This window comes from Mastigoproctus giganteus, chromosome 5 (genome assembly GCF_048544385.1).
Source record: "Mastigoproctus giganteus isolate SK-2022 chromosome 5, ASM4854438v1, whole genome shotgun sequence".
Lineage (NCBI taxonomy): Eukaryota > Metazoa > Arthropoda > Arachnida > Uropygi > Thelyphonidae > Mastigoproctus > Mastigoproctus giganteus.
In genome coordinates this window covers 32018490-32162668 of record NC_143579.1, presented here as the reverse complement: position 1 = coordinate 32162668, position 144179 = coordinate 32018490, and the positions used below count along the sequence as shown (strand labels likewise).

Genomic DNA, 144179 nt, shown 5'->3' with positions numbered 1-144179 from the left:
ATATTTATCAACTTATCCTTTTGCAATATCATATTTCGATAGGATTAATGAGTGAAATGGACCTTTTAATCTGTTCTCCCTCCACATATACCAATACAGAGTGATCTGTTTTTGAAAATCCACTAAACAATGATTATCTACCGATTCTCTGCAAGCTCCAAACACGAGTAAACCCCCCACCCCCTTGCTAAGTCACTCCAATTGAAAATTGAGTAGGGCATATTGGAACGAATATGCCTGTCATGTCCAATTTGATGATGAAATAGTCCCATTAAGGTCATTTATAATGTTACAGAACATACTAATCACATATTACAAGCTGCTACCTCTACAATACCAAACTGTTTGTGGGGAAAACGCAAATACAGTAATAACTGGGGGAAATCAGGATTGTACACACTCTAAGCAGTAAAAAAATGATAAAGCTTAGAATAATTTGTTTCGCAAATTCTCCACAATTGTTAACCTAATTAACTTCAAAAGTCTGAACCAAGTTTTGCCAAATAAGAAGAAAAGCAAAGAAAGATGCCTGGATTTGCTTTTCCTAAAGTACGAGTATAACAAAGTCACGGACCGCAGAATCATCTGGAGGAAAATACAAACGCTTAATGGCAAATATGTTCAGCACCCATCTTCAATACTAAACTGAGAAGGGAAGGAGTCTTCCCCACTGGGAGAAATGGCAAATACACCTTGGAGGATATCATGAGAAAGACAAGAACAATGACGACCAAGAGCCGCCAACATCCCCCGAAATCAGCCGCGGAGAGACTGACAATAGCTAGAAAAGGAGTAGGGGGGGGGAACTGATAGACCTAATCGAGCAACAGAAAATTGCCAACAATTGCTAACCTGAAGGATTACTTCCAGAAACATACAGCAGCACTCTATCAGGTCATAAGAAAGACAGACAAGCGGCATATACCCCACTCAGCCTAAGCGAGGAGTCCCTTCCCACCCAGTCGGCACAAAACAAGCTAGAATGATGGGCAAAGAAGACACTCCATGGCAAACACTACAATGACCTCCATCAAGATCACATTGATAAAATTGCTTCCAATGCATGGCTCACGAGCGGGATGCTCTTCCCCGATACTGAAAGATTCATGCTCGCCATCCTAGACCAGGTAATCAACACCAGAAACTTTAGAAAATACATCGCCAAGGAGCCCCGAGTGTCAGATGACACATGTCGACGATACTATCTGGCCTCACAAACGATCCAACACATCGGTGCGGGATGCAAGGTGATCACCCAGACTGAGTACACTCGTAGACACGACCAGGTAGCCAGGATAATACATCAGAAATACCAGTTGATCAAAAGGAAATATACCAAGGAAATACCAGTTGATCAAAGAAAGTGTACCGCATTACAAGTACGAACCCGAGGCAGTACTAGATAATTCAACCCAGAAGCTCTAATGGGACCGCACCATAATAACGGATAAGACCATCCCGCACAACAGACCGGACATAACCTTTGTGGACAAGAAGGAAAAGACTATCTATCTGATTGACATGGCAGTTTTCTGGATGTTTCCAGCACTGGAAACCTCCAGAAAACCCATGAGGACAAAATCAGGAAGTACACGAGCCTAAGACAGGAGTTCAAAGAGATGTGGCATATGCAACAAGTAACGACCATCCGAATCATCGTGTCAACCACCGGTATAGTGCCAAAGACCCTATATAACAACCTAGCAGCAATAGGTCTCTCGGGGAACACCTGCAAAGAACTCCAGCAGGTCGCAATCCTGAACAATTGTAGGATAGTCAGATAGTTCTTCGACCAACAATAACACCAGACATAACAACCACCCTGTGTACTTAATAGCAATACCCGTCACGAGGTGGAACTCCCAATCAAGGAGAAATAATATAAGAGCAACAACAATAATAATGATAATAGACATTCGTTGTGATATTTCCGTCGACAAATACTGGCTCAAAACTGTCCAATGTCCATCACACAGCGACCCTTTCTGCATGTAATGGATTGTTAACAATGTCGTGTGGATTCTCCAGTTCCGAAATCTTTGCAGGTTCATATATTCCTCTGAATGAAATTCTACTTCGTCATAAAATTAAACTTTGTTTACAATATTAGGCTCTCTCTCTCTCTCTCTCTCTCTCTCTCTCTCTCTCTCTCTAAGAGTGCTGTTAAACTGAACACACCGTTCTTTCACATTTGGTATTGGTGGCTAACTGAACTGAATTTTGTTAGGATAATGCAGACAAGTCTGATAAATTTTCCTGACTGCACTGTAAGACGTCCTCATCTGTTGTGAAAGTTTAAGCAAATTTTTTTCCTGGGATGTCTTCAAGCAAGATTTCCCGAGCTTCATTAGTCCTCTTTGGCGTTCTTATGAGGTCGGCCAGCATGACCCTTCCTTTCGTCCAAAACACTGCCTGTTCTCTCAAACTGATCCCTTAACCTCAACACTGTTTGGTTTCCTTGATCGATCACGCACTCCGAAGTGTTTTCGGTATCTTCTTTGAGCAGAAAATTGAATTCCCACTTCTATAGTGTTCCTTAACAATAAACACTTTTTGTCCCAATTCTGTAAGCCGTTATTTTCTTCACATCAGCTATAGAAAATTCAACGTTACCAACCAAATCTCCAAACCTTTTTCTATAGAGTAACGATGTTGTTGATACTTGAGGTTTGAGAAACTTGAGGTTTGAGAAACAACGAAGGAAGATATATTATGATGAATTAAAAAATCATCCTGTAATTGGCAGCCGATATCACTCACCCCTTGACAAAGCAAGATCAAGGCAAGATCATAAAAAATTATACATAAGTAGTTTTCGACACAGTTTAATGAAAGAAAATCAACTTATACGAACAGATCTACACTGGATATAATGAGCAAAGCAGATCAAACATTCCAAATGCATTTATCAGGCAAGAATGCCATGCCATGGTAAGTCTTGATGCAGATAAAGCTTTTAACACCACATCGAGATTTGCTGTTCCTCAAGACTTCCATTGTTAATACGATGGGAATAATTATCTTGTCTTATACAGATTTTGATACAAAGTGTTTCATGTTAGCTGTTGACATATTTCATATCTATTTATACAACACATAGAAGATATCAGTAGTGGTCCAATCTCTGTTGCTACATTTTTTGCAATTACAGAATGTCCGAAGAATCTAAACATGTTTGTTTGGATTCTTCTCAGTATGTGTACCATGTTTGTTTGGATTCTTCTCAGCATATTTATTTTTCTTTTCTTTTTTTTTGGAATATCATGCACCATGCTCTTGGGCATTCCGATTTCAGCACTTGTCCGTCTGACGAATTTCTGTGGGCTGGCATGAAATCGCTCCAATTCAAGTGTCTTCACTTGCAGAAGGGCGACCACATCGAGGCTTGTCGGCGACAGATCCAGCCTCTTTAAATTTCTTCACAAATTTCCCAATTGCGCTATGCGTTATTGGATTCCTTTCAGGATGTCTGGCATTAAACTCGTCCTCCACTTCCCTCTGGGTCCATCCCTGATGACCACTAAGAAGGACAACTCCACCCTTTCATCCAGTGTTAATGCCATTTTTCACCTATAAACAAAAACGTATTTTTACCATTGGTTCCAGACGTTTCGGATACCCTGGATCCGAAAATTCACCTAAATCATGCGATAATATGATGACAGGCAGTATTCATTAATACACCCTGTTAAACTTATATCGTACAATAATCAGATTCTTTGCTTATGGCGTTCAGGTTTATCAAAGCTCTCAAATTCCAAGTTTGTATGAAAACAAGCCTACTGATATCTACCTCCTACAACATCTGAAGAAATTTTGGGACATCAATTTTCACAAAAAAAATCAGGCAGTAGACCAACCTGGTCTACCTTGGTCCGCGTGATCCCAGATCATGATGGCATCCCAAGAGATAAGCGCTTGCCAAACCAAGCTGCCAAACACCCAAACATTAAGGTATAGTACAATTTCTGGAATCACACCACACCAATCCTAGTTACTTATTATGACCAAGTTGTAAAACAGTTGGATGCAAGAAAAAAAAGCTTTGACATTGTTTATCTTGACTTCGGCAACTTTTGATACAGTTCCCCATTAAAAGCTGTTATATGAACCAAAGCAAATTGGGATTAATTACAAGATCCTTCGTTGGATCAAGGGCTGGCTGAAAGATAAGAGCTAGAGTAATCATAAACGGACATACCTCAGAGTGTACTAGTGTAGCAAGTGGAGTACCACCCAGGGATCAGTATGGAAGCCCCGTTCTGTTTTTTTATCTTCCTTAATGACATTGATGGGAGGTGTAGGAGAAGTTGTGATAACTTTCTGATGATTTAAAAGTACGAAGGATGGTTAATAACAAGACCAGGCCACTTTAGTTCAAAATGACTTAGATCGGTTGTACAAAAACAAAATTTTGGTGGGTAATGGAAGGCTAAATCTTATAATTTACCTTCAGACAGCGTGTTGTAGATCAATAGAATAAACTGTCTAATATGGTGGCCAAGGTAGTGATGACCAAGATTGGTTTAGTTCAAAGCCAACTGGATAGTTACTATTTGGCAATGGGGAAAGCGTGACTGACTGAGAATTTTTCTTGTAAGATACCGGAAAAATCCATTTCGTTTCATTATTTATTTATAACACTAATACTAAAAAGCTGGCAGTCACAAATAAGAAACTTTTCTTAATTAAGGAGAAACAATATAATTTATTTTACTATAGAGTATCGTGCTTTGTGCTGAACCAAAAGAACGCCAGACATAAGCTTGCTCATTATCTAGAAATATATTTTAACTCCCTATAGAAGAATTTCATTGCTTCCTTCGCATGGCACCAGCAGGATTTAATTTGAGGTCTTTCCTGTATAAATATCTATTGATATGTATGTATATGTATTCTGGTGGGATGCAAATATTGCTGTCTCTTGAAATGGTCTCCTCACCTCTCTCTCTCTCTCTCTCTCTCTCTCTCTCTCTCTCTCTCTCTCTCTCTCTCTCTCTCTCTCTCTCTCTCCCTCTCTCTCTCTCTGCTCCGAAATCAGTGTTAACTAATGCATGCATCTTAATAACATCCCTAACATATGATGTGATTTTAGAAACCCTTAACTAATGTCCGTATCTTAATAAGATGCGAACGTAAGACGCGATTTCTGATGGCCCTCTGCATAACAACACCGTCATTTTGGAGAGCCGTGAAGAATACACAATAAGTTCTTATAATTATAACAAAGGCTACAGCCGTGCGCAAATAGAATCTTAAATACGTCGGCCACGGGTGTACGCTGTCAAGCGTGATGAAATGTGAAAAATGGAATTTTGCTCTTCGATTTTTGTCAACTCTTTGACAGTACATGTCTATTTTTGGGGTTCTTCGCAAATACACTGAAAGCGCAAGGTCGTCCACCCTGTTAACGTGCTAAGTGCCGGTCAGTTATTAGGAAAATAACTCGCCCGTTCATATGATTTCTGTTGGTTCATTACTGTCAGTCAGGTAAAATTCATTACGAAGCCATGCGGAAAGGGTTAGGTTGATTCTTTGCTTGTTCTCTTCCCTTTGTATGAGTATCACGCACATTTTGACAATCATAAATAGATGAATAGATGAAGTACATGAATAGACAGATTGCCTGACAAATAGAATCCTGAGAATAACACAACACGCTACAAAAAGTAAGATATACTGAAGTGTAGAGCGACTTCTAGTGACGAGGCCATGAGTTGTTCACTTAAGTTCTATTGCATCGTATGGAAAGTCCTAGGAGACAAGCTGAAAGATCTCATTTTTTCTGGGGACTCCCTATGTAAGCTGACAAGACATCGTTCTTGAAAATTACGTCATTATATCATCATGACGCCATTAATTTTTCTCTCAATAGTACTTGAGCATTCGTTGCCTAATTGGATCAGAAATGATGTATTGGGAAATAGATGCTTATATGAATCACTCATAATGATTGGTCATGTCTGAATGCGAAAACGGAAAACGCTTTCATGGGATGTATCCAGTGTATTAATGGACGCAAGAAGATAGATTGCTAAATCACTATCTATCGTAATGCTTGCATCTCTGAACCCAGATGAAGTTACAACAGATTGGAGAGTGCAATTGTATTGATAATTTTTACAGCGTTATTGCTTCGCATATTTCCCGGTTCAACGCGCTTTCCTCCAATCAGAGGATGTTCCAATACCCTCTGATTGGAGCATTCAGGGCAGATTTCCAGAACTTCGACCACAAACTGGAATCGAATTCTTTTTCAGGATTAGTAGGATACAGGAATTAAAACTGCTGTAAAAGTTTACTAAACTTTGGTAAGGTATAAAATTTTCTCAAAAAAAAAAAACATTCACATCAGCTTAGGGGATGAAACTCAATCATATGTAAATTTTGTACGACGTTTTCAGGGTCGGCGATGGGGAAGAGCACATCATTTTTAGAGTGAAAAAGGGTCATGAAATCATGTTGTTTTAGTTTCCTGGAAAATCGAATTCGGATAGTATTTTCATCTTACGTCACAAATAGACAACTAAACAAGGTGAATTATAAAGTAGATTAAAAGAGACATACAGATTATCTACCTTTCTGTTACCTATCGTAAACAGACAGGTAGATAAATTTTAAGAATAATACGAAAACATAGAAGAAAGATAGAAAAAAACTTACCACAGAACATCAAAACTAAAAAAACAGGATATAAACTGATAAGATAATCAATGATATTGTAACAAGTTGTGATATTTTTCAGATTTTTTGTGATATTTTAATGATTAAATATCTCAATCCTTCAACGCCTCTGACTGACGAAGGAATTTCCTGTTATTTTTTTTTCAGACAGCAAGTTCCCTGAAAAACTTGGGTTTGACAAACTGCCCGTTAATTAATCTATTTTTTTCCCCTCCATTCTTTTCACTCAAGAAAGCCTATTAATTACCTTTTTTTTTTCACTGTTCAGCAGATTCTTTGGTCTTGGTAAGTAGCATAAAACTAAAGAGAAAATATCCAAAGGTAAGGGGAGGGGGGGGGGGAAAAAGCACGATTTCTCACACGCTAAGTTACCTCGCTCTTGAAAACTCTATAGAACCAACTTGGCGTTTTTCATATTTTATAGCCAAAAGCACTTCTCATTTGAATCAATTTAAATAATTTGATTTGTTTCATTTATTTAAAAATTACACACAAACTACTTTATTCATTAAGCGGGTTTCAGCAAATTAAGAATTAAAATATTCTTTTGTCTATCAAATGTCGCTAGATGAAAATTTAATTATAGTTTAACTCAAAAATATTTCGCAATACTGTAATTATATCCGATGGCAGCGCCACCGGTGACGTAGCGGCAGACAAGTGAACTATCTTTTTTTAATTTAATTTTAAGGTTAATGCAATTCGAAATGATTATATCCGATGGCAGCGCCTCAGAGAAATAGTGGCAGAAAATTGAACTACCAGTTTTTTTTCAACGATTTTAAATAGATCGTTCTTTTTTCCTTTTTTTTTTTAAATTGGAATTCGAAAGCTATTAATTAAGATTATACGAAATAATCTGCACGGATTATCGTAATGGATTGCGAAAAGTTAGATTCTAACAGACAGGTTATTTTAATTTATTCCGATGTTGTATAATAAATCAAATGAACCCATCAGAAGTGCTTATAAAATCATCGAATTCCAATCCATTCACTTCATTATTTGATTATAAACTGCATTTAACGTAATCCATATATTTCTTTTGCTGGCTTAATCTCTAAGCTCATTTTATGGAATTGAATCCATTCAAAATAAAAATTCGACCAAACCGAGATTATTGATTCTATCGATCGAACAAAAACATTTTTGATAAAGTTTAGGAAAAGCCATTTGATTTTTATTATTTTTGTTGGTTTCGCTAATCAGAAAAAAAAATACAAATATATTGAACGAGAAAGGCAATTGTATTAATCTCGATGCTGTAATAGCCTCGACAAGGAATTCATTTTTCTTCTTGGGGTACTGGAGGAAAGTTTTCTACTTGGGTTACCAAAAAAGTTACGTAATGGAGCACGAAGAAATATTTGTTATAAGAATATTCTCGGAGTGTGCGCAAAGTTCGCTAAGTACAATTATAGGGAGGCTGAGTTTTGTGGTTTCGTGTAGTATCTTGGACCTTAAAAAGAAAGAAAATATCATAACTGCTTACTGATTAAAGCTTTCGATTTAAGATTTCCACTCGTGAATAGTGGACCGGTCAAAAATTTGCCAACTTTTAGATGAAGGTTTTTTATTTAAAAAAAATAAGAAATGGTAAACAGTTTTGAAGATTTCTTACAGTATTTTCTTTTATCTTTCGTTGTTAATCTCGTGTGTTCTATAATAGTGGTATTCAATTGATGTTATCTTGGTCCCATGTGTCATTCTTTCAACTGAGTTATGGACTGCATTTATCAAAATACACTGCTCTACCACAATATTAGACAACGTACGTTGTTAGCTAAGTTGTCTAACATCGCGATATTGTCTAATACAACTGACGATAGATAGGTGGAAAAAGAGATGAAGGGAGAGATAAGAGAATAAGAAAAGGAAAGAAAAAATAAGGAAAATATAGAGTAATAAAAAAGTAAATATAGAAAGTGAAGGAAGAGAAAAATAGGAGAGGGGTAGAAAAAGAAAACTCTGGAAAGAAGAGAAAAACTGAAAAAGGTGAAGAAATACATAAAAGAGGAGAAATGTACAAAATGCATAGAAGAGAAAAATTGAACAAATTTGGAAATAAATGGAGGAAAAGAAACAAGCATAGCGAAAAGGCACAAGAAAGAGTGTCAGAAGTAGGTAAAGAAGCAGAGAGAGAGAGAGAGAGAATAAAGTGATGAGAGAAAGAAGAAGAAGAAGAAAAATAGAAAGAATGACAGATAGAAAAAAGTAAGTGAAAAAGAAAAGAATTTGCTAGAGAAAGACGTGGGAATGGATGGATAGCACACACACACACACGCGCACAGAAAGGGGAAGACAGACGGAAGAAATGAAGAAGCCCTTCTTATTTAATATGTAGATTGGTATGAAGTCAGTGTGTACTATTTTTTGCGCGAAACAAAACTCGATGATGTTTTTACCTTCCTCATTAGCTCGCATTCACCTAAAAAACGCAACGGCGAGGTCATCGTTTGCTATTTCGACACATGCACGGAGTTGGCAGGCACCGTGTCGCTTACAGAACTGTTAGTGGAACCAGGTTCGAAAAACTTCAACATTATCGCATGTGTTTACAAGAGAAAGGTTTTCTGTATTCAAATCTCGCATGTTTTTGTCCGACCTGTCAGCTCGTGTTGACAAAGTCATTCGTCATCCCTCCCTCCGCTACCCTACTTCATTTAGTGATTTCATTTTTGCGAATCGTTCCACATTTCTTTCTCCACACTTGTAATTTTCTGCCTGCCCTGCAGAAATTCTTATCACCGTCACACCGGCGAATTTTTCTTCTCACAATTCTTATTTCGTCCTCGGTTAATGTCACCTTTTCGCAGACATACAAACGATTACAATGAAACCCCCTAACCCCCACCGGCTCTGTACGCTATGCGTTTGTCCGATATTAGAACTGGTTAGCAATCCAAAGAATAAAGAATCGCATCTCCCCGACTTCGATCAAACTTCCCAAAGCAAATAAAACTCGGACACAAAATACACAAACGAAATAAGCAATCAGCGGAACATTCTAAGAAACCACAACAGACCAGGATCCCATCCTAGAAGAGTTCGCTGAACGGCCAACGCAATCTTGCAACACAGAAATTCTGTGGTCTTTAAAGATTTCTGATTAGTGAAGAAATCCAAAAGCTATGTGACGTCATGTATCGTTTCTTTCGTTTGGCATCCTTGAATTTCATTTAAAAAAAAAGTCAACAGCGATTTATTGGCTTGATGAATCCAACGTTCAAAAATTTTAAAAATTCCCAATCGGAAACAAGTTCTTTGAAAGTTATGGAAGACTTCTTCGAAGAATGGTTTTTGATTTACCCTCATTGATATCCAATTATGTACACCTGTTAGTGCGTGCGTGTGTGTATCTATGTTCATTGTCTTTGACGTACCTTACTTCTCCTCCCCTCCTTTAGGTAATTTCTGATTAACTATTTCGAACAAATAAACTCTCGACATTCTTTTCTTCTCATCGACTTTTCTTAGCAAAGAGAAATTACTACGCACACATTTTCAGCGAATGCACAGCCTTCCCTCCCCTAATGTCCCTAAGGACATCTTTCTGTTTGCGGAGCACAGTCGTATTAAAGCGAAATATTTTCTTTCCTTTAATGAAACGACTTCCTTCCCACTTATTCTTCGTTTAAAAATAGTGTTTAAAAGTTTCTAAGTGAAGTCAAGGCATTCCATTTCATCTAGGAGATAGAAATGAAATCTTTCTTTAGCCTGAGTCCTTTGTAACAAAAAAGTTTTTTTAAAAAGCTTATAAAATTGAACTACATTGATATCAGTATATATGGCATTAACACTTCTCCATTGGGATTAACGTTAGATAAAAGTCACTTTAGTTTTTCTATACAGCCGGCAGATGGCGCTTATAGCTGTATTTTCTTTTTGCATTGAAGCGTTTTACGAATCCTGTGTTTTTTGTTTTTAATGATAAATATCCTTGGGGGAAACTACAACCAAGTAAATCTGATCAGTCACGAAAAACGCATCACGGAAGTGACGTTATCTGCAGCTTCCGCCAGAGGCTCAAGACCCGAGCCAATATCCTAATTACCCATTTGACTGTAGCCATTGTTGAACAGTATGACGTCACAATCATACTTCTTGCGTAACTGAAGGAAGTATGAATGCAACAATAGAAGTACTCTATTCATCGTATGGCTGCAACAATACAAGTATTTGTCATACGAATGCAACAATACAAGTATTTGTGATATGCTGCAACAATACAAATATTTGTCAACAATTTCTTTTTCGTTACATTGCTTTCTTATTTCATAATCAATATATACAGATCGAAATAACTAAAAGAAAGAGGAAGGATGTTTCAACTAAAAGCATCTACCGCGCGTGCTCGGCACAGGCGCCATTTTTTTTTTTTTCTTTTTTAAGTTAATAGCGCTGCTGTCCAAAACAGAAACCTAGAGAATTGCTGATTTTCAAATCAGATTTGCAGAAGAAACGCAATGCATGTAATCTTTCTCGTGACAAATATTGCTTTTCGTATGGATAAGTCATAAGCATTTGAACAGTTGCTGTACAAATGTGCAAAGTTGATTTTCAGAGGTTGCCTTCAAATATTTCAAGCCGATTCGTTCGTTTCAATATTCATCGGTTTTATATAATTCGTTTCTTTCAACAAAAGACATTTTTTTCTTTCCTCTTCTTCTTATCAATTCTCTTTCATCCCATTTTTCTTTAAAAAAAAAAAAAAACATAGAAACCTTATTTCATCCTAGGATAATAGGAAATTCTCAAACACCACAATTGTCGTAACCATGGATACTAACAATGTACATAGAGTAAGACGCCATCTACTGGCAGAAGATTGAAAAATATACATAACATCGTATATATTCGTCACAAATTCTATATTTCAATGAATCCAACATCCCGGATGCGATGTTTTATCTTTTCAAAGAGAATTTATGGACATCCAGTGTTTGCAAGCTTACCATTTTGAATATATAGTGACTGACAAACGAAATAAGAGGAAATCTCTGTGAGGCTGCTGATGTCTGAGAGGGGGAAGAATAAAAGTAGAAAAATTCAGAAATCAATTCGGTAAACCCATCTACATTTTTACGCTGTAAGTAACGGTCTATAATTTATAAGGATAAACTGACTTGGGAAACTGGATTGCATACAGGCCATCTAGTAAATTTAGCAGAAATGACAAGCAACATACTATTAGAGATATCCTTTGTTATTTTGTGTTATTAACTTCGATGCAGAACTCGGCAAATGCCTATTCGCCTTTGTGGAGGACATTACATTTGCACGTGCTTCTGCAAAGAATGAGGAGGAAAGAGTGTGTGGAGTTGGTGGGGGGGAGGGAGGTATAGGAAATCAGTATTATGAAACAGAACACCGGAATGTGTAAATGGAAGCTATTTGCACAAATAACAGAAGCGGATGTTACAGAGAAAAGGGCAGAATGCATTACTGGAAGGAGGAAACGCATTGGATTGTTCATGCGTTCCAGAAGAATTCAATTTCTTCGAAATCGGAAAGATCAATCCTTAAGGAGATTGTTAGACTTCGAAGTAGTTTGTCTTTCACTCAAAATAAACTTGTATAGAACGAAAATATTGTGTATAAACGTTAGGAAGATGAACTTGGTTAAAAAATAAATTATCAAGCTATAATTATGCCGCAAATATATACTAGCTTCCAAAAGTAATAGAACACACTCATCACGTGGAGAAGATAATATAAAATATTATTGTACAAGTAAGTAAGAAAGCAAACTAAGTTTACTACTTAATGCATCGATTTTATATTGTGCAGACACTTCGCCACGAGTTGCTCGAGGATTCCACTACTCTACATAAAATCACTGCTCGAATGGAGAAGTATATTTGAAGGCAACCTCTAAAAATCAACTGAAACGTCAACAATAAACCAAGACGTCAACATCCAGTTTATAAAAATATTTTCTGTTTCGTTTGCTCTTTGTTGCAGTTGTGTGTATCTTTGTTGCAGTTGTGCGTACGTCTATTAACCTCATGATGTAAAATATTACCTTTCTTGCATGGAGAATGTAACTTTTTCCAACCGTGTGCTTGTTTCAATTGATTTTGTTTTATGCTTTAGTACAATGTCAAGCTGAGAGAATGTTCAGTGAAGCATAATTTTCAGGCGTTCCCATGCATATCTTATAAACTAAGTGGAGCTTGATAACTAATCTAGAGAGCCGCCTCGTACAAACAGTGGTATTAAACCACCAATTACATTATTTTGCTCAAACTAGTAATGACAGAAAATGTAGATCTATATTTTACGAAACTGGGCTGGGTTATTTGTTCTTTCCTTTCCCATAAAAGTAGGTCAGCACAGAAATGAATCAAATGAAATTTTACTCATTTCTAATTTATTTTATTTTTGATTAATATGCAGAACGTTAACTGGCATTTTTAAATTATCATATTTTCCAGACAAAGGCCGATCTACTTCAAACTAATTGAAGATCAAGACAAAAATCAAATAATAACGTATGGATTTAGATTTTCCAAACCTTCAATTCAAAAAGAGGAACAGAGTTCTCTTGGTGAAGAAGCATTTGCAAATATTATGAATCCCGAAATTAAAATCATAAATGTTTCTATTGTGAGAATTATTTAAAGTGTGGCGTTTAATTTCCACAAATTTTAAGTCTTTTCTTTTCTCAGTTATCAGCAGAAAAAATCATCTTACTTTTCTTTCAAATCGGCTGCATAAATTAACAAGGCAGCATCAAAATCTAATATTTCGCCAAACTAACAAAATGTAGCAGAAGAAAGGGCCAAGAGACGATCCCTGCGAGACTCCACCTAAGGAAGCATAAGAGAAACTTAACCTATTGCTTTATAAAACGATCAATGAGCCATTAAAACATCCAGAAATCAAAGTGGTTTTTATTTCCATAAATGTGCAACTATAAGATCGAACATGAGCAGATCAAATGTTTCTTCTTGTTCTTGTGCGGCAGGATGTACATTATACAGAATGTATATATTTACAAGTTGATGACATAGTCCCATAAAATCCACATGTTAGATGGAATCTCACTCTATTACCACAAATGGAGAGCTGGATGCACAAGTCTCTTATCCCACTCCGATAAAAAAACCGAAAGCAGAAAATTACATTTTTTATTTCATTGTCTGTTCCATCAAAATAAATTAAGAACGATCTATAATTAGAAAAAGCTTCTTTTTGTCCCGTACATAAAATAAGTTAAACAAATAACCTTGGACAGTTGAGGATCACAAGGCCGGAACTATACAGATCTCGTTCCAGAAACATGAGACTGAATTCAACCTACTGCAATGGTCGCTGGAGTCTGCAGATCTCAATCCGATTGAGCAGCCGCAGGATGAAGTGGATGGAGTTCTTCAGAGTAGTGAATAACCATCCAATTTATAACAAGAGTGGGAAACAATTGGATAAATGCTGATAAATATTCATGTGGCATGCTTCCGACACCTTGTTAAGTTCATGCCATGATGAATCCAGGCTGTTCTGATGGCTAAAGAGGACTTACTCGCTATTACATAGGTGTACCTAAAAAAGTGGGCCGCTGGGCATACGTTGGTGAAGACGAATGTGTACCTAGTTTTCTTAGTGTGTCCTTTAAACACATGATAAGAACGATCTTTGAATATTTTTAAAGCTAGTTCCTTCGTTTTGTTGCGAACGCAATGGTCACGTCATAGATCGTGACTACTGGGTATTTTCCTGAGATTTTCCACTCTGGCAATCTATTTACATTTCGCTCTGTATAATGCACACCCAGCAGTTATTTCTACATTTTGCGTCTTTTCCAGTTCTCTTATGAAGGTTTATACTCCCACTGGAAACATATCAATCAATCTCAAGATACTTTCCTTGACTTTTTAACCATAAAGGTAAACCCCCTTGTTGCTGTATGTCTTTCAGAGTGATACAACACTATATACTCGTGCCAGATATGCACTTTATATCAGAAAACTTCCCCACTCTAAAAAGAGTTAATGAAATGTCTGAAAACGTTCATGTCAATAAAGATGGTATAAACAAACATGTTAGTAATAACGGTATGGATAAACAAACTTTCATGTCAATAATAAAGGTACGAACAAAATGCTATAAGTTGAAAGCAAATATAGCAAATACAGAGCGAATCGGGTGGTCAGTGGTTCTGTATCTAAAATACGAAAGACGAATATTGGTGAATGTCTAGGAAATGTTTTAAGATGTCCAGGTAATGTTTACGAGCAATGCTCAATTGTATACTAATGGAATCAGTTTGAACGGGGACGCATATTTGGGCTCTCTAAGACTAGATGGTCCATCAGCAAATATTTCTATAAAACATATTGGACCAGATCCTAGAACAACTGATCGATATTGCCTCCAGCAGAATACACCTACAACTGTCGTTTAGGTTTTGCAACATCAGAACTCAGATAATCATAAGGTTAGAGGTTATGTTCATCCATTTTTAGGACATACATAACAGGAAACATTTTTTGAGTCAGACTTGTCAGGAAACATCACTCATAGGTGACTGGAAGAGCATGGATTGAATTCTTGATGTCATATTGGAGATATACTTAGACCCATCATTTATCCATTTTACAATAGCTGTATAAATCTTTATAACAATTGTTCAATGATTGGCTACCACTGCTGAGGTTGACAGCTCGAGGAAATTCAAAGGAACCTACATGAGGAAGGAAACGCATATGAAGAGTGGTTAAAAGTTTTGAGAATAGAGTACAAAATACACAGGTAAAAAATTATAAGTTTTTTATTTTAATGTATTCACACCGAATTCAATACATTTATTCTATTTAATCTGCAAAGGGTTTAATCTTTAAAAAAATTCTAAACAAATAATAGTTCCTTTGGGGATAGATCTGGCTGTACGGGGGCGGTTTAATTGTTCAGATATATATTCATGAATTTTAGCTTGTGCAACCCATGCTTTGCACATGAGTGCATTCTCATAAAGAAGCAAACCCCGATCACCCAACTATCCTCTTTTTCCCATAATATTCTCCCATTATCGTGGTTTTTAGGTGCAAGGTAATCAATTAACAAAAATCCTTTCCTGTTCGAGAAAACTCTTCCAGCTGGGTACGATAGTTGGGTACGAAACACTTTTGGGGTTGGAGATCCCTTGTGCTTTCACTACATTGTTTCTGATTCGGATTCACGATCACAAAAATGGAGCCACGTTTCATTACAAGTCACCACATGAGATAAAGGTCTATCTGGATTAGCAAGAATCAGTTTTAAATTCTCTTTTACTGACTCCGCCTTCTGATGTTTTTCTTGAATGGAAAGTTTTCTGGGAACCCACCTTGCACAAACTTGGACACTACCAAATGTATTATTGTTAAAAGGCTTTTGTGGGATACGTTAAGTCCTTTTTCGAGTTCAGCCACTTTTAATTCTGTTTTCTAAAATATTTTCTTCAACGATGCTGACCAGAACGTGGATCATACTCAACTGACTTCCTCCTCTTTTGAACTCGGCCGGTCATCTTGCTACAGTAGAAAAACTGGGTGAGAATTCCTAAACAATCTAGTAATTCATTCATGGATTTCTTAAACATTTCTTTCCTCTTTGGTCAGAAATGCTAAAGAAATAAATCTGCAAAAATTTGACCAAAGAGGACAGAAATTGAATATTCATTCTTCTTCCACCTACCAACATAAAAAAAAAATTAAATTTCAGAAATTGCATACTGCACTGAGATACAAATTTTTCCATGTTATTTTATAAGACATTAAGCTATACAAATTACCTATTCTATAATTGATTAATACGCTTTATATAGCAGAACTTTTTAACCACCCCTTGTAGGTTGTTTTTTTTCTTTTTATTTTTATATGGCTAATACTGACATTAATACTTTTCTAATTAGAACTACTTAAAAATGAAAACAGTCACAATTTTTACAAGTGCATCTCTGTTTTAAATAAACTATACCAGTTGAGTCCGTAGAAAGTATTTCTCCTTTCGTCTCACCTTTCTCCATCTCTCTGCTGTTTCTCACTCTCGAACGTGCATACACATATACCTGTACGATCTCGTCTAAGTGTGTAAACTGCTCTCCCGATTTTAATATTTCTTCCGTGTCTGTCTTTCAAAGGAGTCATCTCTGAACGCAACTCTCCATCCAGTGATAAAGAAAGAAAGAAGAAAAACTGCCAAAAATCAAGGTATTCTTTTCCGATTTCCTGCTCAGCTTCCTTTCACATTCTTCATAAAATTCCCGTACTGATAAAATCTCAATTTATAATTTACGATTCCTTCGTTATCCACACACCTGAGCAGTGCTGGAATTTGGAACCCGCTTTATTTAAAGCAAAAGAGTACCAACATTACTTAAACGACCTCGCCTGAACTTTAAATCTTATAGATTGACAATCTTTGGGCTCTCGGTGTTGATATAATCGTCAATCACCGGCTGTAGACCAATCTGCTTCGAAAACTTTCTCGACATGACTCCATACTTTCTTCAGATCATCTTCGGGCATTGTCTGACTCGAGTACACGGACCGGAATGCTGGAAAATTGCCTGCAGCCAATTTTTGGGAAGAAAGTGACAAACGCCTTATCACCGACTGTCGCAAAAAAACCCAGGTCTCCGAGTGAAATTCTGACAGCACTTTACCTCTCTGGAACAAGTAACAGAGGCACGTCAATAGCAGCTGTTAGCGAATTACGGAAAAATACCGTTGGTGTTTCGGAATCGCAAACTCCGAAAGAACGCTTAGAATAAAAACAGCAAGAGAATCTCACCACTTAATTTTCTATTCATTGAAATGTTCTTTGAAACCAACTATATCAGCATTCATTTCTTTATTGAAATAAGTGAAAATTAATGTATTTAGTAGGACTATGACCTCCATATCTCTATAGGATAATGTTCGATAAATCATCGATATTATTGTATTCTTGTTTGTTGTGTACAAGCTGTTCCAACAATTTTCCAGTAACAGCGATAAGAACCAACTTTGATGTGATTTTACTTCTATATCAAATGAAATCTTAATCCATTCAGAGAAAATCTTTATTCTTACACTTAAGTGAGATGATTAAAAAAAAGATTGCGACTAATTTTACTGGACGAAGTGTAGGTCAATCATTGCTGTAACTATTGCTACAAGAGTTGTTATTGTCCTTAAAGACAGACTGGTTACAGTCAGAAAACTTGAAGAGGCATTGACTATTAATTATGGGAGAGTACAAAGTATTTTGAACGAATATTTAGGAATGATACGTGTTTATTCATATTAGGTCCTTCCTGGCTCTTAAACAAAAGCAAGTTAGAGTTGACATCTCTGATCGCCTCAAAACACTTACCAACGTAAGAAAAATGATTGGCTAAGTAGAATAATCACTGGAGATGAGTCTTGGATCCACCGCTACGTGGATCCAAGACTCATCTCCATCTTGGATCCACCTCGTGGGTAGCACAGTTGGTAAAATCGCCGTCCTCCCCACACCGGGTGCAAAAGACCTGAGTTCGAGTTCCGTCGATAACGAGAGGGAATTTTATTGGCTCATTTCACAACGTGGCTGAGTTAGTCGGTCTCAAGCGAGGATAGTATGGTTTTTTTCCCAGAAACAGGTTTTTCGTTCAGCAAACCGAAAACCGACCTCCGAACATATTCAATTTACAGACATTATACACGAGGCAATATGGCCTTTGTCTCAGATGCTCTTAAAGCCTTACTACAACAACAACAACGATGCCGAATCAACAGACAAAGTTCACAGTGTAAACCTTAGTATATCTTTACCTCCGAAGAAGGTACTGTCCTTAAAGTCCACTGGAGAGCGTATGATCATCACCATTTTCGATATTAAACGCAATATTGACACTCATACTGTAGAGAAACGTTACTGAATGAAAAAAGATCTAAAAAGTTGAAATTTTTAGTCGGATCCTAAGCTAATAAAGATCACTCCGAGTGACTTAAACAGCGACTCCTATGAGGTATCTATAAAATGGGTGGAGAGATGGGACAAGTGTGTTGAACTAGATGGGGGTTGTGTCGAAAAGCAATAAACACTAGAGGATCAATAAAACAAATTAGTAACTTAATTTTTTTAATATTTTTGACCACCTTTCTAATTACAATTTTGTTTTATAGCAGCCAGACTACAAAAAAGTTTGCATATGAAGAATTGTTCTTCATACGAAAACAGCCTGGATTGTGGTTACCCACCTCGCGAGACACATTTACATTTCTTCTTCTTTCTACTCACCCAACACTTTTCCATAAACTGAAATCTTTTTCCAAGACTTCATTAAAACAATTTTACTTTTGGTTAACTGGGTTTTCGCCTACTCTAAATCTTTCTGGCGTAGATGCTAAAGATCTAAGTCTCTACAGGGACTCATAAGTCCTAGAAAAAGATCTTGTCTTCAGCATTCTCAAGGGGATGTCGTTAGACACAGGAGGGCTTCAAATTAGTGAAGATGGGCGACAATAGAAATGCTCATTAAGTACAGCTTAAAAGACAGACTGTACTTAGCATAATGAAATCCCATCCCAGAGAACCATCTATTGATTTCTGTATTGTGAAGTTTTCACGCTAAGGAAGTAGAATACCTAAAAAAAAGAACTTTGGCTTTTCTTTGGTACTTTTTGGAAAGAATAGGGCGTGAAGAAAGTGATCGTAAAAAAAAATAAAACTAGATCGCCTTCTAAACCTTGAATTCTAGTCTGATGTGTAGTGGGACGTGAACTAGTTCGTGATATTCTACGATGCTCAGTCGAACATAATTCTTAAAGTGTCAAGTCCTTTTTTTATGCTTATGAGTTTCCGATAGACGACCAAGAAAGTCCGGGGGCAGTTAGAGTAACTTGGAAATAATAATAAAGAAAGCAGAAGCGAAACCGGCTCAAGACATGGAGGGCGTCCAAGAAAATTTTACGAGAAAGGCAAGTTAACTGCTGGTTCGGAAATTATTTCGACTTTGTGGCTAAAATGTGAATTTTCATTAAGATTTATAACGCCGATACAATGGTATCTGACACACGCGGAAGTCAGTGAATTAATCAGCATCAACAGACTGCCACAAATACAAAGGTATTTTTCTTAAGGAAAATATTACAACTTATAGGAATAAATTCAAAATATTACGAATTAACACTACGAAAACTTTTCTGCATGAGCAGGCATAAATAATCGCACTGTATATATTATTTTACGCAATTATTTGACACTTGTTTGGAAAGATCTGAGTTCAAATCCCGTCTAAGACAGGAACTTATGATGTTTTTGCCTTTTTAATTCGGATTTGAACAACTGGTCTCAAACGAGGATTTCCCTTTTTGTTATGCAAGGGGATTTTCTTCTCCCCGCGAACAGACAATCCAGCCCGGAACATACGGGTTTTAGACCCTTATATACAAGCGCGGAAGAAATTGGACACTAACGCATATAACCTGCATAAATCCCCACAGGATTATGGACTTTCCTTTGGGCAAAATACTCGCTTTGGCGTAAAAACAAACAAGTAAACCAAAGAAGTGGTCATCTGAAGGTTCGCTGGATGAAAAACTGAATTTCCCGGAGAGAAAACAATCGTACTACCCCCGTTTGAGAATGACAACCTCAGGTACGTTGTGAAAAAGGCCCATAAAATTCCTCACGTCATCGACTGGATTCAAACTCAATCTTTTCCACTTGGTGTAGCACTTTATATGCAAGCGCGAATGAAATTGGAAACCACTGCATATAACCTGTATAAAATCCCCAGTAAAAATGACTTTTCCTTTGAGCAAAATACTCACTTTGGTCCAAAAACAAAGAAGCAAATCAAAGCAGTGGCCATCTGACATTTTTCTGGATGAAAAACCAAATTTTCGGGAAGGAAAATCCATACTACACTCGCTTGAGAATGACTACCTCAGCCACGTTGTGAAAAAAGCCCATAAAAATCCTCACGTCATCAATGGGATTCAAACTCAATCAGTTTGTTATTTGGTTTTTAGGAGCATTAGCAGCTAAGGCCATATTGCTCCGGGATATGCGGTGGTCATTCCTTGACCTTTCCGCATCCTCCGTATTTGGTGGTGACGGGCTCGAACCCCGGTCTAATCAAGAAGCGTGTGCTACGCACTGCTGCTCCTTCCCACCTGGCTACGGAGGCGCCTCAAACTCAATCTTTTCCACGCGGTGTGGGGAGGACAGCGATTCTACTAACTATACTAACAGCGAGGGTGGAACAATAGGAAACTGGTTTTGTTATAATTAATTAAAAAATAAGAACTATTGCTAGAAATAATTATTGAATAATAAAAAATTATCCGAATAGAAATAAAGATAAACATGACAGCAATAGGAAAATGAACTTTTATAATAAATCAACAAGAAAGAACAATTATCTGTAGGAATAAAATGGATTTTATCTTTTTAAATGTCATAAGCCAACCATAAGAACGCAGTCACCCTTTTCCATAAAAAAAACTTACATGAAAATAAAATTAAAAGGAAAAAACGGATGAGTAAAAAGCACAAAACATGAAATTACTTGCATTAAAACAAAGCCATAAGCTAACATTAAGTCAAGAATGACGTTCTTAATGGAAGCGATTTTGTCGGTAGGGCAGTAAACGGTGTATCTTCTCTTCTCCTCGTCTTATTTCGACGTTCGCTCCGTGCTAAGAACGCAAACTCAGAAGGACACCTAACAAACTTACTGCTTATTGCATTTCGTGGGGGAAGGCGGAATGTAAGGTAATTTTCTTCCGTCTCCAACTAAATAACGCGCGACAGTCGAGAAAGGAATCTATAATCTCAGACACCATCAGAATTTACCCGCCTTGAACTGGGCGTTCGCGGAGTCCGGCTAAAAAACACGCTCAAACACGGACAGCCAGGATGAACGGGTGTAGACGAATAGCGGCATTATACCGCCAGGCGGCCACCGTGCATCTAAATAGCACCTGATAGTGATGGATACAGTCATTCCACGTGTGATTTGAATACTGTCAAGGATCGGAAAAAGACTAGCGAAGCAAAGAAAATGTGAAGGAACTCCAGTTGTAAGATGCTAAACCAAACTTTGAGTCAGCTTATTCACAATAGAAGTTACCAACCGTACCGGAAATACAGCTTAACCTTGCTGGGTAAATTCTGAATTAAAACTAGAGGAATATTTATTTTCTATGCCTATCCATCATCCCTTAGTTGAACCTTTCGGGTTATGAGTTCAGAATCCTCATGATGTTCTTAGACCCCACCATCGTTAGGTTCCAAGAATCTCAGACCCTCATATTTAATATCGAAGAACCCAAATTGTCCATCGTTTTTAGTTGATTAATATTTAACCTTCATTCTTGTTATTGAATCTCAGGGACTTGCGATATTGAAATTGTCATATTTTATGACTGTAGAACCAATATAGCCATTCCTCGGGGATTTAAGAACTATAATATTTGTTTGTTTACACTGAAAACTGTAAATTCTAATTTTTTTTTGTTGAGTTGGTTGGTTTTGGACAAATGTCACACAGTTCCACCCCGAAAACACGGGTTTTTCATCCAGAAAAATAAGCGATTGAACACAGAACACCGTCACTCACAAGCAATTCACTTGCGACTGATGACCGTTGTTAATTTCGTATAAAATGAGCAAACTACTCATTATGGACACTAGCCCACCTCTTGTGAATGAAAGAACCCCAAATATAATTCTGTTTGTGATATTTACATTTAGAGAGTGATAGGATTCCTCTCACTACAGAAATGTTCCAGGCAGGCTGCCAGAGAAAGAACTAACTAAACAGGTGGGTGAGCTTTAACAGTGATCACCTTCCAATAGTCTGTAGGATACAAATCACTAAAATCCCACAAAAAGAAAAACGAACAAAGAAAGAAAACTTGGACAAATATCGGACTAATATTGCAATTAATGAACACAATATTTAAACAAACTAATTAGCATACGCAGTGAGTTATACCAGTATTAAGTTGGAACGGTAGGATTTATCAACACCTTTAGAAATAGCGCCATTGAAAGCTCCTTCGCCGAACTGTTTGGAAATGAAGTGCATGATCCAATATTTAGACTTTGTTTATCTTTTAAGATCAAATCCTTGTAGAAGACCTTTTTCCATAACACGTGGTAACAATCAATAGTCTTGGATTTTCCTAAGCCTGGCAAGGATCAATCTAATTCGCTCAGTTATGATCCGATATCGCCTACAGGCTTTTTTAAATAAAACCCATGAAAAGCTTATAATAGACTTACTTGGGATCTTGAAACACACACGCACACACAGTTATTGACAAAAATCAATATGGCTTTTGGAAACATTGGTCGGTTTTGAATCTCATACAGTGCGTAGTATTTTCTACAACGCGACATTGTAGAATTGATTTGCGTTGATATTGTAAAAGCCATTTTCACCATACGGAGTTATGGTATATTTCATGAACTGCGAAATCTGGGCTTTCAAGGTCCATTACTGACTTCATCCCCACTACAGATATATACGGATGAATACGATAAGAAACAGAATGATCTTTTATTTGGATGATTTACAAATCATTTTAAGTGGCGTATACTAGAGAGGACTTACACTGTTCAGTCAAAACATTATGACCACCCTGCATTTCAGCAATCGGCCGTTGTAGTTAAGCTGTTTCAAAAGTGAACGTATAGTGTACAGAGTGGTGCCGGCGATTGCCACCACTAACGCCTACTTTTACCAGGGAAAGACCAGTGGTGGTTCCAACACTACGATCCAACGAACCCTCCTTAAAGCATGGGCCTCTGGATTAGGCGCCCTATCAAGCTACTCATGATTCTATCATGATTTCACTCGACTATCCATCGCCAACGATGCCTAAAGTTTGCATCTGACGGGTTAGTCGGACCATCAACGACTGGAAAAAAAAGTAACCTTTTCAGATGAATCACGTTTCTGTGGGGACAGTGGAAGGAGAGTACGGCGTCAAACTGCAGTTGTTGTTGTAGTAGTAATAGTGTTATAGGAGCATTAGCGACTAAGGCCACATTTCGTCATGTATACTATCTGTAAATTGCGTATATTCTGTGATCGAGTTTCCAAGAGAAGAAATCATGCTATCCTCGCCTGAGACCGACTAGCTTGGCCAGGGTGTGAAAAAAGGCCCATAGAAATTCCTCACGTCATCGACAGGACTCGAACTCAGATCTTTTCCAACCGGTGTGGGGGAGGACGGCGATTCTATCAACTGTGCCACTCACCAGGGCCGTGTTAGGCGAATCACTCAAAGAAAGACAAGATACCAGTGAGACGTGATTACTGTTAATTGAGTCGAGTTATATACCCATACAGTATCACAATGTAGTTAAGTTCTCGTTTCCATGGAAACCACCTCTAGAGCTTCTTTAGAGAAACCTAAGAAATTTGTATTATTTATCAGGAGTAACTCTAATAAACGAACAACAAACAGAAAAAAACTATCTTCAGTGATTTATTTCCCTTCCCTCGTAACTTTCTGATAAATTATAAATTTGGGATCCGGTAGTACATGTAGTTTGGTCTATCGGTAGGTAATCTTATGAATAATTTTAAAGACCAAATTTTCTTCAAGTACTTCACGATATCCAGCTTTGGTATGGCTTAATTATCTTTTTATATTTTAATATTCAGCAACCTCTTAAGGATTAAAAAAAGGTAAACAACCGAATCAGATATGTTTAGAACATCCACCTGAGTTTGCTAGCGAATCATAAATTGCAGTTTGTCAATTAGGAGCAGACTTCTCGCTGGAACTACGTACACTTACTGATTTATAAGCACGGATTCAATTAAACATTAAAAATGGAAGGTAGATACAGTACTTCCCCGTAGGATATTTCTTTTCTTCTCAAGTGCAAGAAATTGAGTATGGCGAAATATTAATGCGTCAGAAATCTCTTGGGAAATTATTCTTCTCTGCTTTATAAGTACTCGTATACTCTTCGGAGAAGAGAAAAGTAATACAGTAGTTATTTTTAGATCTTAGATCTTGACGGCTGAAAATTTCGTCTTTTTTGCACGCTTGCGTAAGATTATTTCGTTTGAAGTTGATGAAAATACATTTCAGAACCAACTTCAATAATCTCTTAAAATGATGGCAATTATTACCAATAAATGAAATCTTATCTGTGCTGTAGGTAGGTAAAAAAATAAGAACAGCTTAATCTATTATACATCATCAAAACTGCTCTTGAGTGTACACTCACTGGCCATAACATTAGAAACCTTTATTCAGCATCTAGTAGGACCATCTTTTGCCCGAATTACAGCTGGACCACATCGTGGCGTCTGATCCACTAGATATCTGAAGGAGTCTAGTTCCAGATTTACCATTCTTCCATCAGGATTTGTCAGCTGCTGTATTGCGGTCAGTAGAGAACTGACAAGCCAAACTGTCTTTTTCAACATATTCCAGACATTCTAAGTTGGATTCAGATCTGGAGAATTAAGCGGTCAGGGTAGATTTTAGAAACTTGGGAAAGTTCCTTGAACCATTCAGATACAATTTCTGCATGGTGGATAGTTGCGTTGTTGTCTTTAAAGAATCCATCGCAATCCAGGTAAAAATGAAGCTCTGCAAGATGAAGTTGAACCGATACGATAAAAAGATATTCATTAGAGATAACGCGACCTTCTGACGTTATCAGGAGACCCAGTCCATGCCAACAGAACATATCACATACCATGATATCACCTTCAGCAGTTTGGTTGGACGCGAGACAATCTGAATACCTGGCTTCATGAAGTTCATGAAGGTGAACGTGCTTCAACTATAACACGTATCTGAAAATCGGAAAGATTCTGATGAACTGATGCTCTTATCAATATATTATAAGAATTTCATGCTTGTTTTTATTATTTCGGGTATACGTGATCAAATTCAGATATTCTATAACTGTTTCTTTTCATTCTTTTTCTAAAATATTTATCGCGAGTGAAATGGCCAATAACAAATACCATGCAATGAAAACGTTGTTCCTACCAGAATACTTCCACTAAGGACCTAATAAGCATCAGTATATCACGGATTTGCTAAGGTCAGTGTGTTGTGGGATGAAAAGCCTAAGTTTCAGAGTGGAATCGCGCATCGCCTTTCTCAGATTTTCATCAATTTAGCTAAAGTATGATTAAAAAATATCCCCAAAACACCTTTTACTCTTTTCATATTTTTCATAATCGAATCTGGGCCTTTTTCTTTTTTTTTTGTTCATAATATTACAAACCATTTTGGAAGCCTAGAATAATTGGCAGCTCAGTGGATTACATGAAATATTTTGCAAATATCGGCATAAAAAGAAAATTACTTTGGAAAGTCCTTTAAGATACAAAATGACAATCAGTGGGCCTAAAGGAGATCCGTATGGGACACCTGCTTCAATTCCAAACTGTATAGATATGAAATGTTGAAACAAATTGTTAACGGTTGTAAAATAGAGGAGCAGTTTTTGTATAAAACTATTAGAAATAATTGGGATTTTTATAAGTCCATCTAGAAAGGACACGTGAGATTCGATGATTACTATTTTACAAATTTATATCTTTTGACCTTTTAATACGAATAGTTTTAGAAAAATTCGACCATCTCTTTTATCCTTTAAAGGATTCTTACTAAGCAAAAATAAAATTTCTTTTATCAAATTTTAATCACCTTGTGTGTACATCATTTTTGATTTATATTTTGAATATTCAAAGTTTTCTTAATACCGTTTCTTTTTTATTTTACCTTTTGTTTAAAATATAGTTTTCTTATTTCTTATTCCATCATAACTTTCGCGAGACTCAGGTTTACGACGAGCTTTTAAAATGAGTCGATTAATTACTATCTTAATACCGAGTCAAAGACTGTCCAATCTATCTTTCTCTACGTTAAGAATAATAAAAAAACAAAAAGTCACTTAGGCAGGGAAATTTTGGAACAAAAGTTTCCTCCTACATCGCTTAAGCCTTCGAGTTATAAAAAAAAAGCAATGTATGCAGTAAAGCCTGCGAGATTACAAAGAGACTTAAAGCGTAAGAGATTAATAGTCACGTGCCACATTTTGCACTTTAAATGTGTGGTTCAGATTTGTCTTTTCAGAGTTACAGCCCTAAAATTCGATAAGATGAATGAAAACCAAATTAAGGACCTTCTCTAAATCCGATTGCAAAAGATTAAACGCAAAAAAAAGGTCGAAGGCACAAGCAAAAAGAAAAAAAATACTTAATGGGTTTTCTTCTACTTCGTTCTGTCTTTCTTAGCTCGTTTTGTCTTTTCTAACAATCAGAACGAAGCGTTTGAACAAACAATTATGCTAACGAACGTGCTGTTTGATGGGTAATGCTCCGATGTAAGAACCTTAGAAATCACTGGAATATTGAAACTCTGACTACCTGTTAAAGGAAGATTTTCTATGGTGTTCAAGATTTATAAAAAAATCCCTTCAGGAAAGAAGCGCTGACAGTTTAGATTTTTTTTTAAAGCTCCTGGCATCTTAAGTTTTACGAAGATATTTTCAGTAAACCCCTCGAGACTACAACATCTCGCAAGGCCTCATTTTCGTGTCACCAGCCAGTTGTGGTAGGATCGTACCTTCAGGCACACTTCACATCGATGGACAATTTTAATGGAGAGAGAGAGAGAGAGAGAGAGAGAGAGAAGGGCTGAATGCATGGAGACAGTCATTACCCTGCTACTATCTGCAGCCTGAAGAAATTCGACTGATCTGTAAGGTGTAAATCAATAGCAACCTCTATTCACATTATAATTCGGATTTATTCGATGTCAAACCCCTGTGTGAAAGGGGTTGGTACCTTATTTGCCTTTCAACGCATTCAACATCACCCTGGTAGGTAGAATATGAAGAGAAATTAACTGTAAAGTAACAACTGACTTACCATGTCGGTTTAACATATCGGAACAGCATACATGTCAAAATCAAAATTGAAAATACGTTTATGTCTCTTTGATATCAATTGTTCGTTCAAAATTTATCCCTAGAGATCAAGAAGCCAATCAGACTCATTATCTGGAAAAATTGTACCAGAAAGCTAAAATGGCTACCGTAGACGTGGCTCAGTCCCCTAACGTGTCCTTGGTATAAGCAAACCTCTCATATTTCATTCAGAAAGTTTGGGTCTCATCTTTTGCGATGACATTTCCAGATTACTTTGCAAAGCGCTGTGGACAATGTGAGCCACTTGGGGTATCATCATCAGATAGTCGAATGATCTTTTCTTTGCTGCCGAATGCATGTGATCCACCCAAACAATCTGCCTTCCCTCCCTCCCTCCTTTCTTTCCCTTTTGCCTTGTTCGGGCTCAACGGTAATCGAAGACCAGTTCACCCGACTGGCAAAAGACAGTAATTTTCCGGTGAGAGAATGTCTCCCGTCATTTCTCCGGACTATCATTCTTTGCCTGTCTCTTGCATTTATTCAGCACGACACGGGCCACTTCCAGCGAACAATAGAAAGATTGTTGTCGGCCCCATCTGTAATCATTTTTGTGCTCGGAGAGCTTTGCTTAGGGTGCGAGATTACCAGAAGATAATGTGAAAAATAAGAGGATTTTTTTTTCTTCAAAAACAAAAAAATATGTAATGCCCTTTGAGTTTCGCAAGATTACGTTCTGCATAACGAAAATGCATCTCGGTTTCAATACCAACTGGTCAACGTTACCACGGCAACCGATTAATGTCACCCGCGTTTCATCTGTACGTTCCGTGGGAAACTAGCCCCTCCTCGACAATCGCTTGACTATGACATCCCATAGCCAAACGTTTCCCCTGACAACCGACCAGTGGAGTGCGGTTCCCATGGAAACCGAACAATGAAATCTGTTTCCGAAGCAACGAAACACAATGGTTTGACATAGAAAACCAAACAGCAACAGGTGGTCTGATGCTATGCGTTTTCATAGAAACCGAACAATCATTTTCTGTTGCCTTGGTAACCTAGGAGTGATAGATTTCAAACTAACTTGGTTGTCATATTTATTCTTCATAAAACGGACGTTTTATGAAAGAATATCTATCATTTTTTGCCTTTCAGTATGAGAAAGATAAAGCTAAGTCCATTTATTTGCTGACCTCAGTTAAACCTTAGCATCAGAGAGCGCTGGCTAGAAACATGTACCCAAAGAAGTAACATCCATTGTCTCCAGCCCATTATCAAGTATCATTAGCTTCTGAAGCATTCTCGGCCTTATCTAGAAGCCACTGTCGTCCGTGGATATTTGTAAATTGTGCGGATCCATGCCCCTTCTTTTGCTGTTGTAGTACTAGAGAATGGTGTGCTAGCTAGCCCTGTATCGCTACTCGGTGACCTTATCTGAAAGGCCTGTTCTATGCAGGCCGAGGGGTAATTATGGAATCGAAGTGTAGGCTCCTGTGTTCCCGACTCGGTGAGGCGGAACACAAACGGGACTTTGATCTGTCTAATTGCACTTTCTCGTTGATCTTCGAGTCTGCCTTCTCTTCCAAAGCAAATGGTGTTTGGATGTCCGACTCAATAAAAACGACCTGCTGTACTCCTACGAGAAGTTTCTCAGAGTTTGCTGAGTGTTAAAAAAAAAAAAAAACATCTTATAATAAACAAGAAAGTTTTTTCTATCCTTTGTGGTGAGATGGAAGACATCAAATTAAAGTATTTTATTTCCTTAATAATTCGCATTATTCTCCCCTAAAGGTTACTTATCAATCTTTGTATTTGCACGTCTTCAAACACTTCAGATAGTTATAGAAAAACAAGAAAGGTGTTTGAATAAATTAGTATTTTTTTACTATTATGCTTAAAGTTATATATTTTTTCGAAACAAATCTAAATTTTATTATTTATAATTATCTTATATTTTTATAAAATTATTGCATTTTTTTTAATTACTCAAAGCCGAATCCAAATTGGGCATTGATTATATTTTATACAAATACGCTTTTTCTACTCCAATCATTAAGATAAAAAGAGCAAAGAAACATACAGTCTTTATTTTATATAAATAATCCTTCAGAAAATCTTGTACTTTTAAAATGCAATTAAAACTTACTTTGGTTTTCCAAAAAAAGTGTAGTTAAAAAATTTCTATCTTTAAAGTATATGTTGTTTATCAGAAAAAAAACTGAAATAATAATTAAAAAAGAAAAGAGAAGAAAACGTGCTAAGTAATATATGCACTGCATTCCATTTCAGGCTCTTACACTTTTTTTTATTAAAATAATATTTTTTTGTAATTACTTTTATGTAGCATTTTAAATTGATGGTTTATGAAATGTAATGAAATATCTGAAACAGCTCTAAATATAACGCTTTCTGCTTTAACGTTTTCGATCAACCGTTAGGGGACGCTGTAGTCTCCCTAGTAACGGTATTCGTGCTTGTGCTGTTTTAGAAACGATTACAATATCACTTTTAATCGGATAATATCAGACGTTATGCGAATCCGTTATTCATTAAAAGCTTTATTCATTAAAATACTAGTTATCCATTAAAATATTAAAATATTAGTTATCCATCAAAACATTAAAATATTAGTTACATTTAGTTTTACGTGGATATATCGTTTCTAAAAGAACTTTGTTTAAGAATTGTGGCCGTTACTGGAGAGAGATCACAGAGTCCCCTAACGGCTGACTGCTAAAGTTAACACAGATTATTTTTTTATAAAATTATTGAAAATAATAATGAACAAAGATAACGTACTAATATTCGCACAAAGCTTCAAACAATTTTGACAGCAATGGACTACTGACCCTACAAGAATATTATTTCATTCCTAAGTTTTTAAAAGTCAAAACAATATTGTAAAGTTAATTATAGTTTTTTTTTTTATTTTAATAAACGCGTATTAGTCACTTTAAGCCTAAAAATGAAGTGTCGTGGCCTATAGCTGATAGATAATTTAATTAATAATATAATTAAATGAAGTGAAATAAATTTTGAATATTTGGGAAGCAATTTTGTTTTGCAGTTGGGAACACCAGAAATTGTCCCTTTTTAGTAAGGATACTAAACTAATATTTAAAGATTTTTTTTTTTTTACTCAACATTGAGCTATTCCATTATTTGATGTATTACGAGTATAATAAACATTTTCTTGACAATTATTTTTGTTAGCATTTATAATTTAAGGGATTCACTTCTACTATTTTTCTCTTAATTCATTGCATAGGAAAGGGTGAGTGAAAAGGGAAAGGGCTTTGACTGCCCAAGATGTGTGTTTAATATACACTTAATGCAATATTTACTACCCAACAAAAACTAGCTGGACGCCCTTCAGAACGTATTGAACTATTCGAATGAGATCAAATCAAAAATCTCACAGTATTTCCAATATATCCTCCTTTACCTTTCTATAGCTGATATAATGACTGTACTGCAGGTACAGCGAAAACAAATTCTTGCTGCCAGGTATAAGAAACTGGCTGAAGGTATGCACAACGGATCGTTATAGTGACTTTAAACGTTTGCTTACATCTTAATTTGTTCATTAAACCTGATTTTTCCAAACATGATGGTGTACGGATACTTTCATAGGCCTTCGTGGGTAGCACAGTTGGTAGAATCGCCGTCCTTCCCACACCGGGTGGAAAAGACATGAGTTCGACTCCCGCGATGGTGAGAGAAATTTTTATGGCCCTTTTTTCACAACGTAGCTGAGTTAGCCGATCTCAGGCGAGGGTGTCATGGTTTGTATTCCTGGAAACCCGGAATTTTCGTCCAGCAAGCAGAAAATCGACCACAGAACATACGCAATTCACTGACAATATATATACTGAGCAATATGGTCTTAGTCACTGATGCTCCCAAAAATCTACTACAACTACAACTTTTCATAAGTCAAAGTACATTTGTATTTTGTTGCATATTTTTCCTTTGGATAGAAATTGAATTATGGGCCATGTCCTCTTTTATTGTTTTTATTTTAGTTTTATAATTCCATTTTTACCTTTATTATATTTTTGGAGTTAATTTTTTTATTACATTTTATATTATTACATTATAGCTATTTATTTTTGCGCTTCCAAATATTAAAATTCTCTTTTTTAAGAGAATAAATTTGTGTTTGTATAAATTTTAGTTTTAATTTACCACTTACTAATTTTCTCATTCTTTCTATTATATTATGTGCAGTGTAATCATTTTAAATGAGAACTCATGAAAATTCTTAGAACTTGAAGTAAAAGAGTGCTAGAGACATGAAATTTACAAGTCACATTATGGTGTCGTCGATACCAGCATCGACAGATGCTGACAACCTCTAAAACTATGAATATGCAAGCAGTTCACATGAAATGGTATGATTTCTTTTTTTTTTTTTGTAGTCATATATTTTTTATAAATAAATCTGTGCATATTTTCGCTTCCCCACACATATTGTACAAGTTACTCTCTCAATGCTTTATACTATCGATTTTGATAAGGTCTGGATTCGAACCCTGTCTCAAAGGAGGAAACTTTTATCAGCTGTTTTCAGAGCGAGGTCGAGTTAGTCAATCTCAGGCGAGGATTATGTGGTTTTATCTACCCAAATGTCGAGCTTTCCGTAGTCTACCTGTGATTTTCACAGGAAGGCCTAAAAGTTCACTTCATGTGACCGCACGGTAATTGAAAGGGAAATACTTGTTTCATCAGACATCACTGAAACTCATCAACCAGACTGAGGTCTGTACAAACTCAATACATACGTGGCTCCACATCCTTGGTTTCTTGGAAAGCGGCAGTGCATAAGCCGAACATTACCACCCTCAATCAGTGGTCTCGCTTTGTGTGGTGTAACGAACACTGTAATTGGTATACAGAGCAGTGAAAATCATTTCTATGGAGTAACGAACCTCGCTAAACTCTCTTTCCATCAGATGGGCGGGTGTGGGCGCAGAAGATACCTAGAGGTCGTCTGCTGAGTGTTTCATGCTACCAATGATATTAGGAAAGTAGGAGCTATGGAATGAAGTTATTTCACATGACATGGCCTAGTTATGGTTCACACCAAAAACGACGATGCCCATATTAACATTTTGGACAATTACATGTTCCCCATAATGCAGTAGTTCCTTGATACAGATCCATGTTTGTTTCAAAAGGATAATACTCCATACTATACCAGCGGCATTGCTCAAGAATAGTTCATGGACATGAATTTGTAAAAGTTGGTATGCCCCGCGCGGAGACCTATTTGAACCCTATGGAACAGCTATGGTATGAACCAGAACGTCGTGTGTGGGCCAGACCAATACGATCCACTACGGTACCTTAAATGGCCGCTGTTCTGCAAGAGGAACGTACCCACTGCAGTTTCTCGTTCGTCGGTGGGCAGCGGACTCAAGCGGATAAAATTGTTTTAGAGTTGTTGTTATTGTTGCCTGTTTTAGGATTTAGGAGCATCAGCGACTAAGGCCATATTGCTCAGTATATACTATCTGTAAATTGTGTGTGTTCGAAGGTCGGTTTTCTGTTTGCTGGCACCGACTAATTCAGCCACATTGTGAAATATGGCCCATAAAAATTCCTCCCGTCATCGACGGGACTCGAACTCAGGTATTTTTATGGCCCTTTTTCACAACGTGGCTGACTTAGTCGGTCTTAGGCGTCTTAGGCATGGTTTTAGGCATGGTTTTTTTTCCCATAAACTCTGTTTTGTTTTGTCCAGCAAACAGAAAGTTGACCACAGAACTCACGAAATTTACAGACAGTATATGCAGAGCAATATGGCCTCAGTTGCTGATGTGCCTAAAAAACTATAGGAGCAAGTTAGTACAAAGTTCATTTTAGTTCTTAATAAATCATCGAATAAGGCAAAATGGAATCGATTTTGTTACATCTCATAATGTGAATGCATTCACAACGAGTTTCCCCCATACTGCACTACCGAATAGGTAAAGCTTCCCCAGTAGGGAAGACTCTTGTTACCTATTCTCGATAACGAAGGATACCCCAGGCTCTCCCAGACTGCACCGTTTCGAATCTTTCTGGATCCTCATCGGTGGGAGTATAGGCACCCCAGTGATAAAAGGAGTGACAAGAAGTTATGAAATATAACTCCACAATATGAGAGACGCCAGAGTGTGCTCTAGTAAAGACTAAAAAGACAAAAATCAATGAAGTAAAAGGTTTAGAAAACAACAGAAAGTTTGGCGACTTAGAAAGGAGGAAAGGAGAAATTTAGAAAAAATAAAATATATTTTTTATCCATTATTTTGTATAAACGGATTCACACCGATCCTTCTCATAGGTAGGTTGGAAAGTGAGTATGTGCCTATTTCAGCAGGACTCCGTCCATATTGTAACACCTTTAATTCAGATAAGATTATTTATTAATTTTTTAAAAAAAATTGTATAAGATTAGCTAAGGCTTGGAATACTGTTAAGTTTTCATTAATTTTTTTAGCTAGAGCTTATAACTGCGGTACTCACCTCTTAATCTGTAAAATTAATAAAGTTCCTTAGAAAATATGAATTCACTTCCTAAATTTTGCGGATTAAGAGATGAGTACCGCAGTTATAGGCTCTTGCTAAAAAAAAATATTTAATATTTTCAACATGATTACTCAATTGAATCCTATGGTTTTCCCAAAGCATGAGGTGGAAGTTAAAAGAAAAATACGGGCGCAGAATCAGGTGAAAGGAACAGAAATGAAGATTATAACTGTGACAGTCATTAAAGCCATACGCTGCTTTACTAACATGGACTGGTTGAAGATTGCGAAGCTATAAAAACTCATTTACAATCATCTACACAATGTCCAGGGATGCTAAACCAGCTTACCATTAACCTATCCACGGTACTGACCTACTACTAACTTCTTTCAATAAAAACTATAGCGAGGGTTGCCTACCGGACGTCAGAAGATGCGCATCAATCAGCTGGCATCCATTAATGATGTCAATTTTTGGTCTCTGGAACAACTCCCATTTGTATTTCCTATAATACGCAGCTTACAGAAGAGAAAGTAAAGTGCGAACAAGTTTCTGTTGTACCCTAATCTTTAATCTGTCCGTGCCACTTCTTTAATAGGACCTTCTGAAAAAAAAAAAAAAAAAAGTAAGTAGAATGTGCTTTAAAAACGGAGGGTGGATAGTACGCTCCATCAAAAATATAAAATGTCGGGAAAAGGTATCGTGATCAGTAAATTCATCAGTTACAGCACGCCATGTTAAGAGTTTGCATTTTCTGTTTTGCTTTTCGGTACACCGAATTATCCCAAGGAATTCATCGAATTGAAGTGATCCCTATTCCAGCGTTCGTGTGGTTTCCTCCATTTGTGGAATCTTCCACCGATACAGAAAAGCGTAAATCAGGACTTATCGGACCACATAGTATAGATAGTTGTATATAGCTTAAACCTCCATTGTTCTAATAAAGTGGAGAAGATCAGAAGATCTCAGTTTGAATCCAATCCCATCAACCCCATCAGTAACGTAAGAAATTGGTATGGTATTTTTCAAGACGTGACTGAGTCAGTCGGATCTCAGGGAACAGTTGAATAGTTTTCTTCTTCTGGAAACTCAGGTTTCTTGTCTAGCAAACAGAAAACCGTCCGAAAAAACGCACACGCAATTATAGACCCAATATGCCGACGCCTCATAGCGTTAGTAGCACCAGCACTTAACACACACACACACACACACACACACACACACACACACACACACACACACACACACACACACACACGCCTATCTTCGGAACATGCATTTTCACAAAATACATCAATAAACAGATAATGTACCGTCTGTGAGGCTCCTACTCACTATCCTATTATAATTAAGTCTGCAACTCGGTGAAACGATCCTCAGCAGACAATATTAGACAATATTTGGCAATTTCGTGCAGTCCATGTGGAGGAATTACATCCATTTCTCCCAACTGTGTACTGACTGTTCAAACACGGATACCGCTGTGGGCGCAGCAGTGGCCTTCACTATCACTTCGATATCTATATCCCTTCCTATTGAATGCAGCATTTTCACCAATGAACGCCTTGAAATTAAATTAGCATTAGAAAATATCGACCTCATTTCCAACGCAAACGATGTAATTTATATATAGAACATGCAAATAGAGATTCCGTGGTTTTAATATCAGCTGCGTCAGTCTTTTTGAATTTCCAGAACAACTCCGTCGTCTCTGAAACATTATCCACAACCCCTCAAGACCAAATTACAAAATGGTGTAGATCATAATATAATACTAAAATGCCTGTATGTCACCATATCTGGCTGTTTGAACCACTATACATAAACCAAATTAAATATATGCCACATATATTGCATACTACAATTTATTCCAATGTGTCACGCACTGTACACTCAAAATCTGAGGTTGTGCAATCATTTTTGAGCTTAAATTAATATATTTTTTGAATTTTTCACTTATTAATACGCACAAAAACAAACAAAGAAAAAATGGAATAGAATTTATGTGTGAGCAACGTCATAATTAGAGTAGGTAAATCACGATCCCTGGCGGTTGGTTTTTTATCAACAGAATAATAACGTTATTTAAACACCAAACACCAGGAATCAAAAGATGACGCCAAAGAAACCTAGTGATGAAACTAGGCTTTATGGAAAATATGTCATCAGTTGTCAGTATTTGCTGTCAGCAGCAGTCTTTTCTTTATTTTATCTTTCTATATATAAAAGAAAGTTTCATTTATTTAAGATAATTATATACAATAATATAAATTATATTTCTTAATTTTATTAGATAATAAAAGCAAATTTATTTAGACACAATTTCGTTTTCATAAAATATTGTATATAACAATTAGTAAGAAAGCCAATTGGGACTTTTAAATTTAATTGAAATTAATGTCTATCGAGTACTTATGGTCAAACGTGAATATCATTTTTACTGATTATTAATTGTCATGACGTATAGTAATCATAATTAGCCAATCTCTAAAATAGCCGTGCGCTGACAAGTGTATATAACTTATCTACCAAATACTTGTAAATTATTTCTCTTTGAGTATCATGGAAAACAAAGAAAGACTAACAAAAAGGAGAGAGAAAATAAGAAATTATCCATTATCTGGTTGTTTGAACACTTAATGCCACTCCTCCTGGATCGCCCAGGAGAAGCGGCATTAAATGTTTGCTTATTCTGCTGCAAGTTTCGCTGAACATCACGTGACACGCAATAACAGTGAAAGAAGAAAGATTATAAGCCAACCGAGTTGATGTGCGAAGACAGTCTACTTTAGTTTTCCGTCCCGGATGCTTCCCATCTCACTCGATGTTCCTTAAAACGCTCCAAGTCTTAAGACGTTGACGAAACCCCTTTCTTTACTTTCGCTGCGTGTTTGGAAGTAATCGGCAGCGGGCAAGTCGACGTGTCGTCAGGTATCAGTGTTCCCCGCGTGTTGCAATGAACTTGTCTCAATCGATAAAAGCCATACGGAGTTCTTCACTCTCCTTTACGGAGTCTCAGAAGCGGTTCCGGACAGGTCGGGTTCACCACGCACGTGTCCTCTCCTGACGGGCCGTCCATGAGACTTTTGACGGGAACTTTGTTCTTGGATCTCGTGCTGGCTACCTTGCCAGGTAGGTAAAACGTTTTGAACTGTGCATTTGTAGGTAGTGGGGGCCGGGATCAGGGTAGGGGATGGAGGGCGCGGTGCCACACACACCACACGTAACTTTTAACAGGATTACTTCACACCGAAAAGATTTTAGCTTAATTTGAAGTTTCCTTTTCTTTTTTTTTCTATATTTTTTTTTTTCACTTCGGCACGCGCGCGCCACTGCTAGTGGAATGCGTGACGGAGCAAGCAAGCAAGCAGACGGATGACCCCCGAGTTTTGGAACTCTTCGAGACGTGATTGCAGGTGACTGTTCCTATGGCACGCGATAGCTTGATGATGCGATCTGCTTTTCGCTATGATTGCTGCTCGCCTCGTTCCACGCGGCATTTCGTGCAAGAAGGGTCCCCGGTGTTTACCTCTTGAAAAAGGTAAGAAATGCTCACCTGGAGTAGATGAAAATCTACGCTAGTTGCTTGGCAACCAGCGGTCAAAAAGAAGGTCCGTTTTACGAGTTCGTAATCACAATTTTTCATGTCAGAAGACCGTGATGTATTCATGTTAATAGTTCGTGCAAGCATTTTCATGTTAATAGTTCGTGCAAGCATTTTCATGTAAGTAATCCATTATTGCAGAAATTTTCATGTTAATAGTTCATCGCAACAAATTTTGTTAATAGTTCATTGCAGCATTTTTATATGTTCGTGAATGATCAGAGTTTTCAATGCGAATAGTTTATTAAAAGATTGTTTTTTGTATGAGTGATTCATTTCATTAAATAGTTCATTTAATGGTTTCATGAAAATAGTTCATTTAATTGTAAATACCTCCTTTAGTTTGTTTCACGAGCTTTCGTGCTAATAGTTCATTACGTTCGTTACAATAGTTGTTCATTATAATAGTTCATTAAAATAGTTCATTATAATAGTTCTTTACATTATTATAAACAGTTCATCAAAAGCATCCATAGTTCTTTAGTATATCATAAAATTTTACACGCTAATACTTCATTTAAGTTATCACGGACAGGTTTCGTGTTAATAAGAATAGTTCGTTTAGTTCATGATAATTTTTCGTGTTAATACAAGTAGTTCGTTATAACTTTTCGTGCTAATACGAGTAGTTCATTTAGTTCATTAATTTTTTTGTGCTTATAAGGTGGTTAATTTTAGTTCATTGCAACTCTTCGTGTTAATATGAATAGATCGTTTAGTTCATTATAACTTTTTGTGCTAATACGAGTAGTTCGTTTAGTTCATTACAACTATTCGTGCTAATGCGAGTAGTTCATTTTGTTCATTAAAACTTTTTGTGACAATAAGGGAAGTTCATTACAGTTTTCGTGCTAGCACGAGTAGTTCGTTTAGTTCATTCCTTACAGCACTTTCTACTAATGAGTCAATAAAACTTTAATAGTTCTTATATTAGATTTCTGCATAAATACTCCAATAATAAATTTAATAATTGTTTAAAGCAATTTTTATTTCAGTATTACTTTAAAATGTTTAGTTGACTAATGTTTACGAAAGCTGCAGTTATAGTTTTTTTTGTCAATTATTCCTTATGAGTCGTTTTTATGATAGTATTAACATTTCACAGGTTAATTAACAGTTTAGTATTTTTTTTTTTTATGAAACAGTATTTAAGAAAATGTTCTTAAATTGGGCATTAACTGAAAAGATTTATTTAAAGGGCTTATTGCATCAATTTGATAAATAATTCATTTATTGCAATTTTTATGTTAATAGTCCATTTACACCATTTTTATTAATTCAGTTGATTAGAGATATTTCGTTTAATGGTTCTTTCTTCTAGCCCTCTGATAAAATCCTAATAATGACAAACTTATTTTGATGCAAAATCGCGAATGTCTTCCATTATAATTGTCTTCGTTGTATTTAACGGTCTTCGTTTTCTTATAAATTGTGAGGATAATAATTTGAGATTTTCAACTCAAAAGGAAAATAACATTACTGCTAATCACAAACTTACTTCATTACAGATTAATTTTCGACTTAGGATTCATGAAAATGGTGTCGAAATAAAGTCTAGGTTTCTGGCTAATATATTTGAGAAATTGCCAATTCGTTTTAAATAAATAAATTTAAATTTAATTCCCCACTACTTTTTTTTAATTAAAAATATGTCACAGTAACACAGTATCATAGTGGGCTTGTCTGGCAGCACCAGGGTTTCCCATCAAACCCTGCGTTGTTACTCTGTGTAGAATAGAATACTCTATAACACCCAGTTTCCGTCACTACCCCGGGGAGGCGGGCCAGGACTCTAGGAGAGAATAGCTATGAGAGGGGCGAACCCTGGGGTAGCCTAAAAAATAATAAAAAATTAAATAAATAAAATTTTATTGGAAAGGAAATACAGGGAGATATTTAGAAGTGGGATAAAAGGAGGAAGTGGAAAGCGGGAGTAAAGGAGCCCTCCTGGTTGGAAAGGGGTGACAGTAAAGGGTTCTCTGGAACAGAAAGCACATCCTGGTGTGGGGAGGAAGTGAAAGAGGGTGGTGAGGTTAGCCAAAATGGGATAGGTGCCACCCAGAGTTGGGGGAAGGGGATGGGAGAAGAGACAAAACCACCCCAGGTGGTAGAAATGAAAGAAAAAAGGGATCCCTATGGTATGGAGTCTGTATCAGACACCGTATTCCCACACTGGCCTGGGCTACTTCAAGTGGCCAGTATCATCATCTCACACCATGCCGGCTAGGAAAGGCGAACAGTATGGTGTCAGCATGGGGGACCTATGCCACTGTGAATATGATACAGATCTTTTGCGCATTTCTTCAATAATAACAAAATAAGTAGTAATGTGAATAGTAAAGCCAAATCACTTAATGACGCCATAGCAAATAATTTGTGTAGTATCTCAGTTGTTGAGAAAACGATCATAATATTCGACATTGGTTAATTTGTTAAATTGTATTTGGTGAATCTCTCTTTTGAATCATTCTTGTGAATATCTTGGACACACAAGAGTGATTAAAAGGGTGAAGTGGGTTACTAAAGACAGGAGTGAAGACAAAGAAATCATAGTATGGATTTTTTAAAAGGAGATAATATCTAGCCAATCTGATCAGCTATAAAGAACTGGATGCAAAGAATAATTTTTGATTTCAGGAAAGCGTTTGATACTCTACATGTACGATTGTTGTATGAATTTTAGCATTTTGGCAAGTTACTTCTATGGATAAAAGAATGGCTAAGTGGTAGGAGGCAAAGAGTGGTCATAAACAGCTACTGTTCCTCATAGACTAATATGATGAGTGAGGCACCACAGGGATCGCTGTTAGACCCATTATTGGTTTACTATTTATTAATGATATTAATGTAAGAATTTCAAGTTTGATGTCTAAGTCTGCCGCTGATACAAAGGTGAGAAAGTGATTAATGACATTAACCAACAAATTTTCCAAGCAGTGTAAACAGGCTGCTATAAGAGCTGAGGTTCTATCAATGATGGATGTGCGGAATTTTGAATATAAAAAGGTGATTATCTCGTATAAGAAAATGGTTAGGAATCATTTTGAATGCTGCACACGGGTTGGAAATGGGCTAAAAAAACTACAACTGAAGTTTAATGTTTCTATGTGTAAGATTTTTGAACTTAGGGAAAACAGAAATCCAGTAGCTACAAGGTAGGGGACGGGGTGGAGTTAAAGTTAGGGGTTACCATTCCGTTAGATAAGAAATTTTCAATGCAGTGCGAACAATCAAGTGGATAGGCAGGCTAATGGTGGCCTGTCTGTAATATATATGATCTTCGCAAGTAGGGAAAAGGGTGTCATTGTGACTTTATATAAGACTATGGTTAGACTGCATTTAGAATATTGCACTATATTTAGAAACAGGTATGGAGGCGACGCTTGAAGAAAGACAGAACTTCTAGAAAAGTTCAAAGAAGGGCAAACAAATTGGTGAGAGTTTCTAATCGATGTCCATATGAAGAATGGCTTAGATGGTGTGGACAGCTTGGAAGCTTAGGGGGAAAGATCTGATAGGCGTATATAAATCTCTGAAAGAAATCAGAAAAATGAACGAGAAATGTATATTTTCTGGCAAATTCTTGGGGTAATACTGGGGGTAATACTGGGGGTAATAAAAAGCTGTATCTCACGAAGTTCACATTTAGTTCGCACGTTATAGATCACTGGAAAGACCTGCTTGCCACAATGGTTGAGGCGAAGAGTACAAAGTTCAAAGCTGAATTGGATAATCACTTTTTAGAGACTAGAAATACGTTGAAGAATGGGCTAGTTTCCATAAATTTAAAGAAACAGAAGGGTTTGGTTGAACAAATTATTAGAAGGAATGGCCATATGAATTAAGTGATTTGTTTTTTTTTCCATGAGCAGAAATTAATGGTTTTTAATATCCTTCACTAAATTCTAGGAATTCTGGAGAGCCAAATCAGAGATGCAAACTCTATCACTCATAATAACGTTGTTATACAGAACAAGAGAGCTATTATTAGGCTTTTTTATGATAATCTATTTAATATACACTGAAAATTCGTTTGCACATACGATAAATAGCAAAGGTCCGAGAGAGGAACCTTTAGGGACTCCAATTTTCAAAATAGATGCATAGGATACAGTGTTATTTATCAAAATGCATTATCCAGGATACAATATAAAGATTTCAACTTTGCTTAGATAATTATTTAACCAAGATAACAATAGATCGTTTACATTAAATACAAAATTCCTCTCGTGCATCAATTACTAGATGAAGACTCCTTGATAAAATTAATCGAATTAGAAGATTCTGATGAAAGATTAAAAGACCACAATTTTTTTTATTGTGGTGGTATCTAAAACATTTAAAATATTCTTTAATATTGTTATTGTCTACGGTTTTTCATTAATAATTTATAAATGAATTCAAAAAGGGAAGTAGGGGTATTAAACTTCCAAAATGCACGTTTGCAAAATTGAAAAGTAAAAAATCAAGACATCAATCGTTTGCTCAAAGAAGACATTATGAACTGCCAAAAGCGACCGCCCTACACTCTCAAATAATCGCCTTCAACGAAAGATGGGTCCCGAAGTCAAGATGGTGAATTGCTTCCCGTATATTCCGTGGGAATGGGGGGATGTCGCTACTCACCAAACAATTACCATTAATAGGAATACTGTTTCATGTAAGTTATTGCAACCTCCAATTACGCTCGCCACTAATAGCCATAAATCGGTGGTGAGATTCCCAGGAAATGCATGCTAATTATATTTAAAGAGCTGCCTAGAGGTCGGTGGGGAGGATGAATGCGATATAACCTTTAACGTGTCATCCTTTGTAATGCCAAGGAAAACGATGAGGTGCAGTGTCTGCTAACTGTCGGCCATCAAATATTTTAATGCGAAATTCAGGAGAGAATGTACGAAGCTCATTTGTTTTTCTTTCTTTCTCTCTCTTTTTTTCATGCTCTGACGTACTCCAGTATATACATTCATAAGGGCGTTTCTTTCAGTTCCATACAGATGTACGAACCATAAAACACTAACCTCGCGTGCTTAACGGAATATTATCAATGCCATCTGTCGGAAGACTGCAAAAACAGAAAAGTAAACATCACGATTCAACTTGAAATACGTGGCCACATATCTATATCAAGAATACGTGATCAAACACGAACTCTGTTGGTGAATAAATTTATTCTGTCCTCTCTTTGCCGAACTAGTGCTACTTCCATCTTTTGATCTTTTCAATTCGAATACCCACCTGCATAAGAAGCTCGGATGTCGTTAGTTCTCGTGAATCAGTGCCATTTAATCACAGTATCTTCATTAGAACCATCGTGTGCCGACTACTCAGAGAGAAATCGAGACTCTCTTTGATTCCTGATAACTCTGAGACAAGTGCATATGTATCTACGTGTTTAACATCCTTTACCACAGTAGCGACATCCCCTGGAGCTAGCTAGACAAGTTGAGCGGAGACATTAGGGAACACAAGCCTTTTACGCACAATTAGCTCATTTATGTCCTCATATTCGTCCACCGTACGAGCTCTTAATTGCATTCCCTTGTTCCCCCTAACCGATGATGAAAATTCTGGTGGAACAGCTCAAATTTCAAAGATATTACTTGAGCATAAATGGATGCTATATTTACATAAATGAACTTCACAGACAAGTATATCGACAGAGTTCCATTTCACTTCACTTAAAAGGACTGGAGAATCACACAGTTAGGGAGGGGAAGGTTTTAGACTAAGTAATTTGAGATGGTGGCCGGAAATCAGCAAAGATTAGTTTACCTATATTATGAACATAATGTAGTGAAAGCATAATGTAGAAACATAATGTACTGAGAACATGACGTTGAACACACGCTGTGCTTCTGATAGCCAAAATGGAGCCGTGGTAGCTCGAAATAGAATGACTCCCTATTCTTCCATGAAAGATTTAATTTTACCTTGGAGGCAGATATTATATTCTCTGAATATATGGGCCCTTTTTTCCTGTTTGAATGATAAGTCGAAGTTTTTGAATTATTCCTTAATGAATATATTTTTAAAATTTTGAATTTTCGAGAAGGCTTTCAATCGTATAATGGAATATTTTGATTCGTTCATTAGAAATAATTTTGAATAAAGGGGTCTTGCTCCACTGTAGAATTTGAAGAAAACGGTTAAGCTATTCGTTTCTTATTCTGTTGTTTCTTCAGCAGAAAGTTCAGCGACCTTAACATCCCAATGAATTAAGTTATTTCTCTGGGATACTGCATCCTTGGATACTTTGATGATCATGCTTATGTACAATCTCCTACGGATTGTTCTCTGAACGAATCTGATATGTCTGAATGTTTATTGTTTAATGTTGTTTTTAATGCAGGCAGAAATTATAGCAAAGGTAAATTAGTGTTCCAAAAATGCTTTGGAGAAAATTGTTCCTTTCAGAAACTAAAAACGGTTACTATACATCCTAAATCTAACCCTTCAAAACAGAATATATCCTCCTAAATTGAGGGAACTATAATTTGTCCTCACTTACAAACAAGAAGATGGATCTGCTAATGTCAATTAATTATAGACTAATTAGGTTGATAAATTCATTATCAGAAATCGAACATTTTGGCCATGATCACCTGTTTCATTCCATTTCTCTAAATTTTATGTGAATAACCATCATGATTTTATTAAAGGAGGATCTATCCTGACAAACTTAATGATTGACTAAACAAGTGATGGGCGAAACTAGTTCTCTCTACTGGGACCTTACCAGCGTCTCCAAAAAAGAAATTAAAAATGAGCTGGAAGATCAAGGGGTCGTAACTGTGAGAAGGATTAAAGTAACTAGAGATGGAACACTTACTCCAACCAGAGTCTGCGTGTGTAGCACAGTGGTATCGTCACCATCTTCCCCACACCGGGTGGAAAAGGCCCGAGTTAGAATCTCTTCGATGACGCCAGGAACTTTAATGGGTTTTTTTTAACTAACGACTAACACTCTGTGGCTGTGTTAGTCGGTCTCAGGCGTATATAGCAAAGTTCCCCCCCCCAAAAACTGGGATTTTTTCGTCCAGCAAAACAGGCAAATCGACCAGAGATCACACGCAATTAGCAGACATAATACATATACGAGTATATGTAAGAAATTACGGGTAGCCCTAATATAATAATTTTAACTTTTTTTTTACTCCAACCAGAAATCTCATACTGACTTTAACACTTCCAAACCACCTACATCCGTGAAGGCTGGATATCCAATCTGTAACATCAGATCATACATCCCGAATTCTCTCCGCTGCTATAAATGCCAAAAGTATTGTCATTCATAAACGGCATGCCGTGGTTTTTTTTTTTTTTTTTTTGATTTGGTAGTTGTTGGCGTATCGGCTTCTGTGGCCATATTGCACCTCCCAAGGTTTTTGCAGTACTTTGATCCAAGCCCGAGGCGGGAATCGAACCCGCGACCTTTGGGTTGCCGGGCAGGTATTTTACCCACTCGGCTAGCCCGGTCGGCGCATGCCGTGGAGTTGCTATCTCTTCCAACCGTGGGTCCCAGGAACACACCAATCAGAACTGTCCAGACGAGCAACCGAAATGTCCAAACTGCAAAGGCAGACCATTTTGCCTATTCCAAAAACTGCCAATATTAGAAAAGAGAAAAGCATATACAACGATGTAAAGGAGAACACTGTATCACATACCAAGAAACCAAGAGAACTGTACTCTGGACTATCTTGAACAGACCTTCCTATGCACACGTCATAAGAAATTGGCGAACGACAGAAACCAAAACAGATTTCATAATCCTCCTAAGAAGTCCATTTCAGATTGGGCACGAGCACTACTTATAACATCTCAGCCAAAACATTAAAAGAAACTGACCAAAACGCCACTATCCATACCTCCTGATGCAAAACAACACTCAGAAACGAAAGTCCCTCACTAAAAACGTAATGTCATAAGCCAGAAGTCAACAGAACAAACGGAGACAGAAGTGACCAACCAAGCAAACGAATCAGTACTAGAGATTTTTGCGGATGAAGAGATGGATATCGGAAAGCCATATTTCCCCCAAAATTAAAATTGTATGTTTGAAAGATTTAAAACAGATCTAAGAAACAGTCTGAAAACCTCTCCAAAACCAAATAACGAAAACTATAATCCAGTGGAACCACAAAGGATTCCGCACTAACGTTCATGGCATATACGATCTGATTGTATAACATGCTCCGCTATGTCTTTGCTTACAAGCAACCTATCTCGGACCTCAAGACTCTTCCCCAATAAAGAACTGCAAGGCCTATCGAAAAGACAGAGTAACAAGCGGCGCGACCCATGGTGGTGTGGCAATACTAGTAAATTCTCGCATTAATTCCCATATTATCCCGCTAAACACGACCTTTGAAGCAGTTGCAGTACGAATACCTACTAGATCCTTCATAACAGTAATAACAATTTATGTTCCACCGAACTAAGGTTTACTACAACAGGATTTAGAAGACTTAGTAATGCGGTTGCCTACCTCCTTCTGAATACTGGGAGATCTCAACGGACATAGCCTTGCGTGGGGTAACACAACCGCAGACCGAAGAGGACGACAAATTAAAAAAATGGATAGAAGAGAATGATTTAACCTTGTGAACGAAGTCGCACATACGTATACACCTCTTCCATCAGGAAATAGCACATCTATCGACCTATCTGTACGTTCTTCAACATTTTGTCTGTAGAACCAGACCAAATTCACTCTATGATGTTAAAGCAACTCGGTGACCAATCCGAAATGGCATTGCTAGAATTGTATAACTTCCTAGAATCTTCCTCGAAAACCAATTTCCAGAAAGTTGGAATTATGCAATAATTCTGGCTTTCTATATGTTTCGATATAGAAAAAACTTAGGATACGGCATGGAGTTATGGAATACAGTACTTCAAAACCTATACCTCCTTGAGTTACGTGAACATCTTCCTAAATACATCCAATATTTCTTACGACACAGGACATTTCAACTTAGGTTGCAAAATACTCCTTAAAAAGTTTTCACCCAAGAAGGGGGCGTGGCTCAGGGGTCCGTGCTTAGCGCTGATCCTGAACTTAAACTGGACGGACATATCATCCCAATAGTACGAAGCATAAGATTCATAGGACTTCTCTTGGATAAGAAACTATAATTTCTTGAACACATTAAACAAATCAGGCATTCGTGCCTCAAGAAATTAAACATACTCAAACTCCTTTCTGCAACAACTTGGGGAGCAGATCGATACATTTCTTAAATTTTATTGAGCAATAGTACGTTCCAAGCCATGTTATGGAACATCGTTTATGACTCTGCGAAACCAAGTGCCCTGAGATGGTTTGACCCCATACACCACAGTGCGCTCCATATAGCTTCCGCACTTTACCTGTAAAAAGCCTTTATGCAGGAGCCCATGAACCATCACTTAGATGACAGAACTTGTTATTACACTATGCCAAAATCTATCACCGATCATCCAAATAGAGACTTTGTGTTTTCATCATACTGAGTAAACATATACCAAGCTTACCCACAAATGATCCGACCTGCCAACATCCGTCTAAAAGATTTACTGTTAAGCCAAGAGCTTAATTATGACAACATAGTTACTGCGACTGCAAAGATCATCTCACCATGGAGTAGAGTTCAACCCGTATATGACTTGTATTTTCAATCCTCAGGGTGAAACAACTCTACCGAGAACAAACTACCAGCAGCTACATATACAAAGTCCAACATTCACATCACAGTTTCTTATATATTAATGGGTCAAAACAAAGACTTGTATTGGAGCTGCAATTTACTTTGAAGATAAAACTGTCATCCAATAACTTCCAAAAGAATACAGTTCTTTTACTGCCGAATTACAAGCCATTTCGATGGCCGTAGTAAACAGTATAATTTTCACTGACTCGCTTAGCTCTGTTATTGCCTTACAGAATGCTAATCCTACAACACACCCAGTTTTACAACAGGTCCAATATTCTGGCCACTTTATTATGTACACCTACCTAACGGTAAATAGATCTCTCTCTTTAGCCATAAGAACAGCCTGGATTCGTCGTGGCATTGACTCAACGAGGTATCGAAAGCGCGCCACAGGGATGCTGGTCCATATTTACTCAATTGCTTCCCACAGTTTTCGTTCCACCTCATTCGATAGTTTTTCCTCCTTTTTTGTGCAGTGTGCATCACTAAAGCACACTGCGCCCCTTCATGTTACTTTCGCCGGGTTTGGTCGGACCCGGCAATGTTTAACCACACCTACAATGTCCAGTGCGAATGTTCCTGACGCCCACTGTAACCATACCTTCTTGTTTTTTTTTTTTTTTTTTTTTGCTGACAGGAATGGAACCCGGTTTGTTCATGGGCTGCGATATGAAATCCATGAGAAGATACTACAAGGCTTCTGAAATTCCTCTTTAGTTACAACTCTTAGACTGACTGTTATCCTGCACAAGTCTGGTGACCCTCCACTGGCCTTTTCAATTCATTTCAAGCCACAGGATTGCTGTTCGATGGATATTATTTAATTATTGTACCAATGTCGACACACCCAAGACAGACATAAGTGAAAAGAACAGCAGTGTTGCAGTTTCCAAGGTGTTCATACCAGCGCATCGTTTGTCGACTACCACACCATGTTCAAAGTCATTTAAATATCACCTGATATGAACACGTGATACTGTTACCGGAGAGCTCCATTTCATGAAAAGAGTAGGAGTACCTAATAAAGTGGCTACTCAGTGTGTTTACCACTTTTAGATGTGATCCTTCTTCTATATTAAGATATGTTTATCTCCAAGATCTCAGCTTCATTGGAGTACTGTAATTCGTTTTTTGTTTGATGTACCATCTAAATAAACCGTCGAACAGACACGAATAGAAACTTCTACGGTTGATACAACTGAGTTCATCTGTTTAAATTTCATTAATATAAGGTAGAATCATTAGTCACAGTATCACAATTAACAATAACCAGTATTAAATTCCAGTCGCTTTTAAATCATGGATTTTAAGTTTTGCGATGTTCGCAACAATTCTTTTCAGCTTATATATTATTAAGGAGTTTCTACTTCCAACTGTCTTTAAGCATTCAATCAAAGCGATATTTGTTTTAACTACACTGAGAGGTGTTCTTAATGATATCGAGCGTTGAAAAATTTACTCACCTTCCTTTCATGGTGTTAATATTTAATCCCTTGAATAGTATGTCCTTCTATTGCTTCACATTTCACCTTTGACTTTTAAATTTTCTTTCGCTTCACAATAACTAATGGAAAAGAATTATTTCAACTTTTTCAGTACTGTACTTGTAATTACGACATTCCCAGCTGCTTTTAGCTTTTAGATCACTTAGAGAGATCCTTGTTCCTTTGTTGAAGGTGCAACTATCAGTCAGTGTTCCACTCTTCGAATCTGGAAGCACAAAATACTACTGCCTCTTGTCAAAAGAATTTGACGTCGATTTGCCTGTTTGCCGGATGAAAAATCCAAGATTTTGGTATCAAGAACAATGCAACTCTCGCCTAAGATCGACTAACTCAGCCACGTTGTAATAAAAAAGTCCATTAAAATTCCTCACGTGATTGATGGGATTCGGACTCCGGTCTTTACCACTCGGTTTGGACAGGATGGTCTTATATGCCACGCTATTTTAGATACGTTCTTTTTTCGGGTACGTTTGCTAGATCTGAACAGAATATTCCAAATGCAGTCTGGCCATCGCCTTGTACAGAAAAATAATGTCCCCTTCCTCCTCACTAGCAATGATCCTATAAATCAGGAATTTCTGCTTTTTATGGATCTTCCTTGTGCTCTCCCAGCCGACTATTTATACTGCATCTAAAATTTCGTGTCAGATTAACAGTTACAGTAAACGTTGCAAATAAACGTGATGCAATCAATTAATAATTTTTTTATAAATTATAAACACTGATATACTTTGTTGAGGAGATAATTGGAACTGCGTCCAGCAATGAGATGTGGTACCAAATGCTAACTGTATACAAGTGAAAGTTAAAGTAAAAATTAGAAAAAATTAAATAAGAATTAGAAAAATTCTTTTTGGTCGCATCCATGGTTCTTTTGTTGTTAGCAAGTCATGATAGGAATACGAGTATTTGGACACAGAACCGATTCCTCTTTAGTGGTCACTGTGGCTCCCCTAAACTTTCTTTCTACCTAAACCCTTCTCCCCTAAACTTTCTTTTTACCTTCTTTTCTTTTAGAATTTCTTCTCTAGTGGTGGTCTGCATTCGCCTGTGGGTCAGTTGGAGTGTTGATCTTGCGAGCTTGTTTCTGGTATCAGTTGAGCCAACAAGCAAGAAGAGCCTTGCTGGTTTGCTTCCCTCGATGGGCCCAGGTTTCTAATTAATAACATTTAGTATTCATATATGAATTAACCTCTCTAAATTTCATAGAGAAGGTAATATTTGTATCCATCGGCATTCATAAAAACAAGGTTCTCTGATATAATTTTCATGAAAAGGGTGGAGATGGTAAATCCAACTCCACAATAAAAATTCGCTGTTTGACCACTTTCCAATAGAGAATTGAACAACTGCCAGGATTTAAATGAAGAGGGGGAGCGGGGAAATTAGTGTTGTATCCATAGTTACCAATCTATCCATCATCTAATACGCTTATACATCTACTCACTCATTCTCCTCGATCACTTAAAAGTCCTCCCACTAGCGGCTCCACGTTAACATGCAACTACCGGAAAGTATGTCGGTCGAAAGATTTTTACGACAGAAAGTTCCGAATTATTTATCCTCACTTACTAAGGCGACATCTGCATTATTTATCGGAACTACTCTCGCTGATATCCTCACACTACTGAGCACACGTGACAGGTGATGTGAGTTCGGCGAGCACTCCCTTGTTTTCATATTAACCCCTGTGACTTCCAGATGAGAAAATGTACGATCTCTTATGTATTAACGAAGAGGGACCCCGACATGCCCACTGCATTTCTAATGCATTAAATTCTTCCCTGATTGCTTCTAAGGATTATTTTGATTCTTTCAGCATCGTGATAGACTGGGTTTTATTACCTAGCTTAGGTTAGGGTCTCCAGTAACGAGGAGGGCTGGTATGTGAGTAGCATCCTCAGTTTGGAAGTGTACTTTTTTGACGAAGTCTCTTTTGTCACTGCGTACTTTGAAAACTTTCAAATTCCAGCTTAATTTTCGGCCGACAAAGGACACGCTGTTTCTCCTCAGTCATTTTGGAAAAACTGGAAAATTGTTCAATCCTTCAATGAATGATTACATCAGAAATAACAACTGAAACGCGTGTACTAATGTAGTCTCTTGTTTGATCACTCTACCACGAAGATTTCATGGATTGAGACACTATCACCAACGGACCAGGTCCGAACATGCTGAAACAACTCAATACCACTAGACCGCCTCTGTTTGTTTGTTCTGGGTTTTTAGGCGCATCAGCGACGTAGGCCATATTGCGCCATATATATATTATGTATGCAAATTGCGTGTGTTCTGTGGTCGATTTGCCTGTTTTTGGACGAAAAATTCGAATTACCAGGGAAGAAATCATGATACCTTCACCTGAGACCAAATAACTCAGAGACGATGTGAAAAAGGCTCATAAATATTCCTCATGTCGTCGATCGGATTCTAACTCAGGTCTTTTCCACTCAGTGTGAGGAAGGCGGCGATTCTACCAATTGTGCTTCTCGAGAGGGCGCCGTTATTGCTAAATATCATGGTCAACATAATGCACTCCGACAGGCAACACTGTCTTGAGCAATTTCCCAACAGAACATGCCCATTACACCTCCCTTTTTGTTGAGTATTGCCTACGGTCTTTAATCTTTGAATAACACCTGCAACCATGGATTCTGAGAGGTTCGGATGAGTTACAGTTGCACGCACAGAAAGTTACTGATGGTGGTCTAAAGGATAACCATCTAATGTTGAAAGTTGGTAAGTTCCAATCTACGATGATACTGTCGTAGTGCAGTGGAACTAGATTTATATCGATATGTATGTCTGAGCCGATATGCATGGGTCTGAGAATTCTGGCTTAGTACATAAAGTTAATGGAGGAGTGTCCCTTTAATTTTGGTTATATAGTGCATATATGATCGATTCAATAATGGCGTTCATCTTTCACGTTCCCGAAGCTGTTTGCAGAATTTTTGGTGAATAGTCACGTTTTCCAATCACGCATTGCAGTGTACGTTGATTCCTATTTTCTTTGTTTATCCAATGTGTTTCTTGACGTTGATGATGACCTCTGTAAAATGTAGGGGATAATTATTGATATTTTTATTTGGGATTTAGTTAGGACTACAGCCAATATTCTAAGATGGATCGCAGGGTGGCTACACAACAGGTACCAAAGAATTGCGAATACTAGTTACCCTTCAGATTGGGTTAACTTTTGAAGTGAGAATTCCCAAGGATTGTTATTGGGACCTCTGTGGTTCCTGATTTTCTTCAGTGACCCCGACATGGGTACAATGCATGATGACAAAATTTGTTGGTGATATCAAGATCGGTAAAGTAGTTAATGGTCAGCGCCTTGAACGGGTCTTCAAGAATGATCAGCAAAGTGGCAGCCATGTTTTAATGCAGCAAAATTCGAGATCTTACAGTTGGGGAAAAGAAATCTCAAAATAACTTATACACTTGGTGGGGTTGAATTAGAAACAGTAGAAGAAGAAAGAGATTTGGGAATTATGACAGATGCAGACATGAAGTTCTCCGAGCAATGCAGACAGGCGACAAGGAAGGCCATGGTGCCCTATCTTTACTGTCCCACTATCCTACTATATCTCACTGTATAAAGCAATTGTAAGACCACCCTTGCAATACTGTGTTCAAATATGAACACCGCATCTAAAAAAAGACATTGAGCTTCTTGAAAGGGTCCAAAGGACAACCAGATTGGCAAGATCCGCAAAAGGCATGCATGTGAGGAAAGGCTTCGTCTATTTGTGATACAGAACTTGGTACCATGAGGGGATACCTCACTGAGATATATATAAGATTCTAAGAGAGAATAGTCTTCCAGAACTAAGGATCATAAATTCAAATTATGCAAGAATTTAGACTGGACTTTTGGAAGTTTTCTTTTAGCCTGCGAGTTGTTAATTAAAGGAATAAGTTGATTCCGTGGGTAGTGAAGCTGACAGCTTGGGGAAATTCAAAGGTCAACTGGATAGATCTCTACTTAAAGAGAGAAACACATAAGTTGTTTTTTTTATTCTATTTATTTATTTATTTATTTATTCTTGGTGGTGCAGTGAAAATCCCAGGATATTTTGTCTGTAGGCAATACGATAAATGGATTTAGAAGTGCGAAACTATTTTCTTTTCTTACGAGGTTTAAAATTCATTGATTTCAATTTCGTAGATGCAAAGAAAATGGAATTAATCTACAGATCAGTGGAATAAATAATTCCACAGGAAAGCTTTATCCCCTTTCATTCGCGTGCATTCCTTCTAACATTCAAATCTAGAATGGGGGAAGAGATACAGAAGGGGGGTGGAGGAATCTACGGAAACTAATCAAACTGGCAGATTCCAAAGAAAGTGGAATAAGAAAAACTGTTGGATGATATTCGCTGATGAATTCTTGAATGCATCTGAAATCAGTCTACCAGCGGCAGTCGCGCGTGACTACTAAAGACGTAGCGAACGTGACCCTACACTTCATTTTGCACTCAGAGAATCCGCATTGGTTGAAAATTTCAAGAGAGAGAATGCAAGACATCGGAGATAAATATGTTTCCTGCATAACAACGCACGCTGTCATTTTGTTTTACTGCGGGTATTGGATGAAGTTAAACATGATTAGGCATCTTCGTAGATGTCAGATCAACCAAAGGTAGGCCCTCTTATGTATGCACAGGCAGTTCCACTTTAGAATCTGCACGGAATCGATTTATGCAATAAATTAACATGATTTGAAATTAAGGTCCATCCGCTGTGGCTAAAAATCATTATGAGCGGCACTGTACAAGGCAAATTTCTATTTTCAATTTTATATTTCTTGTTATTGAACAAAAAAAAGCTTCATTATATGCAGATATATACTACATTGCCAAAAGTATACGGACTCGAAGTGCTACCTCTTTTTAATAAGATGCATTGCTTATTTGATGATTATTTATTCATGTCCAGTTTTGGAATTTTTATATTAGTTTAGTAGTGAGATCAGATAATCCTTAAGACTTCCTTTAATTTATACGCTGAGTTCTGTTCGAAGGCCGATCCTAACCTGTGGGGTATTAAAGACTAATGGTGTGGTTTCCAAGCTCCTCTTGCGCCTGCATGTTATCATTAAATTTCTTTGAGATTAAAAATCACATTTTACAACAGTAAAATTCGTCTTTATGGCATTTGATTCAGTCCCTCATGAGAGGTTACCGTATAAGGTGGAACATCTTAGGATTACTGGAGAGATCGTAAGATGGATTGCATGATGGCTGCAGGGCAGAAAGCGGAGGGTTGTGATTAATGGATATTTTTTCAGGTGTAATGTCAGAAGTGGGGCCCAGAGGATTGGGTTTTGGACCCCTGTTGGTTCTACGTTTCATAAACGATATCGACGAAAGGATAGAGGGCGTGATGTCCAAATTTTCAGATGATGTAAAGACTGTAAGAGTCGCTAATGATCAGCGCCAAGCAGCCCTCCTTCAGGATGATTTGAATAGGCTTCAAGGATGGTCAGAAAAGAGGCGACTATATTTTAATACAGCAAATTACAAGGTCTTACACTTGGGGAACAGCAACCCCAAAATAACTTATACATTCATTGAGATTGAATTAAAAACAGTAAAGGAGGAATGGGATCTTGGAGTTATGATAACAGTGGATATAATAATAAGGTTCTTTATTAACATAAATTGTATACAATGACGTTTTCTGAGCAGTGTAAACAGGAAAGTCCATAGTGCCCTATCGATGATTTTTTTAACAATATTCTGTACAGATATGGATGTCATGGTCCCACTGTATAAGGCAATTGTAAGACCACATTTGGAATACTGTGTTCAAGTATGGAGACGTCGTCTAAAAACAGACATTGAGCGTCTTCAAAAGGGGGTCCAAAGAGTGGAAATTGCCGTGATGAGATCGGCAAAATGATGACCGTGGATAGACTTCGATTATGTGGGCTACAGAGCTTGGCAACCGGGCACCGTAGATGGGCCCTGTTGGGGTTCATAAGGCTCTGAGAGGGGTTAGTAAAGTGGATGAGGGCGAAATTTTCATCGTCATAAAGAATTTTTGAACTAGGGGCCAGTAATTCAAATTACTTCCTAGACTCTAGGATGTTTTCTTTTATCCAGCGAGTTGTTGGTTACTGGAACAAGCGCATAATTTGCATTCTCTTAGCTACTTTCTACTCTTTTTTTTTTTTTTTTTTTTTTTTTTTGCAAGCGCAGCTATTGTTGTTATTGGATTTTAGGAACATTAGCGACTAAGGCCGTATTGTTCCGTATATACTGTATGTAAATTGCGTGTGTTCCGTGATCGATATTCTGTTTGCTAGACGAAAACCCCGAGTTTCTGGACAAGAAACCATGCTACCCTCGCCTGAGACCGACTAACTCAGCAACGTTGTGAGAAAAAGGCCCATAAAAATTCCTGTCGTTATCGACTGGACTCGAACCCAGGACTTTTCCACCCGGTGTGAGAAGGACAGTGATTCAACCAACTGTGGTACCCACGAAGGAGCAAGTGCAGAAAATGTCCGTGTCTTCTATGCACTATATGGCTAATACTAATACTAAAGGCAGCCTGGGAGTAAACATTTCATGATCTCAACCGGCAGCTTCTTCCTTACGATGTAGTCAGTAAGGGAACATCGCATAAAATAAGATACTTTCTGTAATTGATGGGAAGTGTGAACATTGGCGAGTACCCCACTTCAGGAGCCCAGGGAAATGGGTATTTGCAATCCGTAAAGTTCTTATGGTAGATGAAACAAACATATCCAGCTGTTTGTTTTGGTCCCATGAACAGGGGCAGTAATCATGGAAAGGATTCGAAGGCAATACCATACACCAACTGAGGAATGGTCCCATGGAAAGTACAAATAGCAACGAGCAGCGTATTGATGTTAGAAAGCTGAAATCAAGTCTCGTGGACACGCCTTCAGATAAGACCAATTCCCTATTCTGCCATCAGTTCTGGAGCCTCTTTTACATTAATTTCATCTAAAAGGGGCTCCAGAGGAGCATCTTTTACGTGAAATTAATTCTGTTATTATTCAATGCTCTTTGTGACTTTCTACATCCAATAACTGAGGTTGAAAAAAAAAAATTCCTTATCGTCAGTTTCTTGATCTTTAATTTCTTAGTTTCATTCCATCTTCAGAAACCTGAGAATATCTCCCGGAAAAAAGAATAAAAGAAAAAAGAAAACAAACCCGCATCTGCAGAGCATCTTTATTATTACCTCGCTGGTATTTTGCGGTGATCTCGAACAACATCCCATCATCAAAATAACAGCCTATAATCTTCGGTGTAAACAGCTGAGCTGCATTACCTAGCATTTTATAATCCCTTCCCCCCGTTCTTTCCCTACTCTTACCGCAGCAGGGGTTCTAGTCATAGGCCTTAATTAAAGAGACTATTAAGTTGTCATAGCTCTATCCCAGAGAGCCACTTCCACGCGCAGTAGATTAAAGAAATGCAAGAACATCAACACACGAGCTGGTGAACGCTAAACAGGATCAGATTTTTATTAAGTGACCTATCAATTTGAATACACTTTCCATCACACATCTAATTTAAGCTACGCTATTTTTATAAGGTAAACACGAAATTAATAGGAAAGGAGAGCAACTGTCATCATTAGTTCGCTGCAATCACCATAGGTGGCGCTGCTAGTTGGCGAAGCAAAAATGGAGACTAAATTCTCAAGGCTTCGAGCGTGTGAGCTTGCTTATTTTTATTTATTTTTTTATTTTTATTATTTTTTTTTTCCTCTGGCAGCAGTGAAGGAATTCTGTTCTATTGGACCTTGTACAAAGCTTTTGTGTTGGAAACACCGATTATCATCTTGCGCTATTTCAAATGCATTGAAAGAAAATATTGAAGGCGTTCCACTGTGCTACTAACGTTTAAAAGAGACCAGTCTCGATCCAAAATCTCAGGAGAACAATAGTAAAATATTTATTTAAAATTTATTCCGCAGTTGGAGTTGACTGATGCTTCTTTTCTGCCAAAGAAACGGACGGTTTTCAATCTAAGTGCATGAATAGAATCTGAAATAAGAAACAAACATCACGAAAAGATAAATTAAATGGTTAAATTCGCCTTGCTATTTATATAAAACAATTAACGTCTAATTTTAGTCCATCCAATGAGAAACTAACCTTTTTTTTTCAGTCAAAAATAAGGAGCTGACTATTTTTACGCCAAGATTGAAAAAAATAACACAGCTGACATTTTTTTGACTTCAACAAATGAGAAATTGACAATAACTGTTTTTTTACGTTAATAATGAGAAACTGACAGTTACTGTTTTTATACATTAAAATTAGAAACTGACAATAACTAACCATTTTCACTCTAACAATAGAAACTGCTAACAATGATCTAACAATAGAAACTGATAACAATGATCTAACAATGACAAACTCACAACAATGATCCAACAATAACAAACTCACAACAATGATCCAACAATAACAAACTCACAACAATGATCCAACAATGATAAACTGCCCATTTTTCATGCTGGCAGTGAGAAATTGACAATAACTAACCAATTTTATTCACCATTAACGAGAAACTTACAATGTTTAACGCCAATAGATTATCTGACCTTCTTTGACATCAACAATGAGAATTTGACAATAACTGCCTGACTGTTTATTTTTAATGTTAACAATGAGAAATTCACAATATCTCACATTTTTGTGTTCACAGTGAGAAACTGACAATAAGTAACCATTTTTTACTCCAACAATGAGAAACTGACCATCTGACCATTTTTATGCCACAACAGTGAGAATGGCAATAACTGACTGCTTTTTTTTTTTAATCCAACAATGAGAATGTGTCCATTTTTCATACCGATAGTGAGACACTAACAATTCCTGACGACTTTTTGTTAGCAAGATTTTATGATAATAATGAGAAACTGACAAAAGCCAACCATTTTTACTCTAACAATAAGAAACTGATAACAATGATCCAACAATAACAAACTCACAACAATGATCCAACAATGAGAAACTGACCATTTTTATACCACAAGAGATGACAATAACCGACCGTTTAGTTTTATTTTGCTTTTTTTTTATCCAACAATGAGAAAGTGCCCATCTTTTATGCCGATAGTGAGACACTAACAATTCCTGACCATTTTTATGACAGTAATGAGAAGCTGTCAATTTTTTTAAGACAACAATTAAAAGAGCTGACAATGGCTAACCCTTTTTTGACGCAAATAATGAGAAAACGACATTAATTGACGATTTCTGACACTCAAAAATGATAAAAAAAGCAACAATTGACCATTTCTGACGCCAACAATGAGAAACTGACAAGAATTAATCATTTTTGATGCCAATAATGAAAAATAAACACTCGTTTGTAATTAAAAACTGATATTTTAAAAACTTTCAGCTATTAATTTACGTACAAAAATATCTTCTGAACTTCTCATGTTCCGATATACCATCTTCAAAATTGACTAATATCATATTTTCGGCGCTCGTGTTGTCATGTCGGAACAAGATAGCATCAGTTCTCGAGAACGGAAGCTACATTTAATACGTTTCTCTTCACTGCACTAGTTTATTTCTGGTAAAATATGATACATCCACTCAGATTAAATTGTTTAAATAAAGCAGAGTGCTGGTTGCTTCATTCTGGAGCATGCGCAATTCAGCTCAACATCAAATAAAGGCGAAATTCAATTTAATTATGTGACTTTTTTCAGTAAACAGAGTAATTTTGATTTTCGTTGTTGTCAACTGACAATAACTAACCATTTTTACTCTAACAATAACAAACTGATAACAATGATGCAACAATAACAAATTCACAACAATGAGCACACACTCGCAACAATTATGCAACAATCACAAATTCGCAACAAAGATCCAACAATCACAAGCTCGCAACAATAAGAAACTGCCAATTTTTAATGCCGTTAACCAAAAAAAAGTGCAATTGACAATTTTTTTAAATATTGTCATTTGGAATTATATATTGTCTTTTGGATATTGTCTTTTAAATATTGTCTTTTGGAATTATTTGACTTATTTAAATTTCAGAAAACAATGCAGAAATCGATCAAAAAATATGCATACTTTTTTTTGTTTGTTTGTTTGTTTCTAAATCGGTAACATAAGACTAGTAACAGGGTGTGAATTTTCCATGCTGTCGGGAGAGTACAATTATCTATGCAGCGCCATCTTGCTTTTTTTTTTTTTTTTTTTTTTTGTTGTTATGTTTCATACGTATAAAGCAACTGTGAATTGCAGGTTTTGATCCATCAAAGGGATTTTCTGCCGACATTTCATATTACCTCTCTGTGAAACCACACCGGTGTGCTTTGGTAGTAGTAGTTGGGTGGGCGAAACGATGGGGAGGATAACATGAGACAGGATCCATTACACAAGGATGATGGGACTACGTAGCATCTTGTAGGCTTCAGTAAGCTGATAGGAGCTCAACACGACTCCTGATTGGTATGCGAAGAACTCTTTGATGTGTGCAACCAACCAAAAGTACCGCAACCTGGTGAAACATCGAAAAACGAGAAAAAAGATATGCAGGAAAGGTAGGATTAACTCGATGAGCATCAGAAATCCCAGTATTTCGAAAGTATTACCAAAAGATCTTAACTTGTAAGCAACGTACGAAGTTTCTAAATATACAGCATAAGGAAAAAGCATAATTTGCATAAGGAAAAAGAATATAAAATGAAGAATATTAAGATAGGATGAGGAAAGAGAAAAAATAGAAGGAAAAATAAATAATCTTAGGATCCATTGTATTTTATGGCTAAGAAGACACAAACTAAGTATCAAGTATATTCACTAGGGGCGCTACTAATTGCTGGCCTCCGGACATGTAAAAAAGAAAAGGTTTAACAGTATGTTTCAGGGCGCGTTCTAAAGAATTGAAAAAAATATATATAAAAAAAACTTTAGGGTGACAATGGACTAACCTCGTGTAACCTAGCAATGCGTATCACAATTTGCTTCGAGGTCCGCGCGCATAATTGGATAAAACTGGTGAAACACTTGAAGCAGCCTCTCTCGGTTGAAACGCAGTTCGAGAGAAGTCTTTTGTTTGACTTGGAGAAGTTGCGGAAGTTAAAAATATGAAATCGTTTTAATTAGTTTTCAGAGACCGGATGTTTGGCAAACAGCTGACTCGAAGATACAAATAAGAGCAGCAAAAGTCAGGATCAAAAGACGAGTTTTAAAATATCGTTAATTAGTTAGCAGCGAGGTGTAAAAGGGACCGCTCCGATGGGAGGGTATTAAGGAAAGATAGTTTCTGGTCACGTGCTAACACGAGAGAGTGGAGGTCTGATTGAAGAAAGTCCCGAAATGGCTGAGGTTTCAAACGTAGGGTGATCTGAATATCTTCAATTGATTCAAAATGAAAATCCATCAAAGTCTGGAAGAGCTTGGGTTTTTTTCATTGGAGAGTTTGGAGAAGTTTTTTTCCTGGGTCGTACTGGAAGAGATGTGACAAAAAAGTAACCAAGTGAATTCTACAATAAAAAGAAATACACTGCCCTTCCAAAATATCAGAGAACGTGCCTAACAGCGAACAAGTGCACTTCATCTGCAGTGGAAGCATGAATACTCCGTTGCAGGAATTCGACCACGTAAGCACAGGCCTCCCTTATGATATCACTCCATTTCTGTTTGACAACGATCTTCAGATCCCGCAGATTGGTCGAATGCCTCTTCCAGCCGAACTGCTTCTTCAATCCAACTGATTAAAATACCTTAGAAATTGTCTGTGTCGCTACATTGGTGACCTCCGCTAATGCTTGTAACCATGCTCCAACTTCAATTAAAAACACCAATGATCGTTGCGCATTGCCTGCCTTTCCCATGGTTCACCTTTGATCAAGGAACTTCCCTCCATCTTATAGGTCTTCTGTACCACGTGACTAGTACACCACTTAGTTCGTGATATGCTGGCCACTCTGAATATCTTCAATTGATTGAAAGTGAAAATCCATCAAGGTCTGGAAGAGCTTGGAATTTTTCCATTGGAGAGAGTATGTAGCTTTTTTCTGGATCGTACAAGAAGATTCAAGTCTCATCACCGATTTTTTGACAATAATCAAAATCCCTGCTTCAGTTAAAAACTTATTGCTGACTCATGAAGTGACATAATCCAAAAGAGCGCCACCTAACCATCAAGTCCTGGAAGAGCTTTGGTTTTTCCCATTGGAAAGTTAGGAGTTTTTTCCTGGATCGTACTTGAAGAGCCAAGTTTCATCACCCATTTTCTGACAAACAAAACCCACGCTTCAATTAAAAACTTAATGCTGACTCATGCAAAGACGTAATCCAAAAAAGCGCCACCTAATCATATTGCCAGATATCTCTAAAAAAAATAGTCCGGTACTTTATTGTCAGACCTTGTGCAATACTTTGCGTATTTCTAATAAATGTAACAAGAACACGTCAATTGGCCAATAAGCGATGTATTTTTGTCTTAAAGGTAAAGACAAAAAAGAACCGCTTAATGCAAGCTGTGAATATCGCCATGGTAAAACCACCTTGGGGATTCCAACCATAGTGATGTTGCTTGATCAATAACAAAGACATCTTACGCCATGACACCGACAGAAGGAGATGAGAAAGGGGGTAGACAAACCCCAGAGACTTTCTTCGTTTGATGAGTAGACACGTGCAGGTATTCTCTGCTTGGCAGACGGGAAAGGATAAAGGAAGCATCACACGTCTTCAGAGCCATACCAGGTCAGAGAGGTTTTCTTTGTCAGTTACGAGATGGAGTGACGAAGATTTATCTGCCTCGAGTCTCGCATCCCGCTGCCTAAAGGAGGCAAAAGCTGACAGTGATGACCACCTAATATTAGCTGGATGGATGTTGGGGGTGGGGGGATGCTAGATGAAATACTGCCTTCGAAGAGGTTAGAAGTCATGGGAAGCAGGTTGACTTCAACGGTGTAGAAAATGGCCATCAACCCTTCGAGGCTCTTCCTTTTTCTCCATCTGTCAGAAATGAGCGAAAGAAGAAAGAAGTCCAGTCGCGTATCGGTCGACGTACAGCGGCGTGATCACGAGCAAGCGAAGGGTCCGTCTCTAGGGAGAAAGTTACTGCAAAACTTAAACGACCATTGTGTTCTCAAAAGTGACACCAGATGGAGACACATGTCATCACCTTAAATAATAGCCTTTTTTTGTTTTTGAGATCGATTCTCAAAAGTTATCATTTATACTCAATTGACTTCTTAAGCAATTAAACCCATATATTAAGAATACCGACCCAATTATGGGCCCCTACGCTGCCCAGGGCCTCCGTCCATGGATTTTTTTTTATAAAATCCGGGTACCTCTGATATTATAAACTATTGTTATCATAATGATGACGTATTTTTTTTAGTGGAATTTCGTCATAATGACGTCATCTGACAATTATTCCACTCTTTTGTTTTGAATTTTCGCCATCTTGACAGGCAACTTCATTCGCTCTGATTTAATTTTTTTTTTTGTTTGTTTATTGTTCTTTTTTTTTTCTTTAATATTTCATTTGTTCGACAAGATGATGCTACTGAATTGGCAAAAGTTAACTCTGACAATGCGTCCGTTGTTGATCGCATTAACGATGTCGGCAGGTATGTGCGGATGTTTGTCTTTGTCATTACTTACTACGACTTGACGTGCGGTCGTTAGTGTATGTCTGCCAGAACTCATTAGACGCTGCTCCGCTGCTAGGCATTGGCTAACCTTTACCCTTTTTTTTTTTTTCTTTCTTTATAACGCTACCCCTCCCATAGCAAATTAATAGGGCGTTTTTGTTATGGCGACCCACCTTAATGTCATCAGCAATTTATGCTGAAAGCAACTGAGAGTTTATTCAAAGTTGCGGAACTTGATTATAATTCATAAGGCTGCTGACGTCACGTGTTTCTGTTAACACGAACTTCGGTTAAAATCTAATAATCACCAATAAAAAAATTACATACAAACAGAAGAAGAAAAAATAATCCTTTATAATTAACGTCATTCGAAATATATCGTGGATTATAAAATTAATATATTTTCCGGCCCATAAGACGCACCAATTGTATATTGTGAAAACAGTATACAATCTATCCAAAACAAATGACGCAGATGAAATTTATTAACGTTTTAATTAGGAAGAAAGTACGTCTTATGGTCTGAAAAATACGGTAATCATAAATTATATGCTATTTTCAAGTATAATGATTTATTACCATTACTAAAGTTTCATAGATGTATATAATTATTAAAAAAACATTTTTATTTGTAGAACTGTATATTGTCTGGCCAAAATAATAGAATTCAGTAGTTTATAAGATTTATGTATATTGTAAAAACGGTATACAATCTGATCCAAAACAGATGACGCAGATGAAATTTATTAACGTTTTAATTAGGATGAAAGTACGTCTTATGGTCTGAAAAATACGGTAATTATAAATTATATGCTATTTTCAGGTATAATGATTTATTACCATAACTAAAGTTTCATAGATATTAATTGTATATAATTATTAATAAAACATTTTTATTTGTAGAACTGTATATAGTCTGGCCAGAATAATAAGATGCAGTAGTTTATAAGATTAGTGAAGCAAAATTTTCTCTTTAAAAAGCTGTGCTATGGCCCATTTAAAATATTATAACTCTCAAGATGGTCGGTGTGACCATAAATTCCATAACCTACGCAGCGACCGAAGTCAAACTGATCGGTTTGGAAGCCAACATCGAAACTGGCCCGCCTAGAAGGAATGTACTGATTCAATTGAAAATTTGTATGCATAATTGTGACGTATATGGACGTAAACGATTAGCATATCAAACCGATCTGCCCCATTCAGATACATATAAAGACTCTTATCATACCCAATATCTTAATAATAATTAATTAAATATTTTTAATATAAATATTTTATAATCTTTTAATTGAAATATTAAACTAATAAAATTTATGAAAGCAAACGATATTCGTATTGAGCGATAGCAAAAGTGACAATTATTCAGAAGAAATTCCAATACATTTTAACGTCTCCAGACCTCAATATTGTTTTCTGGTCTTGCTGGATGAAAAACCCCGGTTAATACGACCTCGGTTAATACGACAAAAAATCCGGGAGATTTGTACTGTTAACTGGCCGACTAGCTCACCATAAGCCTTACAAATATCATAAATGAGAGAAGAACAGAAAGAAAAGAATAAAACAAGCTCTGTAAACTACAGAAAAACCACTTTTCCTCTTACAAATCCCAATAGAGAAAAGAGCATTGTTACAGTATTTTCCATCTCAAATACAAGAGTAAAGTGAGACAAAAATATCCCAGCATCCCAGCTAAAATTCCAATAACTGAGCAGTTTTTCTGGGCTAACAAAAGCCAATGGAATTGTGTAAGAGGGAGCATAAGATATGACAAGAGTTCGCAACGACGTAAATGGACTTCGGAAAACAATTCCCAAGTGAGGTTGTATTTTGTTGTTATGGTTACATAAAAGCATCAAGGAACTGTTAAAGTATTCTTAGAGGTTCATCTTTGGGGAATTTCTAGTAGTTGTACAGTAGAGAGACGTATAAAAATTGGAGGTTTTTATTTCTCCCCTTTTTATGATAAAGTTGACTTCTTTTCCCAGAATTCCAGTAGCTTAATTTATTTAAAAAAAAAAGTTGCACCACTTCTCCAGAGGTAATGATCGATGTGAGGCAATGTAGTGATATTAAGATAAAATATTGAAAAAGCAAGAATTCTTAGGCTTTTATCTTTTAGCTTAAAATGAATAAGACATTGGTCAAGTTTCTTATTTTTAAGATATTATAGAGGGCATGAGCAACAATCTCTCTCTCTCTCTCTCTCGTGTATATATATACACACACGAGATAACGCATTTTTCTTCCATATATACCGCCCTGTCAAAATATTAGACAATTCGATAATAACAAAAGGTATTTGGCCATTCGCTCCACTGCATGAGAGCTTCAGTCCTAATTGTGAGGGGCTTATTTGTTGCCAGTACTTTACTTAAGTAATCGAGGAGATAGTCACTGATTAGGAGGGCTGTTTACAAAGTAGTGGCAACATCCGCGTACATTGATCATGCGCATGATCCACGTGATGATATGTAAGAGACTAGACCGTTATAGAAGCGACAGTTTTGTAATTTATTGGAATGGGAAATTTGTTTCCCTGGAGAGTGAAGTATAAGTGCGTGTTGCAGGTGCTCTGAGCTATGTTTTCAATGCAATGTCAGTGTTCTTCTTTAAAGATTGAGGTTACATTGAGTCGAAAAGCAAAGGTAGGTATCTGTAGATTCATGATTCATTTTCGCGATGACGCGAGGATTTATGGGTTTCTTCCTCAACAGTTAATCCAGAAAGTAACAAGATGGGTCTTCAGATAAATCCCTGTAAGACTAAACGGATGGTAGTTGGCAATGAGGATTATAGAAATCTCACACTTACGGCCAATGGGAGTGATTGAAAACGTCAACAGTGTGTTTATTTAGGAAGAGAAATTAATGACAAAGGGGATGATTCAACTGAAATTAAAAGAAGGGTTTAAACTGCGAGATCAGCCTTTTGCAAAATGAAAGGTGTTTTATGTAATTTGAAACTGGATCTAAATCTTCGACTAAGAGTAATGGAGTGCTATATCTGGTCCACACTATGGTTGTGAGACTTGGACGTTAAAGAAAACAATTAAGAAATTGTAGGCATTCAAGATGTATATGTATAGAAGAATATTACGCATACCATGGACAGCTACAGTTATAAATGTGGAAGTGTTGAGATCAGTCAGCAGAGAAAGGAAATTGCTGTCTGTAATCAAGAAACGAAAAACTTCTTTTTTTTTGGTCATATTATGAGACATCAAGAAGGATATGCAGCGCCACAAATTCTGACTGGAAGAAGAAGAATATCATGGCTGGATAATTTGAAGGAATGGACAGGCAAAAATGTGGAACAATTATTTCATGATGTTGACGACAGATCCTGATCGCCAACCCCAGATCGAACGGCAACCTATGATCATGATCCTCAACGTGGCTGAGTTAGTCGGTCTCGAGCAAGGGTTGTATGGTTTTTCTCATGGAAATTCGGGTTTTTCATATGGCAGATGGACAAATCGATCTGAGAATACACGTAATTTATAGACACAATATACTTGGCAATGAGATGAAAGCGCTTCCATTATTTGGAGATAGCACCAATGTGATTGGGAACTTCTCCCCTCCATCATTCTACAAACACGAGTCCTTGTAACTTTGAATTGTTCCACATGATGAAGAGGCACTCAGAGGTAAACACTTTCGGAAAACAACACATACCACGAACAGCGGATCACTCCTTTCTACTCTTCAACAAAACGGCCGCTGACAGTCAACGTCTCCTAAATGTTTATAATGGAACTGTACAGGAGACCGTGGATCTCTTTGAAGCAATGAAACCGAGAAACAATTGTAAAGAACTCTTTTCTTTGTTTATAAATATTTGACATGTGACCACTACTTTTTGAACAGCCCTCGACCTTCGAATACTCTATTGAACATTAGATTAGATTCGACAGAGTGATGCTCAGGGATGGCTGAGTTTTCTAATACCATACTAGAACAGTGTAAAAAACGTCTCCTATCTACACTACCTTGAAAAAAGTTAAGTAACACCTTCCTGTACCGTTTACCATCGTATTTTTTCAGCATGCTCTCAATTAAACTCGCCATCCGAAAGGTTGGAGACTTCGATTTCCCATTAAGAATCTTAACTTTTAAAGATGATCAGAGATCGACCATCAATATCAAATATCTACATCAAATATCTCTCCTGTAGTTCTGTTTGAAATACAACTCTCCACTACCTTTGAGATGTGACCAAAGTTGTTTTTCATCAGTGAATGTGTCACGTTTGGCAACATCTTTCCGCATTGGAAGATTTTCTTTCTTTTTTTTTTCTTTTTTCGTTACTGCAAGTCTTCCCTGTCCAAAACTATTTCCGCTTTCAGCATATCGAACGATCGCTGGCTGTTTTCACTTTCTGAAATGAAAGCAATCCTTCGCAGTGTATACTAAGCCGGAAGTTTAGTTCTAAAGACATGTCAAGATGCTTGCATCAGACTTATTTGTTAAGCCATCCCTACAGACATTTCGGGTGGAAAACTTATCGAAAATCGGAAGATTTACGAAACAGATTTTTTTTATGTGCGCGTGTGTGTGCGCGAGCCCAAAGAAAAGTATTTTTTTTTTATTATTTTTTTATTTATTTTTTCTCTTTATCGCGTGATATGTTTTATCTGTCAATGAAGCGAAAGTTTTGATTCACTAAGATTTTTCTTGAAGATGGATGGATGAGGATTTAATTGGAAAATATCCACATAAGCAGTGTTCGCGAAGTGCCCTGGGCGAACCCTGCTTATTGGTGACTGCAGCGCCATCTACTCTATGCGAAGTGTAACTGAGAGGTGGTGACAATTATTTAATAAGTTGTCCAGTATCCAGATGCTATCGGGTCTTTAACGAATGGAAGAATGCTTAGAAAATATCAGAGAACAGTGATTTGGCAACAACTTGTCCGACACGCTGTTAGATCTTGGTGCAGTAGTGCACGCATTTGAGTTAACCATGGTTCCAGCCGATTTCACGGATAATTGCAATGACGTTCTTGTATTCTCTCTCTCTTATCGTGTAGGTTCCACTGGCCCCAGATATGACTGTTCCAGAGTATAAACACTTTTCTTTATTTTTACTTTTTATATTGATATGTTGAGAAAATATCCGCAAGGTAGATGTTGTATTTTACAGATATTTCTCTCAAAAAGACTTCTTATCCTTGACTATAAACACATTTCTTTTTTTTTTAACAGATACAGATATTCTGATTGTGGAGTTCTGGTTATACTTTCAAAGTTTTTATCAAGAATCCTCAGGCTTCACTAGAGGGAATTTCATATCAAATTTTAGCTCCTGAGGATTGAGGCTTTTGGGGAGAAATCTTTAAAGGACCTACTGCATATCTGTAGAAGTCAATTCGTGAAACTTTTTCTATCTGTTACTATCTATCCATTTGCTTTAAATTATAATCAATAGCGAATAGATTAAAGATGCATGTAGACTGGAAGTCCATTTTGATTTCAATAAAAGTACGTACAACAGTTAACGGATAATAAATTATACATCTGATGCGTATTAAAAACACACTCACTGGCCAAAAAATTATAAACCTTTATTCAGTATTTACTAGAGCCACCTTTTTGTCCGAATTACAGGTCGTACACCTCGTGGCAAGAATTCCACTAGGTGCTGGAGGGAGTCTTTTCCAGATTTGATTTTCTCTCAAGCGTAACCATCACCCCGAACCTGAATTAAGATTTGGTTAAAGCACCATTGCAGTTGTAGCAGAGAACAAATTCTTGGGATTGATATTTGACCAAAAATCTGACATTGCTCCAACGTACGCTCCGGTTTTTCATCCCTCAGAGGGATGAAAAAGATATAAAATTGAGTTAAGGGTCACGAGGGACATATTGAATACCTCACATTAATCCCCGCTTTGGTTATGTAGGTTTAATCCCCACGAGTTGATTATTCTATCAATGTTTTTATCCTTGATTTTGTTCTCAATTGAAAATTAACTTAACCAAAAAAAAAAAAAAAAATAGACACCAACCCCACCTACCATCTGTTTTTAAGAACTTTTCTATACATCGTCTGCTTACATTCGTGCACCACCTCTCCTTTTGTTACCCTTTCTGCTCTGTCTTTTGTGTGCGAGTCATGTCCTTTTATTCAAACTTAGAGAAAATAAATCTCTTCGTATTGGAAAAGCATTTTTTTTTTCCTTTTTCACCTCAAACACAAATAACAGCCCTCTACAACATCACAGTGGGGGCATTTGGGAAGGGCAGGATGTACTTTAAATACAGTCGACTTAGAGGATGGCCAAACAAAACTCTTTTCCGTTAGCACGAGCTACAAATGGCCTTCCATTTACTACAGCTGACTCGTGACACTTCTTTCAGTTATTTACACTGCGCGTGCGTGCGTGTGTGTGTTTGTTTGTGCAGTCATTATTGCTACTTGTATTCGATACGGACGTGACTCCGACACCGATATTCTTCGGTGAAACAGGGTCGCTAAGAGTCTGAATTTAATGAGTGTACGATCCTAAAGAGAGAGGCTATTTGAGACCTCCATTGTGAGTACCAAAATAACCAAAAAATACTTTTTTTCCCCAGATTTGTATTATTTTTAAATAGTGAAAAGTGAACAGCGTAATTAGAATTTGTAACGCATCCTTTTCTGAACTTTTTCGAATAAAAAAACTCCACACAATCGCCATTGATTGCTGAAAGTGAATAGAAAATTACAGAGTTTTTTTCGTAGGAATAAACTCTGTCCAAAAGAAGAGTCAGAAGAACTGATAGTCCTTAACCCGTCCCTTATAAGCTCATTCCACTCCCTATCATACCGACGTATTGCGTGCCATTTCTACAATAATTTTCTTGAACATCGTTCTTTTGATTTTCATCTGAATTTTATTTATAAACTAATCCGAATACGTGCTACCTATAGACATTTTGTATCGAATCCATATTCACCGAATTAACTGGTCTTTCGTTTGGAAAATCTTCTTCTTTATGATCGAGACAATTAGAGGATCATAGCATGTGCAATCGATGTTTATGTAAAGATGCTGATGATAAGCTTTGATTGGAGTGTGTGTGTGTTGGAAACGTTCAAAGCAACTCCAGAGTGGGCAGTATCTGAGATTTAATTTGACAATGATGGATCAGAAGGTGTATGATCCCCAGAAACCAACAGATATGTTTCTAACCTGCAATGCATCGATAATATCCAGATAAAAACTTTCCAGCTTGCGAATAATTCGGCACCCTTGTGTTCCTGTTTTTTCCATCTGGTTTAGTGTCACTGGACAGTCCGAATGGGTTGAAATACGTCTTCTCAGACCGTTCCAGATGTCCTCGATGGAATTCAATTCGGAGGAGCAGGTAGACCATACGTACGATATCCTCATCTTATAAGATATTGTTGACCATTTGAGCTTTTTCATCCATTAGAGATAACTGTTCTCCTACAGTACAGGAAAGAATCAATGGGTTGTTGAATCTCATCGCTATATCTGTGTGCAGTAAGATTTGATGTCTGTACTGTGGTCTGTTCGACCACAAAAATTACCATCTCTCACCAGCAGTCCACCTCCACTAATATGACTGTTCGTGTAAATACACCGAGTTGTATCGGGTTCCTCTTTTATGCCTCACTACTACTCGAAGAGAATCTAAATCCAGGCTGGACCCGGACCTCGCCAATCCAGCGATATTATTGTTGACCAATTGAGCGTTTTCATCTATTAGAGGTAATTGTTCTCCTACAGTCTAGGGAAGAATTAATAGGTTGTTGAATCTCTTTTTTATATTTGTGGTCTGTACGATCAGGACAAATACCAACTCATACCAGTAGTCCACCTCCACCAAGATGACTGTTCGTGTAAATACACTGAGTTGTTTCGGGTTCCTCTTTTACGTCACACCACTACTCGAAGAGATTCAGAATCCAGGCTGGACCCGGACCTTGCCAATCCAGCGATGTTCGACTGCCCACATGCTTCTAGCCCTAGATGTCAGAAATATAATCAACCGAATGACTTAGTAACTTGATTTCTTTTATAATTGGGAAGGGAATAGTAAAATAATTCCGCCTAAGACGAAAGACATGCTTCCCAGCAAATGGAGGGGAAAAAAATATAGAAATTCGTCAGATATTTGGACACGGTATCGTAAAATGAAACGGGAAGAAAAACCTCAAAAGGAGATTATGAAAAAAAAAGTGTGCGTGTATGAAGATACTGTTAACTTCAAGACCCTTAACAAATTTAGGGCCCCAGGCAGCAGTAATGGACTCATTAAGCTACTCGACAGAATGGAAATTTAAAAAAAAATAATCTGATATTTAAATTCGGATATTTTGCTAACAAGGGAAGTTACCAGGAAAGCTCCAAACAATAAACTAATGAAAGGTAGAATCAATCAAGCAATTAACAGTCCTCGCTGTATGTGCAAAACAATGGAGTTTATTCTGCACTCTGAAAGAAAAGAAAAGTAGAAAACTTTGCGATTCTGCTGGCTGAAATACACAGGGGCAAAATTAGCAATGATAAATTCTCTCACATCACTTACTATACATTGCCACTGGAGGGGCAGTTGGGAATTGTTCCAAATATTCTCCGCACACACACGTGCTGGTGAAAGTACCAAACGTAGCTCAAAGCGTTCCATTTTCGAAAATAGAAATAAAAAAAATAAAAAAAAAACAATCATAAGGTCTTATTTTGTCAGAGCTTTTCTTTATTTTGCACATCGTTTAGATGCAAACTATTAGCAGGAAAGAATCAATAGGAACACAAAAGAGAAAAGAAAAATTCATAGAAAGTCTCTATAAACACGTTCTGACACATGAAAACAAACATGAGACTGCAAGCATTTCTGTGAAAGTAGTTGGAAATAGGAAACCGTTTTCTAAAAATCTCCAATGGAGTGGTGTTGCCAAGAAACCTGTTTTCTTATTTGTTTTCTTTGATGGATTTTTCTACGTTTTTTTTTTTTACCATTTCTTTCTCACTCGAAGAATGAGTTTATATCACAAGGCTGTTCCAGTCACGATGATACATTTACCAAGAAAAAAAATGAACAAGATTTTATAAATACAAATAGACCAATGTTGATACAAAACAACATGTCTGCAGCTAAATAAATATGACTCTGAGGTAATATTGGTAGATATTTCCGACGTGTTCCGACTCTCAACAGATGGCTAAACGAAGTTTAAGAAAGAGGAAACTTAATAAAGGAGACACAATTCATGTTTGGCTTCGCATCATCCATGGAAAGCTTTCTTAAAGTGCCAATGCTTTTCTTATGCGTTGTCTTTTCGTGCTGATCACGTTAGGAGACAATGAATTGGTAAAAAAACATTGTATTAAACTTATAAGTTCTTACTGAGCTTCAGGATATAAGGGGAAGGCTGATCAAATGTGCATCTGGAGGAAGGGTTATTCTTTTGAGCATAACAAATACGGAAGGACTCCTATCACTCCTATCTCAGGCAGGGTGGTAGGATTTCCCCAGTTAGTCACTATGGATTTTTCATCCCTCACAACATGAAAATCAGCCATGTACAGAGGTAATATACACGATACAGATCACATGAAGCATACTATGACCAGAGTAATGTATTCATCAAGGATCCTTGAGTCTTCACTGATAATTCCTATCGATGATTCCTATTTCTTCCTAAAGCCAAGGGAATGAATGCAAGGAAGAAAGTTTCAAATAAGAAACATATGAAGTTAATGTTGGTATCCTTTCATAGATACTCCTGATTTGCTTGCCTATACAGACGACATAGCCACATGTTATGTGAGGTCCAGAAGAATTTAGGTGATACTGCAAGAGAGAGAAATAGTTATGCTTTGAATTTATTTCTTTATAGATTCTAGAAGTACGCCAGTTTCTTTAGGTTCACTATCAACAAGGATAAATCCAATCATCCGATATATTCCTGATTCCTTCCACATTGGTGAAATTCTTGGACGTGATCTTCAACTCCAACAAAGAGAAAAACACCAGAATCATGGGTTTAAGAACCCTTTTGTTATGGTTATTTAAACACAAGGGAACTTAAACAGGTTCGGTTGTTTGTAAGATAATGTAAATCCAATTGAGGAATCCATTTGCGAAATGTAAATCCAATTGAGAAATGCAATCCAATTTAGGAATTCAACTGAAAAATATTAATCTAATTCTGGAATCCAATGAGAAATGTAATTCCAATTGAGATTTTAGAATTAATCTGGACGTTTTGTAATAAGAAAAGACGCATTTATTTTGTTTTAACAAAGAATATGAAAATTGAAAATCAAATAACAACAAAAAAAGTATATGATGAGTACCAACAAAACCTGATGCGTATATAAGAAGACATCTTCTAGGGCACAATAAATTATTCACAGATTGACTACAGAACCACAGCAAGCGCAAATAATTTATGTTCGTATATCTGAACCAATCGCTAGGAGAATTTCCGAAACATAATTACGAAAATAGAGATGCTCCACTGAGAAAAACATCGTAAGAGATTCCGTGAGATGAATATATGAACTCGTTCCTATGGCAACCTGTTTATCCATCTAGATGTAATGGATAGTGACATTTTTCACAAGACAGATGCAATTTTATGCACGATTAAAGAGTTTTTTCGCCGGGAGAGAGAAAAAAACAAAACAAAAACAAAATAAACATTTGCATAATATCCACAGAAAATGCGAGCGCATCTGTAGAACAGAAATACGATTTATATCTTTGATTGAAAAGTTCCCTTTAGGAACTCTAAAAATTACCCTCGTCTTGGAAGCTGACAAAACTACACGTAGTAGAACGCTAATGTTCCCTTAAGTGATAGAAAATTAATGCGTTCTTTGCGTGGCTTCTGCGAAAGATAGAATCCTTAAAAAAAAAAAACCTAACACTCGTATTGCTCGCGAAAGAAAATGGCCCTTCCTGTTAGGTCGAATTATTCTTCGCCTGTCATCGCCAGATGACTGATATAACCCACTTTATTCTGCAGTCTTATTTCCTTTCTTCCAGTAGCACGAGCAGCATTTATAGTCCATAATCATATGGCCCATCTTTGTGGGAAAAATACCCGGATAATAGGAACATGTTTAAAGGATAGTCCATTAGGTATGATCTTGTCTAGCAAATTTCCATTAATGGTCCCGGTACTTGTGGGTGATGTTCATCTACTTTTCTGAAATCTCTCCTCGTCTTTCTTTGCTCTTCGAAGAAGTGAATTCTCTTTATCTGATGTTACATAATACTTAGAACAGTTTTAACTTTCTTGTAAGACATCCAGACCTTTTCGAAGCTTGCATTAGTGTTCTAAGATCATTTTCTAGCTTGGTACTCTTTTTCAGTTTTACCTTTGAGGATTCTCGGCTACTCGTAGATGCATTACACGACGCAATCTTCGATATAGAAAGACACGTACGTGAAGATCTTGAGTTCACAATTGTTCTCAAGCATGAAAAAGCTTTGACCTTTTTGTATGTTTACGTATTTTACCTGCATTGGATGTAAAATAATATTCTTCACAACAGACGTAAATAATTTCACTTTTATAATATTCTTCGAGTCTTTAGCTGCTTGAATTTGTTCCAAAAAGCGTCATATACACTACCCTGCCATTAATATCCGGACACTTACATATTTACAAATTAAATTAAAAACTAATTAATGATAGAGCAGTGTAGAAGCTGAGAAAATGTGTTCATTAACTTGAGCGACCGTGGTAACTTACCATTTGAAGCTACTGCGCATTATTAAAATGGTGGTTATGTACAACGCCATCTGGCATACATTTTAAACTTTACAAATGTGCTCTTTGATTGACACTATCAAAGAAATGCGTTTAACATGGTATGGACATGTAAAATGGGTGAAAGAAACCAGATATCCAAAGGCTATCCTGGAATGGATACCTCCTGGAAGAAGGAGAAGAGGAAGATCTAGGAGGACATGGATGGATGGAGTACGGGAGTGCATGACAGCCCGAGGTTTAACTGACCAAAACACTTTGAACTGCACTTTATGGCAGGAAAAATTCCTATTTTATTCAGTAAATAAATGCCACTTAATATTCTAAGGATCCTAAGGTACCTTCCGATGTTTGTTAAACAGAAAACAACTCCACGGAAGACTTTGATGGGGTACGATATGGTACAGGGTTAGCAGATACCAGCTGAGGAGAATAATGGTCTTTTTCCAGCAATAAAAGATGGAATATTGATCATATTGTATTAATGTGGGACTTGTCTAAAAGGATACGTCTACGTGTGTACCTCAAATTGTTTCTGCGTCCTTTTGGGTAAAGTATTAGCAGCTTTTTCCCCCTTCTGCTTCTTTAATCAGAGAGCAGTTTAAATCAGTCGACGGTGTTAAATAAACACACGAGCAATTTCAGGGGACGCTGCTGGTATTTTCAATTAATTTAAGGTTTCGTTGATCCTCGAGTTACTTAATAAATTATTCTGTTTGGCAATAAATTACTGTCTGCATATTTTAGTTTTTATGTCAATAATTCACAGATAGAGAGAGATAGACAGTGATCGTAGATTTAAAGAATTCAAAAAAATAATTATAATAAAAAAATAATTAATAATAATAATTGTAACTATCGTTTGGCAATAATTGCGAGTTGGCCAAACGAAATTGTACAAATAATAATAATTGCAACTCTCGTTTGGCAATCATTGCGAGTTAGAAAAATGAAATCTACATTAAAATAAAAATTCAACAATGCAACTCGTATTTCAGCAGACGATCGATTCTAGCAAACAATGAAATTACGCAGAAAAAAAAAACCCTCAATAATTACCAAGGATTTTAGATATGAAAGGTAACATGCCAAGCATTGGGTTGCAGATTGAGCAATTTCTTGTTATTAAGAGAGCACATCATTTCTTCTAATGAGGACGAACCAATATTTCAGGATACGTATGACTGTTTTATTTAAATGAGGCAGTGCGGTTTAGGTAGGAACATTAATAAGGGGGTGTTTTTGACGTTAAATATCCTGGAAATAGATTCGTTAAACAGATGTTTTGAAAATGTCTTAAATTGACATGAAACGGGCGGACAATATTCGACAGAAGCCATTAGCGTTACCCTAAATATCTTCGATGAAAATTTTCATACTTTTAAACATCTGTCTGCTATTGAGGATAGAAGTAATAGTCTCTCTCTCTCTCTCTCTCTCTCTCTCTCTCTCTCTCTCTCTCTCTCTCTAATATTTATGATCCATTTTAAGAACATAAATCTAACGTTTCTGTCATTAAGTATATGGGGTGGTAATTTTTATAGGAAGAAGGAAGACATTTAGTTCCAAACTATAATAAAAGCTACCTTCTAACGATACGTTGACCATCGTTTGAAAATGAACAAAAGAATAGTAATCATTCTAAATTTGACATTAGTATTAAACAATAATTAAAACGATCTTGTTTAATCTCGAAATGGTGTGGTTTCTGATAATTTGACCAATACGTGTAAATTCATGTTTGCAGAGCATATCAAAGAAATATCTAATATTCCTGGATATTTCCGGAACCTTCGATTATATTAATTCTTAAGTTACGTGGCAAAATTTAAAGCTGTAAGGTATAAATGACCAATTGGTTGGCCAAAAGTCATATCCGGACCCATGAAATTCTCTCAAGCCACCGGATATATTTCAATTCGACTTGGAAAGTAGCTTTTAGATTTTTTCATTCTTCAAGGTCTTTGAAGTACGAAACTCTCCGGTTACAAAAAGAATATTATTTTGAAGATATAATACGTATATACACTGAGTATCCACTTTATTAGATACATTAACTAAACGCGAATGGATCTCCAACTTTAGACCACAGAGAAGCCTTGATCCGTGGTGGCATAGACTCAATGAGGAGTCGGAAGCAAGCCACAAGAATGCTGGTCCGTGCTGAATCAATTTATTCCCATAGTTTGTTGAAAACTGGGTGGTTCACGACCTCTAATATGAAGAGTTTATTCCATCACAGGTAATTAATTAGACAGGCATGGCTATTGGGGAGTCAATTCCAGTACGCATATTTCTGCAAATATTTTGTACAATTCTGACTTTGTGGCATGGTGCATTATCCTGTTCAATGATCCCATTCGCTGATGCGTATTCCAGCCACGAAAGGATGCAGTTGGCGGGAAAATATTTCCTGTTCGGTCAACGGCTGTGATTTTCCATCCGTGACAGGGTAGTGAGTTATGAAATGTCTCTTTGTTTAATAATTGTTCTTCTGTGTTGTCATTAGAATGATTGCAGCTTCTGTTACCTTGAAAAAGCCTTGTCAGCCTTCCTTGTCTTCTAGCATCAACGAGTTGTTTCAGAAAAGTGGATGGCCGTTGGCTGGATGCTGTTTGGTTATTGAATCGTTGTTGTTGTGTTTGGGTTTAGGAGCATCGGCGTCTAAGACCATGTTGCTCCGTGTATATTGTCTGTAAATTTCATGTGTTCTGAGGTCAGTTTTGCTTGCTGGACGATAAACACGAGTTTCCGGGAGAAAAAACCATGCTACCCTTTCCTGAGACCAACTAATTCAGCGACGTAGTGAAAAAGACGGTTATTGAATCGATCTCGACACACCCAAGATAAAGATGTATGAAGAAACTCCAGCAGGGTTGCAATTTCCAAGATATTCATACTGGTGAAACTGATATCAAAATATTCATTAAACCTTGTCTAAATCTATTCACAACTGTTTTATGCGACTTTGGAACTAGGCTTAAAACGCTATAAAATTTTAAAGTTATTCAAAGATTAATTTAACATTGTTCATTTGTACATCGTTGAAAATTTCGACTGACATTTTCATGAAAAATTGATCCAATCTAGCGAAGCTAAGGCTCCTAGTAATATTATCCTTCATAATTTACCAGCAGACATATTTTCCTTATCTATTAGTTCTCGCTGGATGAAAACATGCGAGCTTAATAAACCAAGGAGTCTTCTTTGTTAGTTATCTGATTTTCAGTATAATGAACCTCCAGATCAAAGCTTTCCATTCAGATATCTTTACCTTCTGTTCGTATCCTCCGGTTATTTTTCAGTTCGGCATATTACCAAGTTCTCCAATTTCCAATAAAGACCCATGTACCAATACAGCTGATGCCATTTGACTTGATAAATTTATTGTCTGTTTAGTGTGTATCTAATAAGCGAGTTATATTTGTTTAGAAGACATTCATTTTAAAAATGCGAAGTGCATCAGAAATCCTGAAAGCTAGATTCCATTAATTATTTTGCTAATGCATCCAAAATGAAAAAAAAAAGCTTTCTCTACTTGTACGCTATATCACAGAACTTTTAGAAGTCAATACACACAAAATAATTGTAAATATTTAAAAATATCTGTATTTCTTTCTTTCTTTCAAAATAGTTGTACATTTTTATCAATCGCAGCGTTACTGAGGGTCATTGTGGCGACTCTGAAAAGCACTGTCTGAAGTACTTGTCGTGCTAAGGTCATTTCAATGGCTTTTAAAGGTCATTTTGTCATGTCAAGGTCATTCAATGTTATTACAGTGGCTTTTAAAGGTCATTTAGTAATTTCAAGGGAATTTAGTTATTTCAAGGTCATTCAAAGTCATTTCAGTGGCTTTTAAAGGTCATTTTAAGGTCATTAAGTGATTTCAAGATCATTCAATAAAAAAATAAATAAATAAATTTTCTGTTTATACTCCAGGACGACCACACGGTCAGAGGAGTTAATTTATGTCATTTCAAGGTTATTTCAATTCCCACATAAAGTTTTCATTATTTATTTGAATATAAAAATTAGCATTCGCATTAGCATTAGTTGAGGCATATGATGCAAGAAAGCAAGCTTATACAGCATCAGTAAAAAAAAAACCCTTCCCATTTCACCCATCCGGCCAATCCAAATGTTTGTCTAGTTCAGACTTAAATTTATTTAAGCTATAAACTTCCACAAAAAAAAACATATGGAAGTCTGTTCCAGCAATCAACTACCCGTTGGCTAAAGGAAAACTTCCGCATATCTATTCTACAACTGTCTTTCCTCAATTTGAATCTATGCCACCTCAGCTTCGTAATCTGAACAAGCGGAAGTACCCTGTCAGCATTAAGCCTGCTGAAACCATTCAAGGTCTTATAAACCTCAATCATATCACCTCGCAGGTGCCTAGTCTCCAGATGCTGCAACTTGCAGAACTTAAGCCTTTCTTCATAACCCTTTTGTTCTTCTCACCAATCTTGTTGCCCTTCTCTGTACTCGTTCTAGCAACTCTACATCCTTCCTAAAATGAAGCCTCCAGACCTGTACACAGTACTCTAGGTGTGGCGTGACTATTGCCTTATACAAAGGGATAATCACCTTGTCTCTGCTAGCAAAATTGCTATATATCATTGACAAAATTCCATGACTTGCTCTGGCAGCACGCCTGCACTGCTCAGAGAACTTCATATCTGACTGTACAATTACCCCCCAGGTCTTTTTCATTCTCCACCTCCCTGAGGGTAGTACCACAGAGTTCGTACGTTTCTCTTGGGTTACTGCTACCCATATGCGGTACTTTGCATTTGTCAATGTTAAACTTCAGTTGCCACTTCTCAGCCCATCTGCGTGACTTTTCTAGATCCTGTTGTAGAAGCATACTGTCTTTACTGTCATTAACAACCCTGTCAACCTTTGTATCAACTTCGACATTAAGTCTGATATACCTTCATTGATATCATTGATAACACAAAAAGAACAATGAGTCTACCACCGAACCCTGGGGGACTCCGCTAACACAATTAGTCCATGTAGAGCAGTGTCCATTTATTACCACTCTCTGCCGTCTCCCACTCAACCATCCCTTTATCCATTGCAGCAACTTGCCCTTAATACCATACAGTTCCAATTTATACAGCAGTCTTCCATGTGCAACAGTACCAAAAGCTTTTTTGAAATCCACGTATATGATATCAAAATTATTTTTAGCATCCAGTTCCTTTGTGACCACATCGTAGTATCCAATCAAATTGGTCAGATAGGACTTCCCTTTAACAAACCCATTCTGTGTCTGAGCTATTACTGCTGTTTTGTCTAGGTGATCCTGTATCATCACTTTTAACCAGTGACTCCATTATTTTCCGCAGAACAGAAGTTAAATTAATAGGTATATAATTATATGTATCACCCTTTGAACCCCCTTTTTGAATCGGGGATACATTTACACACAGTCCATGGGGATCTCCCCTGACTCTAAGCTTGCTCCCATAATTATGGCTAAGCGTTTGTTTACGTCCCCTTTCTGCCTCCTTCATTATAACTGGATAGATCCCATCTGCCCTAGATCTTTATCTGCAAATTCTTAATACACGAATGATCACAACTGATAATCAGATCAAGGGTATTACTCCCTGTGGTTGCCCCTCGAACATGTTTCCGTAGAAAACAATCCTCCAATAAATCCACAAAAGTCTTGCTAATGTGCAATTGACCAACCCAAAAGTTCTAGTCAATATCTAGAAAGTTAAAATCTCCTATTAGAAGACATTCTGGTTTACTGGCCCACTATTTCTCTGCACAATTGTTCATTGTACTCATCAGCATCATTAGGCCTATGACAGACTCCTACTCTCATTTTCCCTTTCCCAGAGTTTATGTCACAGAAAACAGACTCAACATTGCATTGTTCACCCGTGTCAACTAGATGTACTTCTTTAGATTCCATGCGTTTCTTAACTAACAGCATATACCATTCTCCCTTTTTGTCCTGTCTATCCTTTCTGTACACATTGTACTCCCCAAATTCCAATTCTGCACTGCTTATATCTGTGTGACTCTGATATCCCAACAATTTCTGCCTTTGATGTCTTGATCAGCACCTCAAATTCATCAAATTTGTTTACTATACTTCTAGCACTGGTGTACATGCAAGTATTCATGCACTTGTTCTTACTCTTAGTTACCCCAATACAGCCCATGTATTTACTTGTTCCACAATGACACCAGCAGCTCTTGAAATCCCCAGCAACTTTCTCTCTAGGCTGGTGCTCATTCCAATAGAAGCAGTTCAAGAATCAATTTCACCTCTGCCAGTGGCTACTGTTAATCTATTAGTCCTTGTATCCCCCCCAAGCTAGCTGTTTTCTGACCCACCGATTGCTGCCTCGATAACACCAGCAAACACTCTTGCACCCTTTCAATTTAAGAGTATCCCATCCCTGTAGAAGCAGTCTCTCCTGTTAACAAGCATAGATCAGACTGAGAAAAATTCTACCCCTTAAGCCTTGCACCATACTTCCAGGGCTGAATTGATTGCCAAGGCTCTCATCATATACTCCCTGATATTGCGTCTGGACAGAATTGCAGACACTTTCAAATTTAACCCTAACTCGTGACTTTTTTTCAACATTGACCTGTATTTGTTGAGTAAATCAGCAGATCTTTTACTCTTAAGGTCATTAGTGCCAATGTGTACAACTTTATCACCTTTTGTGCCCTTAAAAGATGATATATGCTCTACAACGTCATCAACCTTTGCCCCTGGCAGACATACCCTGGTCCTGTTCCACCTATCCTTTTTGCATAATATATTTCCCGTCTCCCCGAAAGTGGTAACCGACAATAACTGGTTCCTGTGGGACCTGGGCATTCTGTCTTGGAGATTGCCGCTTTGTTGCCTGACGCACAGGAATGAGCTCTGGCGTTGAGTCGGCAGCTGAGAGCTTGATGGGCTCCTCACGTTAATTTCTTCGAGGGCATTTACCCTACACCTCAAACTATCATAGACACCCATCAGAACGCTCAGCTGGCGCCTAATTTCTTCACAGTCTCTGCACCTAGCAAAAACAAAGACATCCTCCTTAGCTAGATCAAGTCCTGTTCTAGACAGGTCTGTAAACATTTCTCATTTCCCGCATTGTTTTTGACTGTGATGCCTTGGAGAATTAACAAATTGAATCCAATGAATAAAAAAAATCATCTGGTGTATATACCTTTTTAAACAGTCTGGTTGGTCAAGCCCAACGTACCTGGATTTCTGGTGAACACGTGGATGTGTTTAGGAATAGATTAAAACAGTATGGGATTTATTGAAGTTACCTACAGAGTACAAGTTGAATTCAAAGAACTCCAAAGCCTGTTTAATTCGTAATTACTTATTAGAAAGGTTACATTCGTTATACTAGGAAGATCTCTTACTCTTTGGAAGATCAATGAATATTCTTCTGATCTGTCAACTGTTCAAAGAATTTCCGAGGCTGGATGCTTTATCACGGAGCCAACGGGTAACTATGGTAACGACTTACAGTCTGATTTTCGTCAACTGCGATTGATTTCTTGGTGTCTTTAATGTGCATGCGGAGAGCGCAGAACTTCGATAACCTAAGTAAAGCTAACAGTAAATCAGAATACGATGTGAGCTCCGCTGATTCTTTTTCTTTCCTTTTTCCTCTGGAGCTCCTCAGTAAGCCTGTAACATACGAGTGCCTTATCTTTAAATACTATTCTACTTTATGCGTAAGCATAAATCTTGTGCAGCTGTGCAATGTAAGTGGATATTCGAGTTTCTGCTGATTACTACAATTGAGCAGTCATAATTCAAACAGTAGAGAAAGGTTATCGAGTTCTGGGTCTCGAAGTTTTATTTTCATTGGAATTATGGATGGTATCTGATTGATCTCTCTGATGATCGCAATACGAAAATCTTTATCTGTGATAAAAACACAGATCAAGCATATTCGCAGATATTAACTATTATGAGGATAACAAATTAATAACAATTGCGAAAAGTCCCAATAATTAACACTCCGAAACGTATAGAATTGTTAATAACCAGAAACATCTCCAATTATTAACAATTAGGAAGACATCAAAGTTTTAACCCTTGAAAATATTCCTGATTATCAATAATCAGAAAAATATAAAATTATTAACTTTTGTGAATATCGCTAATTATTAACACTCGGAAAGATATCAAATTATTCGCATTCTTTAATATAACCGAACATTAATGTAAAGAGATCAAATTGTTTAAAACTGGATATCAAAAACGTAATGTAAGGTGACTTAATGTGACTTAAGGCTATGAGGCATCAGTATATTTTGTCTGTAAATTTCGTGCATTATATAACCAATTTGCCTGTTTGATGGGGAAAAAACCTGAGTTTCCGAAAGGAAAAGTTATAATTAAGGTATTTTCCACCCACTGTGGGGAGGATGGTGATTATATCAATTTATGCTACCCGCGAGGGTAGCATAAATTGATAAATTAAAGCGATATTAAGTAGATAACGCTGGTAAAGTAAATTGAGTTGCCTTTGCATTAGCAACACCCCCTTATGTAAGAATAGACTTCTCTGTGACGCTGGTGAAGGCTCAAAGTCGGGAATAGCTCATATAAGATTGCACCATGCCAAGTTGCTAACTAATTTCAGAAACAGCAAATTCTACATCCTCCTCTGTCCCAACTCACCGATCTGAACTGACCCAATTGAGCATATTTGGGACCTACTGAAAAAGAACATTCGAAGCTATGACAATCCACCTGACAATGTTCGGATATTACTGGATACGTTGTACAATATATGGGTAGCACTACTGCAGAACACCTTGCAATACCTTGTGGGGTCCATGCCAAGACGTGTGCAGGCTGTAATATGCGCGAAATGCGGCCCCAGGAAGTATTAGGTAGGTGCTTCTAATACAAAACCAAGTCAGTGTATATATGATTGTTAAAAATTCATCCACGATTATTGACAATAAAAAATATTAAACTGTAAGCACTTGATAGAATTCCCAATTATCGATAATCATCAAGAATCAAATTCTTAATGCTCAGCAACCTCTCTAATTATTATCAATAAAAAATCTCATTATTAATATCCACGAATACAACCGATTATTACTAATCAAAGAGATATCAAGTGGTAAATTAAGATTAATAATTTGATATCTTTTCAATTATTAATAATCAGAAAGATATCATATAAGTGATACTCCAGAATTTCTCTGTTACTATCAATCAGAAAGATTGAAATAAATACTCGACAATATTCTGATCATTAACATTCAGAAAAACCTCAAATTATTTCTTAAAATAAACTATTAACAATGTCTCGTCTGATAAACCCCAAAATGCTTGAATTACACACCTGATAACTCCTTTCACTAATATTAGATCCAGCTAGCTCACAATGGAAAAGATGGACACTACACTGTTCATTTGACTGTCAATAAAAGGTAATCTCTTATAGAAATTTAAACCTTAACCTTTAACTTTTTTGGCATCTATTAATCGATAATGATCCGTCTTACGAAAGGTACTAATACTAATTAGAAATTTAATATTTTAATACGTAATTAATTAATTAATGTGTTTAACATGTTTTACAGCTGTTGGAGTCATTTTAGAGCGATAGAAAAGCGCACGCAATCATCTAATCTATCACCCAATATTCTTTATTTATTAGCGCCCTCTCGGCAAAATTTGCATTGGATGGATTCTGGCTTGATCTTTCGCTGATATTAACTTAAAATTAGAATTTTTTCATGAAAAGTAATCTTGCTTTCATCGGCATTCCTCATGAGGTTAAAATATTCTTAACAATGTATTTCCCTGCTCTACTGCAGAGTTCGACAGGATAGATACATATACAGGGGCAAAGAGCTGAAATTGTGTTTCAGTAGTTCTGTTGACATCTAATGAAACTATTCACATTGTGTCTTCTATCGGTGAACCTCCATTAATTTAAGGATCTTCGCTTATTAAAGCATGTCAAAGGACCAAAGTTCTGTCTCTACCTTTCTCTGAGGAAGTTTACAAATGAAAAAGTCCAATAATTCATCTTTTTGTGGGTGCACTACTTTTGATATGTTCTGATTATTTCGTACAAGATTCCGGCTACAATATCAAACTTTTCGTAATATGCTGTGCAGTAATCATCTTACTCTATCGTTCTCTCCTGTGAGCGACATTAGATTACTTTCCTTTTTTTCCCCCATTTAATGTCGACTCCCAACTATTTAAAGGAATTTCCATTTTGCCTTAGGTCTGTGCTCCTCCTTAGGTCTCCTATTAAATTGGATTTCAGATATCGCTGCTCTGAGATAATATACTTGCCATCCGTCTCCTCTAACATACGAATCTGGTTTTGTATAGTAATGCACCCTAAAGACTAGGGGGATGTAATATTATTAAGCCGATATCTTTAATGTTCCTTCATTTTTTTTTCATTATTTTGCTTCCCTATGAGTTTGTTTTTAGAGATGTTCAATGTTGCGTGCTTTATTAGGCAGGTCTCAGATACTCCTGATATTTTCCGTGGATAAATAAAAAAATTTTTCAAATCTTATCATCGACTCTTTTGTTTCCTTTCTTAATTCTACATTTCTTAATATTACACTCTGACGTAATACGCTTTATGTCCAAACGATTGATACGATTGTAAGTTCGATTCTTTTTTCTCAGTTTTTCTTGATTGGAACAAATCATCCGTTTTTATGGCTTCTTAGTGGAGAGAAGAAAAAAAACAAAGAGATCATCTCTCATACTTGTCGATAAAAGTATCGTAAAACAGGAAAGGTAGATTGTAAAAGGACAAAAATCTACAAGCCGTACAAACATTATAAACTTAAAAAAACAATAACTGAATTTATGAAAGCAATGATCGTGCATGTCCTAGAGAGGTGACCCACGTACCTGTGCAGATAGTATCGATAAAATGCGTGGATATTGACTGAAAATACTGCAGTAAAAAGCGTGAAATTCGTCATAACAATATTGATTTTTGGAATATTGAAAACGCATATTGGCATTGAGCAAATCATTAAAAAAATTATGTACTTTTTAAGAGTTCCCAAGTGGTTTTCGATTATACTATATAATTTATAATTTCCATTAATTAAATGTATTCTACCATATCAGTATTTAACAGAAACAGAAGCTATTATGCTTAAAGTTATCTATCACACGTTTGATGGACATTGGGTCTTGGAGGAAGTTAAATATTTTATCGTACCATTCCTGACCCAGTTGTGTTACACTTACGCAACAAGAGCTTTAAAATGTGAAGCATGTAGATACGTTACAGGTCTGGGAATCGATACGGTGATCAAGCGCTAATTCAAACAGTGTCCAAGGTAAACATGGACTTATCTCGCACACCTGTGAGTCTGGTACCAGATTTCGCCGCCTCAAGATTTAATAAGGGCACGTTTTCTTAAGTGTGCCAAGACCGACAATTAGTCATTGCATGGTAATACTTTATCCGAAATTTACCTTCATTAATTATGCTCATTAATGGTTGAAATGATTCATTTATTTAGCCTTGACAAAATAAGCCATGCTAAGATAGGAGAGATTGGTTCGGGTGAAAAAATAATGGGAACAGAGAGAGAGAGAGAGAGAGAGATGAATTTTTTCATACTTCAGTGAATTGATTGAGTTACGGATGCATTTTTAATCGACTCTCTTTTTCCATAAATCCCAAAAGTGTGCTCAATTATATTTGCATGCTCATTTAATATCGTTCTTTTAATGACTGAAAAGCTGCGGATCACATTTATTAATGATATTTTTCTGAATGAAAAATATATTTCAGGGACAAGAACCAAATTCCTCCCATCCTTCAAAAGGACATTCAAATCCAGCATCTTCCACACGGTATAAAACGAACAAATTTAACCAATAGGCTAACCGTGAGATGTCCCACCAATGAATCAGTTGTGGCCATTGGAACAATTATACATATGTGCCTATGATCATACTCCAGAAGTATGATCATAGGCACTTGTGGAGCTGGAGCATCAGTGCGAGTATTACTTGAGTTCAATAATGTATTGACGCAGATCGTGTTTAAAATGTTCAAACAGTAGTCTCAGAGAGATACTCCACGATCGGAAGTATCTTCTTTGGGCCTTTGTTCCAAATGATTTTATAAGCTCTCGATAGGATCATCTGGTTCCATCCATATCGTGGATTGATGTCATTTTATGAAGTTCACACACACGAAATAGTAAAAATATTTTAAGAATAACTTTATGCTTGAGTAGCATCGACCTATCACGCACAACTAATCATAAAATAATGAATCACATAAACGCAAACACCTCACTGGGAATAGCGTGACACAAACAGTTAATGGTCACGTACTATAGCGGTTGCAACAGTTCAAACGAGTTTATGAAATGGAAACAAAATGTTGCAAATTGACACATATTTACCCAAAACTGAATATTAGTATTTTCGTAATAAGAGCTGTAAATATCAGCCTCAAATGCACACTCACTGGCCAAAAAATTAGAAAATTTTTGCAATTGTCGTCAACAGATAATTAAATGTACGTTATGCAAAATTAAATTGTCACATGGGATCGCAAGTTCCTCCTTCGCATCAGACGAATACTGTAAGCTTTCCTGAGGCTTCTTAGTTTGAGTAGAAGATAAAAGGAGAAGGTAGTTCGAAAAGGAAGAAATGCGACAGAAAGGTAGTTCTCCAAGAAAGATCGTAGTGATTTAAAGAAAACTGCGAGAACGGAGGGTTCAGTGGGCAGCAAATGATTTAACATTTGATTAAGGCAAAGAAAGACCAATTTCCAACTGAATTGTATGGCGGAAGTTGAAAAATCTGGGATTTCGTTGTCGTATGCCCATGCGAAAACCCACGTCTTTCTGTAAAAAATCGAAAGATTTGACTGGAGTGGTGTCACCAACGCTGGACTGTGGAACAGTGGAAAAAGTCAAGAAAATATTTACACTTTTTGCACTAATGTTAGGGCAAAAGTGTGGTGTAATCCTTATAAAGTGGTGCATTCAGATTGTCTCTATTGGTACTGGATCCGCTCTTACTATTAGAAGGGTCCTATTACCTCACTTCACTTTTCAATGCTTCCTTTTTATTGCAATGGATTCTTTAAAGATGACAACGCAACTATCCATCGTGCATAAATGGTATCTGAATGGTTCCAGGAGCATTCCTAAGATTTCCACCATCTATCCTGGATGCCTGACTCTCCAGATCTGAATCCTATTGAGAACGTGTGGCATATGTTGGAAAAGGCAGTTGGGCTTCGCATTTTTCTACAGACCACAATACAGCGATTGACATATATCCTGATAGAATAATGGTCAAATCTGGAGATAGAATCCTCCAGACAGTAGTGGAATCCATGAACGGAATGTTCGGGCTATAATTAGGGTAAAAGATGGCTTTACTAGATATTAAATAAAAGTTTCCATTCATTTTTTTTCCAGTGGTGCTTTTACCATTACAAATAATTCATGTCTGATATGAATATAAAACATTGAAATCACTGAAAAATGAGACGAATGTTTTAAATTTTGAATAAACACTTTGCCCAGAATTAGGTCAGTTCTTGTATAACGGACTTAATTCTCAGTTATTTAAGGTTATTTACTATTCTTGTGTTAAACAGAATCAATCGAATAAAAGCATTGGAATATGTGTTTTTTTTCGAGCGTGATGCATGGACATTTCAATGTGAAATATCTCGCGATCTCTTGAAAACCCTTAAAATCCAACATTCCTGTTAAAAGTCGACTGCAGAGCGGTCAGTGAAGAGCCATTTATACTTCTTAAAATGCATTAGACACATTCTGACGATGTCAGGAATGTTTATTTTATGCTCCACGTGCGTTTGAAACTACCATTTCGTGTTTTAAGTGTGTAGCTTTTAGGCACAGTGCGAGAATTCCCCACGTAATTTAAGACCTTAATCTTCTTAAGGATATCCTGTAAAGGATTGCAAAAGTTTTAATCCAGAGGGCGCTTCATTTTCATCATTGCATTACTGCACTTAGCAGAGGGGAGTGTTTAATACTGTGATTCATAGGCAGCTTTCCCCTTGGTAACTTTTCTGGGTTTTAACTTAAATAACCCTCTATGATTTGTAACCTTTACCAAGTCCACTTTTTTATTTGCCAAACAGAATATACATTTCAAATCAGGCAAGTTCAACAGAGCATTTAATACATTACGAAGACCGTTAAAAAAGTTGCAATAACAAGATGGACATCTCGGCCTTTAGACAAATAAAAACTCATTGAAGCTAGATGGCAGGAGACGCTTCGGAGTTTGGTCCAATAACCAAATAACATTCAGCCAACGGCGATCCTGTGGGTGGAAACAGCAAGTTGATTCGAGAGAGCAATTGAAGCCCACAAGAAAGGCTACAGTCAGTCAAATAACAACCCAGTAAAAGAGTGGCAATCAAAGAAGCATTTCAGAACATATAATTCGTCGTACCACTTACGGGATATTGCAACCAAGACTGAACTGGGTTCTCCCCTGTTGGATTAAAACAAAGACGCCAACAGTGATCAGTGGAGAATTGGAGAAACGTTGCATGCTGTGACCAATCCTAGTTCTTACTGTTTCAGGCCAATGCGACTACCAGAATAAGTCCATGGATGAATCCTGCAAGCTGCCACAGTGTACTTTAGTGGTGAGAGCGTAATGGTGGGGGAATTGTGAAAACACATTTAGATGCCACAGTTTATCTGGCATAAGTTTCCAACTAGGCGCACTTTTCATGGCCGCAGTATATCCATCTACGAATGCGTTGGTCAGAATTGTACAGAAATGGTTTCAGAACATCAAACAATTCAGCCTACTGCGGTGCCGTCCCTAGTCATCAGATATTGATCCAACGGAGCGTGTGTAAGACGAGGTGGTACGAGCTATTCGGAATAAAGAGCTGCATCCATGCAATTTGCAACAACTATGCCAAGAAATTAAGTCAGCATGGGGCAAGGACCCTATGTCGCGCTCTGCCACGATGAATCTAGTCAATTCACAAGGACTAAATGAGGATCTACTTGATATTAGGTAGTTATACCTAATAAATTGACCACAGTGTATATTGGAGAAGATTTAAAGATCTCTATAATCATTAAAACATCTATACATCTTTACACTTATCTTTATCCATGTGAGCAGATGTATACATACAAAATAAATGGTTCCAAGAAGAACCTTGGGGAGCCACATGGCCGCTGACAAGAGGAAATGCGGTTTCTCTCCACATAAATAAAGGATTTAAAGATGGACTGAAACGATTTTATTGCCCATCTCTGTTCCTAAAATTCGATTTAACATAATACAATTTCATAAGTTACCTAACTACCTTCTTTATCGTAAATAAAGAATGTTTTCTTAGGATATTGCCCTCCATTAGAGTACAGTGGTTTCGTCACTTCTCATTAGTTTGGAGAGGTCAGGGTTAGAATCTCGTCATAGGCCGATGGATTTTCTAAAAGCTGCTTCAATCAGAGCTGCTCTCGAATAGAAGGAGTAGGTTTTTTTTTTAATGGTGAGTTATTTCGGGTTTTTCAACCTTAAAATATGAAAAACCGGTTTGGGTACAGACTCAATACGCAAGGGTCCGATATTTTCTAAGTTCTATGCGTTCTGTTGCTCAATAAATACTTAAAATTGCATGTTTATTTTCGGTATTAGCAATGGGTAATTACAGCAACATATTGGGACTTGCAGTAAGCGCGTGCTGCTTAGTTAGTGGTGCCCCAATACGATCGTTACTAGCGTGACAAGATGCGGGGATGAATATATTTAACAGGAAGAGCTCTCACCCATCCAGTAACATTCCCTCTTCTTGGAGGGAGAGCGGAATGTCACGACTCATTACATTACAATACATGGAGTGCATTAAGGAAGAACGAAAGAAGGGGGGGGGATTACTTTCGTTTATCTCGTGTGGTGTTTTAGTTTCGCAGAATAAAAAAATTCGGTGGTAGACTCCGCAGTCTTCCGTGATAAATGACACGCGGTCGACGAACGAAGGTGAAATTTTAATAATCACATAAGAACTTTTATTATAAGTCACCTTCGTTGAATTTTTGCCAAACACTTTGGCCATGTTTTCGTGCCTGCGGCGAAGATGATAATGCTACAACGCAAACCTCAGGGAGGCTGTTTATTGAGAGATTCTTTATGAGAGTCTAGCGGATTGCGACTAAAAGAAATCAGTTTTTCGTCTTAATTTATTATACGCGTGAACCTTTCAAGTGGAAGTCTAACCTGCTCGAATAGAGTAACGGCATCTAATCTGTGGGCCATGAATTTAGGAACGCAAACTATTCGGGATAATCTCTTCCTTCTGCAATTATTTGCAGACTATTATGACTACTTGTAATCGGAAAGCATTAGGAAAAAACCGCAGTTGTTAGAAAGATGGAGAGAGAACAAACAGTGTGGTTAAATCTGTACTTGGAACTCACTACTCGGAGATTTTTTAACATAAAAAAAAAGTTGAAATGATCACCAGGGGAATAAGCAATTTATTCCCTCCAATAAGGAAATTAGATTTTGCTTTCGTTATAAAAAGGAAAGACGGTGAAATCGTAAATCCTTAAAGATTTCATCTATGTCCCCATAAAATAAAATATCTGCATTGATTGGAACCACAAGCCTATCAATACTGTTTTGATTTCAACTATCGAGTGGATTAGTCGTGTTGACATTGGCAAGATGGGCAGTCTTGTCAATTATCCACTGGATAATTGACAAAACTGCGAAATCCAAAATGGTTATTTAGACATCAACTGTTGTTGTAGGGTTTTAGGAGCATCAGCGATTAGGGACATATTGTCTCGCTGTAAAAATTGCGTGTTCTGAGGTCCATTTTCTGTTTACTGGACGAAAAACCCGAGTTTCCGGGAGAAAAAGCATGGTACCTGAGACCGACTAGCTCAGTGACGTTGTGAAAGAGACCCGTAAAAATTCCTCCCGCCGTCGACGGGACTCGAACTCAAGTCTTTTCCACCAGTGTGTGAAGGACGCCGATCCTACCAACTGTGCAACCCACGAGGGCAACAGCAAATGGCAATTCCTTGTTCTTCTGCCACGGTATTTTCCTAATAGCAACGAGGGCCTCTCCCACCATCATTTATTGAAAGCGCACAATTAAGGGCACACAGTATCTTTGCCTATTTTGGACAAAAACGGCCCCAGAAAACGTGGTTCACATGAAGGCATAAATTTTATGCAGGACGGTGCTACGCTCCATAATGACAATAATTCTCCACATCACGGGTCTTCAAGATCGTCCAACCTAACTCCAACAGACTTTTCGTTGTGGGTTTATATGAAACATTGTGTTTACAAAGATTCTGTTCAACTCTTTCAGATTTGAGGGACGAAATCCGTCCAAGAGGTAGTGAATCTTCCATCGGAAATTTTGAAGGCAGCCTTGATGAACACAGTCTTTGTTGCTTATTAGAAAATAATGGTGGACAAGTAGAGATTTGATCACCAATAAAGATTGGTGAAAATTTCGTATTTGTGTTATTTTTCTAAATTAATCATTTTGCGCCCGTGGTGGTCAAATTTCTAATTAATATTTTTATTGTTAAAAAACCATATATACTGATTTTAGCTTCTAGATCCGAGTGTGGAAATCCACAATTTTTCAAAATAATGTAACACACTGCGGGAAAAGGTTGGCCACCCCTTTATTATTATACATCTGATAACGTAAACAGCAAAGACGATAATGCGATGGTGGCAGTCATCAGCGAGGCAGAGACAAAGAACTGCGAGCAAAAAATGGGCCATTACTTTGAGTTGATTTCCGCGTGCAGCCATCCAGCTGGACACATCAAACTGAAGACATCGATTCGACTTATCAAACAACCTCCAAACACACCATCAGACTTTTGAAGAACGTAAGAGTGCAGAATGGCGATGAGGTCACACGACGCTGTTTCCAACTGAACTCCATTAAAAGTCAGTAGTGTGTGTGGTAATGTCCGGGATTCGGAAGGTATCGGCGAAGAAGAACAGCGCGTGGATGGCCATCGATAAACTACTCCCTTTTTATCAATTGGTAGCAGTTCAGCTGTCTCCAGATGGACACTTTAAAGGCTCGAGAGTCGACCAAAAAGCGCGTGGTGCCAATATTTTTACTCTCTTCGGCCTCGGTTGTCAAGAAGCATTTTTTTCGTCACTTGGAGACGTGGATTTAATAAGAAATTGATTTTTTTCTCTTCTCCTCCGTGCTGTTTTACTAATGCCGGACACCGCGTTCGGATTACCAGTTTTTAAGTTTGTTCCGGTGTCGAGAGTAATTTAGTTTCTTTAATCTCGGAAGGAACTTCGTGTTTCTCTGATTCATCGCCCTCTGCGGGGAAGACGGATGAGACCCGGTAGCTGCTTGATGTTTCTTGATGGTGTCCATTCATTAATCTTTTCCTGCAACAGCCATTGCCTGGCAAATGGCAACTCCTTAGTCTTCCGTCACGGTTTTTCCCTAATAGCAAAGAGGGCCTCTCCCACCATCATTTATTGTAGGCCTTGTCACGTAGACTCTGCGGTGGCTCTTAACTCATAATCTATTATTAAAGGTAATGGAATACCGAAAGTCACAAAGAATCAGCTAATTTTATGCTCCCGGAAGTTAAGTAGTGTGTGTGGACTTACCACTAGGGAAGTGACTTAGTGCCAGCGAGTACATTAAGGGGGAAGGTACCCGTCTAATGCTATATAGATTTAGAGTATTTAAATATTAATTTGCATTGATTTTCATTTTCCCTAAAACACTTCTGTAATTCATGATTAAAATAGGTTCAGAAAGTATTCCACGAAAGTTACTGTAACAGTTTTATGCGAATATATTTCTAAGTTAATTGCTTGATAATGTTTATCACGATTTAGGAAGTATCATAGTTTACGTGAGTTCTAATTAACGCACTTTATTCGTGATAGTATTTTATCATGATTTAGAAATTTCTCATTTGTTTCATAAAAACATCACTTAACCGTTTCCATGAAAATTTATTAGCACTTCGTGAAATACTTCTCTATTCGTCTCCTATTATAAAAATACTTTTCAAAATTCGTGGAAGTATCACTTAGTTCATGAAATACCTTCCACAATTCACAAAAGTATTTCCATCATGAAATATTTTTCCCAATTCATGAAATTATCACTTACGTCATGGAACATATTTCACGATTCGGGATATTTAATTATGTACCACTTACGTCATAAAATATCCTTCACAATCCATGAAAGTATCACTTACGTCATGAAACATCTTTGAAATTCAGGATATTTCATTACATACCACTTACGTCAGGAAATATCCTTCGCAATTCATGAAAGTATCACTTACATCATGAAATATCCTTCGAAATTTATGAAGTATCACTTACGTCATGACGTATCCTTCGCAATTCAAGAAAATATCACTAATGTCATGAAATATCCTTCGCAATTCATGAAAGTATCACAAACGGCATGAAATATCCTTCGCAATTCACAAAGTATCACTAACATCATGAAATATCCTTCACAATCCATGAAAGTATCACTTACGTCATGAAACATCTTTCAAATTGAGGATATTTAATTACACACCACTTACATCATGAAATATCCTTCGAAATTTATGAAGTATCACTTACGTCATGACGTATCCTTCTCAATTCATGAAAGTATCACTAATGTCATGAAATATCCTTCAAAATTCATGAAAGTATCACTTATGTCATGAAACATCTTTGAAATTCAGAATATTTCATCACATACCACTTACGTCATGAAATATCCTTCAAAATTCATGAAAGTATCACTTATGTCATGAAACATCTTTGAAATTCAGAATATTTCATCACATACCACTTACGTCATGAAATATCCTTCACAATCCATGAAAGTATCACTTATGTCATGAAACATCTTTGAAATTCAGAATATTTCATCACATACCACTTACGTCATGAAATATCCTTCACAATCCATGAAAGTATCACTTAGCTCGTGAAACATCTTTCAAATTGAGGATATTTCATTGCACACCACTTACGTCATGAAATATCCTTCGAAATTTATGAAAGTATCACTTACATCATGACGTATCCTTCACAATTCATGAAAGTATCACTTAGCCCATGAAATATCCTTCACAATTCATGAAAGTATCATTTAGGTCATGAAACATCTTTTAAATTAAGGATATTTCATTATACACCACTTACGTCATGAAATATTTCTGAAACATCATGGATACTCCACTCTTTGTAACAGCGCAGGTTGTGAAATATCACAGCCTAATTCTAGATAAATGTAGTTGATGGTGATTTTATAGACCAGTCTCTCAGTTCAGGATCAAATTAATTGGGAAGCTGAGATTAAAAGTTTTTTTCAACATCAAAAATCAACGGTCATTGTCCTTATTTTATCCACCAACTATAATGCTGAGTTTTGATCTAAAAGAAAATTATAAAACAAAATAAGCAGCCTTGGAACGTAAACCGATAATGCGGTGTCTGGGTCTGATTATTAAGTACCGTGTAGCACATGATGTTGGCGAAACGAAGTACGAAGCGGAGGTCACGTCTCTGCTCTTTGCAGAAGTGGAACGAAATGATGAGCCGTAGAGAAACGTAAGCGCGTAGTGATGCCACATAACTGAGATTGCATTTCTTCAAGACGATAAAACAGATGATCGGGGATCTTAAGGATGCTTTAAGCAAAGAAGTCTTTCCTTAGATAGAGGTCTTTTTTAACGTGAAGTGGAAGAATGTTGAAGATGACCCCAGGTGTCGGGAAATACCCTAAATTTATTGCTATCTTATTTAAACTTAATTTCGGTGTGATGTTATCAAAACAAAACAAGAGTTTATCTTGTTTTGTCTTGATTTATCTTGTTTTGAAGAGATTATCTTCAAACCAAGAGAATATCTTGTTTTGAAAGATTTAAGAGATTCTTCTTCTTCAGGTTCCGTGTTCAATTTGACCAACATTTTCCAGCCAACTCTGTCTCTTGCTTTGTGAAGTTGTTTGGCTGGTCATGTTTCATTCTTCGGATGATTAATGTGGTAGTTTCCCCTTGCTTTCCAATCGCAGTGCTATATCCATAGGCTTGCCTAAGTCTTCAAGTTTCCCGTCTTGAGCGTAGTAAATGTTAATATTACCAGCCTCAGGTTGGTAATAGTGAGTGCTGCTACCCACCACTATGGTTTGTATCGAGTTTTTCTTCTCCAATGTATCCCTCTTGTTTTGGCTCCTATCTACGACGACTTGTACAGCTTGGGTGTCCCTTCTGATAGCTAGGCTATCGCTGGCATAGCTCCTGGAGTTGTCAGAGCATGCAAGCACAACGACAAGGTGAAAATCCCATCGAGAGAGTTTAATTTTTAAGAGATTATGTTTATAAAAAAAGAGAAGTTTTCTTGTTTTCATAGATTAAGAGGTTTTCGTTTTCAAAGATTAATAGATCTCTTGTTTTGAAAGATTAGTAGGTCTCTTGCTTTGAAAGATTAAGATTTATCTTGTTTCAAAAGATTAACAGATTACCTTGTTGTAAAAGATAAAGAAATTATTCAATCTTAAAGAATATCTCTTAACCTGTCTTTTTCAACAGCCAAGGCTCAACCTTCCACAAATTTATAAAGATTAAGAGATTATCTTGTTTTGTAGGATTAAAAGATTATCTTTATAAAAAAACAGAGACGTTTCATGTTTTCAAAGATTAAGAGGCTTCTTGTTTTCAGAGATTAAGAGGCTTCTTATTTTCAGAGATTAATAAGTCTCTTGTTTTGAAATATTAAGAGATTATCTTGTTTCTAAAGATTAACAGATTACCTTGTTGTCAAAGATAAAGAACTTATCCATTCTTAACGAATAGCTCTTAACCCGTCTTGTTCAACAGCTAGGATTCAAGCCTTCCACAGATTTTGAAAGATTAAAACTTATCTTGTTTTGGAGGATTAAGAGATTATCTTTATAAAAAACAGAGAAGTTTTCTTGTTTTCATAGATTAAGAGGTTTCTTGTTTTCAAAGTTTAATATATATCTCTTGTTTTAAAAGATTAAGAAATCATCTTATTTTAAATGGTTAAGAGATTGCTTTGTTGTAAAAGATAAAGAAATTGTTCAGTCTTAACTAATATCTCTTAACCTGTCTTGTTCATCAGCTAAGGCTGAAGATCATAATTTTGAATTTGTTCGTAATTCCACAGATTTTGAAAGATTAAAAGATTATCTTGTTTTGAAAGATTAAAAGATTATCTTGTTTTGAAAGATTAAAAGATTATCTTGTTTTGAAAGATTAAAAGATTATCTTGTTTTGAAGGATTTAAGAGATTATCTTTATAAAAACAGAGAAGTTTTGAAAGATTAAGAGGTTTCTTGTTTTCAAAGATTAGTTGGTCTTTTGTTTTGAAAGATTAAGAGATTATCTTATTTTAAATGATTAAGAGATTACTTTGTTGTAAAAGATAGAGAAATTGTCCAGTCTTAACGAATATCTCTTAACCTGTCTTGTTCAACAGCTAAGGCTCAAGATCGTAATTTTGAATTTGCTCGTAATTCCATAGATTTTGAAAGATTAAAAGATTATCTTATTTTGAAGGATTTAAGAGATAATCTTTATAAAAACAGAGAAGTTTTCAAAGATTAATAGGTTTCTTGTTTTCAAAGATTAAGATATTTCTTGATTTCAAAAATTAGTAGGTCTGTTGTTTTGAAAGATTAAGAGATTACCTTGTAAAAGATATAGAAATTATTAAATCTTAATGAATATCTCTTAATCCATTGTGTTTCATAGTTAAGGCCTTTTCAATCTGTTATGTTCAATAGATAAGGCCCTAACCTTCTACAAATTAAAAGATTTGGAATACCAAGTTTAAGCGATGAGCCATTGGGCATTGAGCCATTTAAAATATTAAACTCACGCGTGAAAAAAGAATGAAACCAATCCTATCATGGTGAGATTGCTATTTGAGATTGTGTCAATTTTTTTTTTCATCCGTTCGCAGTGAAGTAATCCTACTTATTTCGATGCCCTAAATCCCACACAAGCAAAGGTTACCGGCTATAAAACGTTCTTTGTTCTCACGTGCCGGAAGGGGGTTGGTCATGCTAACGAACGCTTCGCTGCCTGGAGATTACCCTGAAAGAACAGTTTCACAAAATCAAACGCCTCTGGGTGTCGAAGCATTCAACAGGGGCGTGAAAGGAGGAAAGAATTCTCAGGATGAAAAACTAGCGGCTCTGATCACTCCACGGTTTACAGAAAACTCCCCTGGGTGATGCAGCATTAGATTAAAAGGTTATCGATTCCGACAGAGGCAGTTAGGTACATCGCCCACTGCGGACGGTACCGTTTTTCCTGTTGGCAGTTCTTGCTGTTTGCCAGCGCGAGACTGATAAACGCCCAATTTCAGCTACTCTAACAGACCGCTTCTCTTCACTCGTCCACGTCATATCCAAATTCTTAAATATTTAACAAAGCGAGGGAACTACAGAGGTCACACCTCGAAAAGAAGAAACAGAGTAGAAAGATGTAATGGTATGTTTTCAAAGTTTCAAGAGTAATTCTCTCTGCCTCTGCATAATTTAGGAACGCTAAAGGCAGATAAATCTGCGTATGTCCCCCAATATCCACGGAATTTTCACACATATCCTTCTAAATTGAGCTCTAAAGATATCCGGGTGGAACTGTATCACGGGAATGGGTAGTGATAAAGGTTTCAAGACCATAGCCAGTCAGAACAAACACACAAAAGATTAGTTATGACAGTAGCAAGCTCTTGAGTGTAGCACAGTTGACATAATCACCATCCTCCTCACACCGGATGGAAAAGCCCTCGGTTCGAATCCTGTCAATAACACGAGTAATATTTATAGCCCTCTTTTATGATGTGGCTGAGTTAGTCGGTCTCAATTGAGGGTAGCATGGTTTCCCCTTCCCGGAAATGTGGGTTTTTCATCCAGAAAACAGCAACTCGACCAAACAATGCACGCAATTTACAAACGAACTCTTCTAATCTGTTCTTTGGTTGTTCGAAAGCATACGCGTAAAAGAACATGTTTGGACTGGTTCGAAAGTGGTTTGGAACCAGTTCGGATTGTTATATGAGTGTTCTCATACCGTGGCAGGGTTTTATTGGGTAAGAGTTAAATTGGGGTTTTTTTGATTCCAAAAACACTGGATTTTTCATCCCGAGGCAATACATCAGTCCATAGAAAACATCATAGAAGACACAATACTGCGTCCTCATTTTTTAAATTATTATTCCCTGGACCCACTGTCTAAAACAATCAAATCCAGCGTGGACAATTCAGTTTAAGTTTTGCTGGATGAAAACTCCCAAGTCTGAACCCAAGCATTTTCCAGACTTCATGGACGGGCCAATAGAAACTTGTAACTCCTTAACAACGCCTTTTCGGGGGTTGGTGGATGGATTACTCATAGAAAATCTTTGCTCATCTCGTGGTTGTATATCACTTTAGAAAAAAAAAAGCATTCGTCTGATTCATGGCCTCCTTGTTAATGAACCAGCCAACCATCATATATCTATAAAGACAACTGGTCTTATCCATTATAGAAGAATCCCCTCCTAACTTTGGGAAGGTATAATATTAAGAAGCTTGGACAAAATATAAAAGAAATGTTGGATTACCAACAGTTCAAGTCTGAGTCTACCAAGACTGCCAGTATCTTTAAAATTCGTATATTCCATATTTTCCGTTCCTTTACACATTCCCAACACTAAAACCTTACTTTACCAAGTTAGCTTGTTTTAAATAAATTAAAAATTCAAAGGAACTAAAATAGGATATGTTTAGTGGATGTTTATATTTCCATAGTTGGCTCCAGCGTTGGAGATTCAAATATTGGTGGCTGGGAATAGAAAATCCAAGATATATGTAATTCATACCTCACGTATTTTACATAACATACTAGCATATTAATGCTGTGGATGAACTTGGAATTCTAAATGAAAAAAACAGGGATAAACCGGGAACATTTTCCGCTCTTTCTAACGGTTGCCATGGTAACTTCGTTTTTAATGGCGTACTGATGCTAAACGCATTATTCTAAATCCAACACACGTAGAATTTCGGTCCCGAGTGTTTTTCCTCTTTCGTGGGTTGCTGCGAAACGCGCTGCCAGAGATAAATATTTGCTGAGCTCTGTACGAGAGGGAATTACTCTACTTTTGCACAACTTGCAAAAGGTTAGGAAGTTCGAAGACGAAATAGGCAAGCGCCTGGAACAAACAGAAGTCCATCGCTCCGCTTGGTACACACACAGAGGATGTTTAGAGTAATCCAGCTCGAGGGCCCCCGCATTACTTGTCACTCTGATTGAGCAGTCAAATATTAAGGAGGTCACTAGTGAGTAAGTGTCGAGTAAGAAAATGATGTGCGACTCTCAGTGTGTATTCAGGCTGTCTGGTAATGCCATATCTGGAGGTCTTGGCTCGTTTCTTCATTTTAAACATGTGCAAAGTGTAGATGAAAGTTTGTATTGGATTCCAGATACCACCATCGAATTCTAATAAGCATATTTTTGGCGCATTCGCATATCCCTATTGTCTTCGCCATGTCCGTCCATCTGCAAGTAACAGCTCGACTTCCATTCGTATAGAGAGAGAAAGTAGATTTAAAAAAAAAAAAGTATTGGGGAGAATAGTAATAAATATTATACATTTGAAATCAAACTGGATGGCTAAGTTTGGAGAATGTAAAACTTTGGAGTTTTATTAAGTGTTTTCTAAAGTGTCGGTAATTAATTTATAAGGAGATAACTATACTTACTTTTCACTTCTCTTAATCATAAAATGCCCTCTTGGGTGGCACAGTTTGTATAATCACCATCCTCCCCATACCTAGTGGAAAAGACCGTAATTCGACTCCCGTTAATGGCACGAGGAATTTTTATGGGTCTTTTTCACAACGTGGCTGAGTTAGTCAGTCTCAGGTGAGGGTAGTGTGGTTTTCCTCTCGGAAACGCGGGTTTTTCATCCAGCAAATAGCAAATCTACCGCAGAATAAGCGTAGTTTACAGAGATGAGATTATATACAGGCAATATGACGTAAATTGCTGATGCTCCTATATTCCTACTACAATCGATCAATCATTAAAAAAGAAAAAAAAAACAATAAATATCAAAGAAAAAAACATTTCATTTAATAGTGATATATTAAATATAATAAAATTAAACATAATGATCCACAAAGGATTACTGCTGGATCATCATCATCCAACAATTTATTAAGACGTATTTTTCATTTCCTATATTAAATAATACAGCCTGAAAAAAAAAAAACGGCACATAGAAACATAGATACACCTTAGCATTTCATTCTTCAAATTTCGTTTGTTTAGATTTTTTTAGATTTTAAAATTAAAAAAATAAATTAAAGTGTCATTCACTTAATAATTGTTTTTAATAATAGGATTTTTTTTTGTAGAGATTGTTTGAAAAAATAAAATTACCGTATTTACTCGCATAATTTATTTATTTTCTCTCAATTTTCATTTTTTTGTTTTTATTTCAGTGTTTGCTTTTAACCCCGATAATCCTGAGCAACCCTGTACTCTGGATGAGTTCTATGCCTGCCTCCATTCGCTACAGTCGGTTACAATGAGCAATGACCTCGCTTTCGCCACCACATTGGAGGAGTTATTGTCAGTATGCAGGTAAGTCACGCGATTTACATTTATTTATTTTGAAACGCAGAAATAACTCCATTAAATAAATATCATTCTCGAATAGAATAATCCAGTCTCATTAGAATTCAATATTTTCCTTTCGGCTTTCTTAAACTGAAATAATTATTGGAAAACTCGCTTTAACAAAATACTTGAATTTCAAATAAATGACAGGGGAATGGGGGGGGGTTGTCTAGACAAGAAAACTGAACCCGAATAGCGTTTCGAAAAGAAATACATTACAGTCTAGCTTTTGATAAGAGCACCATGAAAATACAATCTCGATTTTCCCTCCCCAAACTCTTGTTCCGCTTATTTTTGCCATTTATTTTGTCCGTAATATATTTTTTTTGTTTTCCCAATAATTTATGTTCCCATGGATACCGGGGGAAGGGGGGGGGAAGGGCAAAGCAAGCAAGCTAGCGCACACATCTTAAACGATATGTTCATTTTGTGTGACAGCCCAAAGAAACATTGCACATATTTTAAGCAAATTTCCAGAACCCATTGTGCATTGGAGAAAAAAATGATCGCGCATAGTCGATTTGTGGCTATAAATGTAGTGTACGTTTCGATTTTAAAGAATGGTGGTGTATGAAGAAAGGAAACCAATATTTATAAATCTCGAAGGGAGGACCATTAGCGAAAGCATAACCGTATTTAAAATAAGAAAGGTTTTGTCGAAATAAATAAAAATCTTTCAAGAAAAAAAAAACACGGTGATTTTTTCCCCTTTCTTTTTGTGGGGGGGAAGGGGAAGATCGATGAGGCTGTAATAACAATAACATGCCTGCGCAGTTGATGTATTTAAGAAGGCAGGGATGAAAGAAGCGGACTAACGGTGTTTGCGTGTACTTTATAACGCCGTCAGGGTCTCTCGAGATAAAACAAAGGCGGAAGTGATAAATAGCTGAGCGCGAGGAGAGCTGGGAATTTAAATGATTTCATCTTTCCACTGACTGTTGACCCCGACAGGTGGTTCGGATAAATGATGCGAACCGATTTAAATCACCTGTCATTCTCGTGATAAATCGGCTGCACTGCTTTGGCTCTGTTTACTCGTCTGCCAGTCCCGTGGCGGGCGCGAGCTACAAGCGATCTACCTGCAGCCGTATTCGGCTTTCCGTCTTTTTCGCAGAGATAAACCCAGAAGGCATCTTAAACTGCTCCGGTTGAGCTTTCTTTTGCTCATCTTTCTCCCTTGATGCGCCCCTTCACCTTCTTGCCTTTCTCGAGGACATTCTCTTCCATTTCGGTTAATTCGCACCTTTCCAAATGTTTGCTTCTTTCTTTATTTATTTCAATTTTATTCTTTTTAAATCTCTGTCTTTCTCACTGTTCTTCACCTTCCAGTGCTCTATTTTTTTCTTACTTTCTCTCACCTTTACCTTTTCAAATTTCTTCGGCGGTTTTGCCTTGTCTGTTTCCCATTTTAATCTCCAGTTCTGTTTTCTCTATTTTATCTTTAATGCTTTCTCTCTATTTCTCTTTATTTCTTTCTCTTCCTGCAGTTCCCTTTCTTTTCTTTCTCTCTTTCTCGTCACTCACTCTTTCGCGCTCTCTCTCTCTCTTTCTCCTCTCTCCCTCTTTCCCTTCATCTCATCTCTTTTTCTTCTTTCTCTTTTCCCATTATTCCCCCCCCTCTTCGCACCCTCGTGAGTAGCACAGTTGGTAGGATCGCCATCCTCTCCACATCGGTTGAAAAAGGTCTGCATTGTTATCCCGACGATGACTGGGCGAATTTTTAAGGGCCTTTTCACAACGTGGCTGAGTTAGTCGGTTCCAGGCGAGGGTACCATGGTTTTACTCCCAGAAACTCGGAGTTTTCGTCCAGCAAGCAGAAAATCGACTTCAAAACACACGCAATTTACAGACAATATGCACGGAGCAACATGGCCTTAGTCGCTGATGCTCCTAAAAAAAAAACCAATAACAACCCTCTCTTCACTCACTCTTATCTCTTACGCTCTCTCTCTCTCTTTCTCTTTTTCTCTTTCTACTTTTTCCCTTTCTTTTGTCTTTTCTCTCTCTTCCTTTTTATCTTTCCGTTCTCTATCTTTCGCTCTCCTTTTTTATCTCTATTTCCCCTTTTCTCTTACTTCTACCTCTCTTTCTTCTCTCTCTCTCTCTCTCTCTCTCTCTCTCTCTCTCTCTCTCTCTCTCTCTCTCCACCCATCCGTCTCTTTCACTCTATCGTACTCTCCGTCTCTTTCTGTCTTACTTTCTCTCTTTTTGCCTTTCTTCTTCATAACTATATATCTTTCTATCCATCCATCCATCCATCCGTCTTATTCTGTCCGTGCTATTCAGTCTCTCTCTTACTCTCTTTCTCTCTCTCTCTCTATCTTTTCCTATCTTTGTATTTCTTTATCTCTCTCTCTGCCTGTCTATCTTTCCCGCCCTCTTTCTTTTTCTCTGTCTATTAATCTCCTTCACTCTGTCTTTATCTCGGCGAATCTCTCTGTCTGTCTTTCTCTATCTTAATCTCCGTCTCCTCTAATTCCATCCATCTCTCTTCCTGTCTTGGTTTTTCTTTCTCACTTTCCCTTTCTGTTTATCCACACATTTTTCTTTTCGCTCTTTCTCTTTTACTTTTGTCTTTTGTTCTCTCTCTCTCTCGCTCTCTCTCTCCTCCTCCTTCTTTTCCTTCTCCATTTTTCTCTTTCTCTTTTTTTACCATTCCCCCCTCATCGCTACCTATTCAAAAGATGGCGCTAACTGCAGGTAAATGAACTTGTCCTAACTCCAAGGTAACTTAATCTGTCCAGTAACTGAACTTCATGAAAAGAACTTATTCCCATTTGATAAACGAAACATTCCGTGATCGTACGGCTCCTCAGAGAGTTTTCAGAAAGATAGAAGAGTTAGGAATGACACCAGAGGACCTAAGGCAGTAACCACGCGAAATGTTGATATTCTCCTCATCGCTCATCGCAGGGAAGTGAACGCCCGAACTGATGTAGACACTACGATACATATCTCAAAGATCAATGGTAGCGGGTTTTGTTTACTGATGAGCTCAGACTTGCTCTACAGAAATATTCAACAAATGCTTGCACACTCACCTGAAGGGAACCAGAGACACGCCATTTCCCTAATGACCTCACTGAAACCATCTTTCGGAGCGAGGGAAACATGCTAGGTTGAGCAGGCATCTCTTTGGATGAACGTATCGGTCTTGATGTGTTCAAAAAGAGACATGACTGCACAGAGTATAGAGATGATTCATCTCTCCTTCTCTGTGTTTCTCTATTACTCTTCTTCAAATATTACTCAGATATTTACAAGAAGGATCATTTTTTATCTTTTCGCAGTATCTAGCCCATACTGTGAGACAATCTCGCAATACAGGAGCCTGGGCCTATACAAAAGCTACTTCTATCTGTACAAAAACGAAAGATTCGACTGGAATGGTGCTACCAATGCCCATAATAGACTGTGCAACAGTTGAAAAAGATCATCTGATCAAAGAAGTAGTAATTTACACTTTTTTGCACCAACTGTAGGGGTAAAGTGTGGCGTGCATCCAGATTGTCTCGTATACACCACTTAAGAAACTGGAGGTGGTATCATGGTATGGGACATGTTTTGTGTAGTACAGAGTGCACCAGCTCATACCATTAGAAGGTCGTATTACCTCCAGTAAATGTTTCTGTCATATCGGACCAACATCGCCATACAAAGCTTCATTTTTACCTGGATTGAGATTAATTCTTTTGCACCTGTCCACTGTGCAAACATTGCATTTAAATGGTTCCAGGAGCATTCCAAAGATTTCTAACATCTACCCTGGACGCCCAATTCTCCAGAATTCAACTCAATTGAGAATGCGTAGGATAAGTTGGAAAGGGTAGATAGACGTCGCAGTACTGTCCAGACAACAACACACCTGACAAATATCCTGATGGAAGTATGGTGAAATCTGGAGCTAGATTCCCTCACACACCTGGTGGAATCCATTCCATGACGTGTACGGGCTGTAATTCGGGCAAAATATGGCTCCACTTGATATTGCATGAATCTTTATAATTTTTTGGCTAACTGTAAATACTTTGAAGGAATTAGGTCTGAATATTTATTTATTGCGCAACTTTTTAATTTTTTCTCTTTTGTTTTCTTCTTTTCTTCTTGTACACAATAACTGAAATTGAAGCCGATTAAACACTAGATTCTTAGTGGAACAAGTCATCAAGGAAAATAAAAAACCTCCCGGCTAATAATTTTAACAAAGAATTAACTGTTTCTCTCATATTTGTGAGTGTTTTCATCCCGGAACATCACAATTTTGATTAAAATGAAACGTTCTTCTATTTAAAACGAAGAAAGAGATTCTAATTAGAAGCGTGACTTATGTTAGGGTAATGAAGGTAGGATTATTCCTAGCATTAATAGAAATTATGTTGTTGTTTTTGGTTTCTTTTTTCCATCGTAATTTATAATTAAAAGTAAATCTCTCGCAAATGTCTTGGCATAATTATAAAGAACTTAAAACAGTCGGAAATAGGATAGAAAGAATGCTTGAGTTTTTTTTTAAGGTTTACCACTCGCAAACCTAAAACTATAAAAAGTGTGTTCATAATTAACGAGTATTTTGACAGAAAGGCTCTGAAAAAGTTAATAAATGACAGTTGCATGCAGGTTAAGCTGGTATTATCACACCTTCCTATATTCGATAAAACGATATTTCACATTTTTTTAATGAATTTACTTTAAGATGTTTTTTCTTTTGTTACTGATATTTTTTTTCGGTGTACTTTTGTTACATGGGAATATCTTCTTTATTTCAGCATGATCATTTAATTATCCTCTATAGGATATTCTGATTGGCTTTCTTTATGAGGGGATGTATTGAGACATTGGAGATTTTCAAGTCGACCTACCAATGAATGATAATCAAGGCGAAATGAAGAAGAATATTCCGTATAATAGAATTATAGGAGTAGGCGTCGCAGGATATAATATGCAACTCTTTATTAAGATTAATTGGTTATAGGGATTAGCAGATCGGCAACTTGGGCCATATTGCGCTGTATATATTATGTCACTCCAACTTTCTGGGAGAAAAACATTCTATCCCCACCTGAGACCGATTAACTTGGCCACGTTTTAATAAAACAAAAAAGAGCAGCGTTTGTATTCTGTACGCACGAACGATGTTTTATTTTATCTTCAGCTTTAAGAGAAGTAACGGATAACTTCCTGGAGTGCACAATTTTACATCATTTTCATACCATAATTGATCACGGATATCACGAACAGCTCCAAATGTATTTTACAGAAATTGTCATTCAAATTCTTAACAGGAGTTACGGTCATTGATGTTCTTGTAAATGATTCATGCTGGACTAATAATTCATGATTCATGGCCGCCAACTCATCCAATCCCAACTCAACTGATCATGTTAGTTGTTTGGAACTTATTGGAAAAGGACATTCGATGCGACGACCATCCATCTCACAAGTGCCCTCTTGAGTAGCACAGTTGATCGAATCGCCGTCCTCCCCATGCCGAGTGGAAAAGACCAGAACGTGGTCTTTTCTACCCGGGTAGCATAGCGATAGGACGTCCTGCAGTACCGCAAGGTATTACAGGGTGTCCATGGCAAGACGCGTACGGGTTATATTACAGAAAAAAGGTGACCCAAGGAATGCAATGTCATCTCAGTGTATAACTCCCAGGTCTTTTCATAACATTACAGTACTGGTCTTAAAATATCTGTCATACTAAAGAAACCAGTTATATCCCTGTAAGAAACTGCTGATATAGCTGACCATACATCTACTAGATTACTTTTATAATAAGAGTACCATTTTGATTCTCTACTAAAGAAATGGTTTCATTGCGTCATATCACATTCCATAGCTTTATCTGGAAATGGTATGCAAGTTCTGACATGTTTAGAAGTTCACAGTTGGCTGGATCTCAGTACATACTTAAAGGATATCGGTGACTAAAGTCAAATTTTATATGGTGCTAAAAATTATATGTTTAATTATTGAGTTCTTTCCCTACTTGAATGCAAAGTGAGAGAATAAAACTCAGATAGGCCCTTACTTGCTCGAATTGGAAAGGTGATAGAAGGAGCTTTATAGTTAAAGGACCAATCAAACCACGAGGGATCAACGACAGAAAGTTAGACTTCTGTGAATTAAGTGATATATCAATTTTGGAGAAGAATCTATGGAAAATCTACTGCCTTACTGAATCCTAATCTTAAGTCCTTTTCATCCTGGACCATTTTAACTCCACTCCCTTTCCCTTCTCCAGCTTGTAACTCTGATTTCTGTTCTGTAGGCACCCAGGGAGGTTTTAAGTACACCTGAAAAGTTTTAACCAATAGCGCAAACAAGGTGAAAAAAATATCGTTTTTAAAGTGTCATTAGAGCTTTTTTTCCCATTTTTCTTGTGTTTTATCTTTTCATTCTTTAATTCTGAAAAAAAAAGGTAATTATATTTTGTAATCTCGTACCAGTTATAACCAGATAATTGCGAAGACAAAGAGAGCTACAAATCCTTCCCGATTTATATAATTAACCAAGCAGGACTCAATTGTCAAGTTCTGTTGATTTGAGTTCACAGATAAGCCTCTAGGTGGAGCTTTTTTTATCGAATCGCAACAATCTCATACAGACCTTTTGTCAAATATCATTGTCCAATATGTTGCTAAAATAATGTCTTTCGTAAATCAACTCAAAGAGATAGGAGTGTATTGATTTTTAACCTCACCATCGCTTATCTAATATTCATTTATCACAAAATATTTTTATTCTAAAGTAATTACCACCCGGCCATAAATGAGGAAATTGAAAGACAGAAAATTACCATAAAGTTTAACATTTGGTTCCCCTAATTTGTATCCATCTTTTGACAGAGAGAAAAATAAAGCTTCCTCTCTATTTCTCATCAGAATACGCTGTTATTACTCTTCACTAAGGCAGATATTGACTAATTTCTATGCTAATTTAATGAAATAGTACGAAAATATCAAAAAATTGGAAAAAGGAAACTGTCTATAACGATCGAAGTTGAAATGCCGAAGTTGAAAGTGTGAAAAACCTTTCACACCTGGATTTTAGAATCTGTATTTTTAGGATTCTTGGATGCTTATAGAAAGATTTCAATGATAGGATGGAACCTGTGAGCGAAGATTACAAATTATACTGATGGATCACGAAAGATATGTTTATTATAAAACCAAACTGTTCCATGGACAAGAATAATTCTAATTAAATTCTACATTTCTCAATAATGATGCTGAAAGATCAAAGGAGACGTCTATGGATTGAACTATCGATATATCTCCTTCGATGTCTCTCTCTGTCTTCCCGCCCACACCCTGTTCACAAAGAAGTGCATTACTTTTTTTTTTCAGCTGTAAACCTTCTTTCAACTCCCTGAGGAATGTCACAGTGTGGCAGAAATGATTGGAGTTTTGAAGAGATGTCCTTGTGTGTATCGACAGGAGCACGTGTACCTGCGGCATTTCGTCTGCGGAGTATCAATAGGAGACGGCATCCTATACAACACACATTTCCAGAAAGCATACACACGCCCGCAAGTGTCGACGAATACTCACAGAGAAGCTTTCAGTGATAAATTGACAATCTTCTGGCGTTTCGCGCACTTTCTTCGCGGGTCTTCTTTGTGGTGATGGTGCGTGCGGTGTTTGAAATCCCCGGTTGGCCGAAGAAAGCTCGCCTGGAAAACAGATGCGCAGTTCTTTAAGAATAACGCACGTCTCTTTTATTGCGTTTTGACTTCCCGAACCCTGGACAGTTTCTAAAGATTATCCGTGTGCAGTTGCCTAGAAACAAGGTGTATTAAGCGTGAATCCTCAATAAGAAAACTAAAGACCAATATTGCTGTTCTATTGTTTCTTGGCAACGAAAATTAGTCCATCTGGAAGAGAAACATAAAAACATCGATCTCTCAACTTTATCTATCTTCCATCAGATGTTGATCTTGCGCTTAGTTTCCGAAAATATCCCAAATAGAACTTCAATACGCTGTCTTACCAATAGGACATCCCATGAGTTGTTGCAGAAATTCATATATAACTACGAAGTATTTTGTCCTATTGTAGTGTATGTTGGATGGCTTGTTTTGAATTTATTCTTAGGTAACAAAGGCCATCGCGATGAAATACACAGATTGTGGAAAAGGTGTGGGTTAGAATCTCTCAATACTCTCGTCATTCAACACATTGCCAACAAGCGACATCTTTTGAGCTCATGGAACGATGGACATAAATCCATCTAAATCGATTCTAGCTCTATTAATCACACTTTGTGACGCTTCAAGGAGGGGTACCACATCTGCTGTGTGTTCGCGCGCTCTGTATCGATGTCTCTCCAAACCACAGGCTCGTCTCATTTAGTATAGTCAATATAGCAGCGTCCTCTAGCGCCTTATTTTGTCCAGCTTTTAATACAAACATTCTTTTCAGTCTCAATTTTTCCTATGTTCTAACTAAGTAAAAGTTAATGGACAGCAATTTTAAGAAGTTTCGCGCATCAACAGACCCACTGAATCCCTCCATTTGCACCTGAAAAAGTTTCGCCTTCCATGTACAGTTGTTGCTTAGCAACAGATCTAATCTTCGCACACTGTTATTGCTCTGCCAAATTTTTAGAAGCGCCTTTTCAGATTTATTCATTTAAGTTATATTTAACCACAAAGCATGCGGGTTCTGATATTAAGGTACGCCACAATCTGCATCAACGCATATAGCTGATAATAATATGAAATATTGCAAAATAGTTTCAGAAACAAATCTCAATGGATTATTTTAACAGAATAACCAAATTGATGAGCAATACAAAACAGTTTCTGAGTGATAAAAGTTAATTTAAAGTGTCGTCATTCAGACAAAATGTTAAGACCATGTAGCGGTTCTTGCTTGAAAATGCTTAAGTTGCACTGACTAATGGGTAAATAAAAATCCAGCCAATGGATTGAGTTGCTTAGAATTTCCAACTTGACTTGTCATCCTCTGGCAGTTCATGGTGCTGTCAGCATTGTTGTGATTGTCATGAGAAATTCCTTGTGGTGGTTTGTAATATTACAGAACTCCATCTCCTTGTGCTGTCAGTTCTGTTCTACACAGCTACTTGTGGTACAGGCTTTTATCAGTGGAGTACCTGCTGCCTACAAAGTCTCGGATGTAGATTCTTTAAGGATTCCTTGACGTCGTGAGGATTTCCATATTCAGCATCTGCGGAAAGCATTTCCTCATGCTGCTGAGATAAAAAAGTATAAAGTGAGCCACACACTAGAGTTGGAATATTTTGTTTTTTACTGTGGTTTGCTTTTGATTTGTCATTTGGTGTGGTTTGCCGAGACCATTTAATTGATGACGCTGTGGACTTTGAAATAGGCTGACAATTATTTATAACCTGGACTTGGACACTTTTATTTGGACATTGAATTATTTTCTATAGGTATCTATTTTGCGTTGCTTTAACGTGCCATTTTAAAGGGTCTTCCCACCTTGTAATTGGGCAAACACAGGTGGGAGAGGACCTCGTGGGTAGTACAGTTGGTAGGATCGTCGTTCTCCCCACACCGGGGGAGGACGACGATGGAAGATACTTGAGTTTGAGTCCCGTCAATGATGCGAGGAATTCTTATGGGCCTTTTTCAAGACGTGGTTGAGTTAGGTGATCTGAGGAGATGGTAGCATGGTTTTTTCTCCCTTGGGGCAGGAGATGTGTGTTTAAATGCAATAGACAAACGTACCGTAGTATATTCTATGATCTGTTTGTCTATCATGAAGAAAATGAATTCATAGATTAGATTTTGGGCTCGTTTTTCTTATTTATTCCAACCAATGGGATTCGTGTTTACTTATAAACGGGATTTAATCTAAAATTACGACTATGGTTAAATTGGGTTTAACCCTAGAAATTGAATTTGATCCTGAAGCAAACTTGTTTCTTAGAAGTAGGATTTATACCACCATGAAATAGGACTTATTTCTATAGTGATTATTAGGTAAAAACCAGAGTCAGTGCTAAATATGCTGTATCCTGGAAACATGGGTCATTATAGCTCCATGGCAACAGAATTTGGGAAGGAATTGCAGTTTTTGTCTACTGTTGCACCTATTCTTTAGAAAGTTGTCTTTTTTATTCATCATTTTAAGCCAAATTAACCCCAAGAGAGGTACTCTGGAAAGTTACCGAATTTTCCTTTCAGGTTTAATGGAATCTTCGTTAATTAAGCCAAACAAAAATATACAACATAATCACGTCATTAAGAAGCAAGGAATCCTCCTTTTCGCTGCATGATGAGAACAACATGAGTCCCAAGTAATTCTCGGAGACAGAATGAGAAGCTATTATGGCTGTACCAGGACACATTAGCAGGGTATTTAACTAATGGCTCCCTTAAAGAGGTACCTGTCTTATCAGGACACGGCAAGTGTGCGAATGCATCCAACATTGCTTGGAAATCGATGTTTGTCAAAGGCGAGATGCTCTCTATCTTTTATACACCGCTGTCCTTGGCAATATTTCCCGTTATCTCTTCGCTATTAACGCTGGCCATAGAAATTTAGACACTACCAGCCATCAGCCGGTGATAAATGCGACCAGTTCGGTGCTCACTTCATTGAGAGTCTTTGGTTCGATTCTTACATTATTTGACCATTCTTGTTGGGTGAAAAAACATTTAATGGGGCTGTAGCTTGAGGGCGAGAACGAGTTTGCTGCGCAAAATTTGGACTAACAGAAGCCCAAGAAAAGAAACAACTAAAATGTTGAACCACATCCGTGGGCCATCTCGGAAATAATGCACCTCCAGCCTCCAATTCGGCAATGAAAATACACATCGTTACTATGGTAACGATATATTCTGTTACTGTGGTAACGGCGTATTACGTTTCCATGGTTACAAAGTATTCTGTTACCGTGGCAACAATACATTAAACCATCGTAGTAACAATATATTCCATCACCATGGCAACAATATATTTCGCTGCTATGGTGACAATAAGTATCCCTGTTGCTAATAAATAAGTAGATTTTTGCGCTAATCGCTGCCTAAAGATGGAGCGCGTCCCATTGCTAAATGTTTTCGTCCATCACCACTAGGTGCTATCACGTGATTAAAAAGAGATAAACGTTTCTATTAAAGACGCCACTAATTTGAAGCTCTTTTGATAATTTGGATTAGAAAATTAATAGGGAGAAGTCGCGCCGGCTAAAGAGGTATTTGAATTATCGCCCCCCCCCTCTACCGACCCCTACCATTACCCTCCCTGCTTGACTAGTGCCATAATGAGTCCGTTGGCGATGTGTGATATTTATTCATTACGGTCCAGAAGGGAGTAAATAGAAGGAGGAGAGAGAGAGAGAGAGAGAGAGAGGAGTACATTTTCATTCCGAGCGTATTGATTACAGCCGTTGTAATGAGGTGTGTGGTGACCTAGGTAACGCTTTGTTAACATCAGGGATGGTACACACAAGTGTGGTCTGGGGATAATGGTGAACTAACCGAAATAGATTACTCGGGATATATAATTCTGTAATCAAGGTCATAATTTATTGGATTGGTGGACAAGAAGTCTCCGATAGAGATTGGTAACCGAGGGACACTCTGACATGTTAATGACAGCGTCTGATGTGGAGAAAAAATAAATAAATCGGGTGTGGCTTAGATGTAATTTTTCTCTTACTTTTAAAGATAAAGTAATCTGTTATCAACTGATGTACATTAGCGCAGTCGCATTCGATCAAATAGTTCTTGTCAACTTTTCTTTGGATAAACACGTTTAAGTATCAGGAGGAAACGATAGATTGTATAAAAATATGACCCCATTCTGTTGACATAAACAAAGAAAGGGAGAGATAGAAAGAGGAGAACAGTAGACAACCCCGAAGACCATTATTTGGTTTGTTTATCGTGAGTGAAGTACTTAGATGCAAGGTTCTTCTCGATGGCTTAGTTTCTGACCAATGACAATGTTTATCATGGACTGAAAATCAGATTACTGACGCCATCACTATGAGGAAAAAATACCCCAGGAATCTTGTAGCTGGCTGTGGATAAATCGTTTGCTAGCCTCGTGGTTCTAGCCCACACACACCAGTGATTGTGAAATACTGCGCGAAAGTGGGCTTACGACTTCTATCGACATACTTTCTGTCTCTATATAATCTAATATTCCTTCTGAACTCTCTCTTCTCCTTACAAACGCTATTTACTCGGAGAATTGCTACCATTTTATCTTACAACACCACACGGGTAGATCAGAAGTTAAATTAAGTCTTTTCTGTTTATTTCTTTTGTTTATTCGTGTAGAGTGCAGCAGATATGTATTCACACGCCAAAAAATTATAAACCTTTTGTAATGGAGTGTTGCCTCCAACGTGAAGACTGGACTGTGGATCAGTGGAAGAAGATCACGTGGTTTGACGCGCCTCAATTTAGATTTCTTTGAACCAATGGTAGGGTGAAAGAATGGCATGAACCTCATGCATCCAGACTGTCTCGTGTCCACTACTCAAACCGCTCGAAGTCGTATCATGGAATGGCGTCTGTTCTGTTGGTAAACATTGGATCTGCTCATGCAGTGAGATGGTCGTGTTACCCCCAATGAACATTACTCTGTCGTATTGGACCAACTTCACCCTCCAATTCTGCATTTTTACCCGCTTTGAAAGATGGATTCTTTCAACCAACTATCCACTGCAAATATTGTATCCAAATGGTTGCAGAAACATTCCCAAGATTTCGTACAACTACTTTGGCCACCTAATTCTCACAGATTTGAATTCAATCGAGAAAGTCTGGGTTACGTTAGAAAGGGCGGTTCAAATTCACAGTCCTCTACCGACCACCATACAGAAGCACAAATATCCTAGTGGTCAAATATGGAGTTAGACTCCATGAGACGCCTAATGGAATCAGTGTCACGAAGTGTAGTGCAAAACGGTCAAAAAGTGACCCTACTAGTTAATAACGGTTTCTAATTTTCTAGCCAGTTAGTGTATAATGGTCATAAGATTCTCCACGATCAATGGTTGATCAAAGCGTCGCAAATATTACTTCCTGGAAATAATGTCATAATCACAGGAATGGAAATTATGGAGTGTCTGAGCTTGAATCTTAAATAGAAGTTATTTGTCCTCGCGCTTGCGCGCAAAACACTACGAATCGGAGATTAGATATGGACGGTGAGCGTTAATAAAATTTTCATGTAATTTAATTTCAACGGTGTCTTCAATTAATAGTCACGTATAATTACGTTGGACACTAAGTATTTTGGCCTCGTTAAATAAAAATGTATGCTGTTCGTTTACGGCATGCTGGGCTAACTCTGCACTGCTGAACGAGAAGCTCGAACGGAGGCCGTGTGATGTTTTACTCGAATATTCAGTGGACGTCTCGTAGATCCTTGGTAAGACTAGAAATCACTACAAGAAATGTATACCAAGTCATTTATTTGTGTCGCAAAAGAGGAAAGGACTGAGCCATTGTTCAGTATATCGTGTAATTTCCGTATTGGCATGTCCACAATCTTAAATTCGGTATCTTTAAAGGATCTGTTAAGCTGCTTGTGCCACTGTTCAATTTATGGAACAGAAATAAAGCATTTTTTGATATTACTATTATTAGTTGGTGTATTTTTTGTATCATATCTTTACCTTGTATCCTAATTCGGTTTATTGTAGCAAGGACGTAACCTCTGTTTAAGAATCTGCTGGATAATATTTGTATTTCTGAGTCTAAAACAGATTCCGTCTTTGAATATTTATAGCCATTGAGAAACTGATTATAGACCTTTTGTAGGTGAACGGATAATAGCTGTTACAACATCGACATGCTTCTAAATTATAAGAGCTATCATCCGTTCACCTACAAAAGGTCTATTATTTTTAATCAGTTTCTCAATGCCTATAAATATTCAATGACGGAATTTGCTTTAGACTCAGAAATACAGATATTAACCAGCAGATTCTTAAACAGAGGTGAACCCCTTGATACAATAAACCGAATTAGAGTACTAGCTAAGGACAGGATACAAAAAACGACACCAACCAATATAGTAATATCAAAAAATGCTTTATTTCTGTCCCATACATTGAACAGTGGCACAAATAGCTTAACAGATTCTTTAAGGATACCGAATTTAAGATTGTGGCCAGACGAATACGGAAATTACACACTTTAATGAACAATCGCTCAGTCCTTTCCTCTTTCGCGACACATAAATGACTTGGTATACGTTTTTTGCAGTGATTACTACTCGTCTTACCAAGGTTCTATTAGATTTCCGCTGAATATTCGAGTAAAACAGCAATCGTCTTCAGTTCGTGCTTTTTTGAATTTGAATTTTCGAATTTTCAATTGTTTTTTTTTTTTTTTTTTTTTACTGTAAACATTTTGGTTGATATTTTTTCTACAAATTTTTATCTAAAGCATTACCCATCTCTACAACGTTAATAAGACACAACTTTGATAGAACCAATTTTATAAGAATCAAAACTGATTTTTTTCGAATACCGTATTTACTCGTGAAATTTACCATCATGCTTAATTCTTTAAAGTAATTTTTTATTAATTATAATTTTGATTTATTTTAACAATATTCACCATTTATCTTTCTTTCCTCCTTTTGATTTCTCTAGTATAGTGATAAATAATATTCCTTAGAAGAGCGCCGTCTAGTGACCATGTACAAAACTAGACGTTTTAAGGAAAGATGTGCTTTCGTGCATACTTAAGAAACCTTTTACCGATATGCCATCTGCTATTTTAGTTCTCCCCCCACCCCACCTCATCAATCGAGACAGGAAAAAATATCTGGAGCACTGCGATTCCAGTCAGATAAGTGTATTCGGTGTTCACGAGATAGTAAAGAATATTGACTTACCTGGCAAGAGATAATCAGCATCGCAAAGAAGAAATCAGCTGATTAACGGACATCAATAATTCCAGTTTGTTGCTTGAGTTTTCCATTAGGCTTACGCACTGCTGTTTTGCGGGTGGGGTTTGAACATAACCCTTAAGAGAACATAAACACAATCCTGTAACAAAAATCAGCACCACATTAATATTATGTGGAAACTGAGTACAACGTTTCAGTAAGTTTTAACAAGTCTTCTTCAGGTAAATTACATTACTAGCATTTAACATATTCCGATTACATAACATGTTAAAAATCTGCAACAAAAAACAGCATCACAAAAATAATATTATGAGGAAACTCGGTACGTTTCGGTAAGTTTTAAAAAGTCTTCTTCGGGTAGAATTATAAGCGTAATTAAAGTAATGGATCTTTTTAATTTTATGTAATTAAATTAATTTATTAAAATTAAAAATTTATTGATTTCGAAATCGGTGGGTGAATGGGAAAACAACTCGCTGTTGCCGGCTGTACCCCGGCGTTACAACAAAGTTCGCGCAAACGGTGCCGCTTCGGACAGGATATTTTAATTGGCAAGGTGCCAACTCGAGCATCGCCCTTCCGGCGACTTCGTTTCTTGTACGGAACTGTGGGTGCGGGTAAAGAGCGCTTCCGAGACCCTGCCGTAATTATGGTGCGTACCGCGGTTACTCGCGTAAACATTAATCTACGTAATCGCGGTTTGCGTACAGTTCCGAAACGAACCCGACTATTTTGTACGGGGATGCGGAGCCCTTCATTTAGTTGATTTCTTTTTAATAACAGCGGATTCACGCGTTCGCATGAGAACATCGCACGAGCGAAATACGTTAAGGTCAAAGCGGCAAGTGTTGTTATCCGTGATCAAAGATGCGGGGCCCCCACTCGGTATAATTTATTCACAGCGTAATATGTGGTCCAGGGAAGATGCGGTGAAAATAGACACTCCGGCCCGGATGAAATAGGAACAGCTCGCTACTGAATAAAACGCAATCGACCAATCTCTCTCTTTCTCTTGTCTTTCTTTCTTTCTTTTCTTTATCTCCCCCTAAGTTCTCTCTGTCTTTTTCATCCTTTTCTTTCTCTCCATTTTGTTTATAGTGTTCTCTTTCTCACTTTTTCCCAACATGTCTTTCTCTGTGTCTTTTCTCGCTGTTGTTTCTCTTTTGTTTTTAACTTTCCTTTATTTCACTCTCTTTCTCTCCATGACGTCTCTTTTTCTCTCTATCTGTTTTCCACTCAATCATCTCCCTTTCTTTCTTTTTTTTCCCATCTCTCTCGCTTGTTTCCTCTTTTTGTCTTTTTATCCATTTCTTTCTCTCCGTTTCACGTTTATTTTTCTCTTCTTTCACTCTCTTCCTATTCGTTTTTCCAATTTTTGTCTTTCTAATTTTTCACCCTGTTGTTCCTCTTTTGTTTCTACTTTTCTTTTCTTTGACGCTCTTTCTCTCCATCTCCCTTTCTCTTTTTCTTTTCTCACTATTCTTTCTCTCTGTTTTGCTTTTGCTTTTTCTTTTCTCTATTTTCACTCTCTTTGTCTTCATCCCATTTCTCTCATTCTATCTATCCCTTTTTCTCTCTTTCTCTGTTTTTTTCATCCCTCTCTCGCTCGTTCTCTCGTTGTCTATCTTTCTGTTTTGTTTCTACTCTTCTGTTCTCTCACTCTCTTTCTATCTGTTTTCCCCATCTCTCTCTCTTTCTTTTCACGCTGTTCTTTCTCTTTTGTTTCTACTTTTCTTTAACTCTCTTTCTCTCTATCCTTCTTCTCTTTCTCTCTGTCTTTCTTACTATTCGTTTCCCTTTTTTCATCCTCTTTCTCTCCATCCTTTTCTCTCGTTTCATATCCCTTCCCTTTTCTCTTTTTCTGTCTGTCTTTTCCATCTCTCTCTCCCTCTCTCTCTTAGTCTCTTATGTCTTCTCTATTTTCCTCCTAACTCTCTGTCTATCTTTCTGTGTATTTAAGAAATTATTCCTTTCTCTCTCTCTCTCTCTCTCTTAAATAAATTAAAAATACATCGTTTTATTTTGTATCAGGCAATAATTAGCAACCGGATGTATCAAAATTTCCAATAGATTACCGGTTGTCATCCAAGCCAAAAAATTCGGCCCGATTTTTACAATAAGTGCTTTTAACAAACCTAATTATAATCAAGAACTTTACTAATTGCTTACCAGCCTTATATCTCATTAAACAACTATTTTTTATTCAAAATTTCATCGAAAATAATTTATTATCTGCCCCAGCTACAACACGCCATTGCCTCGAATAAACAACTTCAAAGTATATTCATAATAACAAGCATCTACAGTTGGTAAACTTTTATTCTTAATGAGGAGGATTTCTCGATGTCAGCGTGGCTTCCAGTCAGTCAAAATAATTACGAACATCTAGCCAGACATTGTGAGACAAGTCGCGTTTGAGGAAATCTCTGGACAGTGTGGAAACTCGATTGCAGAAACATAAGGTAACGTCGGATTTAAAGATGTCTGTCTGTCCATCACCAAATGATCCGGGTGGAGTAACTGACGAAAGTCGGTTACTCCACCTGGACTGATGTTCAATATTCAACAAACCGTTGTTAGGTTTGTTGTTAACAAAAAACAAAACCTAGCAACAAACCGTTGTTAAGTTTGTTGCGATTTCCATCGAAGAGTTGAAGTTCGCCAAATTAATTCGAATCATTAAGGATATCAACACGAAATCTATCTCATAATGGCTGGTGTTCGTATTATTCTGGCCGCTCATGTAGTTGTTTGTTAAACATCTGTTTTGTGTTTTAAATGTAATGTTGGTGTTGTGCCAAATAGATGCGAGGGATGCTTTTCTTTTGCAGGACCTTGCAGGACAGCGTTCTGTGCGTTGACGACCACATGAATCGTTGCTTCACGGTCATCCAGAGGAAAGTGTTCAATAATGTTGTCGCTGGGGCAAGGCAAGTCATCAAGGAGTTGTGCGTGCCCGGACCTATCCAAGAAGGTACGTTGTTCAATAAATATTCCATTCTTTATATGTACGTAACTTATAACTTACACTATTCTTCCATTTTTCTTTATGACTGTCTCTTTCAATCTCTCCCGTTCTTTGTCTTTCTAAGGTATTGTATTTCACACTGCATGATATCTCACCTCTCTTTCTGTCCACCGTCCATCTATTTATGTTTCTTTCCATCTCCTCGTCCGTTTTATACAGAGGGCTGTGTAGTATAGTGGCTAAGCCACTTTCCCGGGAATGTGTGGGTTCAAATGCTTGGAAAGAGTGAAAGAAAGATAAAAGTGCCTTTTCACGTCAAAGACTTAATTGCATCAGTTGCTTCGAGGTATTACGGGTTTCATTACAGCATAAAAAGCAAACCAACCGTTAGGACACTTTTACAATACACAAACCAGTACTGAAGATATATCGCTCTGCTCAACTGTGTGATAAATAACCCCCCCCCACTCTCTCTCTCTCTCTCTCTCTCTCTCTCTCTCTCGATCGAGATCTCTACTTTTCTGTCTGTCTTCGTTCTTTCTTTCTCTTTCGTTGTCCATCACTCTTACTCTCTCTCTACTGTTCTGCCTCTCTCCTTTCTCTCTCTCTTTCGGCCTGTCTCTGTTATTTTCTTTCTTTTTTTCTCTTTATTTTCTTCCTCTTCTTTTTTTGTCTCTCTCTTTGTAATTCTTTTCCACTTCTTTTCTGCCTCTCTCTCGCTCCGTCCGTCTGTCTCTCTCTCTCGTTCTTTTGTCTTTCTTTCTTTCTATCTTTTTCTGTCTATTTCTCTTTTATATGTTTCTCTCTTTCTTTCTGTCTGTTTACTTCACACTGTCATTCTTTCTTTCTCTCCGTTATCTTTCTCTTCGTTTCTCTCCGTTATCTTTCTCTTCTTTTCTCTCCCGCTCTTTTGCTCTTCCGTTTTTCTTCTTTCCTGTCTGTATCACTCCATCTTTTCCTTTCTCTCTGTCACTCTCTCTGTTTCATCCGTTTCTCTCAATCGCTCTGCGTATCTTCCTTTCTTCTCTCTTTCTGTCTTTATCTCTCTCTCGCTCTGCCTGTCTCTCTTTCTCTGTCTCTCACTTTCCTTCTTTATCTCTTTCTTATTTCTTCGTTTATCTTTTTCTCCTTTTTTCTTTATTTCTCCCTTTTGTCCTTTTTTCTTTATTTCTCCCTTTTGTCCTTTTTTCTTTATTTTTCCCTTTTGTTATTTTCTCTCAATCGCTCTGTGTATCTTCCTTTCTTCTCTCTTTCTCTCTCTCTATCTCTCTCTCTCGCTCTGCCTGTCTCTCTTTCTCTGTCTCTCACTTTCCTTCTTTATCTCTTTCTTATTTCTTCGTTTATCTTTTTCTCCGTTTTTCTTTATTTTCCCTTTTGTTTTTTTTCTCAATCGCTCTGTGTATCTTCCTTTCTTCTCTTTCTCTCTCTCGTCTGCCTGTCTCTCTTTCTCTGTCTCTCACTTTCCTTCTTTATCTCTTTCTTATTTCTTCGTTTATCTTTTTCTCCTTTTTTCTTTATTTCTCCCTTTTGTTCTTTTCTTTCTGTTTATCTCTCTCTCTCTCTCTCTCTCTCTCTCTCTCTCTCTCTCTCTCTCTCTTCTTTTTAGCTCTCGCTCTTTCTCTCCTTCTGTTTCTGTCAGTCTCGCTTTCTTTTGCATTTCTCTCTTTCTCATAGTCCCTTTCTCTTTTTATCTGTTTCCCTGTGTCTGTTTGTCTCATCGTCATCCTTTTTCTCACTTTCTTTATCTCTTTTCTTTTCTCTCTCCCTATTTCTTTCTCTATCTTTATTCCCTTCCCTTTTTACCCGTTTTTCGATCTTTCTCTGCCTCTCACCTGCTCTGTCTCTCTGTTACTTGTTCTCCCTCCCTCTCTCTTTCTTTCTTCTCTCTTCTTATTTCTTCATTTGTCTTTCTCTCTTTCTTTTCATTCTCCCTTTATTTCTTTCCTTCTCTCCCTCTCTTGTTTTCCTTTTCTCTTTCTGTCCCTTACTCTCTTTCTTTCATCCTCCCTCCTTCTCTGTCTCTTTCGATCTGCAACATGTTTCCATCCTTTCAGCGCGTGAACAGTTCCAAGAGAGCCTGTCCTATAGGGATCATCCGGGACACACACACAGACAGCAGCATCACCTGTAGACAGCTATTAATTAGTCGTTGTCTGCAGGTAAGCTTATCGAGTCGGTTGCCATTTTCGGCGCTTTCTTCGTCTGCCGTTTGTGGCGTGTCGTTATTTCCAAACGGATCTGCGTTCATCCTATGGGAACGCGGGAATATCGGCAAATCGAGCAGCTGCCGACACGTATGGAAAGATATTGACTGCCGGTACACTAACCTCGAGGGGATGCTCTACTCGCACCTGCGTAGCCGTTTAGTCGTGCGGATGTGAGAAAACTCCAATATTGCCAGTTGCCGTAAATCCGATAGGTCGAAGTTCGCCGTACACACGGAGTTCGGTTGCGTGTTTATTTGTTGTGAATCGCTCTACTCTTTCCCGCAGGACAGAAATCATCGGTGGGGGTGGCAGGAAGGCGATTGCTTTATTTTTCCAGCAACGACCAATCAGAATACAAAACTGAAAACTTGTTCGCAACCTGCACAATAATCCGCTAATCACGATTTCAGCCTTGTGTCTATAACACTATTCTGAACAGAGGAAAGCAAATTTTGCTACGATATTATAAGCAAATATTTAAATTTACTATATAATAATAATTAAATTAATATTATATAATTAATAATTAAGTAAATTTGAATTCATTGAAGATTAGTATAATTAATTGAAGTAATTTACATACACCTTAAATTAATATTTATATCTATTATAAGTGAAATTCCTTTTCCAGTAAATTATAGCGCCACCTGCCAGAACAAAGAATTCTTTAAATACTATTTTTAAATTTTCCAAGGTGTTTATTGGCTAATAATATTTCATTTTTTCATTCTTTCTCAATTTTCTGTTTTTTTCATTCTTTCTGTCTCAAGATGGTATCTTACTCTATCTAATTATAATATATAAGTCTATGAATTTTATTTTTTTTAACTAATCAGATGTCTGATAATAATCTGGATATTCGAAAAAATTATTAAACAATTTATATTTATTTTTCATTAAGATTATTACTAAATATAATACCACTCTAGTACCACGTGTAATTAATAATATAGTTTATTAAGCTATTTTCCAAGTTTCTAGGGGCATCGGCAAGAGGAGTCTGTCAGCAGCACGGTCTGATGATTGGGAATCGGTAAGATACCTGAAACGTTACCTTAATGTATAGCAGTTTAGGCAAATAGCTTAATAAATTATATTATTAATTTCACGTGGTATTATATTTAGTAATAATTTTAATGGCAAACGTCCTTCCCTAACTATATTTATTTTTGTTTTTTTCGAGTCAGCTTACATTAGACACGCCCTGTGTTTTAGAAATATCTCATTGGACGAAGATAAGTGTGCTCCCAAGTACCGCCACCTACTGGAGATGTCAGAAACCGTTGATGAAGAAAAGAATGTTGAAGAAGGATTAAGAAAATCCTGCTGGTAAGCTATTTGTTTTCTATTAAAGAAGTTTTCTTAATTATGAGTTAAAAAACGGTATGACGTTAGAGTTATGCGGCAGAGCATCCTTTACAGGGGAGACTGTGATGAAATCAGATGGTGCATGTACGGATATTAGCTAAATTGAATACGGCAGCAGGTCGCGTGAAGGACACGAAGGACATTTGTTTGGGGGGGAAGGGGGAAGGAGAAAACGGGAGAAAACAAACTGGGTTATTAAAATCGGACGAGAGAAAGAAGAATTCATTTAGGAGTCGTACTGCACGGCTAAGGAGTTCTCAAAAGATGTGTCCTTAGTCGAATTGAATGTCCGCTATAGTTTGGAGAAGCTAATTAAGCGACACACGGAAGTCATAAGCGGTAAGGCAATAAAACCTAACGGCCGTCGTATTCGGAAGAACATAATAGAAATCTGATAGGAATTACTCTTTCTTCGCAATCAAGGGATTACGGCAGCTGCAAAAAGAATTGGAGCTATCATCCGAAGAGTGGGCTTAGTGAATGCCCTCATTGGACTTAATCAGATGAATCCGTTTCTCTCTGTATTCGCTTATTTTGTGGCAATAACAGTGCTCAGAGCTTGTCCTTTATTTAAATCAGAGAAAATGAATAAATTGTTTTTTTTTTAACGTGTTCGATTACCAGTGTATTCTGTCTTGTTGAGGAAGTGTCCCTATCTATCTTGGTACCTCAAAGCCTCTGAAATAGATCGTAAATCGAGTATTGACAGAGCTGCAAGGTTTAGGTATACTAACACTTGGACTTCCAGCTCCAAGAAGTATTATAGTAACGCTGGGAATTCAAATGGCTCGCTGTACTTTCTTTTATACGCGTAGACTATGTTGGTGTTATTAATGATGATACTGTAACCTGAGGAGATTAATTTCCTTCGAATATAACCTTTATAATAAATAATATACTTGGATTTTTCTGAGAGCATCATCGATTACAATCGATTACTATCGTTTTCCATTAACTCAAGTAGCAGTTAAATTATTGATCAAGTTTTCGTGGTGGAAGTGCCAAATCACGTTTCTAGATTCATCGGATCGATACGATTAAGTGATTTTCCTCAAGTGAGTGATTTATTTGGTTTACGAAGTCAACCATCAACGATCTCAAAACTGAATTTTTTGTTTTAAAAATATCCATATTTTATAAATTTTTAAAATTTAAAACTGTTTAAATTATTTGTTATTTTTTCAATCACTGGGACTATCATTTAATAGATAAAAAAAACAGATAATAAACATCATAGTTCAGTATGTATTATTAATAATATGTACTGAGTGGTCATTTTATTAGCTACACCTATCTAACCAGTAGGTTCCCACTTTAGCCCTCGGAATTGCCTAGATTCGCCATTGCACGGAATCAAAGAGGTGTGAGAAGCATGCGACACGGATGCAGGCTCATAACGGCTCAACTATTGCCACAGATGTTACAAATTGGATGGTTGCGGATCTCTACTCTGAAGAAAGCACATTACACCTTATCCTTCAAGTGCTCAATTGGATAGAGATCTGTGACAAATATTCATGGACCCAGTTCTGTACAATTTTGTCCTTTTGAAGTGGCTCATCCTCTTGGAAAAACCACATAAATGCACTGAAGCTATGAATGAATGCACCTGGTCGGAAACAATTTCAGATAACTGCGACATCTGAATACCGCTACACTGGTATCAAGACGAAATGTGCACCGAAAATATTCCGCGCACGAGACACTGCTACCCTGTATTCTTGAGAACCCATGGGTCCTTGGATCTATGCTCCCTAGCTCTTTGTTTGCCACTGTGTACTGGGTTGTATGACTGGCTGTTGTCTTTTCTGACATCCTGCTCAAGTCTTGTCAACTTCCACTAGCCTCCTTTATCAACGATTGAGTTAGATTGGCACTGCTGCTCCAAAGTGTTAGGTCGGAAACCTGGAAAAGTGATATCACAACTCGAGGACCAAAAGAAGCAAATGTGTATTATGGTACATTTCATCCACTAAAACTTCGAAGTTCATCTCATCTAGACCGGCATTCATATGGCAGTGATACTATTAATCCTAACAGAATAAAACCAGGCAAGAGTTTTCCCCATTTCCTTATAATACATTCTCTGACTAATCAGCTTGTAAGCGTACTCATTTCTTTCCTCACTCACAAATATTAGAACTCCACGGGCCATACAAAGGAAGGGTTTAATATCGTACTGTTTTGTTCCACAAAACTAAAAAAGAAGAAAGGTGTCTTTAACACTATCACTGTTCTTCGCAAATGAAGCACAAACCTTTTACTTACCGATCTATAAAGAAATATTGCTTCTCCCAATACTCCCTAAATATACAACACTCTAAATCAATTTTTTCACAGCATTTAATAAATTTATATTTATGTATATAAATAAAAGAAAGAACATTTACTATTTTTAAAATTATCTTGAGAGTACTTCTAGCTGATGTTAGAGTGCATCTGAAGTCGTAAAGATGATTGATGTGTCCATATTTTGCCTCTAGAATATCTAATTTGAATAGCGATAATTTACAGAACTGTTTCTTAGGGCAGATAAAACTTTATTGTGGGCTGCCCCCGAAAAACGGGCTGTGGTTTAAGCATCTGTGCCATAGATAAAGCAACTGAGCATACCACAAATTCGATATTAGCTGCAACCCTTGCTGCTATGTCGGAATCTTCTTATGGAAGTCGCAGATACACCAATCATTGGTGAAAGGATGTTTGAGATACAGGTAAACGTGAAAAGAACAGAGCATGGACTCTGTTACCTAGATTTCCTTCCACAATAAACCCTATCGATTTACACTGCCCTGTCATTAAATATCCGAACACTTTCCTATCTACAAATAACCTTTATTCTTAGGAAAACTAATAACATGAAACCTTTAGGCTTCATAATCATAACAGTCCCTAGTCTCCGTGAAACTCTCTACCAATTTTTTTGTAAATGTCCTCCGATATTGTTGACAGCCCCTCCTCTCATGCACCTTGCGATTTTACCCTAGTCATTATCTTACTTATAATCAACCATATATAGAAAACCCCACAACAGGGCTGTTGGATGATCTGTTTAGGGACATTTCCCAATGTTACATCAACTAAATAAAACGACCTTGTAGTATTTATTATTCAGTTATTCTGGCGATGTCCAAAACCAGAGAAAGATCAATCATCTCCGCATAAATACCGATCTATTTCTTGTTTCAGTTGCTTAGGAAAAAATGGTACATAAGCGACTCACTAGATCCTTGAATCTCAAGCAGTAATGAATAAAAATCAGTATTGGTTGCGAAGAAACAGATTCTTGCTAGATTTGATGGTAAAAACCATAACATAAAAAGCATTTGTAATGTATTCGTTAGTAATGAACATCTAGTCATAGTAAGTCTGAAAATATAGCCTTTGATACCACACGGCAATACAATATTCCCTGCAATCTTCACACAAGAGTCCAGACACCATCTCCCACTCCTAATCCAGAGATTCCTTCAAGCAGCAGTTAACTAACTTGCGAAATCTCTTCTTGAAAAAAACTGAATATGCTCAGAACTCTTTCTGTTGTAACATAAAGAAATTTGTTTGTCCTTAACAGGGCCGGCCGCGCCTAGATAATTCAGCATCCGGGACAAAGAATTCATACTACGTCCCTTACGACTTAAAATTTTATTTTTGAGCCCTTAAAATCTTTTTGCTTTTTGGAGCAGGAATTCAACTGGAACAACAACTGCCTTCGAACGTACTACTGATACACCAACAGACCCATGAGGTGTATATTGGTATATCATCGTCTATATTGATAAAATTACCAAATTATTAAGCACACTTTCAATAGCTATTTGTACAAATAAAAAAAGCAAACTTTTTCTACCTTTCATTAACTTGTTATAATGTAATGGAATGCATTCTTCATTTATCAGATTGAGGGGAAACAGGAAGGAATGATCGCTAAGTGAAGTCCGATAGCACCTAACATCAGAGCAAGTTATTAACAGCAGAGACCACTAGAAAGAGTAGATAAAAGCGAAACAACATGTCCCGATAGTGTTCGTTCCTTTCACACATAGCCGCTATTTAATATTCTGCTGTCAAGATAACTCTGATGACGTGCGAAGAATATCGAAAAACCAATCTGCAAGGGGATGATGTTCCACATTAGTTGCTGTTTTTGTCTTATGCCACTTGCATATGTTCCACAGATTGTGACTTTAATACAAAACCAATAAGCACTAATCTGATAAGTCCTTGGAATATTTAATTATCATTGGCTCTATTTAAATACGACATTTTGGGGATTTCTTTTTTCTTCGGAAGATCGACAAGGTAGCCTTCCAAAGTGATTGCTAATCGTGTTTAGTTAATAAGCAATGATTCTCTAGTTAGTGAACTAATTAAGAAGCTTTCTAGTGAAATTAATGTATGCATGATTAGCATCACTCAGTTTTTACCATGGCCTTTCTAAAGTTCATGAGAATCCCGACAATGCCGACTTGATCAAATTTGCGTAATTAGACTATCTCGAGAAAAGTTTGTTAAGAAAAGAGAATAAACTATGTTCTGTACCTCAGATAATTTCTGCATTCATTATTTGGCTTCTGTTAATTTTCTATGGTGAATTTGCTACTGCTTCACATATTTTTGTTTTGATTTCGTGAAATATAGATACACTGCCTTACCATTAATATCCGGAAATTTGAATATCTACACAGTCTTTTTTTTGCAGGAAAACTAATAATGTGTTCTAAAACCTTTAGCCTTCATGACAGCCTCTAGTCTCCACCAGTTCTTTTGTAAATGTCTTCCGATATATCGCGCCATTAGACCCTTAAAACGGCTACCAGTTCAGCTCTGTTTTTTGGGCACAGTCTCCTCTCACCCACCCGAACTGTCCAATTCAATCCAGAAGTTAGAGCTCTGGGTTGGCCAGTCTAACTTTTTCACGCTCATGTCCTAAAATCAGTCTGCCACAACACGAGCAGTATGATATGGAGCGTTGTTTTACTGATGCAGGCATGATACTTCTCCGATGTGCTGCCACAATGTAGGTAACGCACTGTTGCCCTAGACGTTAATTTCCTAAGATTTCAGTGGCAAGAACCCCCAAAAAACACGCTATAGATAGGGGTCAGCCAAAACAAAAGGAGTACTAGTTGGGCGATTTGATGTTTATTAAGTTTTTGGGTGTAGGGCTCAAGCAATTTGAAGTTGATTCGGACGTTAATTGTAAGTTAGAGAAGGGGAGGGAGACTGAAGACTGGGGGGAAAAGATAGAGATACGGGGTCCATAGAGAAGATAACCCCAAGTCAGTGGAACAGGCCCATGCCCCACCAGAGTGAAAAAAGAGGGGTGGCGAGGTCTCCTCCCCCTGGTTTTTTCTCCCTAAGAGGATTGTCATATCCAGGAAGTTTCTTATTTTGATCTTCAATGGGTGGTGATTGGGTGCCTAACCCGTCTAGCAGTGAAGACAGACTGCGCAAACTCAGTAAAGGCGGCGTAGCGCTGCTCGTCCATTATAATCAGGTGCTCGCAATTCCGGGGATTATCTTGGATTTTAGTGGCAAACGCGTCATATTCATGGCAGTCATACATTACGTGATCCCCCGTTTCTTCAGCCCCATAGTGACACAGTGGATCATCTTCTATGTCTAGAAATATTCGGTTCCCTTTAAAGGGTCCGTGGCCTGTCAATAGAAATGTAGTATGAAGGCCTGGTGAGTACCAGGGAGGAGGCTTTGACTGACGAGGTTCACAGAGGGTAATGAAACTTTTGGTTATTAATCCTTTATTGGTGGTGTCCCATGTCTCTTGCCAGGTCCTGTACATAATTTCAGAGATTCTCTTTCTTTCCTGTTTGGGGTTGTTATCAAGGTTAAGAGTGATGCCTGCTGTTTCGGTGGGAATACTCTTCTTCAGCCGTTGATACAATCCTCTTCTTATTACCTCTAGGTGTAGGGATATACATCCAGATAGCACCTGTAGAGCTGGGGTGCTTACTGTACAGCACGCCCTTGTTACGGCATAGAACGCTGTATGGAGTCTAGTTTACGGCGATTTCGGCGGAGGTAGGCCCTAGTACACCATACTGAGGCTCCATTGCAAACTATTGGGGACAAATATGGCATTATAGATGAGGGCCAGAGCTCGCAGCTTAAGGCCCCAGTCTGCACGGCTTATACGGATTACTCCCACTATACTCTAGGGAGTGTAGTTGGAGTAATCCATCTGAAATTAAGCAAACTTCGAACAAGTGGAATAGTTCCTCCATAGCTGCACGTTAAATGTGACTTATTGCGCTGTCCTGCTGAAACCATGTCTATGTCAATGTTTCTGTGAAAACGTTTGGGCCAACAATCCTACGGGATTATTGTACAACATACCTCCAGTGTCAACAGGTGGAAATGTACATGCTGAATGGGAATTTTCTGTACATTATAGACCATGTGTGTTTGTGTGGGGGGGGAATGAATAAAATAAACTTAACTTATAATGCAATTCACTGAACACTCTGTTGACGTTTTTAACAGCCCCACAAAACGCAAATCTGACTGCAATTTACAGAAAATTCCAAATTCTAGGGTGTGTAAAGCGGTCTGTAAGCAGAACATTAAAGACACACATTTATTACGAAAATTACATTTATTACAAAAATAAGCATTAAAGACAATATTCACATAAATACAACATTTCCATAAAAGAAACAAATATTTACATACAAGCATGCCAATTCTTATATACATACGTAAACCAAACTACAGTACACTACACTATATCTCTCTCTCATCAACTATTCTCAATTTACGAATTATTAACATCAGTTTGTATCAGTTGTATTTTACGTAATTTGAATCATCGATGATTACTCAATCATTCTCTTACATTACCAATTTTTTTATCTCTTCCATCAGTAATATTCACTATTAATCCCTCATTCTACCTTAATTACTCTTTAGTTATCAGCTTAATCATACCCTTTACCACCCTTACGTTAATTCATAATCATCTACATTCATAACAAACTATCTCAACCTTAGTACTCACTTGCCTATTTCAAATTTAACTTCGTTAGAAAGAACTGTCAATCAAATTCTTACAGGAGTTCAGATTATGAGTCCAAGAGTTTGGGTTTAAAAAAAAAAAAACACAAGGAACAGACTTACGTTCCGATATGGCCGCTGATCCCACATTCCTTGCGTCCAGGCTTCCTCTGCCTGACAGACTTACTTCAGTTATGTGGCTCTTTGAGTTTCTCCATTTTCTTGAGCACTCTGCTTTCCTTAGTGGCGGACAGAGTGCACCATCTCAGGTAGGCTATATAGGCACATATATACACTCTTGGCTCATTCTCTACGGGTGGGAGCTGGAACCCATGAACGGGTCCTTCGGGAGCTACTCTTCAGACTTTTTCTACAAGTCCTACATTACCCAACTCGACTACCTCTACTCCAATCGGCAACTCATGACCTTCTCCCCTTAGACCACCCCACACAGAAGTCATATACAGAATGGACACTCTCTCCATTTTTCTCCCCCCGAACTTTACTCTTTCTCTAAAGTTCGGAACGCCTCCTCCAAGGACTATAAGGACTCCAACCAATCCCCATATTTTGTTTAATTTTCCATTCCTTTCTATTTGCCAAAACAATTCTCCCGAGCTGTCTCCCTAGCGCACGAACCAACCCTTCTCTAGAAATGTCTTATTTTTTTCACACGGCAGTATGACCTTTCATGCTTGCCGGTAACCTCCAAAAACACTCATTTTCATTTTCACACGTTTCTCTCTAAATATATCAAAACGCTCAAATATCAGTCAGCCTGACGCCGTTTTCTTTCTGGTGCGAACACTGGACGTCCACTCATTTGCTGTTTAGTTTCTAATAATGGCTTAGATCAAAAGAAACGCTTCGTAAATTCCATTTAACTTCCTATTGTCCTTGCCCTCAGCAACCTTTCACGCCTGTCTCAAATGGCACCCCTTCTCTAGTCCTGCGCTGTCTCTGTTTGTTCTCCTGTATTATTTAAATTACTTGTTTACCTTTTTGCCACTATTTTAATTCCCAAGCCTAAAACTATCCTTTATTAATTCCAGCATTCTTCAAACTTTAAACTTATTTGCATTTAAACTAAATATCCAATCTTAACATTTACTATCTTTAATTAATACTCGGCCATTAATGTTAATCCTCACTTTCCATTGCCCTTCCTGGATTTATTTAGCAAAGCAAATATTTCTATTTTAATTTGTAAGATCCACATCTTACAACCAGTATACAGAGAGTTTGCATACTGAGTCAGTTGAAACCATGATTCATTGGTGAAGAACGTCCAGCCTGACATCTGAAGGTCTTCGTCCACTTTGTCCAGTGACTATCCACAGTAATGGCTTCGTTTCCAACAGTTTTATGGGTCTTTTTCACAACGTAGCTGAGTTAGTCGGTCTCAGGAGAGGGTGCATGGGTTTTCGCCCAGAAACTCGGGTTTTTCATCCAGCAAACAGAAAATCGACCACAAAACACAAGCAATTTACAGACAGCATATAGGAAGCAATACGACCTTAGTCACTAATGCTCCTAAAACCTAACAAGAACATGTTCTGCGCGTGAATAGTTGACATAAGATAAATAAAATCCTTTTATTGATCTTATATCGTTTAAACAATTAATTTTTATTTATGTATACCTCTATTAGCCGCATTTTTTCCCCTTTTAAGGTTCATCATTTCAGTATCCAAATTCCAAGTGCCTTTCCGCTTTTGATAAACACTAGGCATTAAATAAAGCCTTAAATTTATCCTTGAGCTATCTCTCGCGCGACTTTATTTATCTCGTGCAAAACAAGACCACTTTATCTTGTGTGATAACTAACGCGAAGCCCCTTCCGACTTTTACAGCAGTGATGAATCCGTTCCTTATCTAATTCTCGCAGCAATATTTGCAATCAATTCAAATAAACACAGTTAGCAATTCCATTTCATTACAACGATGAGAATCTCATTAATTGGATACGATGAGATAGCTAGTAATTATTATCTGTTTGTTCTCAATTCTCCTGAGATGCAGCGCGAAATATAATGACAGTAATGGAAATTTCATTGTACAGTATCCTGTTTATTATTATACAGATCATCTTTGGATATTAACTGTTGTCAGCATAAACAAGGAGCTATCACAGACGTGCAAAAACAAACATAATCCACATTGCTTCTAACAGGATTAAATAATAAACCTTGCTACTACTTTATAACCTACACTTGTTACTAGGACAATCCATTTATTATGCTTTTCATTTTTAAGATAGTTCGATTAAATTCTAAAATCGATCAAGTTCAGTTTAAAGAAAATTGATGCCATGATCAGCTACCGCTAGAGGGCATCTGGAACGCTCATTAAAAAATGTTTCTCTTAATTTTGTAATCATATAAAATATCGCATTCAATAGAATTACATCACAAATAAAAGCCCTTCTAATTTATAGCTTTAAATCAACCTTTGCAGAGTAAATATTAGATTAAAAATCAAATATTCTTTTATATTTTTTAAAATTTTATGAAACTGATTAACAGTATTTTTCAGTTTGAATATCACGAGATACTACGAGATATTGCGAGATACTTGTTGTTATATGTAGCTACCACTAGAGGGCGAAGAGAATACTCACGAAATAAATAATCTAAAAACCCATTTCAGTCTTAAAAAGTTTAGCCGAGAAAAATACGTTTTTTGTTACACATTACGCTGTTATAAAAGCCCTTCTAATTTATAGCTTTAAAACAACCTTTAGAGAGTAAATATTAAACTAAAAATCAAATATTCTTTTATATTTTTTAGAATATTATGAAACATTTTTGAAATACTGATTAACAGTATTTTTCAGTTCGAATATTACGAGATACTACGAGATATTGCGAGATTCTTGTTGTTATGTGTAGCTACCACTAGAGGGCGAACAGAATACTCGCGAAATAAATAATCTAAAAACTCATTTCAGTCTTAAAACGTTTAGCCGAGCAAAATACGTTTTTTGTTACACATTACGCTGTTATAAAAGCCCTTCGAATTTATAGCTTTAAAACAACCTTTAGAGTGTAAATATTAAACTAAAAATCTAATATTTTTTTAGAATATTATGAAACATTTTTGAAATACTGATTAACAGTATTTTTCAGTTCGAATATCACGAGATACTACGAGATATTGCGAGAACTTGTTGTTATGTGCACCTACCACTAGAGGGCGAAGAGAATACTCACGAAATAAATAATCTAAAAACCCATTTCAGTCTTAAAAAGTTTAGCCAAACAAAATACGTTTTTTGTATGACACATTACGCGGTTATTAATGTTCCAATTTTCCTCTTTATACTTGAGCATCTTATAAGAAGAAGAAAAAAAGAAGTTTGTCGTATTCATTGATGCGAATTATTTTTGACATACGACTTTCTCAAGATACAATAACATTCTCAGTGTTTTTTCTTATTATAAAGGGGGAGAGGAAAGAGATCTGATGGGGTGGTTTGTTACTACTAAAAATAACAAAAGCGAACCCCCTTTTTTTTCTTCCTTTTAAATGACAGTGTGAGAGAAGCAGGTGTTTTCCATCTTTTGTTGTTTAGTAGAAGCGGTTTCTTTCTTGTTAAAACAAATATATCTTTCATATTTAGCAAAGTTAAAAGTTTCTAAGAAAATAACCTTTGTTTCTTTCTAAAGATATTCAAGACGGTGTACAGGTGGAGGAGAAATTTAATTTGAAAAACATTTAAAGATAAAATGCAGATGCAGAATGCTGTTTCGGGCTTACCCTAACGCTAACGTGTTTGGCAAAAGTTTCAAATTAAATTTGAAAAGTCGGTTAGAAGCACAAAGCCAAAGATACCCGTTGAGAATATGAAATACAGCTCTTATCTATTGCGTTAACTTTAGAAAGAAACAATAAACAGATGCAAATTTATGTTTTTTTTTTTTTTTTCTCTCGTCATATTTAGAAAATGAGATCTGTTCCGGCATTAAATCCATTCCTATTTGAAAAACGTGCTTTTGCTATGAAGGGAACAAACCAGCTTAATTGTGATATGATTCTATTCATTTAAGCAAATTTAAATATTTATAATGGATACGTTCTGTTTCCCTATTTATAATAAATCTATTAAATATAAATCAGTAGATAAATATTTATTAATAAAAATAAACGTATCCGAAGTCAATTCAAAGAAAACGATTAACATAAATTTTCCTACAGGAATCTGAGATGAATATTTTTTCGATCTTGGAGACCGAAGATACTTTCGAAACTGCCTTTACAGCTGTCCAAACCTCTACCATGAACAGTAATCATTCCTTTTATGCATTTCTTATTTTTTGCCCCTCAGCAGTTAAAAATTATATTACTGCACCGCCGATTTGAAGTGCCACACCAAATAACAAAGAGCAAACAAAACAAAGCAAGTGTTATTATGAACTCACATGTAGTTTCTTTGGTTTAATTGAAGAAACCTCATCATTATAACAATGAATATACACTAAATATAATTTAATTTTATTTTTATAAAAAATTTGAATTTCACATATCATATGCACTGATCAACAAAATCAACAGAACAAAATGTTTTTCATGAATATTTTATTGTGAATAGTGTCACCGAAGGCAAATATTTGATATAATAGGCATCCTGGCATGCAAATTCCCAGTATCCAATAGAAATCGATCTACCATTTTACAGAGCCACACATTTTGCAAATTATTCATACCTCTAAAAACATGAGTTGCGATCACATCACTTCATTCCCGTTTTTTGGCTTGCTCATTTAGATAACCACATTTTTAATACTCAGGATACCAAGTCCTCGTCGTTTAGATGTTTCTTTTTGATAGCGGGTGGTTGGAGGACTTGAAGCCTGGCACTCGCAGACGGAGGTGGCATGTTGGCTTAATGTATCATGCGGTGCATCTCGGTACTATTGAACCTGTTTCAGGAGACAGAAACCATTACAAGAAGAGTTGGCCAAGGTCGCCTAAAGGCTACGTCAACCAGAACAGATCGCTATCTGACTCTAACAGCAATGCGGAACCCTATGATGAACTGCAATCAACTGTCTCTTGAGGTTGCTGTGGCCAAAGGTGAAAACATTTCCAGCGGGACTGTGTTAAGAAGGCTAATTTCAAATAGGCTCTACGCAAGAAAGCCAGTGGTTTGTATCCCATCAACCATAAACCACTGCAGAGCTCGCCGAAACTGGTGCCATGAACATGTGACTTGGAGCCCTGAAAAATGGGGTACAGTTCTGTTCACTAATGAGTCCCGTTTTAGTCTACAAACAGATTATATACGTTATTTAATCTGAAGACAACGAGGAATGCTGTACCATGCCTCCAACATCAGAGAAAGAGACACTTACGGTGGAGGCTGTGTTCTCCTGTGCAGCGGAATAATGATGAACGGACTCACTGCTCTTCATGTTTTAGAGAGGGTTGGACAGACAACTTGAGTAGTCGAGACCCTCTAATCAAACAAAAAACCAATTCTTACTTTTAACCATTAGCGGGTCTCGACTACTCAAGTTATCTATCCAACTGTCTAATAAAGTTTCGAGACTTTAGGACCTCCATATTTTTTACACTATGTTTTAGAGAGGGGTGCCGTAACTGCGCAGAGGTACCGAAAACATATCCTTGAATCCTACATGCGACTTTTTAGGGGTACGATTGGTCCAGATTTTCTTTTATTGAACAATGTCACTGCAGATAGAGCTCAAGTGGTGGAGGAATATCTTGAAACTGAAAATATCCAACGACTGTCGTGGCCAGCACAATCACCACACTTAAATCCGAGGAGCATGTGTTAGACGCCTTGGGCGTCGCATTGCACGCCGACAGTCAACTCCTCAGTCATTTGGTGAGCTAAGGTCTGAGCTGGTTATTGAATGGGATTTGTTGCCACAAATTCTTATAAATACCCTTATATCGCATGATTCACCGCCGTCAGTAGGGTTTAGGCGCATCAGCAAGTTAGGCCATATTGCATCGTATGTAATGTGTCTGTAAATTGCGTGTGTTCTGTGGTCGATTTGCTGTTTGCTGGAAAAAGAACTCTAGTTTCCGGGAGAAAAAAAAACACGAAACCCTCGCCTGAGAACGACTAGCTCAGCCATTTGTGAAAAAGACCCATAAATTCCTCGAATCATTGACGGGATTCTAACTCAGGTCTTTTCCATGCGGCGTGGGGTGGACGGCGATTCTACCAACTGTTCCTTCACGAGGAAGCAACCCAACGGAGACTGGCGCGCTACTGAAGTAAGTGGTAGTGGCCTCAATATGAAACCATCATGTATCCTGATACTGTTTTGAGGATAGTGTATATTCCAATAAAATGCTCTCAGGCAGTGACATTCCTCGTGGACCCACTTATTATATACTGTATTTCCAAAAAAAAAGTATCAGTTTTTAATTGGTGTTCGCATACTTTTGGGAGCGCAGTGTATGAATCTCGTCATATCATGTCCCTGCATTTCTTGTAGCGATGTAAAATGCATTTACGAAGATAGTTTCCTTCTAGTGGAGTGTCATTTATATTACCAGTTATTTTTCTAAGGTCGTTTTGCATAAATAATGTCGATGTACTACAGGTAGCTCCCTCTCTTTGTAATTTATACATGGACGTCTGAAGAAGCTCTTTGCTATTGGAAAAAAGAACAGTTCTTTTGTCTGAGGAGCGCACATCGTTTTACGTAATAGGAACTGTACTGGAAGAGAGATAGATTGCCTCGAATACGAAGCTTTAGGAAGTAGTTCATTCTTGTAAGTCACTCTATATAATGCAAGAAGTTAAGAAATGAGTTGGCCCGATATTGCACCAGAAAATGCCCATGTTTTTGAGCATGTGAAAACGGTTTCAAAGAACACATTGCTTAGCTGGGTAACACATCATACTTGGTAATGTTCCGAATTAAATTAGGAATGTTTTTAAAGAAGAAAAGCCATTGAGTTTCGGGCTGCACTACCCACATTCCCAAACTGCTTCACCTCTATAATCGTCATTCGCGAAAGGTCACGACTTTGAATAATATAAAACGGCTTCAACCCCTGCATAATAAAATTAAAAGTTATCCTGAAGTAGAGCTGCTTGGCACTCATCATTTATGACACTATATTCCTAATGTTCCTAATAAAGTGGCCATTCATTGTATCTAATAGAGATGAACAGAAATCGTTGGTGATGCATTTCTCTGGGTTTATCTGCGAAAAGAAATGTGAAGGATGAATAGTGGCCTGGTTGCCCACGAACTTCCCCGACTGAAGCTGAAGGCACCATTAAAGATAATTACGTTATAGTCATTAACACATGCAAGAATATCAACTTCTTTATGGAATCATCAACTTGCATAAAAAAGTACAAACCACACCCACACACGTAGTCGATAATAGCTTAAGTGGAAGAACAAACTAGACAAATTTAGAAAGTTAGACAAATCAGTAGAGAAACAGAAGATGAAGTATTTAACAGAAAACCAATTACTTCAAGAAGAGGAACGCGAAGTTCGCAACAGAACGTTTCACAGAAAGAAAACAAATATGCAAAGAAACTAGTTGTCAACAAATTCGCTACTAAGATGATTGAATACGTTCATAAAACTTCATCCAAAAGTTTGTTGTGGAAAATATTCTTTCCTAGATGCTTTAAGCATTAATTTCACCACCCTTTGCAAAGTCCTCTTCTTCATCCACTACTTTCAATGAGAATCCAGCTGCACACAATAAGTAGTTTTATATCGCCAACTACGCCATTAACTGCTGAATGGAAATCTAGTTGTTGATCATAAACCGTAAAAAAGTCCATGCACAAAAACATATTACCCAAGTGAATACAGTTACTATAGCAACCGTATCTGTGTAACATCCGAAAATACTTTACCATCCTCTCTCTCTCTCTCTCTCTCTCTCTGAAATTCTGGTTTTTTTTTTAAAACTTATTTCAAGTTTATATACTCCAGTATGTATGAGTTTATATAAATATCCACTATGGAATCTTCTGGCTGTAGAAAAGATAAATCCTGTTTGAGTCCTCTCATATACGACATAGTTTCCATCCTTCGTCAGCAGAGTGAAAAAGGATGTGGACCAAAGAAACAGCGTGTCCAAAAAAATATTTATAAATCACCTACAGCCATTCACACAAAATCCATTTGCAGTTTGATTGATTCTTCTTTTTGCAGAATGTCAGGAGTGACGTATGATAGTGCTTTCCTCATGCCAACCCAATCTTGGAAATGTGTTTCTTTCCCTCCATTTTATAAAACAGTCCTTGAACAGGATGCATTTCTTTTTTTTATACCTCTCTCTACTTCCCGACTTAGATACAAGTCTCGTATCCAAAGGGACTCGTTTCAAAATCCACTAACACCTGTTTCACGAAATCCTAAAAGATTTCCATGTTCGCGCCTGAAAACGTATTCTTGTGGGAGGCTTCTAGCTGATAAATTATCTTCAGGGGTCAGAGAGCAAAACGTGAAGAAAGCAATATCGTTGAATGGCGTGCATAAATAATATCCTTGTTTTTTGGTGAGGAAAGATGGGGAATATTACAGTTACTTATCAAATTTTGAAGGCACTCAGACTTTTATAGTCATATATTTAAGGAAGGATTTTCTTAATATATGTAAAATGTGACTACGTCAAAATGTACGCCATCTTTCCTGACGTGTCTTGCATAAATAATTTTCTCTTTTGTACAAGTTTGTCTATGGTAGGGAATGCAAGAAAAATATGCAGGCTTTTCAGCATTCACTACACAACAGAAACTCGCTTATGGTATAATTATGGCAACGATTACAAAAATAGAAAAATTGGAAGAGAAACTGGGAAAGGGGATACGCCTTCGAATATACTTGCATCAAATCAACAACAGATTTTTTTTTAAAAAAATGAGAATATTACAAATATTGAGAAATGGACACATGGTTTTTCATCACTGCAAAGAATCGTCCACTCGGTACCCAGTCAACGTTGTCGCAACACATACCTGATTATTCAAGGTAGGAAAGATTAACATGATCTGTAAGTTTCATACCAGTGCACCGGTTCGAGATTATATGCTACCATAGCAACAGTGATCTACAATGTTAGGTAACTTTCATTTATAAAATGTAGAAAGGCATTTGAGAATGGAATTTTTGTCTTGAATTCCCTATATGTGTATGTATGTATGTGTGTGTGTGTGTGTGTGCCAATGGGCGTGTTCTTAAGAACAGGGTCTTTGCCTCCATTGCGCTCTCTCTCTCTCTCTCTCTCTCTCTCTCTCTCTCTGTTTAGATGCAATATTTTACTGTTTCTCTTTTTCATATTGCATGCATTTTACATTAAGGAAACTCTTTCTTTATATCCTGCAATAAAAGTTATATTGATGTGAGAAAGGTAATAGCATCTCGCATTATTTATACCTGTTCAGTGCCCGCTTACAACAAGCAAATATTATTCCACGAGATAAATCACTCGCCGCGAAAGCAGTTGTGTTCAGAAAAGAAATGCAATTTGCCATCCTCATGCAAACCTCTAGACATATATGGAAAGTTCTTACTTTATTCTTTGATGAAGGAAAGTGAAGGTAAGACTTTCTGTATGGCGACACCTGAAAAAGAAGTATAAATGCAAGACTGATAGTAGATATGAAAAGAAAGAGAGAGAAAAAGAACGAAGAGATGGAAAACAAAATATACAGTGAGCAGAACAAAACCAGTCAAGTATATATATATACAGTGAGTGTTCACTGTATTATGACCGCCTACCTAATACCGTGTTGGGCCACTGTACGCACGGATAACAGACGCTATTCGCCTAGGCATTGACTCTACTTGATGTCTTCAGACATCCGTCGGGATCTGCAGCCATGCTGCCTGCAAAGTTTTCCACTGTGTCGGAATAGATGATGAGTGCGTATCCATACGCCTCACTTCCCGTTCCAAAACATCCCAAGATGTTCAATTGGATTAAGGCCAAGAGAATTTGGAGGCCAATCAAGAAGGGTGATATCGTGTTCCTTGAACCGCTTGTTCGCTATGCGGGCACAATGACATGGTGCATTATCATCTTGGAAGATTCTGTTTCTGTCCGGGAAAAAATGCAATCTGGCAAGGTGTACATGGTCTCCTAAGAGCTTCCGATAGACTTCACCAGCCTGCCAGACGCTTGTGGCTGGATTCCGTTCCTGTGTCCTCTATGACTTTTTGCGGGTATGCGCCGTTAATATCTAGGGTGGAAAAACAAATCTAGGGTGTGAGAAACAAACGTTCCATGGTGCACCATGGAACGTTTGTTTCTCACAGACGATGCCATGTTTCAAGATGGTCCAATAAACACAGCCAGATGTGTCCAATCTGTGAGAAGCATGAAACTGAGGCGAAACATCTCCCATGCCTTCCATTATCACCAGACTTAAACATTATTGAGCCACTGTGGGCATTTTTGGAGAGGGAAGTGAGAAGGAGATTTTCTCTATCTTCGTCACTAAAGGAGCTTTAAAAGGACCTCCATGAAGAATGATACAGTAGTACAGTACTCTTAAGACCGTTCAAGATTTATATGAATCTATTAAAACTGTTTGAAAAGCGAAGAGTGACCTAAGATCACGAGTTACAAGAGCGAGTGAAATTATGAATATTTTTATTTGAATTGTTTTACACATTAAAGACTACATTGTTTAATTTAAAATCAATCATTTGTATTCTCTTTTATTAAAAGACTACACACACTTCCAACATCAATTCACAATTTGATTTCCTCCACTACAATCATTTTTGTTAAAATATTAATTGAACTCTTTTTGATTTGTTTCAGTGCCTTCAGCGAGTTTGTCCATTGCAAATACCTTCACGTTTCCCAAGACTGTGGAGTTGATGCTGGAGAGTTCCTTCAAGAACACATGGAAAGAATTTCTGGTCCTCTAATCTACGAGCACTGCGCCCCCTACACTTATGGTTTGGACACTTGCTCAAGAGCGAATTCCTTCATCACTGATAATGTTTGCTACGCCACAGGATTATTAATGTGGGCATCGCTAATATTTTACGGAGGCCAGTGAAGAAACTGCAACGCTTCGTACGTTTTTTTCTGCACCCACGTTTTTAGCAATTTTTCACTGTCAGCAAAAGAGGAAAATGTTTCTTTATCGGAAAAAATGTCTGAATAAAATTTCCCACAAGGAGATCGAAGCAACCTGTGATGTCATAAGAAGCTACGTGCATTGCTTTAACCAGCGCACCAGACAGGAAGAAGTCGGGATGCTTGTAGAGTGTGGAACAATATTTATATTGGTCGTCTCCATAGCAACAACACCTCGTGGTAACAGAAGAAAACAGCCAAGACCTCTCGTTGACATCAGGATGCAGAGTGCAGATGTTTGTCGGAAGCTATACATTTCTTTCTAAATGAAACCCTCTTGATACTGCCACTTTGGTTCACTGTCCTCATTAAATCGGTTTTTCAATCCACTTATAGCAAAAGGTTCTAAATTTTTACAGTTTTTAATCCATGTCACAAAGAGCTATCCGCTACTGTCCATGATCCAACATCGGATTACATAAATCTTGTTTTAATCAGGATAAATTCATAAAATCCATTGATAAAAACTATCCCAGAACTTTTCTTGATTGATTATATTAGTAGAGTCTTTTATCTGTATCTTAAATCCACTTGTGACCTGTTCTTAATACGTAGCCAATCTAAATGCCTCCCTATAACCGTCCTTCAACACCCCCATTTTAAAACCTACCATGTAAATACACTGTAATGAGACCAATGATATCTAACTCAATTTCACCATAACTAGTTTGGTTTGATCGACCAAGGTTTTCAATTTTTTTCTAATTTTCCCAACAGGAACAATCTCTTTGGCCACATCCTTTAATTCCACCAATAGTCAACTTGAAGTTTCCTCGTATTCCGAGTGGTGTAGAGTAGGAACCCCTCACCGAAACAATGTAATGAGACCCATCAAAATCATGACCAAACCAATCAACTCTCCAAGCTGGATTTCGGGGTGACTTCTTAACATATTTAGAGCTATCAAGACAAACTGTTGTACATATGTTTGTTTGTATGTACGTACTCATTGTAATTTTTTTCTGGAGTTGCCTACAATGGACCAAGAAAGATTATACAGACGATTGACTGTATAATGGAACAAAAAGACAGTTTTTTAACAGTCAATATAAAGATCTGTTTGTAGTGAGATCCTCTGTCATCAAAGTACACAGTAGTTAGTGAAATAGGATATCTGTGTAGCTATTGCGTAGAGGAACCCTAGAAACAAAAAAAAAGGAGACAGAACGTTTGCTTTTAGAAGTACACACCACAGTTGTTGGCTACTTGTTCGATGTATGTTAAATAAAACTGTGTTGGACACCCATCTGTATGGAATCACCAATCCAAATTGCATTCAAAATTAAAGCCCATTCCAGTCTTAGTTTAATGAATCCACCCATTGGCATCTCTGAACAGAACGTGCTTTTTTAACTGTGATCTGAAATCTCTGCTATATTCTACCCCATTTATGTCAATCAATACGTACAGTTATCCTTTTTAACCATCTTTAAAACAAAGGTCGTGGATCATCTTGATTTTTTAACTTCATTTCTTACTTTGTGTAAAATAAAAATTGTTGGATATTCAAAGAGTTTCGTTATTGTTATATAAATGCAGTTATTTCGAGATAATAAAGTTAATTAGCAGTTATTGATGACTTAATAAGATTGGTAAATCAGCACACACCAGTAGTTGGTAACAATTTAAAAAGCTGTCTTCCTCGAACAGTATATACTGGAAAGACAATCGAATCATAATGATTAATCAATCAAATGATACACTGCATTATAATCAATGCTAGTCATCCACCATTTATCCACCATGGTCCATTTAGAATGCTTTCCACTATGGTTATCCACCATTTAGAATGCTTTCCACCATGGTCATCCACCATGGTCCATTTAGAATGTTTTTCACCATGGTCATCCACCATGGTCCATTTAGAATGTTTTCCACCATGGTCATCCACCATTTAGAATACTTTCCACCATGGTCATCCACCATTTAGAACGCTTTCCACCATTTGTCCACCATTTAGAATAATCCGGCTTTTAATAGCATGGAGTAATTCGGAATTTAAAAAAATCCTCTTAACTATATTCTCTAAACAAACATAATTCAAAAACAGAATAATTTATTCAAAGAACAGATAATCAGTAGTTGATTGTATTTAATGTTTATTTCTATAGGGCAAATGCTTTTCGGATTTTTTGCGATGTTTTATTTTTAAACTACTGTACATAAATTGTTTTACTTTTAAAATAAATTCAATAAAAATAAATATTTCATTATTTTTTAGCGTTAAAAATAATTATTAAAATATTTTTGTAGAAAAATAAATTACTATTTAGTTTAAGTACACGGTGGTCAAAATTAAAGTTCCCATTTGAGGCTTCTGCCGAAACATAAGAAATCCAAATTTGAATGTAATCCGCATGTATCTTATGTCAAAGACGTTGGAATATGTAAACTTTAATCATGACCATTCTTCATCGGAAAAGACGTTTAAAATGAGAAAGGACCCTTCAGTCATAAGAATATTCTCAAGAGTAACTAAACTCTGTGAACAAATTTGCGTCATTTTAATTACTTTTTAACTACATTTCGCGTGTTTGAGATAGTGGGGTGGTCTTGTCAATACCACATGACTGACTAACTACCTGGAAAATTTCCATCGGGCTCTAGGAAAATGTAGAATTGTAATAACTCCCATGGCGTTTCGTTTGGAAGGGAACCAGCGTCTGTATTTGGCAGCAAAGTCACGTACAGTCTCATCTCTGTACTCAATATGAGAGTAAATAATTGAAAATCTAAAATATCCAAGTCTGGACACTTGTTAAAGTAACGAAACGGATTTTTAATTATGCTGGCGTTAAGCCAATGAAACCTTAAATAGATCTCGTGCTGGCTAATGAGGGACTGACACTTCTGGCTCTCGGCCAGATGGTTCAAAGACTTATGTTTCTGGCACTGGGCCATCCGATTCAATATTAATACATAAATATAGTAAAATTAAAGTTAAGTAAAAAAGCATGGGTATGTTGGATGAAAAAAAGTTCATCAGTAAAATTGCTTGACTCATTTAAGAAGATTAATAAAATTTCCAATTTAAATTTGTTCTGAAGCTATCATTGGTAGCTGGATCGCCATTTATGTTTCATAATTCTGACATTTTCGAAATTTCTCTACCAAACCGGTTTTGCAGATATTAATACATAATATGATCCTACTAGATGTGATCTCTAATATTTTGGTATGGCAGTATATACATTATTAGAAAATAACATTCTGGAACAACGAGTGTGATCCTATGATAGTTCATGCTTATTATGGTCCATAGTAGGATAATTTTTAACATTTATTTATTTTTAAAATAGTTATTTTAAAAAAAGTATTGGCCAATTAAAAAATCAATTTTTTTTTGTCAGCCAGTATTTCAAATATACACTACAGTACCAAAAGTATATGGACCTCTCTGGTATTTGTAAAAAAAATAATACGTAGATTTTCTAAATATTAATAGACATTACGCGTTATTAGATACGCTCTCTAATATTTTGGTATGGCAGTATATACATTATTAGAAAATAATCCTATAGAAAAACGAATGTAATCCAATGATAGTTCGTGTTCATTCTGGTCTATAGCAGGATTATTTTTTCAAATTCATTTATTTTTTTACAAAAAAGTATTGGCTGATAAAAAAAAATTGTTCGCTATCCAGTATTTCAAACGTTACTTA

At 37.1% G+C, this 144179-nt stretch overlaps 1 protein-coding gene across 2 annotated transcripts; it reads left to right on the top strand.

The window, feature by feature from the left end:
* The first annotated feature begins 37092 nt into the window (after positions 1-37092).
* LOC150085285 (uncharacterized) lies at positions 37093-141894 on the top strand. 2 transcript variants are annotated; one of them, XM_090373132.1, is made up of 5 exons: positions 37093-37206; positions 100802-100943; positions 118681-118823; positions 122212-122353; positions 141233-141894. In XM_090373132.1, the coding sequence occupies exons 1-5, from the start codon at positions 37152-37154 to the stop codon at positions 141258-141260; spliced, it is 510 nt and encodes a 169-aa protein (XP_090229258.1). In that variant the 5' UTR covers positions 37093-37151; the 3' UTR covers positions 141261-141894. The 2 variants fall into 2 exon arrangements, with proteins under 2 accessions (XP_090229258.1, XP_090229257.1); XM_090373131.1 differs by having other exon boundaries at positions 140192-141894.
* The last annotated feature ends 2285 nt before the right edge of the window (positions 141895-144179 follow it).

Bases quoted from the DNA above. Each gene is read 5' to 3' on its own strand.
- LOC150085285 (XM_090373131.1), top strand. From the start codon at position 37,152: ATGAGACTTTTGACGGGAACTTTGTTCTTGGATCTCGTGCTGGCTACC. The intron at 37,207-100,801 runs GTAGGTAAAACG...TTTTTATTTCAG, and splicing joins CGTGCTGGCTACCTTGCCAG to TGTTTGCTTTTAACCCCGAT. The intron at 100,944-118,680 runs GTAAGTCACGCG...TTTCTTTTGCAG, and splicing joins GAGTTATTGTCAGTATGCAG to GACCTTGCAGGACAGCGTTC.